A 144,179-nucleotide genomic window follows, 5' to 3' on the forward strand; every position below is an offset into this window, starting at 1 on the left:
GGCAGATCACCTGAGGTTAGAAGTTCGAGACCAGCCTGGCCAACATGGTGAAACCCCATCTCTACTAAAAATACAAAAATTAGCCTGGCGTCATGGTGGGCACCTATAATCCCAGCTACTCGGGAGGCTGAGGCAGGAGAATCGCTTGAACCCGGGAGGCAGAGGTTGCAGTGAGCCAAGATCACGCCACTGTATTCCAGCCTGGGCAACATGTCTACACAGTGAACTCACCAAGATGCCTGTAGGCCCTCTTTAACTCTTGTAACATATGTCATGGGACAGTTTGACCTCAACCCACATGCAGGTGCCATAGCTTGTCTCTGGTGAAACTCTGTCTTAGGGAAAAAAAAAATAAAGGAAAAAAGAAAAGGCAGGACCATGATAGAGAGCAGGAGCTCTCTACCAACTGACATTTTTCTTTAGGCTGTTCCCTGACTCCTTCTCTTGGCCCACAACACCCGTGCTGCTCCCACACATGGAACTGGTCATTGCCACTTCTCCTCCCTACAGGTTACCATCCACAGTACTGCTCCCCCTTCTAGCCCAAGAATGCCACTGGCTAATATAACAAATTTCTGCCAAGCATCCATGATAACTTTGGCCTTCTGAGTCCAATGAGCTTGCCTTTGTTGGGCATCATTTGTTAAGGTGAATTCATCCTTGTTCACTCAATTCTATACCATAATGCTGGAAGATTCTGGATGGTGAAAGATGGTGGTGGGCAGGCAGTATTGTGGGGCATCTTTCTGAGAATATTCAAGGAATTAGGCAATGTAGTCTACAGTGGACAACTGCTCCTTCTGCCTATCCAGTATCAATTGTCTCTTCTATAAAAGCATTCAGACTTCCCTTTGAGAATCAACTCTTCCTTTCCTCTCAGTCCATACAATTTAGGTGAGGCTGACATTATTACCACTCTAGGGACGAGAACAGGACCCACATCTGGTCAATTGGGGTGCTCCGTGTTCAACAGAGGGAGACACAATTCTGATAGCTTTTTTAAAAGGTTTTTTTTTTTGTTTTTTTGTTTTTTTAAAGTATTGAATAGAGAGAATCACTACCCAATAAATCCCAGGGTGGGTAAGATATTTCCCATTTTCAGATGAGGGTACTAAGGGTCAGAAGGATGGAGGCCCAGCCCGATGCTACTGACACAGCTAGGATTCAGTATTGGGTAGAGAATCTCTATCCAGTACTTATGGGTTGCCAAAAAAAAAAAACCAGCATATGAACAATAATGCCTGATGGAGAAGGAAGACAACACAACAGAAAGCAGAGACAGGACAGAGTTGAATTCTCGAACTCCTGGCCTGAAGTGATCCTCCCACCTCAGCCTGAGAGTTGAATTCTGATGACATTGTTTGAACCCCTGGATCCAGCTTTACCTGAAGCTAAATGCGCTACTAAACTTCTTAGTTTAAAAAGCCTATAAATACTGCTGTTTGAGTCAATTTCTTATTTGCAACTATGTTCTATTCAATTCAAAGCCTTAGGACTCACCCAGGTTAAACTGACTTCCACATTCCTGTTGTATCTCTGGACTCAAGAAACCTAATCTTTCGCTCTGCCATCAGTCAAGGAGGCAACTCACAGTTTTTTAATGCCCAGTATTGCCAGGGCCTATACAGTATGCATGCTTAGTCTTCATAGTCTTTTGCAGTATGTTTCGTTCATATCCTAATGAGGAAACTGAGGTTCAAAAAGCTGAAGGATTTGCTCAAAGGTGTGCCTTAGGCAGAAGACCCAAGGCCAGAGCCTTAGGCTTGCTTGACTTTTTCTATTACATGATGTCTCATGCAGCCCCAGGCTAGCTACAGGAAACGTAGGCTGACACATAAAATTCCAGAATTGGCAACTAGAGATTACGATTCTTTTCCTTTCTTGGTGCGAGAGGAAAGGATGGACTTCCTTACGACTCAGTTTGGTTTGGTGTACACAGTGGCTTCAGGACCTGCCAGGTCAGCCAGGCTTTCTCCTCTGTGCCGACTAGATGGATCCTGGCACTCCGCGATGGGACACGGTGAACTCACTGAGATGCCTGTACGCCCTCTCTTTAACTCTTGTAACACATGCCATGGGGCAGTTTGACCTCAACCCACATGTAGGTGCCATAGCTTGTCTCTGGTCTTCTAGCTGAGTACACCCAAGTACTAGATGTTAAAAGATAAACGCTGTGACTCATTCTGACATTAACCTGTTATGCAGAAATCTGCTTTGAATCTTTACCAAGGATCAAACAACTAAAAAGAATCCTAATCACAAACACATGTTGAATAAATCTTCTCAATCCCAGGGTGGGCACAAGGTAATTCCCATTTTCAGATGACCAAACTAAGGGTCAGAAGGACAGAGGGCCAGCACAATGCTACTAACACAGCTGGGATGCAAACATAGGTCTAATTCCTAAGCCTGTGTTATTTCCACAATGCACTACTGAAATTCAAGAAGCCAGCCAGCTTTCTTTTACGTATTTAAAAAAGGAACCAAAAACTTCTCTCACAAATAATATAACTGATTTTTAATAGAAACTTAAAAAAACCTTTAAGATCATGGACACACCAAATCTTAAAAGATGGCCCCTACCACCATAGGTGAAGGGAGAGGAAAATTAAGCAACGACAGGGTGCAGTGAGTACTAAGATAAGGACGGGGAGAGGCATCTATGAGAACATGTAGCAGCGGGTGTATTGTGGGGATAGAGAGTTTCCTCACGAACCGCTGAGGCTTTAAGACTGAGGAGGTGGCTCCATAAGAAGAGGGGCAGGCTTAGATGGTTTTACTTTCTAGGTGTCTTATGAGAACGTTATCAAATCACGCATATTAAAATGTAGCTCAGCCAGGTGTGGCAGCTCATGCCGGTAATCCTAACACTTTGGGCAGCTGAGGTGGGCAGATTATTTGAGCCCAGGAATTTGAGAACACAGCAAAACCCTGTCTCTATTTTTTAAAAACTTAAGAAAGGAAAGAAAGAAAAAAAATGTAGCCCCATCCCAAATCTCTGAAAAGCTATTTATAATTTTGCCTTTTACATAGCTTGGTGATCAGCAACTCAATGTGCTTAGCTATGATTCCCTGGCAATCACTGCATGCACTTAGAAATTCTTGTGACGTGCTCACTTTGGCAGAACAGATACTAAAACTATAAATTCTTGTGAAAAAAGAAATTCTCACCCATATTATTCTCAACATTTTAACAATTAAGCTGAAAAAAATTAAGCTGTACAGTGTTTTATTTTGTAGATATTTTTTCTTGCTCTTTTCTTTGCATGATTTGCAGCCAGGATTATTTTTCCTGGTTTCTTGCAAGCATTTCACAGTCCTTCAAAGCTTATAGATCTTAGGCACGATGACTTTCATTGTCCAATGAATGGGTAAAATAGCAGGGTGGTCAAAACAGAGCTTAGGACCAAGAGGGGAGCATGTGGGAGGGTCCAGGAAACAAGTGCTTGCACACAGCACCTAAAACAGCCTGAGGTTGGGTTGCCACAACTGAAGCCAGGTACCATTTCAAACACTAACAGACTTCCTTGAAGATTACAAAGAACTTCAGGATGGTTCACCACCCCCAGATGTAGCAGGAAGCAGCAGCTGGCCTTACCTTTTGGGCATCATTTTCTCCCAAGATGGAGACCAGTAGCCCAGACGGCCCCCAGGGGGTCCGGCAGCAGCCCAGGCACTCTATCACAGCCGTGGTGACAGGGTATTCACACACACGGAGGCACACATCTTTTAGCCAGGCTCGTTCATTATCTTTTGTCTTTAAGTTGGCCTCTGATTTCTATATCAGTTGAAATATGTAATGTCCCAAATTGTGGCAGAAATAAATTAACAAATTAAGCAATCTGAGGATTTTTGGACACAAGCCTCTTCAGAGGGCTAGGAATGAGGAGGAAACAGGAATAAAGACTGTCCCGAGCCCTCAGAGACACTTGAATACCTGAAATATCCAGGATGTTTTAAAACAGGTACTGACCCCAGGCCTGTGCTCAGGGCTGGGGGTCGGACTACCTGACAGGTACAGGCCAAATGCGACCAGGAAGGAGGGCAGCCCCACACCTGGGCAACCCCTGACAACCGGACAGCTTTCATTAGCTGGAGTAAAGGAGTGACGTGGCTCAGCCTTCATTAGATGCCAAACACTGATAACGTGTTCCACTCAAATGGCCTCTTAGATGTGGCAAAGAAAGTACAAAAAGGCCCAGCTTGCCTGCTGACAATCCCATTAACTTTCAGTCACTTCTAAAGAACAGGCCAGCACCATATGAACATGGAAACCCAAGTGTGAGCTACTTCTCGTCCACTCTCGAGTAGAGACAATGGAGGTCCTGGGTGGGCACAGGCCCTGCAGTGCTGCATTCCCACTCATCACAGACTAAAACCGCCACCTGCACACCCCAGGTCTACGACACTACCAACTGAGAAGGTCAACAGAACCCCACATTCTACTCCTCAGACCCTGGAACGAAGGCCCAATCAATCCCCTTATTTAGCTCACTCTGATTCCGCCTCCCCCAGCTGAACTCCACCCTCACCTCAGGCACTGCCGAAACTTTGGAAATTCTGTTTCACTGATGCTCCAGTGTCTCCATCTACCTTTGATTTCATCAACTGCTTCCAGCCTCCTGTACACCATCCTGCCTACTTCCTTTGCCTCCCTCTAGCACCTTCAACTCTTCTACTCAGTGGCCATAAAACTAAGTGCCAGCATTGGTCTCACCTAGCAGCCTCCCAACACAAAGACCTAACAGGAAATGGCCAGCTCATGGTCTTCTGCTGTTTGGTGTGAGGACAGGCACCATGGTACAACTTGAATTTTTGCTTTTATAATTTGGGTCTGTGATTAGCTGTCCTTTACCACTTTTTTGGAAATGATTTTTTAAAATAAAGAAAACCCAGAAGGGAGAGCATCAGGATAAACAGCTAATGCACCCTGGGCTTAATACCTAGGTGACGGGTTGACAGATGCAGCAAGCCACCATGGCACGTGTTTATCTATGTAACAAACCTGCATGTCCTGCACAGGTATCCCAGAACTTAAAATTACAACATCTCTAAAAAAAGTTTTTTTTTAATTAGCTGGGTACAGTGGCTCATGCCTACAGTCCCAGCTACTTGGGAGGCTGAGGCAGGAGGATCACTTGAGCACAGGAGTTTGAGGTTATAGTGAGCTAGGATTGCACCACTGCACTCTAGCCTGGGTGAGACCCGGACTCAAAAAAGAATTTAATTTTTTTTTTAAAGAGCAAAACTCCTAAGGCTTAGCTGCCCAGTGAGGGCAATGTGGAATTCAGCAGGTCCTCCTGTTGCTCTTTCCCAATCAACACGTCATGTTGTAATACACTGGCTTCCTCCCACCCCTTAGCAACTGTTTTGACCACTATGGTAAAATCATCATGATGGAGGCTGGCTGGAGTCTGCATGGAATGTAGTTAAAGGATGCTGAAAGACAGAAGCAGGGCCTTGTAGATGACAAGAAGGCACAGAATGATTCTGCCTCGACCCCCAACAAGTTCACAGGTTTATCTGCCTAAAAAACTCACAGTCCCATTGAACAACTGCTGCCGTTAACTTAGAATAGTCTATCTCTATCAGCAGAAAGGAACAGACAGACCAAGATAGAAAACCAAGCCCCAAAACGCTGAAATCTCTCGCTTCAAGCTACCCCAGCAAGTAAGTGGACCGATCAGGAGCTAAGCTAGAAAAAAGGAAGAGAATGCAAGATTTGAATAGTCTCTAAGATGTCCCAGCAAACAGCAAAGGATGACTTCTGCCCGAAGGAATGGTACATTGCTTCTCTTGGGAATTTGAGAAGGGGCTGGGAGTGAGCTGTTAAAATAAATATTAAATTTGTCCTCTTTTTGGCAATACCATCCCCACTCCTGCCAGATGTTCCAACTCCAGAAGTAGCTTTGCCAGAGGCAGGGCTGGAACCACACCAGACACTTCCAGGTTTGCAGCAGACAGTAGCACATATCCCCTCTACTGCTTATAGTAATCTGCCTGCCTCTATGTGCCACCCTACATTGACCAACAGCACCATTTCCAGAGCTTGTACAAGGAACAGCAGGTATGTGGTATTCCAAAAGCAACGTGCCCTTTAGTTCTGGATTTGAGCTCTATATGGGCAGATCTGAGTTCGAACGTCAGTGGCACTAGGTAAGACTGCAGTATGTGTGGCAGGCAAAATTCTTAGATGGTAATCCACGATTCCCAGCTCCTGGTTATTTAAACACAAATCTAGTATTGCTGTTGTCAGCTGACCTTAAGATAGGGAGATAATCCAGGTAGGACTATTGTGCTATGAGTCATTTTTAAGCAATGTTTTCCGCAGCTGGTATCAAAAGGAAGGTGAATCCAAAGTACCAGGATTCCATGCGCCATTGCCAGCTTGAAGGTAGGGGAGACAAAGTGAACGGAAATACGGGCAGTGCCTATCTATATGCTAGGAGTTGTCCACAGCTCACAGCCAGCAAGAAAAATGGGAAGAAAACAGGTGACTTCAGTCCTACAACCCTGAATTCTGCCAACAACCTGAATGACCTGGAAGCACATTCTTTCCCAGAGGCTTCAGTTGAGAGCTGAGCCCAGCCCAGGTGACAGACACCCTGTTATCAGCCTTATGAGACTTTAAGCAGAGAATCCAACCAAGCCCTGCCTGGATATCTGACCTTCAGAACTGTGAAATGATAAAGAGGTATTGTTTTAAGCTACTAAGTTTGTGAGCATTTGTTATATACCAAGAGCACATTACCAATACAGTATGTAAAGCTCTCAGTAGAATGTCATAGTCCAGAATGTCCTGGCCTTCTTCAAGGTTAACTGTCTACCTCCACATCCTCCCACACCCCTAGACATCAAAGCACAGCCTTTCTCTAGCCCCTTTTCACTTAAAAAGAAAAAGGTACCGAGAGGGAGTAATGAGGCAAAGTTCACCCCCAGGGGAGGACACCATTTGGAATTCTAGTAGAAAGAAGTACATCTTTCCCCTTCCACAAACTTCAAGCCTATGCACATAACAAATGCAGACTCTATTAGTTGGCAGGTGAAATCTGCCATGGATCCTGGTATTCCTGCATATTCTTGCTGGGCAGGCTCTTACCTGGGTTCTTTCTCAAAACTGTGTTTGCAGGAGGTAGTCTTAAGGGATGAAGTAATGTCTGCACGTGAAACAACAGGCTTGCCATGAAAGAGGTGGAGTCCCCAAACATACAAGTTCTTTGGCTATGATGCAAACTTGTAACATGCATAGCATCTACCTGGGTCCCTCCATGTCCACTGTGAGACCTGGGGAACAGGGGAAACCAATATAAACATGAAGTTCATGCTGCTTGCTATGCTGAGTAAAGTTCTTTATCTCTGACCCAGGATCCTCATGTCTTCTGGTAGCATCAACAAAAAAGTAATAATCTAACTTATTAGCATGCAAGGGTAAAATCCCAGATCCTGACTCTATTACACTTAGATCCTTAAATGAGGAGATTTAATCTCTTTACATTATACATTTCAAAGGAACAAAACACCCTTTGTGAACTGTCTCATGGAGATAGCATTTACATCACAGAGCTATTGTGAAAATAAAGTAAGAATGTATAGCACACCTGGAATATAAAAAAACATCCCAATAACTTACTTGGACCCCTGCAGCCACCCATCCCTCACATATAAATACAATGAACCAGATGAAGATCAGTGTCTGTGTCCACGACAGCAATCCATTCAGAAGACAAAAGATAAATAGTCTAATATACCAATTTCTGACATTTGCATAGCACTGCAGGACTCATGAAGAGTTGCCACTCATAATATCTCATTTAATCCCTACAACAAAAACCGAGGCTCAAGGAGGTGAGTCCTTGCAGAAAAAACAGTAACAGACTCCACAGGTTTGGAAAACAGCCATATGACAGAGGGCCAAGGAAGCCTATGATAGTAGGCTGAGGAAGCACAGCTGAACTGCAGCTATGAGACTGTTCTAGCAGCACGACTGTGGCCTGAAGGCACATTCTTCCTCCAGGTAAGGCAAGGGAGATCTCATGGTGACTGGGCCCCTCCTGGGCAATGGCAATGCCACTGGAGAAACAGCTGGAAACCACATGCTACAGATATGTCTTTTATTTGTATTTGATATTTCTTCACAGAAAATTAAGCAAGTGGCTATCCTGTCCTGGATTAGTCCATTTGGACTTGGTCCCATTGGTGTCCGTGGCAGCTTCTGCTTTGTCTGTAGGCACTGGGGCCTTATCTTGTGATGGTTATCACTTGAGGGTCTTGCTAAGGTTGCAGAAACCAATGCCAACACAGGTCATCAGCACTTTATCCCCGCCCTTGAGTTCTTCACCACACGGCCTGGTTTCAATTTTAAACATAATCTGGAAAAAGCTCTTCAAATGCCGCAAAAATTCTATCCTAAAAAGGAAAAAAATAAATAAATAAATAAAAAGAAATTCATTTAAAAAAAATTATCCTCTACCACCTAGAATCCAAGGTTTTAATTTCCCAGACCTAGAGGGCTGAAGTGAAGACCTTCGCATCAAATCTGATTAAATAGTACTTCCTTTCAGTCAGCCAGTTTCCAAAGAAGATTTAGATAGTTTGCAGAGACACACACAATACAGCAAGATAAATTAAACTGGGGGGAAAAAAGATTAGAAGTTAGTAAATGACACATAAGTCATTTAGTTGAGACCTAGCAGAAAATGGACATAAATACGGTGATGACTTTTTTTTTTTTTTTTTTAAGAGACGGGGTCTCACTATGTTGCCCAAGCTGGCCTCAAGCTCCTGGGCTCAAGCAATCCTCCACCTCAGCCTCCTGAGTACCTGGGACTACAGGTGTCCCAAAGTACCTGGCTTAGGCAATGATTTTTGAGTGGCCTATACAAAGACAGAAACACCTATTTCCCTGATTCACAGCACCATGACATTCAAAACAAGCACAATGACTACTGATGCTGAAATAGACAAGTCTCTCCCTTCATTCTCCAATAATACCCTTGCATTTGCTTAATATTTATCAAGTGCCTACTGCATGCTAGGCACTGTTCTTGGTGCTGGGAATATTGCACTCAAATGAAAAATAAAAATAAATAAAAATCCTTCCCTCATGAGGATTTCAATCTAGTGATATAGACAGAGACAAGATAAATTAATTAATCATACCTGAAAAATGCTATGTAATGTAAACAAAGCAAACAATGCAGATGGGGAAGAGCTGTGGGTACCACAGTATTTGTCCATATTTGGCAGAAGGCAATATTAAATAAGGTGGCCGGGGAAGTGTGCACAGTAAACACGACAAGGACAATGGCATCACAGGGCGATGGCATCACTCCAAGAGTACCTTGGGAAGAGCAATTCTGTGGAGGAACCGCAGTGCATGTACACAGGCTTCTAATGGTCTCGCCTGGCAAACCTAGCAATACCCCAGCTAGCCTGACCATAAGACTCACCTGAGCAGTTCATTAAATACACAGGTTCCTGAAGGTTGTGGTGAACTTGCAACTGGTAGGAAGTGTCCGTATGGAAGAGCCCAGAATCATAGGCCACACACAAAGCTGATCCCTCCCTACCCACCACCAGGCCCTGTGCTCCCCAGTTCGTAGAGGCCAGAAATCTGTGTTGTTAACAAGAATCCCTGGCAAGTCTCACTGAGCAAGGTTAGGGAACACTGGCTTAGTGAAGAATGATGGTTTGCACACCTACAGTGAAGTATTACAAAAACCTCACACTGTACTGTCTCCCAGTCAAACCAGCCAAACTCCCCACTCTGGCCAGATGGTTCTCAATCTCTACCGCACATGGAATAATCTAAGGAGCTTTAAAAACACTGACGCTAAACACACAGATCAATGGAAGAGAATTCAGAGTCAAGAACTAAACCACACAGTTATGGTTAATTTCCTCAATGAGGAAAGCATAATCAGTTCAACAAATGATGATGGGACACTGGATATCCACAGGTGAAAGAATGAAATTGGGCCCCTTCCTCACATCACACACAAAACTTAACCCAAAAGAGATCAAAGTCATAGCTGTAAGAGCTAAAACTATAAAGTTCACTAAATAAAATACAGGAGTAAATATTCATTATCTTGGGCTAGGCAACAGTTTCTTAACCATTTCTTAAATACAACACCAAAAGGATGGCAATAAGAGACAAAATAAATAAATTCGACTTCATCAAAATTAAAATACTTTGTGCATCAAAGCGTACCATCAAGAAAGTAAAAAGAGAACCTACAGGATTGGAGAAAAGATCTGCAAGTCATATATCTGATAAAGGTCAGGCATCTCGACTATATAAACAACTCAAGAATAAAAACACAACCTAATTAAACGATGGGAGAGTACAGGCATGGTACCTCATACCTCTAATCCCAATACTTTGGGAGGCCAAGGTAGGCAAATCACTTGGGGCCTGGAATTCCAGACCAGTCTATTACGACCCCCATCTCTACAAAAAATTGTTTTAAAATCAGCCAGGCATGATGGCAGGAGCCTGTAGTCCTAGCTACTCGAGCTATGATTGCACCACTGCACTCCCACCTGGGCAACAGAGTGAGACTCACTAAAAAAAGAAAAAAAAAAAAAAAAAAAAAAGATGGGAGAGCTAAATGGACATTTCCTCACAAATATCCAATAAACACATGAAAAGATGCTCAACATCATTGGTTATTAGAGAAGTGAAAATCAAAACCACTATGAAATACCACTTCATATCCAATAGGATGGCTATAATAAAAAGACATACAATAACTAAAGTGTGGGTGAGGAGGCAGAACCACTAGAACCCTCATACACTGCTGGTAGGAATGTAAAACGGTACAGCCACTGTGGAAAGCAATCTGGCAGTTCCTCAAAATGTTAACCAGGGAGTTACCACAGGATACGGTAATTCTACTCTTAAGAATATATACAAGAGAAATAAAAACATACACCCACACAAAAACTCGCATGCAAATGTTCATAATGGCATTATTCATAAGAGTCAAAACGTAGAAGTAACCCAAATGTCTACCAACTGATGAATGCATAAAACGTGGTATATCCATTCAATGGAAGATTTTTTTTTTCTGCCATAAAAAAGAAATGAAGTACTGATACATGCTACATCGATGAACCCTGAAAACATTATGCTAAGTGAAAGAATCCAGTCACAAAGGACCACATAGCATATGATTCTATCTACAGAATATGAAAAAGCCACAACAGGCAAATCTATCACAGAGGCAGAAAGGAGACGTGTGGTTGCCTGGGGCTGGGGAGAGTGGGAAGAATGGGAGGGACTGTGAGCTGGCACAGGGTTTCTTTCTGGGCGTAGTAAAAATGTTCTAAAATTAGATTGTAGCTATGGTTACACAAGTCTGTGAATACACTAAAAAACATTTAAACTGTGTACTTAAAATGGGTAAATTGTGTCGTATGTGAATTGGTTCTCAATAAAGTTTTTTAAAATAAAGAAATCAATACATATTTGTCATGTGATGAAACAACTGATCCTGGTTCTCACCCCTACTCAGTGTATACCAAACTACATATAAAGCCTGCCTTGATGAACGTCCCTCCCATCCGCATCCCTCTGTGCTAAGAGAACAGGTCTAGTCAGAGCAAGGAAACAGCTGGATGGAGAAAAGGGGGCCTGAACAATTCCTGACCCTGTGGCTGAAGTGACCAGTGCATCAGGGGCTAAGAGATGAAACATGAACAACCCCAGAGAGCAGGAGTTCTCGTCAGTGCTGGATGCTCACAGAAAAATCTCCCAATTCCTTTCTTTCCTTCCACCTAGGAATGTGCAACTTCATCTCAACCTTTAAAATAACATCCCATATGTCGACTTTTCTATGAAGCCTTTTGTAGCCCATAAACCCTATCCCAAACGATCTTTCCCACCCCTCCAGGTTTCCATAGCATTCTCTGTTCATGGTGTCTAATTAAATGCTTATGTATAACTGTCCCCTTCCCCCTCATTAAATTATTTAAGTACCCCAAGGGCAACGCTCTTCTCCAACACTGAACCCGTTATTCGAACAAGGTACTGTATAAGGTTCTCAGTAAAGAGGCACTGAATAGAATTTCGCCTCAGTAAAGAGGTTCTTCTCCATCACTGAACCCGTTATTCAAACAAGGCACTGTAAAGGTTCTCAGTAAAGAGGGACTGGATAGAATTTAGGAGTTGGGGTAATTTTGAGAAAAAAATTTCAACATTCTTGGCAATTAAGGGAAGTCAGCTTTTCCTGCTGGCTTTCCTGTCTTACCAATTAAATTTCTGTTGTTGTTGTTGCTTTCTATCCATCCCACCATCTCCCCCATCCTGTCCTAGGGAAAAAAGAAACACATCAAACCACAGATAAACAGTCCACATCTGTGGGCAAAGCTTCCAGCTGGCGGCAACCCGGAAAAAGCCAGCCATCTCACCCACTCATCCGCATCTGAAGGAGAAAACAGATTGGTCCCTCCTTTGCTGCTGCCTCAAACTAACACAGGCCTGGGGCATGCTCTGCTCCCAGGATCTCACCCAGCCTACTTCACTCTGAATCGCTCAACTGTGCTTGAAAAACCAGACACCCTCCCCAGCTGGCAGAATTTCTACGGGGCCTCAGCTTGCTTCTGTTCTCTTGGAGAAGGATGGGAGGAACACAGGCTCGAGTGTGCAGGCCTGTGTATTTGCAAGTTTGGGGTATTTGTAGCCTTTGGAACAGTTAGAAAAAGCAAAGTTAGTTCCACTTTTTACATAATGTTCTGCCAACCCCTCAGCCTATCCAAGGAAGACTGTGTAAGAGACTGGATTAAGGTACATTTCAGAATCTTTTCCCCACCTCTAGCCCCATTCTCCCTATGTCTCTGGTAGCTGGGATATTGAAGAGCAAAAATGCTCAGAACCTGAAAAATAACCACAGACAATATTAAATCCCAGCAAACAGCCTCCTTAAGCAAATGAAAAGCAAATGAAGAGTAAGCTCGTCCTGTATCTACATGCATTTGAACAAAGTCTCGTCCAGTGCTGATCCACATCCTTCTCCACAGCCCAACAGCTCTCCACAGCTGCAGCTGCACTGAGGCACTGCCTCTTGAATTCACATTTCCCTGCCCCTCTCTTCCACAGCACTACACTGGAGATTCACACTTCCTAGACACAACCACACAGCCACACAGCCAGGGCAAAGAGAGACCCACCGCTCACTGAGAGCAGCTCTGCCCCTCAATGAGTAACCACCCACACAGCGCAAATAGCAGCTTTTCAGAAGAACCACTCTAGGCAGTAGGAGCTCTATGCAACTCCTGTGTAAAGGATTTTAACACCTGACATAGAGAATGATGATCTGCAGTGAGGCTTTTTTTTTCCCCAGGACAAAATGATTTTCAGAAAAAAAAAAAGCAACTGACTTTTCTAGGAAAGCCTCTAGTCCATCTGACAAGCAGGTTTCAGAGAATTCTGGAGCACAGAGATAACTTTTCCTGTGTATTTTGTTTTTGTTTTTTTTTGAGATGGAGTCTTGCTCTGTCACCCAGGCTGGGGTGCAATGGAGCGATCTCAGCTAAATGCAACCTCCGCCTCCCGGGTTCAAGTGATTCTCCTGCCTCAGCCTCCCGAGTAGCTGGGATTAGAGGCATGTGCCACCACGCCCGGCTAATTTTGTATTTTTAGTAGAGACGGGGTTTCACCATGTTGGCCAGGCTGGTCTTGAACTCCTGACCTCGTGATCTACCCGCCTCGGCCTCCCAAAGTGCTGGGATTACAGGTGTGAGCCACCACACTCGGCCTTCCTATGTATTTTCAAAAGGTGAGTTGTTCCCACTGCCACTGCTGGTCAACAGGAAAGGCCATGAGGCTTGTGGTCATGGGTCCGTTGAATCCCAACTGACCAGGATTTGACAGGCTGCCAGATCCCACCCTTAAACACAGCCCTTCCCACCAGACCCCTCTTTTGAAGCATGTGAGAGAATGGGGTGAGGGTAATCATGGGGTGAGCCCTCTCTGGCAGCTCCCACAGGCACAAACCACAACAGAGGGTCCTGCGTCCTGCTCCACTAAGCCACCTGGTTTCTATGCCACTGGATATGAGACAAAGCTGGGGGTACCTACATCTCAGGTGTAAGGAGATGCTCTGGAAGTTAAGGGGAAAGATCTGGAGATAAGAAAAGGATCTGCTCAATGGAGTCCCTATAGTCATTACATGGCAGCTTTTAAATATACTGCTGATGCTTTTTCTGCTAATAGAGGCTTTTCCAAAGACCAGCTGACCTCTGCTCCAAATGAAATTACTACATTCAGTTACTGAGGCAGCAGGAAACAGAGAACTAGGCTAGCTGCACTGTCAGGAGATGGGGTCCCAGGCCCAGTTCAGACAGGATCTCACCATAAGCAGGTCAGTGACCTCTTTTTTATCTGAGAAGGAAGGCTATCACTTGCTTTTACCATACACCAAATATGTTCTGGAGCTCAAACATCAGGTGACAGTATTTAAACGCTTCACAAACCTAAGACACAGTGGTACTGTGCAAGCTTATGGAATGCAGTGAGGCCACTGACCCCAAGGAGAGGCAGGCTCGGCCGGCAGTTCCCAGTTTCCCCACTGGTTTCCTCATTGGTTCTTCAGAGGGCTCAGCTTTAGGCTGATTGGGCCAGGAAGCCCCCGTCAGTTGGTGTTTAAGAAGGACAGTGTCTTCTAGCTCCTCAGCACTTCCACAGTCATGGAAAAAGGTAATTAATTAAAGTAAAAAAAAAAAAAAAAAAGTCACGGTTTATTTTAGATTTCCAACTAAAGATAGAAAGAGATCGTTTTACAGTAGAATTTGAAACGAGGACTTTGCTGAAAAGATGTAGCATGGCATCCTGCCTAAGGCAAGGTGCTTGGAGTCCAGTGACATGGATGGAATCCCAGCTCTTACATAAGAGCACAGTGGGTTGGCCGGGCGCGGTGGCTCACGCCTGTAATCCCAGCACTTTGGGAGGCCGAGGTGGGTGGATCACGAGGTCAGGAGATCGAGACCATCCTGGCTAACACAGTGAAACCCCGTCTCTATTAAAAATACAAAAAATGAGCCGAGCGTTGTGGCGGGTGCCTGTAGTCCCAGCTACTTGGGAGGCTGAGGCAGGAGAATGGCATGAATCTGGGAGGCAGAGCTAGCAGTGAGCCGAGATCGCGCCACTGCACTCCAGCCTGGGCGACAGAGCAAGACTCCGTCTCAAAAAAAAAAAAAAAAAAAAGAGCACAGTGGGTAAGGGAAGCAGTGACTGGAGGAGAATGCCCAGGTCTGAACCTCACTTACTGTCTGTGTGACCCTGGGCACGTAACTTGACCTCTCTGTGCCTCAATCGCACCACCTGTAAGATGGCGCACATGATAGTACTTGCCTTTTTTGCCCTTATAAAGTTACGATGAAAACCAAATAAGTTAATATCTGTGAGCGCTTAAAACAACATCTTGCACACAGTGAACATGGTGTTTTTTTAAATAAACATCTACCTTACAGAATTCTTAGGATCAATAAGATGTGTGTAGTTTGCTCAGTAATGTGCCTAGGAGAAGTCAGTCATAAAAATAATAACTAGAAATTAAAATTTTTTAATCCATAATTTAAAATTAATGGCTATAGATTTATAGGTAGCTGGGCAGACCACTTATAGATGACTTAAACCCTAAAATCACCCAAAGCAAGTTTACTAGGCCTCCTGGGGTTCAAAGTGACCTGACCGGGCTACTCTGGCCACACTGCCTATGGGGTAGTCCTATTCCTCAAGGAGCAGTTAAAAAAAAAAAAAAAAAGTGACCTGACCAAGGGACTGGACTGCAGCAGGGTGAAGGGGTGTCCAGGTAGGAACCACAGCACCCAGCACTGACAGCTCCTCAGGCACGTTGCCAGCAGCACTAAGCATCTGACTTAATCTAAGCTTCGTTCCATCTCCACAAGTCCAGGACTTCAGGACCATGCACCTTATCTACAAATGACACCAAGGCTCCAAGATGCTAAATACCATTTCCACAGTCTCCTGGTGGCGCGTGGTAGAGCCTTAAGTCCAGATAGGCTGGACTCCAAGGCTTGTGCACTGGCAGAATGCAGAGAGCTCTGGTAACTGCAGTCTCATTCCACAAACAATTTCTGAAAGTGCTCATTAAGATGCATCTTAATTTTTGCTAATTTTCTTGCTGTTAATCCAAAAGTATAAATCCTCCCTCCCTAAACTGTAAAATTAAGCTTGTTGAATGGAGAGTGCAACTACTGTCACTAACTGTAAGCCACCTAAAACTCAACAAATTTAACAGAAATAGAAGCTTCATATACCAGTGATTATCCAATAATATTTTATTCTACTGAAAAAAAATCTCTTGGGCCTTTCTAAAAGAGTTTCACATTGGCCAGACTCGGTGGCTCACGCCTGTAATCCCAGCACTTTGGGAGGCTGAGCCGGGTGGATCACGAGGTCAGGAGATCGAGACTATCTTGGCTAACACGGTGAAACCCCGTCTCCACTAAAAATACAAAAAATTGGCCAGGCGCTGTGGCGGGCGCCTGTAGTCCCAGCTACTCGGGAGGCTGAGGTAGGAGAATGGCGTGAACCCAGGAGGCAGAGCTTGCAGTGAGTGGAGATCGTGCCACTGCACTCTAGCCTAGGCAACAGAGCGAACGAAACCCTGTCTCAAAAAAAAAAAAAAAAAAAAGAGTTTCACACATACAGACTTTCTCAAGTAGCACAGAAAACCACTAACAGCAATCCCAATGCTCTTTACATAGACATTTAAAAAGCTATTTTATACAAATGAAAACAGGTCCAAACTGCTGGAAGAAATGTTTTTTTTTAAACCAAGGAAGGTCTTTTTTCTGGTTTTCTTTAGAAATCTGAGGTTTCACAAAATAGGTTTCTATGACTTTAACTGCACATAAAAATAAATGTGTTAGTTTGGTCTCCAAAGCTCTTGAATCCATCTAGAATAAACTATTCCCTCACCATGATGGTCCTCACCGTGGATTTCATCCCTTTTTTATCCTCAACTGTACTCACAAATACAATGTTAACTTTGCCTGCGGCATCCTGCCTTTGCCCTTCATCTCTTTGTGCTACTGGAGCTGTCCACAGTGACTGGGGCAGAAAGAGTACTAAACAGATCCAGCTTTCTTGAAAATAGCCTCCCTTACCCGTCCTTATGCTAGCTTACCAAAAAGAAAGGAGGCTTCCCTTTCCCACCCTGGCAGACCCCTCTGCACAAAGCTCTGGGAGGCAGCAGAATATCTCCAAGCCCCAGCCTCAAGATACATCATCTTACAATTTGTGCTACTCCTTTAAAGCTCCATTCAGAGCAGGACACTGTTTTCACAGGAGAGGAAGTCATTTTATGCAAGTTTTCTGGAAGAAAAGACACTACAATTAATGTCTGGTGAGAAGATGTGTTGAAGAGGACACAGGAACTTTCAAAAATGTCCAATCACATCTTGAGCATCTCTGCAAAGCTTGAAAACATACAGGTCCTGGAGCCAAACTGAAAAATCTCCAAAAGCAAAAGAAAAAAAGTGTCAAGAAAAAAACATACATGTATTCCATTTTCACAGAATGTTCTGCCAAACCCCATGCCCCAGGACCACACACATTCAAGACAACACCCCATACCTCATACCGTGTGTGCAAGCAGGACTTCCCCAGGCCTGAAGCAAGGGCTAGGAAATGGCAGCTACGAGCCCAGCCATAAACTGGCAGGGCCACAGTGGTCACACAGCTGGCAGCCGCCTCCGGTGAGCTCTCTACAGGAAGCGAGTCTCTGTACCTAGGGTGCCATTCTCCCAGCCCTCATCTCCTCTCCAAGTACCTAACTACCAAGTCTATTTTAGCACTGTTTACTACTGATGTTACCATGCCATTTAGGATTGCTCAATTTTAGGTATCCTGTCCTACGAAATACTTTTACACAAGCTATCAGGAGATAATGTGGTCCTCACCAGTTTCCTACTTATCAGTCTTCCCTCTCTGCTAACAGAATGTATTCTCTTCCATTTTCCTGTTCTAAAAAAACCTCCCACCACCAATTTCAAAAAAAAAAAAAAAAAAAAGCCTCCAAAAGAATTTATTTCAAGCTCCTGGTTTTCATGCCCCCAAAGCCATGGCCCAAGGCTGCATGGCCCCACCGCAGTCCTCACTCCTTTCTCAATGTGATGGCACCACCATTCTTCAGTTATCACAGTACTGTACCTTTCAGATATACAGCATCGGTACCATGATAACCGAAAAAGGACAGTTCAGTCTCATATCTACCTGAATATTCCCTGCTACCCAGCTCACCACCCTCAGATGGCCCATATGATGATCTCTAAGTATGCAAGCACGTGAAAACACACACACACAATGTCGGTACTCAAATAGGCTATTTTCCGCAACCTCATTTACTATCAATAGGAAATGCCTCTTTCACGGTGTCATTTATAATTCAAGTCTTCTGACATCCTGTTCTTTTTGAAGAGTGCTTGCTTTTACACCACAGCAGTCAACTGATGCTAACATTCAATGGTCCAAACTCACTTCTACAATTCCCTACTAGTCCAGTAGCATTAACACAAACTCTGTCTTTTGTCATCTTTTCCAGTGAGCTCATACCCTATCATCTTAGACAAAAAGCCTGTTTTCCCACAGCAAGTTAGACAGCTAAGGAAAAGAATGATTAAAAAAAACTAGTAACAAAATCCAAGCTACACCAAACCAGGAGTTTACTGCTAACCTGGAAACAAAATCTAAAGCACGAACAAAATAACTGCCCGATAGAGATCATGCAACTTCAGTTACGTGGGATTGAGGAAGGAAAGAAACACAAAAATCCTTGTATGTAAAAATGCACACCAGGTTAAGAGTGACAACTGCTGGCTGATTTGAGGATAAATACAAGCAGGTGTTCATAGTGCAGGCTCTGTGCAGCACAACACCCTTTGTCATTTTGGGCAATAGGAAAATTAAACTGGACAGAATAACAAGGCTGAAAAAGAATAACTTACGTGTAGGGAGAGAGAGGGCCTAGCAGGACTTTGGAAACATCCTGCTGTCCAAGGGTCATGAGTAGTAGCGCCAGGCTTTGGTTGGTCGAGTCTACGCATCCACCCTGTAAACACAAATTAATAATTGTACAAACCAGAAAATGGAAAGCCAACAAAAGAGAGGAGGAAAAAAAAAAAACAGGAACATACACTCATAGTATCAAAATCCAAAGTTCAAGCAACAATAAAACAGAATACAGGTCTTGTAAGAGTAATCATTATATCAACTAACTGCAGAGGGTTAAACTAACAGTTAATTAGAGCAACTGTAATAGTTGAGACTATCAGAATGAGACTATCAGATTCAAATGTTAAGTGAATCTAGTAAAAGAAATGAAACTTTCCCTTTGTAATTAAAGCAGCAGCAGGAGGACATCATCTTTATTGAGTATATGCAAAAAAAAAAAAAATCTTAATCCGTTTTAGAAGATGCAGAGTTAATTCCAAGGGTCAAGTGGACGATGCTCATGTTTATTTAATCTGTCAGAGAACAACACAGTCCATCTGACATGAAATGGCCTTTTCATGGCCTTACTTTTATACTTATTCAAATATATTCAGGAAACTACTCACCATACTCTATTAACTTCTCTCCTTTATCTCTTCCTGAGGTCCTTAACACTGAAGGATTGTTAAGGTTAGATCCCTTCATTCTTATTACTTATGTATAAAATTATGCCTTCCACCCCCTTTTCTTTCCCTTTCTTCCAAATTAACAAGCAGAACAGACTTCTCTTCAAACACTTTCTCCCGAGGTACAACTGCTTAGGTTGCCTTTCTTCTTTTGTTTTTCATTTTCTCAGCCATTTTAGCTGTTTTGCTTCCACTAGACGCATACGTAAGTAAACAAACACGTGTTCTGATCATTCTTTCTGGAATAACTTTAAAACATATGGTACATAGTCAAAGAAGGATGACCTTGAATTTCTACATATTTTGCACAGGTCACAATTAGAAATCCAGTCTCTGACCAAGCCACGTTACTATACAAGGCTAGACTGAACAGGGTAGGTGGCCAGCAGTGCTGCTGTTTATGTGGCTACAACTGCCCCTGCCTCCTTTTTAAGGCATGTAGGGTAGGAAATAAAGCCATTTTCAGATGCAGACACTCTGAAATTCTCTGGCTGTCAGAAATCATTTAGTAGCCCTAATAATGGTGAAGGAAATAAGGATTGATCTTACTGCTAGCCTTTATGAAAATCTATTGCACGTCCCTAAACTATCTAAGTTAATAAAGGACAGGGAACAACATGTATATCACACAGCAAATTCTAGGACAAGGAGAGTTCCTTTTCCTTTTCTACCCAAAAAGAAAAACCTGACCCATGGAAAATATGATGACCAACAAAACTGTTTTACAGATCTTGCTCCTCCTTTCATAAGACAGCCTAAAATTAAAGTGTTTTCTTCAGTGCCTGCTTCCTGTCACTGTTGTTATTTCACCATTCACTGGACCAATATTTTAATGCAATAGATATGCTAAGGTCCCTGTACAGGACATCACGGAGGAAGTGGTAGGGGCTATCACCCTACCTATGCCAGGGTGGGTGGGGAGGTGTCACCTGCCAGATACCAGAGGCGGGCTTTAGGAGTCAGGACTACTTGAGCCAGCCCTTGAAGGATAGCAGGGTTTGGGGAGGAAGGAAGAACAGAATGATGAGGAAAAATAAAATGCCAGGGCCAGCAAGGAACAGCCAGGCGACCAGCCTGGAAGGCACCACTGCTGCCTGTGGAGAAGCACGTACAGCACAGAGAAGGTGGGTAGCCCAATTAAGGCAGGGCTTTCCGAAATGGGTTGAGAATTCTGACTTTGTCCCAGGAAAGTGAGAAGCCAGTGAAGGTCTCTGTGCACATGAGTGAAGAGATCAGATCAGTATTTTAGGGGATGATTTAGACTGAAAAGGATGTTAGGATTTGGAAAGAACTTCTCCGCTGGAAATGCAGAGAGCCAGTAGCCATAATCCAGTTGTGGAGTGGAGCAGGGAGGCAGGCAGTGATTAGAGCAGTGAAAAGGATGGAAAGAAAAGGCAGTTCCAGAAAGCCTGGGACAGAATCAAGAAGGCTTGGTAACCAATGAGGCATAAATGGAACAGGAGGGATTAGATCAGGGGCTTAAAACTTGATGAACAGCACCTTCAAAAGGGATGGATTTTTTACCACTCATTCAATGCATGTCACATCACAACTCTACAGAAAGTTATTCAGAAAAACATGAAGTATTTCCATCCTTTTAATAATTTAAGATCACAGACACACAAAGAAGTTTTCTGAATAACTAAAAGAAAATGAAAAAAACTTGGTCCAGGCACAATGGAAGACTGAAAGTAGATCTCAACTAAAGAAAAAAAATTGCCAGGCACGGTGGCTCACGCCTGTAATCCCAGCACTTTGGGAGGCCGAGGTGGGTGGAACACCTGAGGTCAGGAGTTCGAGACCAGCCTGACCAACATGGAGAAACCCTGTCTCTACTAAAAATACGAAATTAGCTGGGCGTGGTGGTGCATGCCCCTAGCTACGTGGGAGCTAAGGCAGGAGGATCACTTGTACCCAGGAGGTGGAAGTTGCAGTGAGCCAAGATCGCATCACTGCACTCCAGCCTGGGAAACAGAGTGAGACTCTGTCTCAAAAAAAAAAAAAAAAAAGAAACTAAAACTAAAAATAAAAATATTAAAGAACCTAATTTAAACTGCGTGTTTTTCCTCTTGTGGACTGGTAGGTGCTTTCACCCTGAGGCTTATAACCTGCTATTTAGAGGGATATAAACCCCACACTCTAGCTGTGCCCATAGGCTCCTACTGGACTCTGTATAATGTGATGCTTCTAATTCTCCCAAGGTCTATTAGAAAGAGATGGAAGTGTTGCCACAGTTAGAAAGCGGGCCACTAGAGGACCAGCCACTGCCAGACACTACAGGACCAGGAAAAGAAATCCTGCACAACAAGGGACCCAGGGAAACACATCACATGCACTGTTTCCTGCCCCCGTACAAATAAGTAGACCACAAACCTCGTGAATTAAGTAACTGGCAGGGCAACCTCTTGATCATCTATCCCAAACTTTTAGTTACTACCCATTTTTCACAAAATTATTAAATTTAGCATAAAAAATTAAACTGATTTAGCACCAAAAAATCTGAGGCCAGATCGTGACTGCACAAGACTTGTCAAAGAATACCTCCTCCTTCAGGAAGATTTCATCTCCTCCTTCTACTATTTCCCAGGCGAATGCCGAGTAGAAGGGCTGGAGCTACTCTCCTGAAAATAAAACTATAGGTCCACTGTCTTCCATTTTTACTTAACTAGAGCCATTTAGGACCGGGAAATTTTAATTAATTCTGAAACAGCTCATTCTCACGTGTTCCATCTTGGACCAATGAGACATTTTCAAGAACACTGCCTTGGATCAAGGGAGTAGACTATAAATATACACTGTTTTCCACTGTGAGGCCGGTCTGAGGATCAATACCTACGGATATTCAGGCTTTACCCGACCACCCCGATTAATAAACAGAACCAGTGGCAAAAGGAAGAATTAAAAGAAAAACTAAATTGCCACTTTACCTGTTTTACTGATTTTATTTAACTTGGCTCAGACGTGATTTTTGCTACCTTAAACGGGAAAACTTACTTGGAGACGAGAGAGATGCCTGACAACTGAGAAGAAATACACAGAACAATACAAAGACAGAAGTCTCTTCAGCTCCTCAGGGGAAGAAGAGAGACGATTTACAAACATTATACACCATCCAACAGCAAATCACCTAGTGTATAGTTCTTGCTGACGCTCAGTTCAAGAATCTGGGACCTAATACACAGAGCAGAGAAATGACCACCCTTCAGAGCCTTTCCTGGACTGTGCATGTCAGAGAAAACGTTTCACCTTCCTGATGTGGGACCAAGGCAAAAGACAGTGCAGACTAACAGAAATCTTGGACCTAGATTTGTGACCCTCTTCTAACCAAGTATAGGGGATCTCAGGGAATGTATGTTTTAGGCAACTGTATCTTATTCTTTCTGCCATCATCTTTCCTAATTTCTCCCTTACTTTAGGTCACGTCACCTATTTTGAGGAAACAGTAAAAGTGTGTGCATGAATATGTGCCCGTTGCAACGAAAGGATCAACAGAGAAAGACTGTGGCAACTGAGAGGGCAGATTGGTCTGAGCTGTGTCCCACCAGCAGAGCTGCAGAAGCAAAATGACAACCGGTTGAGTCTGTCTTCAACACCAGTTTGCCCCTTCTCTGTTCCATGCTGTTAGGTTTTCCAAAGCTTCTGCTATGCTGCGCCGCAGGCCTGCCTTCCCTAGTTATTTTGTGCGTTTTTTTTTTTTTTTAATTTTTTTCTTCTTTTTTGATACTTATCTGTTAAGTGAGATTCTGTGCTCTAGAATGCATTGCAAAATCCAGCCTGTTGCTATTGTTTTATGTAAGAATCAACTGTCACACACAAATCCATATTTCTAGCTTCTCTTGAAACATCTAAAAAGAGTGAGTCTACCTTCCCACATGGCAGCAATCGGCAGGTGCCAGGATGGTACTTTCTTTGGTTAGGGCAGTGTGTCAGCCACCACCTTACCTTACCTGCTTCCTTTTTTTAACCTTCCCTTTCCTTTATGACTGTTCAGTTCTTTCCTTGGCTCACTGTTAAAACTTACCTGCCCTGTGTCTCAACCCAGTGGGGCTAGATCTCTGCTCACTGACTAGTTCAACTAATCAATTAAACTAGTTAATGCCGAACTGCTTAATGCATAGGAACAGGTTATCTCTTGGCTTGAGCCCTTGGAAGAGGATGAAAGCTGCCAAGACATGAGAATGAGAAAACAAACTGCTTCCTGGCCACTCCTCTATCAGAGGAAGCTGTGCACATACCCTGTAGATTTCCTCCAGCAGCAGCCGGGCACAGTTCCTGCCAAGGTCCTCCGGAAGTACTGCTGCTCCCTGGCCCTGGGGCTTGGAGGCCAGTTCAGCACTGAGGAAGGTGCCACTGGTGGTCTCAGCAACCAGGGACAACCCAAAGCCCGGAGACCTGGAGATACAAAGGCACAAACACTGAGTAGGGTTAACCAAGTGAGGTTTCCACTCACCAGCAAACAGAAAGAGAAGACAAACATTTTTTTTGACGGCACTGTGTTCAAAGGCTTCTTTCTGGCTGCATTAACCTCATAGAGTTGCTACTAGTTTACTAGCTGACCAGAAAAGAAAATCAGTCCAAAAACAAGCATCTCTCCACAAAATTTTAAGATTTGACAGCTCAATTCTACTTTCCCAATGCCTGTTAAGTAGACATATCATCAGGAAAGGTGTGGCAGCCTTCCCAGCTGTACAATCCATATGCAACCACGACACAGATCTGCCCCCTTTAACAAACTCAACACACACTCACACGATACTTTCTATGTGTCTGGCAGGAGACTAGCCAAAATACTTGTTTCACTAAAACGATGTATAAAATTAATGATGTTTCAAATGCACTCTATGAGCTCACTATGTGGAAGAACCATATTAGTCGGTCCTTAGATTCTTAAGGAAAAAAAAAATTTGCTTGTCTATGCAGTCAAAGGTTAACAACACCTGCCAAGGAAAGGGGGTGCAGTGAGTTACCCATTTCATCAAAGGTTCTGGGAGGCACTCTGAGTTATGCTTAACAATCTAACACTATGCTATCCACCTATCATCGTGGGATACCTAGAGAATTTTAGCATAATCCCAAGTTGCCTTTGAGTCACCTGACGAGCAGGAGTGAGAGGGTGTCCAGCAGTGGCTGCAGGCAGTGGCATACAAAAGTGAAGAGTAGAAGATGAAGGGGAGAGAAAGCAAGAAGACAAGGTGCCACTGCTGCTTTACCCCATTTACCTGCATTTCCCAAGAACTTCCATCTGTGTGAGTTTTCTGAGGTGTATTTGTCATTACAATCAACTTTATATTTAATCAGGATTATTCCATTTAACACAATTTAAGTAACTTTAGAAAAGACAAAGAACATAAATTAGGTTCTACGTAAATTACTCTAATTTTTCTTCCCAACTTGTGGGAAATATGTGTTATCAGGCCTATTTCAAGCTAGGCTGACCAAGCTGCTGGTCATCAGGTGACCTCATCAGAGATCTGCACTGGTATAGTTTGCAAAGGCCAGCCTCCACAGCTTTCCTTGGTAAAGGACCCAATTAAGAAAAAAAATAATTACTGTGAGAGTTAAAATGGGACCACACTGGACTGATGTGCATTCTGGCCAAAGCGCTGACACAGGCCACCAAGAATTGCTGTCCCCTAAGGTTCTAGGCCATGGCCACAACATAAACTCTTACATCTGAACAAGCCTGACACACTGGATACTTCACTGCATCAGAAGAGAGAAATACCCATCCATGACTTTGTAATTTTAATAACAGAGAAGGAAGAGCACTTTTAGTCATCTGTAACCAGAGATTTAAAAAAACCAAACACAAATTTAAATCCCACATTGATTTTACATGTCATTTTTAAAATGGAGCTTGGAGTTGATGGCCCACAGTCTACATCATGTCCATGTCTTGATCTACGCGTAAGGCTTCTACTCACCATCAGTAAGTATGGACTTGACCACACTCTAGGGTCAGCTGAGCCGGTGGTATTACAAAAAGCCACACTATAAGCCGGTGGCAGGATGGCTGTCAGGCCTGCTCTGCTTCATTCCAGGACACTTTCTGATAAAGTGAGAGGCAAAGCAGAGAAGGGACTATCGAGATGAAGCCATTTAGACAGCTTCTGCTGCTATCTGTCTTCCCCCATCCCTCAGAAATCCCCTTTCTCCAGAAAACAGCTGACACGTAATTCCAGACCCGTGGCCAACAAGGGAGAGTAACGGAAAGAAGAGCATCAGGAGCTACCGTTACTGTAGGACCTACTATGTGGCAAGCAAGGTGTTAATGGCTTAGACATGTGATCTTTATAGAAACCCCAAAACGTAGGCATCATCACCCTCAATGTATAAATGAGGAAAATACTGTTGTTACTAGAATATAAACCAAAGGTTTAGGAACATCATTGACTTTTCCAAGCCAGAAAGGCCAGCTTTGCCCACACATCCTTTCCCAACCCCAGCGTCTGACGCCACCAGCTTTGTTGCTCTGGACTATGAGCCTCCACTGTATTTCTAAAACCACCTTCATTCTTTCCATTGGGCCTTATAAAGGTCAAAGGTTATATAAAACACTCACCCCCCTCCTTTACTCTCTTGTCCTCTTTTTGCTGAAATTAAAAGAAACCACAGGTGAAACAGCTGTGGAAAAGAATCAGCTGTGGTATCACTTAAGAAGAAGTTGACTTCTTAACCTACAACAGTTAACCCCAGACTCTAATATTCTTATTTTTAGCAGACACAACCTGCAAGCCTCAGATTTGAAGTGAAATGATGCCATCATTCACACTGAAATGATTCAGTAAAAAACAAAAACAAAACCCACAAACAAGCAAAGCAAATTTGGCAAAATATTTATTGTTAACTATAGGCAGCAGGAGTATATCTCCATGTTCACTGTACTATTCTTTGATCTTTTCTGTAGGTTTAACATTTTCCTATTTCAAGAAAGTGGCTTTAATTGCTTCTCTAACTTCCTAGTTGCTAAATACACAAGCAAAGCCTAAAACAGGCATCTTCATTACATAGAGCATTTCTTAAGAACTTATTTGCCTTATTTAGAATTTTTTTCTAATTTGTAAAATTTTTATTTTTTAGCAAAGCAAAAGCTTTCACTAAACCAAATTCACATCTGCAATAACAACTTTCTCTGGAAGTAAATATGTTGTTTCCACTGATGAAGAGAGACGTTGACTTACACTTAGATAACAAAAGATTTTAATCCTATACTGTTATTTAATCAGGGTGGAAGAACCTGTTCACTTTAGTTTTTTTGTTGGAACAGAGTGCAGATGCAATTTAAAGCTTAAAGCACTGTGTATTAAGAGATAAAGGTTTTAATTCCCCAAGGCTAGGAACCAGACCCTTAGCTTCCAGCTCTAGCCACTGGGATGCTTTCCATGTGACAGACACTCAAGAAATGCCTCTTGGTGACAACGGCAAGAAGTCAGAAGGAAATTAATTCTGAAATTGTTCTTCCTCTGGCTGCACAACCTCAGAGCTGGCAGTTTTAACTTCAACTAGAACAGGCATGTGAAAAAGTGGCAGAAACAGACTTCAAAAACACAGATACTTACTTCCCAGAGTTGACTCCTTTCATGTGATCTGTGTAAATATAGATATCAGGTATGAACTTGTTGAGGATGCTCCTTGCAGAATCCACAATCCGGTTTGCCATCTGAGGTGACACACGTACAGAGTACCTGCAGCTTGGAGTTAAGGATGTCATTCTGCTTGAACTTCAGGACAGAGAAAAATCAGTTATAAAGCTGGCAAGTATTTGTGGAACTGTAGTAACAAACTGGGACTTCCAAATCTATTGTTTTCCAACTGAATTTACTGAATTAGTAGCATAATTAATTTTTTTCATTATTACAAAAGGTCATGACGAAAACATCCAAACAATAGAGACAGTGGAAAGTATAAAGCTGGAGGTCCTCAACCCCACCCCCTGACTTCCTACCCACACGCTTCCCCTAGAAATGGTTCGAGTCAATTTTGGAAGGCGTAAAGACACCTGCCTCTCTGCGGGTCATGATCCAGGCTCCCTTTGAAGTACAACACCTAAGAACACTTTCTATTCTCTGTCCATTCCCACTGCTGTAGCCAATGAATCTCTCTCTTAAGAACCTAAACCCAGAATAGACAACACACAGGACCTGGGCGATCCCAATCCGCCTCCTGCTATGCTGATGGGAGAAGCGGAAAAAGTTCAGTGAAAGAACATGGTTGCTGCTATTTATAAATATAGAAAAAGGTTTTTCTAATTTACAGGGCCTATTTTCTACTATTTAAGAATTAATTACTCCACTTGTGAATAACACAGCCTCCTCACACCTACTGCCTTATGGTTAAAATATTGATAATTAGCACTCTTACAACAGGGCACCCCAGAAAAGAAAGGAGGAAGATATTAGTAACTCAAGTGAAAAGATTGGTGCTTGAGGAAATGGAAATTATTGCCTAAAACTAGACTTTATAACAGAAGCTGGCATTCCCCAACCACACATGTCAAAGAAAAAGTATGTATTGAGCACTTCAATGTGCAATGTATGGTCAAGAGATGGCTATATATTTGGAACTAAAAAATTGGAGAAATAACATGTGACCTTCCCACTACCCTGATACAAACCCCACGTGACAAGTCCAACAGGTAAAACAAAGTATGTGATCTGCCCATTCCAGCCCAGTGTTCGAGAACTGCTGTGAATAACATATTTAATTTTCATTTGAACTGCAGAAACAAAGTGCTCAGAGATGATACATGACCTCATCTGGTATCTAGCTCCCTTTTTTGACCCATCTTGAACTTCATACTAAAAGACCAATCTTCCTCATGCTGGTGACAGTCTCTTGGTGGCTCCTGATCCTCCCATATCTTGTTGTTAGAGCCCCCAGCCTGCTCAGTGTGTCCATCTTCAGCTCTGGACCATCAATTCCTTCCACCCATCCAAATTACCCAAATTCCTCAACCTGAGCTGCTTTGCCCCATTCTCCCATCCCTGAGGTCCCAATCTCTCTCCTGAAACCCTCCAGCCGGCACCCAAGTGTGGGCTCCACTTGAACTTACCACACATCTCTCTTCACATACACACATTTTGTTCTTGCTGTTCAGCGAGACCACACACTCTATAAGGGCAAGGGCTTTACCTCCGTAATCCCTCCCAACTCTCCAGTACACTACTTTTGTACTCAGAAATGTTCAATAAATATTTAACTTGACTCAAAGGACAAACCTGACATGAGGAAAGAGCAAAGAGGGATTTTTCAATACACACACAGCCCAGTTACATCACCATCTCTTCAGTCCAGAATGTACTTTTGACCACAGACAGCTTAGACAAACAGTCCTGGGTCTCATACCCTTTGGACCAAGTGGGTGCTATCCTTCTGAGGTCTGAGGCTGCCCACTCTCCCCAGGAAAGAACAAGAGATGTCACCATCCTAACACATAATCCCACAGAGCTCACGGCTCCCAAAGTTCTTTCACATATATTATCACCTTACTTTATGCTCACAGTAACCCTGTGTTGAGAGCCATGGTTCCGAGTTCTAGGACTTACATTAAAGACAACTAAGACAAAAAACTAAGACACTTGCTCAAAATTAAACAGATCTGACTCCCAAAAAGCATCTTCCTCCTCTCACCCATCCCAGTACGGAAACACGAAGGGTAACGAACAGTATGAATTCAGGGTCAACAGAACCCTATATTAGAACTCAGGCAGTGAAATGAAGAAGGCAAAGGAACTTTAAAGCCAGATACATCGAGTTGCTTAGAACCATCTGGCTTGGCATGGATGTCCTACTAAGGAATGGCTAAGTGCCCCCAAGTTCTAGAATCAGATTATCTCTGTTCAAGTCCCAGCTCCAGCAAGCTGCTTCACTCCAGGTTAATTGTGCTAACTTCTCTGTGCTGTCATTTCCTAATCAGTAAAAGAAGGATGATCATAACACTCTCCTCACAGAGTTTGGAGGTGCAAATGAAATAAAATGCATGTAAAGCTCTTAATGCCTAGTGTGTAGCAGGAGCCCAACAAATGTCAGCTATTGCTTTTCTTTCTTACTCATCCAAGATTCAAATCCCAGGCAGAGGTTCTTATTCTTTCAGGAATCAGAGAACTCTCTGAGAATCTGATGAAAAGCTATCGACTCTCTCCTGAGAAACATATATACTCACAATTTTGCAGAAAATTTTTCAGGTTTATGAACCTCCCAAAGCCCATTTATGAAAACCATATTAAGAACCAATACCAATGTACAAGTCCATAGCTACAGTCCATATGGAACTCCCACTCTTCCCCTTCCCCAATGTTCCACGTCAGAGAAAGCTAACAGGGGTGTGTGTGTGTGTGTTACAGTAGGTGGAGATAGAGAGAGATAGCTTGATTCTCAAAGTACCTTTCCTACAGTCAAGGAAAAGAAACTAGATTATCCCACAAATTCCAACTTACCCCCCTTTACTGCCAGCTTTTTCACTTAATTCTCATGTACCAAATCATGAGCTCCTAGGACAGCACTGCAAAACTAAAACAGAATGCTCCTTTCTCTTACACCCCACATAAGGCAGGGGTGAGAAACAGTGGGTGGCATTAAATAAAAGGTAACTACTGTCTAGTCACAGCTGCTGGCAGGAACCAACACTAGCTCCCTCTGGGCCCTGGCTGGTAGGTCATCTTGTAGAATGCAAGAGGGAAAAGATGCACTTTGGAAGTAATTCAGTTAAAACCACAAATGCACACAAGAGAGTGAGCCTCGTTCTCCCAGTCTGAGCCCTCCTACGGGAAATACAACCTCCAAGCTTAGTCCAGTAGTCAATCAGCCTTGCAAGGAAAAAAACCACAAAACCAACTCAAGCTTTTTCCAAAGGCAGCTCTTTTTTCCCAGGCTCCAAAACTGGAGAAGAGGGTGATCTCCATTCAAACCAACATTCCTTTGAGGTGTTTGTGAAATGGGCAGTTCTGCAGAACAGTGGCTGAAATGTTTGGTTTACAGACAGGGATCTGAGAAAGGGCACTGTGTCAACTCTCCCGGGGAGCCGGGAGGAAGCCTCAACCAGTCAGAGATATATTGGGGATGATTTCCATGTCCTATCCCCTGCCTCCAGGGAGGGAGGAACTTGGGACCTCACAAGTCTCCTCCTGGCTCAGGTTCTACACAGGGAAGGTTCCAAGAACATTAGAGGGAGAAGCCAGGGAGAAACATAGTTACACCCAAGGTGCCCGGCACCGCAGCTCTTCTAACTTTTATGTTCTCCCCTGGAAAACCCTTCCCCATTTCCCAGCATCATCATCAAAGGACATGACCATCTGCACACCCAGAGAGAACAAGGGGGACCCCACTGTGATGAAACCCATGTGGTTATGACAAGACTGTGTCAAAACAGAGCACACTGCCAGAAATCACATTTCCACACTATAGAGACTGGATTCCAAACAAAGTTCACTGCCGCCAATGCAGCATTAAGGAAACACATCTCAAATAAGGAGGAAAAAAAACAACCACCCCCCAGACAAACCCAAAATAGTACTGAAAGTGTATTCCTGTAGACTTATTGGAATGTACTGGAAAGTGTATTCCTATACACTTATTACACTTCTTTTCACCATTGCCAAAAATGTTGCGGTTAAAGCCATTAACCGCAGTGTATTTGGCAACGGTGAAATGCAAAAAACAACTCAATGTCCATCAACAGGGTTTGATTTTGGGTTCTATATGTGGTGGAATACAATGCATCTGTTAATAAGAATGAATTCAAGTAGAAAAGGCACATTTGGTTTCAAAAACAGACACCTAGTTACATTGCATTTCCACTTCTTTGTAACCTCATTAACCTTATTCCAGCTCCTCGGATTTGGATATTAGAGTTGAACATAACCTTAGAAAGTCGCCTGGGCAATTTAACTATGCATCAACCTGGGGGCTCCTAGGAAAGGAACCATTTCTCCTTTTGCCCATTCTCTCCTGGTACACACAAGGCTTGGCACTTACACGGGCTGGGGGACAGCCATGCAGAGAACAGCCCATAATCTAGGAAGGCTTTGTTATTATGTATTCCTGTGGTTTTGATGATCCTTAAAAAGAACTTCAGGCAGCAACCTGAGTTTGAGCTTCTATCTTAACCAGCACTCTCTCTACCCATGGCTCTGCAGCCCACCATACTCGCTGCCCTTCACCACTTACTGTTCAAGCTATTCGAGGCCTCTGAAAAGACAGTCCACGCTACACCTCTCTTCCTCCAAGTAATACCATTCCCCAAACCTCCTGAGAAATACAAAACCCGACCTTAAGCATCCACCCCAGGCCTGAGAAGCAGGCTTTCTGGTCTACCCCTCCTTGTCACACTCCCGCCAGGAAAGTCATCCCACAGCCTATCTTGCTCTATGGCCGCCAACACCTGTTCCCACCCAGATCCTGTCAGCACCTAGAATTTTACCACTTTTAATATCTGAAATCCCAAAACAAAACTCCCTAAGCACAATCTCTTGTCCTACACAGTACATGTATCTATTTCCACTAGACCTGATCTTTAAACCTGTTAAAGTTTCTCATCCCTTGACCTGCTTTCTCCAGGCTGGTGAGCCCCTGTGGCAATCCTCAGGGACGAATGTACTTCCCGATGCTCCAGCGCCCACCCTCCAACCGTCCTCCTGTGGGACCCGCCCACCTTGCCAACCTGCATCCATCCTTGGATGAAACTGGTCCTCCCACGTTCTCTACTCCTCCCTCTAGGCTGCCAACTGCCACTGGACATAGCCACATGGCCATGCAGCTGGCACTGTGTTAACATTTCCCCTTCAGCAAGGATCTTACTGCTGTTCCACAGCCTTTTTCTTACCTTCAGTTATGATGCTCCACTGGGAAGGCACATCTTTACCATCTTCGTCACACTCTCTTATCCTACCCTGCCCATCCTCTTACCCTCAATCCCATCCTATCTCGGTAACAACTGAAAACTCATCCCAACCCCCTTCCACTCACCTCCACACAGCTCTACCTGGAGCCACCCTTACTGTATGCCTGTGGCCTTGAATCCATCCCCTCTCAAGTAAGAATAAAAAGAAGAGTAGTAACCATTTACCCAATGCTACTTACACACCAGTGCCTCCTACTGTGCAACAACGATCTCATTTTACCTTCATGACAGTCTCGCACAGCACTTATAACAGGACCAAAGACATACGGGCAACCGAGGCTTAGGGCCAAATGCTTCCATTGGTAAGTGGCACAGCCAGTGTCGGCACCCACGTCTTTCTGACTCCAGCACCTCAGCTTCTAATCAGCTCATTACTTTGCTTCATCTACGTTAACAACCTACAAAAACACTCAAATCCTTACCAATCTTTTTGTAAAAGGGACAGAGTCTCCCCCACTCTCGCTTCATCAAGTTACTGCCTCATCCTTCCTTCTCCTGCTCTTTCCTGTCAAGATTCTGTAAAGAGTGGTCCCCACAAGCTGCTGTTTCCCTCCCCTTCACTCCACAACCCAGAATTAGTCCCTTGGGATCGGGATCCAGCACTCTTCCCCAGGACATGAGTGATAGCCTGCTGCTGAGTCCCTCAGCTTTTCCCCCACCCCAGTGCTAACTCCTCAGGGCCTTTTAAGGTGCTGACCTGAGCTTCCAGGAAGCTATGTTTTGTTTATTCTCTTCCCCACTTTCACTTCCCTCCTTACTTAACTCTTGCTTTCAAGTTTTGGTGGCCTCACAGGATTCCACCCTCCTTTCTTTGCATTCTGCATAGTATCTGATTCCAGCCACCTTCAGCTCTTCACTGGCTCCTGCCTGTCTTCATGCCCCATTCTACCATCAAACGCCATAGACCAACCTGAAATCCGGTCACACTTCTTTACTTGCCACTCCTGCTCAGGCCCACTTTTCTGCCTGAAGCCCTCTCCTTTCTTGCTCTACTTTGCAATCCTCTGTTCTTCAACGCTCCTTTCTACAGGCAAAAGTAAAAATTAAACGCCTGTACTTTAGAGTCACACAGACTAGGTTCAAATCCTAGCTCTGTCATTATTAGCAGTGTGACGTTATTAAGAAATTCCTTACGCTTTTGAAGCCTCAGTTTCTGCAACTGCAAAAAAGGATGTAAGTGAACTCAAGAGTCAATCTGAGGCTTAAAAGCATGTAAAGTGACTACTGAAGTAGGCACAGAGTACTTAATAGTAGATATCGTTCATTATGATTACTCCAGCCTCCCTAGGTCCTCCAGACAAAATTGACCACTGTCTACTCCAGGCCCCCACCCCACTGCATAAAACATTTTGCATGTTATATAAGAACTGTGTGTTTTCATATTTGGTTCCTTCACCGAATGATGACCTCTTCTGAGGGAGGAACTGCAGTATACCCATGGCCCCCAAACTAAACCCCTTGAGAGAGGATCACATACATCAGAGCCATTTGTCTAAATGTTAACTGGAAAATTAAAAAAAAAAAAAAAAAAAAAGAATGACTCAATCAATCTAGTCATGGTGAGGCAGATAACAGAACATCCCAACTCAGCCAGCAATTACGATTTCACTGTTAAGACTTTTCAAAGTTGTAGAGTAAAATGTAAATAACCTCGGGAAGAAGTAAAGCTGTTAGTCACTCTTATCTTAGTGAGGCAAGAAAAAAAATAAGAAATCCAAATACATAGAAAGGATACGCCATTCCTCTAATACGTTTGATTTTTCCTGGATCTGTGAGTTGAATGGGCTTCAAGACCTTCCTCACAGGACATGACAAAACCACTTCACCTCCTCCTCCAGGAGGCATTCCCCGTCGCACAATCTACAGAGAGAGTGAGAAAGATGAGGCGAGGATGCAGCAAAGCAATGGATTACCCTGATACCCCGCCCAGGAAAGTTTACACCAGCAGATGCTTCCTTACAAGGCATAGCTCTTCCATACTCAATCTGTCACTCCCTTCAAGACCAACAGCACCTTATGTTGGCTCCTACAGAGTACATGCTCAGCATGTGTTAAAGTCCAACTCGATTACCCAAGTGGCTCTGCCACTCATCTCTTTAACCCTGAATAGGTCACTTCTTTATCCTTAAAATATGGAGCAGACCTAGTCCATCATCTAAGCCCATTTCTTAATAATCAGAAACCCCTTTTTCTCCTCCCATGCAAATAACTGATCTATCAAAACATTATTAAATAAAAATGAAGTCATTTCCCCTGTTTAAAACATGAATGTAAAAGGCAGAGATGCTAAATGGTTTACCACATTGGATTGATATAATTCAACAAAACACAGATGCTTAAACTACTTCTACTAGATTTGGAAATACCGAAAATTCTCAGGGACATCCAGGTTGGGAGCCCCTGAACATAAATTATATCCAGATCATTTAGATCAGACAGCCAATATGGCCCAAATCTATTCCCCACTGCTTGCTAGCTGACGGACATGGGCAGAGCTGTTGTGAGGAGAAAAGGAGTATTTGTAAACTGCTTAGAACGGCCCCCACCGCAAAATAAGTGCAACATCACTGTCAGCTAGGACTGTTATTACTAGACTTTCAGTTCAAAGTATGTAGTGTTTACTTCATGAGCCCTGTGAGTCTTCTGATAACTGGTGACTTCAAATGTGATACACATACAGTGAGTCACACAGCTCTTCCAATGAGTCAGTGGGAAAATGTTTTCCACAGGAACATATGGTCAACAGTTCAAACATTCTTACCTTCAGTTCAAATGATTCACCATCAATCCCAAATTGTTTCAACAAAGGGAGTGCTGTTGCCTTAAGAACATCAACCTATGAAATTATTTCAGAAAAGTTTAGTTAAACCTTCGGCAGAATACAAGAATCAAAAAAAAAACAAGTAAGCCTTAGCAACCAGGTAGATGATGCAGTGCAGTAAACAGAAAGGATGCTGGCATATAACTGAGCGAGTGGGCTGGCTCTGCCTAAGGAACACTGTGATTTCACAGGCCACTGGGCTTCTCTGAGCCTCATTTTCCTCATTCATGACATGGAGACCTACACCTACCTTACAGTCATCGTGAGCATCAGAGGCATCATGCAAAAAGCATGGAGAGACTGGACTGCTGTAGAAAACAAATGGAGAACCCTACTTTTTTATTTTTTTTTGAGATGGAGTCTCGCTCTGTCACCAGGCGGGAGTGCAGTGGCACGATCTCGGCTCACTGAAACCTCTGCCTCCTGGGTTCAAGCGATTCTCCTGCCTCAGACTCCCGAGTGGCTGGGACTACAGGCGCGTGCCACCACACCCAGCTAATTTTTGTATTTTTAGTAGAGACAGGATTTCACCATGTTGGCCAGGATGGTCTCAATCTCTTGACCTTGTGATCTGCCCACCTCAACCTACCAAAGTGCTGGGATTACAGGTGTGAGCCACCACACCCAGCCTGGAGAACCCTACTCATTCTTATAGGTATAAACGCTATAAAAGAAAATCATCTTTTTCATTAACATTTGTCCAGTAGGGTTATTTAATGTTTAGAGCCGGTAGCATTCCAAGTCAAAGCAAACCAAATGAATTATTCAACAGCTCACCTAAGAATGCCAATGATGAGCACCACACAGGCAGCTAAAGGGAAGGTGATGATTTTACATGGGAGTTGGGGAGTGGGGGTGATGACAGCCTCAAACTACAGGAAGCAGCACAAACTCAAAACTACAATTACAACATCCACAGTTAATGGTAAGACTTTGCCACGTGTTACTGTTATCTCCTCCCGCATCCAGAGCTCCCAGGAAGTCTGGGGTCTTTCTGATTCATTGTGGATTCCTGATAAGAGTATAAAGATGACATTCAAATCACGTACTGTTATCTAACGAGTCGGCAAATGTTGCCTCAACTGCTACATGGGAAAGAAAATTACTCCATTACTTGTTCCCTTCTTGGACCTGTCAGCTGGCAGGGAGGGCAGGCCCCACACAGAAGGCACAGGAAAAGCCCTAGTCCCGGTCCCAGCTCTGCTTCTAATTAGCTATGTTGCCTCAGACAAGAAAATCACAACTATCTGAATTTCCTTATCTCTAAGGCAAGGGGCTCAAACCCAGTTATCTCCAAGTTGCAACCAACTCTAACAGGCTAAGAAGCCCCAACTAAATATTGTGATATCAGAAAATCACCAGACTTAGGAATGACCTGTGAGGCCTAAGAACATGCTTAGAATGGATCAGGTGGGGCAGGGGAAACTAGGAAAACCATTAAAGATTAGCTAATTTTAAATATTAAAGCTACAGCCTGAGCAACATAGTGAGACCTCATCTCTACTAAAAAAAATAGCTGGGCATGGTGCACACCTGTGGTCCCAGCTACTTGAGAGGCTGAGGTGGGAGGATCACTTGAGCCCAGGACTTCAAGGCTTCAGTGAGCCATGATCATGCCACCACACTCCAGCCTGGGAGACAGAGTGAGACCCTGTCTCTAAAAATAAAAAAAATAAAGCACACTCAAAAACTTAATATATGCATTTGGTATTGTCAGATAAAGAAGAATACAGTCGAGGCTTAATGGCAGCTGGGGAGAAGGCCAAGCCAGATTCTGAAAAAGTAGGGGATGCAATGCTGCGGTTACTCTGGGCAGCCACCGGCTCTCCTGAGGAAAAAAAGGTGAAAAAACACAGCATTCCTTCTGGCTCATCCTTCCTATACCTTGAGTCACAAAGGGTGAAGCCAAATTTACTTAGTTCAGCAAGAAGGCCAAGGGTAATTCCAGGTGTAGTCCTGTCCCCTTATCACTCTCCATCTGACATGCAGGACAGGCAACTTGGTGCGGTGGGACAATGGCAGGAAAAGCAGATGAGGGCTTGGGACCTACTCTGCCTCTCACTGGCTGTGAGACCCTAGACACTACCCTGTCTCCTGGGCCTCAGTTTCTTCCTTTGTAAAACGAGAGGCTGGGCTGAACACTCTACAGTCTCCTGCAGCTTTGCACATTCTAGTTTTAGCAGAGTGATGGTGGCCTGTAAGTTCTGCTTAAGGGCAACTGATCGGTCCACTCTGCGGTCAGAGAGAAAAGGCAAAGATCAAACCTAAGTGGCAGCTCAGGGCAAAGGCATTACCGTTACAGTGCAGTCAGTCAATCAAGAGTGAAAAATGTAATCAATCTATGCTAAAAAAAAAAAAAAGAAAGAAAAAAAAAGGAGAGGAAGAAACCTGCTCTCCAGTTACCTTGTCTGAAACACCCACCTCACTGGGTTGGTAGAATAATTAAACAAATATGGATACACACATACATACATATGTACACCTAGAATAATGCCCAGTACATGGGAGACATTATTGTACTTCTTTTCCTTCTCTAAGAGGGAACTGGAAAAGAATGGAATCTTCATCCACCATTGGAGCAGCTTGTTGGCACCAATAAATAATTACCGGGAGCTCTGGTGCCACACCACTAAGAGTCATGAGACCTCCTAAAACTTCTCTTTAAAATTTCTCCCCACTTTCTATTCTCCTGCCTCTAACGGAAAAATGTCTTCTTCCTCTTCATAAGGCTCATTCCATCACCTCTGTTTTCAATCCTTATCCCTTCTGGACTTCGGCAAGGACCCTCAGCATTTTTAATTATTTTCTTTTCCATTACAGCTTCTCCTCAGCCTACAGGCAAGCTCAAATTTCCCCTAGTCTAAAAAAAATTCCCAACCTCAGCTCTTAAAAACTTCTGAAAGAATCTCCTAACTTTCCAATAGCTCTAGTTCCTACTCGTTCCTCAGTCAGTTCCTGTCCTTATACTCCAATGACATTGTTCTCTCAAAGGTCAATAAAAATGTCTCACTGCTCAATCTGACTCAACCCTGGCAGAGAGTAATTCTGTGGATTATCCCTGACTTCTTAGAACTTGATTCCTGCTTGGCTTCTCCAAATACTTCTATCTCCACAGTCACTCTGTCTCTAGCTCCTCTTCTCCCACTCACACCTTAAACACTCATTTCTCCTTCCATTCTCAGTCCCTGGACCATGGGCAGAAACTCTAATGCCCAGAGGGCAGAGAGGAAGCTTAAATGAATGATAAGGTCAGCTGTGACCTGTGTCCAGCTGAAAGCTCACACCTTACCCAAAAAAGGCAGCTGCTACCCACCTCCAACTGATGGCTGTCATGGAGGAAGCAATATTCAGTATTGTCACACTGCCCTATTATAATGTAAAATCTGGAGTTTCAAACATGAACAACCAATTCAGATGCATACACACACCACCACCAACAACCACCACCACCACCACCACTGCCACACTGTACATGTCAAAAGAAACGCATGTGAAAGATGAATTCAGCCAAACCCACCAGTATTCAACCTCAGCCTAATCAATCTCATACTCCTAGAGGCTTAAGTACCAGCAGGTAAGATCCTGATGACCTGTCTCTGAGGCTCCAGACAATAATTTCTAACTGCCAACTGGAAATCCTTATATGGTTAGGCTGCCAACATCCCAGGGAACAGGACCAAAATAAAAAGCATCAGCCATTATCCTACAGCAATTTTCCTCTTCCCTTTGTCAAATGGGAATGATCTTTACGATCATGATCCTTTATGGCAACCAGGGCAGAAATCATGAAGTCATTTATGGCCCCTTCCTCTCACTCTGCCTCCAATTAGTTGTCCTATCCCCTTCCTTTCTCCTTCCATCTCCATAATGCCCAAGCTAGTCTATTACCTCTCCATTCATCTTTCACTCAACCTCCAGAATTATCTTCCTAAAATCCAGACTGACTCTGATTTTCCCTCCTCAAGAAACCCTCTCTAATACTAAGGACTTTGCTTCTACCTCTATCAGAGCCCTAGGGTATGCATCCTTGTAATCTCCCTAAATGAGTTCCCAGCTGTCCACCCCATGAGACTAGGAGTTTGTTAAGGACAGAGTCATTCATTTCATCCTTGTACGCAGAGAGTAGATGCAGACATGAACTAATGAGGAAACCACACAGAAAAGAAGAAGCTAGAAATGAAGGAGCCATGGAATGAGCTGAAGAAGTCACCCTTTATTCAGGATTAAGTATATTTATTTTACCCTGGCCTGAAGCCAGATACCAACCAAGGTCATTTTAGTCATGCAGCTGGCAAAAGCAGATACTCCTACAGCATATGCAAACAGATTTCTGGGTACCATTTCTGAGAAATTCATCAACTGATCTTTCGTCACCGTTAGCATATAAAATTTTTTAAATATTGCCAGTGAGAAAAGCTTTTAAGATAACTAGCAAGTATAGACAAAAAAGCACAAAACTGATACACACACTGCTGTACACTTCAGGGCCTTTTTCCACTATTTGAGGCACCTTCCCCTCTTCTAACCTAAATGTATTTATACCTCTTCTCATTCTTTTATCCAAAGAACTCATTTCCTATAGTCTTCAAGAAAATGCAAAAAAAAAAAAAAAATCACTTAATTAAATATTCTAAACAGTTTATGCAACATTCCTTTACAGCTTAAGAATTTCAGATCTTGTACTATACTCAGTATCCCAGGGAAAAGAGTTCATGCAGCTGAATCTCCTAGAATTGAAGAATAAGTTTTTATTGCCTAAGAACATATTAACAATGTTTATACCCTAGTAGGTATCTTGATGAATACCAGTAGTCTCTACTTTGCGGCTCACAGCATCACCTCATTGGTCCTCCCTGAGTAGAAAAGCTACATAACTCACATTCTGCCTCAGAAGCTACCCATTCATTGGTCTTGGCCTGTAATGGTAAAGACAAGCATACCACCTCAGTCAGGACTTTGCAGCATAGTGCAGTGGCGCGATCTTGGCTCACTGCAAGCTCTGCCTCCCGAGTTCACGCCATTCTCCTGCCTCAGCCTCCCAAGTAGCTGGGACTACAGGCACCCGCCACCATGCCCGGCTAATTTTTTGTATTTTTAGTAGAGATGGGGTTTCACTGTGTTAGCCACGCTGGTCTCAATCTCCTGACCTTGTGATCCGCCCGCCTCGGCCTCCCAAAGTGCTGGGATTACAGGCGTGAGCCACTGCGCCCGGCCGGCCATCAGCTTTAAGATATCTTCTCTGACAGCAGAGCATCCAAAAGCAGGGAATCCACCCCTCCCTACCTTGTAGGGACAGGACTTCTCTAGACTTCTCTAATCTCTCTGTCTCTCTCTGACACTGACACACACACACACACACACACACTTCAACCTAGAATGGCACTAAGACAGTTGTGATCGCAATAAAAAGTTTTGCTTGATATTAAACCATTCTCCCCATATCTGCAGAAAAATTAGCATGTTTAATAAAAAGCTTGCTCTGGCATGACCTTTGGTGAAAAAAAATAAAATAAAAATAAAAAGCTTGCTGACACCCACAAACTACCAAAGCTCACACATTCCTTTCCTGACTTTATGCCCTTTTTCTAAATCTGCAAACTCTTCTCAGAAGATAGAAGCCCTTGAGTGTATGATTGAAGCCTGGGTAAGTCAAGATTATGCTGTAGCAATGCCAAGGAGCTATGATCTCCTGCCCAAAATTTTGGTCAGCTGCCCTCCAGCCTCAGCTACCACAGGACCTTACAAAAACTCCACTCTCACATACTACAGCCAATAGAACTATAGTTCATGTCAACTATGGTGAGACTGTGAGCATCTGTTTTGAAGGTTCTTAGATAACAACAAAAGGCACCTTGGTAACTATTAACAATAGTCCTGAATTTGATGATCCCAAGTTTTGGTTCATCTGCCTCCTGGAGTGATTAACCTCTAAATCTCAAGGTAAATAACAAAAGAAATATACATTTGAAATAAAACTGTGCTTTATAAGGAACTTTTTTCTCACAAGTTGGGTTGTGACAACAGACAAAACAAAAACCACACCACGGTTTGTTCTCAATACTCACTGAAGGGTCAACCTGATCATTGGTCACTCCTCGTAGAACTATTTTTAACGGGTGCTTCATAAATGGAGCCAAGCAAAGAAGACTCTCCAGGTAATACCCAATGCCACGAAAGACGCTACAGTCATGTTCCACAGATCCACCATACAGGAGGCCAGGCTGATAATATAAGGTTGTTCCTTAAACAGGAAGAAAAAAAGCCACATTCAGCAAGAAAAAAACTAAAATGTCACAAAGGTAATGAAGGCAGTGAGTTCCAAGGGGAAAGTCTGACAAGGGCATCCAAGAGTGCTCGAAATGCCATCGCTAAGAGCCCACACTTCACTCCAAAAGCTGACTCACTACTGTCAAGCCCCTGTAACAATAATAAACTGTGAATGTAATTTAATAATCAGTAATAAATTAAACGCCTCCCTAAGCCATCTGAGTTGCCAGAGTCACGGCAGGGCACAGAAGAGAGATCCTAATAAGCACCCTAGTCTCCCAACAGCGCATTCTCAGACTAGGCTGACCACAGAGGGGAATTACAAATGATGTGCTTAAATCATCACACCAGCAACCAGCATTCTCTAGGGCCCCTGAAATGAGATTTCTCATATACCTCATTCACCAAACATGATGCCAACAAAAGGCAAGTACTTTATGGCATTCAATGCCATTAATAGTAGGTCTTTTAATTTAATATTGATACATGGAAATGCCTAATATTATTTTATGGCTTTAGTGGAAACTACTATCTTTATTCACTTCTCACATAATCTTATCATTCAAAAAGCTTTGTTTTGTTTTGAGACAGGGTCTTGCTCTGTCCCCTAAGCTGGAGTACAGTGGCATGATCACAGCTTGCTGCAGCTCGACCTCCAGAGCCCAAGCAATCCTCCCACCTCAGCCTCCAGAGTAGATGGGACCATGCCCAGATAACTTTTTTTTCCTTTTCTTTTTTTTTTTTTTTTTTAGAGAAAGGGTCTCACTATGTTGCCCAGGATAGTCTTGAACTCTCGGGCTCAAGTGATCCTCCCACCTCAACCTCCCAAAGTGCTGAGACCCTAGGCACATGCTACCACACTCAGCTAATCATTTTCTTTTTTTTTTTTTTATGAAAGGGTCTCACTATATTGCCCAGGCTAGTCTGGAACTCCTAGGCTCAGCTTCCCAAACTGCTGGGATTGCAGACATGAACCACCGTGCCTGGCTATTCAAAAAGCTTCTTGCTCCCATCTCAGCTTCCCAAAGTGCTGGGATTACAGGCATGAACCACCATGCCTGGCTATCCAAAAAGCTTCTTACTAGATTTACATATCAAGGTAAAAAACTGTAAATGATATAGGGGGACATAAATGGTTGAACAAGGAATTTCAGCTGCACGAAATCTTTTGCAATGCCCTCTGGCACAATTTACCAAAAATATATTTAACATTAGAGGAAGGAGGCATGTTCAGTCACTCAAATGGGAAAAAGTTCTTGGGACTTTCATAAAATAAATTTAGGTTTTACAATATTAAACACTAGAATCCAAACAATCACAATTGGGACCATATGCTGATCAAAGTAATGAACGCTTCTCAAATGGACTCTGGGTCAGTTATCTGAAATAGTTGTAAGGGCCACAAAACCATCCTTTAGATCAAAAAACCATAAAAAGACTATATATTCACGAAATGCTTCAAATCCATATGTTTATTTATGCAAATTAGCCAAATGAGAAACTGGCCAGATCATCAGAATGAAGGCTTTTACTACACTGATGGGGAAAATTAAAAGGACATGTAGTGGGAGCAGAATCATGTAAATGTCTTACTCCTCAATCTACATTGCAGATATCACTAGAACAGAATAGAATTGGGCCATGCGCTGTGGCTCATGCCTGTAATCCCAACACTTTGGATGGCCAAGGTGGATGGATCACCTGACATCAGGGGTTTGAGACCAGCCTGGCCAAAGTGGTGAAACCCTGTCTCTACTAAAAAAAAAATAAAAAATAAAAATTAGCCAGGCATGGCGGCAGGCACCTGTAATCCCAGCTACTGGAGAGGCTGATGCAGGAGAATCGTTTGAACCTGGGAGGCAGAAGTTGCCATGTGCCAAGATCGCACCACTGCATTCCAGCCTAGATGACAGAACAAGACTCCATCTCACATAGACACAAAAAAGAATAGAATAATCTGTCTTCTGGATCACCAATGAAAGTTACCGAAAAAACCTCCAGCAATTTCAAAGCAAACAAGCTAAAGGAAATTAAGGGACTCATAGCTGGTAAAAGACATATGAGTAACTCATTCCCGAAACCTGTTCTCCATAAGTTATGGCTGAATGCAGCTATAGATCAGAATATCTCATGTGGTACAGGACCACATATGAACCCAAGCTTGCCTTAAGAGAGCCAAGATGGGGAAAAGGTCACAGACGTATTTGTGGAATGTGTGTGGAAAGGTAGAGAGTTAATGGAGTCAGCCAAAGGATGTTTGCCACAGTTTTCTATACAATGTAGACACAAGTTTCTAATAGAAAAAATAAAAGCTAGAAACAACCTAAATGTTTATCAATGGGGAGCAGTTAAATACATTATCATGCATCCACACATTGGAATACTATACTACAACCCACAGAAATATTGAGGAAGACCTGCATGTGCCGGCAGGGAAAGTTCTCTGAGATATTTGTACTAGAAAAAAAAAAAAAAAATGCTGGCTGAAGAACAACACGAAGAACATGATGTTGTTGATGGTCTGAATTATGTAAATGTCCTGTAAGCAAATGCTGTGACAGTGGCCACCCCTGGAGAGGGGAATGGAAGAGGAAAGAGGTGAAGGGATGTTCACATCTTTTGCATATACTTGTGTAAACTTATTTTAACAAACAAAATTTTAAAATAAATAGAATTCAGCCCACAAACTACCTCACAGAGTTGGTTGAAATAACTTAATGTGATAATATAAGTAAATGAACTTTGGAAAGTTTCATGTAAACATTAGGTAGAAAATATTTATTGTTAAAAAAAGAGGAGAGACTTGCTTATGGATCTGAAATTTTCAGTCTTCTAATTTCCTTAAATCAAATGTATGCCCTTCAAATTGGGAGACTTCGTGGATGTCTCTGGAAAATCATATCACAGAGAAGTAACTGGGTCTTTCCATCTGAACACGGTATTTTTTAAAATGATCTAGAATGATATGCTTTTATTATGATCTACACTCACAGCTTCCTCATATAACTCCAAAGTTATATGGTGAGTTCCTGATATAAGTCCCCCCAAAATTCTAATTTAATGGTGATTTATATAATACAAAGTGATCAGTAAAGTTTTAAACATAATATTTATACCATTAAAAAGAGTGATTTGGATAAGCAGAGACTGACTAGAAAAAAAAAAGAAAAGAAAAAAAGAGTGAGAAACAGGAATACTTTAGTGCATGGAGGTGTTTTTAGGAATCTAAAAAGAGCTTACCTGTTTGGTTTATTTCAATTCGAGAACCATTCGTTATTTTGTCCAATAGCCGTACGAAGCTGGCTTCAAAATCTGTGAAGAAAAAAAAAATCTTTGAAGAAAAGAGAAGACAGACTGGCCTCATGTCAGGTCAACATTTCCAGAGCACAAGCCTGATTCAGGTACCGTAGTAGAGGGCAGGTTACTTCCTGCATCACACTTGGGCTTTCCTAAAGGACTGGGTATGTTCAGGGGTTGAGGAACCTGAGGCAGTTGAAAAGCACTGACTGGTACATACAGGTTTAGTAGAACTTAGAAACAATTCAGCTTTCACATTGTACAAAAAAAAAAAACATAGCAGCTCCACCAGCAATCTAATGGGATATTACTTTCGGCAGCATAAAACCCTTAAGACCTAGTCTTCTGAATTCAGGAGGGCATCCCAAATAACGGAGAAACAGTAGAAAGTCGGGAACAATTTTAAAGTCAGATTCTTCCCTGCTCCAGAATGCCTGGAAGCAAATTGAGGACCATCCTTCAGTCTCAGAGACAGTAAGAGATCACTATGTCCACCTTTCAGCAAAGTATCCCTCCCTTTTCCCCTCCTCTACCATCCTACTGATTTAAACTATCTAACCAGTTCAGTTTTTTATTTTATTAAAAGGGTGTTTAAATGTACAGTATTACTGCCATCTTTTTTTAATGCATGAAAATACTGGAAGAAAAAAGGCGAAGTGTTAATAAATGTTTTTATCTTAATGACTGGATTTTATATAAATTTAATTTTATATTAAAAGTTTATTTATTTATTTTTAAGAGACAGTGTTTGTCGCCCAAACTGGAGTATAGTGGCGTGATCACGTCTCACTGTAACCTGGAACTCCTGGCCTCAAAGGATCCTCCTGCCTCAGCCTCCCAAGTAGCTGGGACCACAGACGTGCACCACTACACCCAGCTAATTTCTTACTTTATTTTTGTAGAGATAGGGTCTCGTTATATTTACAGGCTGGTCTTGAACTCCTGGCCTCAAACAATCCTCCCACCTCAGCCTCCCAAAGTGCCGGGATGACCGTCGTGAGCCACCAAGCCTGGGCAAAAGCTGGTCATTCTTTAAAAGAGAAAGAGAAGGGAACAGGAAAAAAGAAAGGGAAAGGAAGAGAATAGATTTTAAATCTAAGATTATGAGAGGAGAAGTGAAGACTCCTCCAGCCTTCCTTCCCCTGAGCTAATCTTACACACAAACACACCCCTTAGTTTTAACTTCCTGCCCATGAACAAGGACAGAAAGACTAACTCTTCTGCCATTGAAGGCACTGTGACTGCCTGACACTTTTAGACAATTCTCACTCCTGTAATAAACCCGCAGAGTTTATGGACACACAGTCCAGTAGTCACCTAAACTGATCCCAAAGGGTGAGTGGATCAACTAAGCAATTCCCATCTACCTAGTCTGTTACTTAACACTGTCCCATAACTCTTATCATAATGGATTCTGCAATTTGTACAAAGGGCATTGGGCTAGAAATCAGAGAAACTCCATTAAATCCCGAAACAAATAACAATGGTTAATAAAGCTGCTGTGTGTTGCATGTTTACTTTACACTAGATATTCTTTCATTTAATACTCATATCCCTGAGGCACAGAGTGTCATTCCCATTTACTATGGTTTGAATGTTCTCTCCAAAATTCATGTTGAAACTGAACTGTCATTGTGACTATGTTAAGAGATGGGACCATTAAAAGATGATTAAGCCACAAGGGCTCTGGCCTCATGAATAGATGAATGCCATTATCACAGGAGTGGATTTATTATTATATCGCAAGAGTGGGCCGTTATAAAAATGAGTCCAGCCAGGGGTGCAGTGGTGTGTATCTACAGTCCCAGCCACTCAGGAGGCTGAGGTGGGAGGATCACTTGTGACCACGAGTTGAAAGCCAGTCTGGACAACATAGCAAGATGCCTATCTCTGGGGAAAAAAAAAAAAAAGAGTCCAGCTCTCTCAGTCACTCTCGCTCTCCCTCTCTTGCTCTTCCACTTTCTGCCATGGGAAGCTGTGGCAAGAAGGCCTTTGCCAGATACTAGCACCTTGATACTGGATTTCCTGGCTTCCAAAACTGTGATAAATTTATTTTCTTTTATAAATTACCCAGTCTGTGCCTGTGACATTGTTATAGCAACATGAAATGGATTAAGATGCCATTTTACACAAGGCTAGGATCCAAGAATGCCAACTAGACTGCCCTAGTCAAATGACACTGAGACCCAAGAATGCCAGACTGCCCTGATCATATGACCAGAAAGTGGCAAAACCAGGATCTGAGCCCAAGTCTGTCCTTCTCCAAAGTCCATGCTCTCTCTCTCTCTTTTAAGAAATAGGATCTCACTATGTTGCCCAGGTTGGTTTCAAGTGATCCTCCTGCTTCAGCCTCACAAACGCTGGGATTACAGGCATAAGCTACTACACACAACCTAAAGGTTCCACACACTTAGCCACACCACAACACTAGTTTGCCTCTGTTCAGTTTAATTCCTTGGAGCTAACGTCTTCCTCTAGAAAATCATGGTAACTTCAACTATAGGTACTGATCTCTTGAAGGATCTTATAGTTAATTTAATGGATCTCTAATCAACATTTAAAAAAATAAAATTAGAACAGAATAAACTACATTGGAATAACTGTATATACTAAGGATGCTGTTCATGAAACTTTAGTCTGTTTTACACATATGTGTATGTGTAATAGGTCGTGATATAAGTAGCATCACAGGAGTTTGAAAGTATCTGAACGATGGAATTGAATTAGAAATTATTTCTACGATCTTTTTAACATTCTTTACAAATCAGGCACAATCTCTACCACAATGCCACTTTCTACTTGGGTTTATAGAAAATTTAACGTGCTCTGCAGAAAAAAGGAAAACCCTTGATTTGTTCAAACTTTCTAAGTTTCTAAATGGGATACAGGAACAAGCATCTACAAATAAAGCCTAAGATTAAACCCCATAGATTTTACAAATTAGAAAAGAAAAAAAGAAGAAATCATGACTTTACTCTCTAGATTTTGTTTTTTGCAATCCGCAGGGACTCTTACACACAAACAAAACCAGAAACGCCCAGCAGAACAAAAGTAGAAAGAGAATGGGCATAAAGAGAACTCCAGGCAGGACCATCCCTGATCACAGCAAACAGGTGCTTCAGAAGTAGCACTTCAAAGAAGCAGACTCAAAGCTAGTTCCAGAGCCCTGGCAACAGCGAAGATATGACTCCATCACCTGGTACAAGAAAAGATCTCAAGTCTACCTAATAATGGTAAGATCAAAGTCCCCAAACTTTACTAGGCCAACCTGTGTAGAATTCCTTGCCCATTCACCTCCCACACACGCTGCTGACTCTTCTTCAAGACTGCTCCTGGGGCTACAAGATTTCAGGTATCTAAAAACGTTCAGGGAAAAGCTCCAAAAACAAGCACAATTTTACTACACTGTTTATGAATACAAAATTAGGTTATAAAACTATAAAGGGAATTAAAGTCACTGCTATAATGGTGAGGATAGTGGCTACCAGTAAAGGCATGGCAAGGAGCTGTAAATAGCTAAAAGATGTACAGATGCTAGCAAAGTTATATTTCTTTTTGTGGATGGGGGTCACACAGATGTTCATTTTACGATCTCTTATGCACTACTTTTATATCATGCATTTTTTTATTTGTACAAATTTAGTGGGCACAAGTGCAGTTGTATTACATGGATATATTGAGTAGTGGTAAAGTTGATAAAGTCTGTTTTGTTTTGTTTTTTGAGACGGAGTCTTGCTCTGTTGCCCAGGCTGGAGTGCAGTGGCACGATCTTGGCTCACTGCAACCTCCGCCTACCGGGTTCAAGCGATTCTCCTGCCTCAGCCTCCCCAGTAGCTGGGACTACAGGCGCGTACCACCACGCCCAGCTAATTTTTGTATTTTCAGTAGAGACGGGGTTTCACCATGTTGGCCAGGATGGTCTCGATCTCCTGACCTCATGATCACCCCGCCTCGACCTCCCAAAGTGCTGGGATTATAGGCGTGAGCAAATTCTGTTTCTAATGTACCATCACCAGATAGTGTACATTGATAGTGACCATTTCTGTGGATAAAGAACAAGTGTACATATATGTACATATATTTGCTTATTTATGAAAAAGAAAAAGCCTGGGGAAAAAAACAACAAACTAGTAACACTGTTTGCTTCAAAGATTCTCTAAACCAGCTGTCTCCAACCTTTTGGCACCAGGGACCAGTTTCGTAGATCAGGTCATTGATGGCACTGGATTCTCACAGGACCATGAACCCTATTGTGAACTGCACATGCGAGGGATCGAGGCTGCTGGCTCCTTGTGAGACTCTATGCCTGATGATCTGAGGTGGAACAGTTTCATCCTTCAACCATTCTGCCAACCCTGCCCTGTCTGGGGTTGAGGACCCCTGCTCTATAAACCCTTTTATTCCCTTTGAATTTTGTGCCATGTGCATACTTCTTAAAATACACAAAATTTAAATTATAAAAAAACAAAGGTACTGCAGCATGATTTAAATAGCCAACAAAACTGTTTTCATTAAATGGCCAACAAAACTGTTTTCATTAAATGGCCTATGACAGATCTTTATAATACTATGTACCCCTAAGAAATGCTTTTAAAAGAATTATTTATGTGAGGAAAAGTTTCAAAGTTATATATATAATGTGATTTCAATTTGTTTTTCTTTTGTTTTTTTTGTTTTTTTTTTTTGAGACAGTCTTGCTGCATTGTCCAGGCTAGAATGCACTGGCAAGACCTCAGCTCACTGCAACCTCCGCCCCCAGGGTTCAAGCAATTTTCCTGCCTCACCCTCCCAAGTAGCTAGGACTACAGGCACATGTCACTACGCCCAGCTAATTTCTGTATTTTTAGTTGGCTAATTCTGTATTTTAGTTTCACCATGTTGGACAGGACGGTCTTGATCTCCTGACCTCGTGATCCGCCCGCCTCGGCCTCCCAAAGTGCTGGGATTACAGGCATGAGCCACCACGCCCGGCCCGATTTCAATTTCTTTAGCGAATAACTAGAAGACAAGACAGTGAGCTGTTAACATGCAAAATCAGGAGTCATTCCTTTCCTCATTAAATCCAAAGAGGTAGACATTACAAACACATACTCAATTCTCGGAATAAATTAAGATATCCACTCACTTGGAAATATGTACGTTATTTCTATATGTGCGTCATTATATACAATGTGATAAATAAAAAATATTTTAATGTAAAGAACCAAATATCTTTCCTAAATTATACTGAGGTCAAGAAAAAAAAATGCACAACATAATAAAATGTCTTGTATAGAAATAAAAATTTCATCAAAATATATGAGACTCTACCAAAGAAAAATTTATCACTTTAAAAATCTTAGAAACTGGGCCAGACGAGGTGGCTCATGCCTGTAATCCCAGCACTATGGGAGGCCGAGGCAGGTGGATCACCTGAGGTCAGGAGTTCAAGACCAGCCTGGCCAACATGGTGACACTCTGTCTCTACTAAAAACACAAAAATTAGCTGGGCATGGTGGTAGGGGACTGTAATCTCAGCTACTTGGGAGGCTGAGTCAGGAGAACAGCTTGAACCTAGGAGGCCGAGGTTGCAGTGAGACGAGATTGCGCCACTACACTCCAGCCCGGGCAACAAAAGCCAAATTCTGCCTCAAAAAAAAAAAAAAAAAAAAAAATCTTAAAAAGCAAGAGAAAAAGGAACTGACAGTTTAGAAATGAAACAAAATTACAAGCCAAACAGTAAGGAAAAATGATAATCTCAAAAGAAGAGAAAAACAAAATAAAAAATAAAGCTGGGTGTGGTGGCTCACACCTATAATCCCAGCACTTTGGAAGGCTGAGGCGGGCAAATCACTTGAGCCCAGGTGTTCGAGACCAGCATGGGCAACATGACAAAACCCTGTCCCTACAAAAAATACAAAAATTAGCCAGGCATGGTGGCGCACACCTGTAGCCCCAGTCCCAGTCACTCACGGGGCAGGGCTGGGGGAGAGCTGAGGCAGGAGGATCCCTTGATCCCAAGAGGTTGAGGCTGAAGTGAGCCATGATGGAGCCACTACACTGCAGCCTGGATGACAGAGCAAGACCCTGTCTCAAAAAAAAAAGGTTAAAAAAAAATCAAGCCAATTAACTGAGAACATACAACACAAATCAACCACTTTATTTATTTGTAAAAGGAAATAAGATGGGACTCAATAAAATCAAAAATAAAAAAATATATAATTAATTACAAAGATTAAGAGCTTTATGGTAAACGATTCTCCATTAGTTACCAATATATTTGGAATTAAGATAGGAAGCTATGTAAAAAATGACAAGCCAAAACAAATAAAAGGACACAAAAGGACCTAAACAGAAGACAACGAGAATTTTTTTCAAATAATAAACAGAAAAGGGCGCTGATGAAGTCACTGGAAGTTTTTTTCCTTAACATTTAAAGAAAAAGAATAATTATTGGCCAGGAACAGTGGCTCACACCTCTAATCCCAGCACTTTGAGAGGCCGAAGCAGGTGGATTACGAGGTTAGGAGATCAAGACCATCCTGGCTAACACGGTGAAACCCCGTCTCTACCAAAAATACAAAAAAATTGGCCGGGCATGGTGGCAAGCGCCTGTAGTCCCAGCTACTCGGGAGGCTGAGGCAGAAGAATGGTGTGAACCTGGGAGGCAGAGCTTGCAGTGAGCTGAGATCACGCCACTGCACTCCAGCCTGGGCGACAGAGCGAGACTCCGTCTCAAAAAAAAAATAATAATTATTATTATTATGTTACCCAAAGTACAAAAAAGAATGGGTAAAGATGGCTACTGTAGTATAGTTAAAAACATCATTAAAAAACATCTGAATTACAAGCTAATCTCATTTAATGAGAACAGATGAAAAATCTTAAATAACATCTCAGAAAGTATGTTATTCTTAAATTACACATTTTTAAAATTACTACTGTGATTAAGAAAGGTGCATCCCAAAAAGGGCTGCAGATAAAGCACAAGGAAAACTACAAAATTAATAAAATATAATATTACATAAACAGGGGTAAAAATTCAACTGGCTGAAGTATTCCAGAAAAAGCACCTGATAAAATTTGGTATCTATTTCTCAGTCAAATTCTATTTTAAAAAGAATGGCAAATCAGTTTGCTAAATGTAACACAGAGTTTATATTTTAAAACAGAAGACTTTAAAGTTCACAGAGAACGTCTTCATGGTAAAAGGATAGGCAAGATTTATAAATTGGATATTAAAACCATGAACTACTGTTTATCAAAAGACTACACTGAAAGTGTCAAACGACAAGTCACAGAGTGGAATAAGATATGTGCAATCCTTTAACACATCCAGAATATACCAATGAATCAACAAATAAGAAAAAGACAGAAAAATGAGCAAAATATCTGAATGGAGACTTCATAAAGGAGGATATCCAACTGACCAATACATCAAAGAAAAGGTGCTCAGATTAAGATGGCCAGCTAGAAATCCTTCACAAAGACAGCCAAAACAACAATTAAACAACTAGACTTTAACACAAATAACTGAGGAAGGGTGCCAGAGTGCATCAGAAGAGTTTATAAAAGAAACTCGAGATAACCACAGAAAGAGCAGAAGGAAATGCCAAGCTTCTAACACCCCAATCCCCAATCAGGATCAGCTGGGAACCAAAAGAACTTCTCCCTGCTGCAAGGAAGTAAAGAAGAGGATCCTAGCGATCCCTATCAATACCTTGGACTCTTACAGACCTCACCACTGAGGAACCCTGCAGTCCTCATGGGCCTAAGCTGCCTGGAGTATACATACATAGCTGTGCTCCCCACAGAGAAGGAGTCAACACCGTGCCCAGCTCCCTGTGGCCTGCGCTACACCATCTTGGAATTAGAACTATGGCTGGAGTGTGTCTTGCTCCAGGAACAAGCAGCAAAAACTCCCCTTTTCCCCTGAGGATACACCCTAGACCAGTGGCCCAACATCCTCAAGTGGAGCTTTAAGCAGCTACTGTACCTTTCAGCATGGTGCCAAATGAAGATGGAGCCACTCCACCTACCCCTACCCCACCCCACTGGGCCAGATCTGATGCTTCCTGGGTAAATTTTAAAATTTGCAATATGTTAAAAAAAATCAACAAAGGGATACAAATCATTTTTTAAAAATACACAGAAATACTGCAGCTTAAGACTTCAATGAATGAAATAAATATAACTAAAATAGCAGACATGATCAAGCATAAGACACAAATCTCTGAACTTGAAGATAAGTCATTTGAAATTACCTACTCAAAGAAATAAGAAATGAGAATGAAAATGAAATGAGAATACCTACAAGACTCACAGGAAATCATTAAGCAAACAAATGTTCGTGTTATGAAAGTTCCAGGAGAAAAAACAAAGCACAGAAAGCCTGCCAAATGAAATAGCTGAAAAGGTCCCAAGTCTAATAAGAGGTATGAACATACAGATCCAGGAAGCTCAAAGGTTCCGAAATAGATTCAACCCAAAAGGGTCTTCCCAAGGCATATTATAGCTAAACTGTCAAAAGTGAAAGATAAAAAGAGAATTCTAAAAAGAGCAAGAGAAAAAGGTGTCAAGTTAATATAAGGAAATCCTCATTACACTAAAAACAGATTTCTCCAGAGAAATCTTATAGACCATGAGAGAGTAAGACGATATATTCAAAATGCTGAAGGAAAAATAAAATGTCAACCAAGAACACTATACCCCAAAAAGCTATCCTTCAGAAATGAAGTCTTTCCCAGACAAGCAAAAACTGAGGAAATTCATTACTATTAGCCAGGCCTTAAAAGAAATGCTCAAGAATGTCCTACATCTAGAAATGAAAAAATGATAATCACTATCATGAAAACACACGGAAGTATAAAACTCACCGGTAGAACAAATACACAAAGGACAAAGAGAAAACAATCAAACCTTATCACTATAGAAAACCATCAAACTGCAATGATAAACAATAAGACAGGAAGAAAAAAAGGATACACAAATCAACCAGAAAACAATTTTCAAAAGGATAGGAGGCTAAGCACTGTGGCTCATGCCTAGAATCCCAACACTTTGGGAAGCCAACGCAGGAGGATGATCATGCCCAGGAGTTGGAGACCAGCCTGAGCAACAAAGTGAGACTCCCGTCTCTACAAAAAATACAAAAGCCGGGCATGGTGGCACACACCTGTAGGGAGACCAGGCCGGAAAGATTGCTTGAGCCCAGGAGTTCAAGGTTGCAGTAAACTATGATTGTATCACTGCACTTCAGCGTGGGCAACAAAGTCAGACCCTATCTCTAAAAAAATTTTTTTTTAATTTCAAAACCCCCTCATGATAAAAACTCTTACGTTAGGTATAGAAAGAACACACCTCAACACAATAAAGGCCATATATGACAAGCTCACAGCTAACATACTGAATGGGGGAAATTTTATTTTATTCTTTTTTTTTATTATTATACTTTAAGTTCTAGGGTACATGTGTACAACGTGCTGGTTATATATGTATACGTGTGCCATGTTGGTGTGCTGCACCCATTAACTCGTCATTCCCCCCGCCCCATGACAGGCCCCGGTGTGTGATGTTCCCCACCCTGTGTCCAAGTGTTCTCATTGTTCAATTCCCACCTATGAGTGAGAACATGCGGTGTTTGGTTTTCTGTTCTTGCGATAGTTGGCTGAGAATGATGGTTTCCAGCTTCATCCATGGCCCTACAAAGGACATGAACTCATCGTTTTTTATGGCTGCATAGTATTCCATGGTGTATATGTGTCACATTTTCTTAATCCAGTCTATCATTGATGGGCATTTGGGTTGATTCCAAGTCTTTGCTATTGTGAATAGTGCCACAATAAACATACGTGTGCATGTGTCTTTATAGTAGCATGATTTATAATCCTTTGGGTATATACCCAGTAATGGGATGGCTGGGTCAAATGGTATTTCTAGTTCTAGATCCTTGAGGAATCGCCACACTGACTTCCACAATGGTTGAACTAGTTTACAGTCCTACCAACAGTGTAAAAGTGTTTCTATTTCTCCACATCCTTTCCAGCACCTGTTGTTTCCTGACTTTTTAATGATCACCATTCTAACTGGTGTGAGATGGTATCTCATTGTGGTTTTGATTTGCATTTCTCTGATGGCCAGTGATGATGAGCATTTTTTCATGTGTCTGTTGGCTGCATAAATGTCTTCTTTTCAGAAGTGTCTGTTCATATCCTTTGCCCACTTTTTGATGGGGTTGTTTGATTTTTTCTTGTAAATTTGTTTAAGTTCTTTGTAGATTCTGGATATTTGCCCTTTGTCAGATGGGTAGATTGCAAAAATTTTCTCCCATTCTGTAGGTTGCCTGTTCACTCTGATGGTAGTTTCTTTTGCTGTGCAGAAGCTCTTTAGTTTAATTAGATCAAATGGGGGAAATTTTAAAGCTTTTCCTCTAAGATCTGGAACAACTCAAGGATGCCTACTATCACCACTCCCACTGAACACAGTACTGGAAGTCCTATCCTAGCCAAAGCAATTAGGCAAGACAAAGAAATAAAGGGCATCCAAATCAGGAAGGAGGAAGTTAAACTGTTCCCGTTTGCAGACAACATGATCTTATATATAGAAAACTGTTAAAGTATTGCCATAAACTCCTAGAACTGATAAACAAATTCAGTAGTTCTAAGACATAAAATCAATACACAAAAATCAGTAACATTCTTATATACTAACAATGAATTAGCAGAAAAAGAAATCAATAAGCAATCGCATTTACAAGAACTAAAAAAAAACATAAAATACCTAGAAATAAATTTAACCAAGGAGGTTAAAGTTCTCTAAAAGGAAAACCATAAAACCCTGGTCAAAAAAATTGAGGACACAAAAAAAAAATGGAAACACATTCCATCTTTATCTACAGATTCAATGCAATCCCTATCAAAATACCAATGACACTATTTACGGAAACAGAAAAAAAAATCCTAATATTCGTATGGACCCGCAAAAGACCTTTAACAGCCAAAGCAATTCTGAGAAAAAAGAACAAAGCAAGAGGCATTACACTACGTGACTTTGAAATATACTACAAACTTTGTAATCCCGGGCTTTTAGAAGGCCAAGGCAGGAGGATCGTTTGAGCCCAGGAGATTGAGACCAGCCTGCATAATATAGTGAAACCTCGTCTCTATTTCTAAAATTTAAAAATATACATAATGGTGCTGGTAAAACTATAGCCATATGCAGAAGAAAGGAACTAGATGCCTACTCTCATCATATTAAAAAAAATGAACTTAAAGACTTAAATGTAAGATCCAATACTATGAAACTACTAGAAGAAAACATTAGGGAAACATTACAGGACGTTTATTCTGGACAAATATTTTCTGGAGAAGACCTCAAAAGCATAGGCAACAAAAGAAAAACTAGGCAAAAGCAAAAGGGATTACAACAAACTAAAAAGCTTCTGCACAGCAAAGGAAACCCTTGGAGTGAAGCTATGAAAGAAAAATACAAACTATCCATCCAACAAGGGATTAATAACCAGAATATACAAGGAACTCAACAGCACACACACAAAAATACAAATAATCCAATTTTAAAAGTCAGCAAAAAAGCTGAATAGACATCCCTCAAAAGACATACAAACGGCCAACAGGTATATGAAAAAGTGCTCAGCATCACTAATTATCAGAGAAATGCAAATCAAAACCACAATGAGATATCATCTCACCCCAGTTAGAATGGCAATTATTAAAAAGACAAAAAATAACAAATGATGGCAAGGATACAAAAAGAAGGAACTTAAATACACTGTTGGTGGAAATGTACATTAGTATACCCATTATGGGAAACAGTATGGATATTCCTCAAAAACTAAAATTGAACTACCATAACATCCAGCAATCCCATTACTAGGTATATACCAAAAGGAAAGAAATCAATGTCAATGAGATATCTGCACTCTCAGGTTTATTAAACCACTATTCACAAACACATACATAACAGAATACTATTTAGCCATTAAAAAAGAACGAAATTCTGTCACTGGCAGCAACATGAAGAGGCTTTTGGAGGACATTATGTTAAGTAAGATAAGCCAGACACAGAAAGATAAATACCACATATCTTGTGGAAGCTAAAAAAGTTGATCCCATAGCAAGTAGAGGATAGAATAGTGGTTACTAGAGACGGGGAAAGGGAGGGGAGAAGGAAGGATAGCCAAAGGCTGGTTAACAAATATTAAAGTACAGGTAGATAAGAGAAATAAGTTCTCATGTTCTATAGCACTATAGAGTGACTATAATTAACAATAATTTATTGTATATTTTCTTTTTTCCTTTTTTTTTTTTTTTCAAAGATACAGGGTTTTGCTCTATCGCCCAGTGCAGTGGTGTGATCATGACTCACTGCAACCTCCAACTCCTGGGCTCAAGTGATCCTCCCACTTCAGCCTCCTGAGTAGCTGGGACTATAGGTGTGCACCACCACACCTGGCTAATTTTTTATTTTTATTTTTGTGGAGATAGGGTCTGCTATGTTGCCCAGGCTGGTGTATATTTTCAAATAGTTAGAACAGATTTTGAATGTTTTCAGCACAAAGAAATGTTTGAGGTGATGGATATGCTAACTACCCTGATTTTATCATTATACATGTATCAAAATATCACACTGTGCCCAATAAACACTAAATACCTACAATTATTTGTGATCATTAAAAACAATGAAAGCAAAAGAAAGGGTGCTCAATCTCATTAGTCACAGGGTAATATAAATTAAAACCACAATGAATGACTACAATACACCTACAAAATTGGTTAAAATTAAACAGACTGGCAATACCAAGCGCTTAATAAGACGTAGAGTAACTAGACCTCAGATATATTTACAGTCACTTTGTACAACCACTTGGGAAAACTAAACATAGGCACACCCTATGATCCAGCATTCAGGCAAGAGAAATATATATATATGTGCACCAAAAGACTCTACAAGAATATTCTTGGTATCACTGTTTTTAATAGTTAAAAATGGAAACAAGCCAAATTTTCATCAAAACTAAATTGTGGCACATTAAAAAAACAGAATAACATGACGTAGTAAAGAAAGTCAACAAACTACTGCTGCTACAACATGGAGATCTGTCACAAACACAACAGAGCTAAATAGGCCAGGCACACAAACAATTACATACTATATGATTCCATTTACAAAAATTATAGTTAATATTTTAGAAACCTAATCAATGGCGTTAAAAGTTTAATGCTTACCTTGGCAGTGGGAGGGAATGGTGTGGCTGGGCACAAGCATGGGAGGATGCTGGTACACTCTGTTTCTTTTCATGGGTAATAGCTACATGGGTATGTCCACAGTAATAATTCATCAAACTGTACATTTATTGGTTATACACTTTTCTTAATATATGGTATGCTTTAGTAAAAATTTACTTAAAAAAATGAAAAACAAAGTGAAAGAAAAAATACCTTTAAAAATACGAAAAGCGGCAGGATGCGGTGGCTCAGGCCTGTAATCCTAGCACTTTGGAAGGCCAAGGCAGGCAGATCACTTGAGGATCACTTGAGGCCAGGAGTTCGAGACCAGCCTGGCCAACATGGTGAAACCCCATCTCTACCAAAAACACAAAAATTAGCTGGGCATACTGGTGGTGCATATCTGTAATCCCAGCTACTTGGGAGGCTGAGGCACAAGAATCGCTTGAACCCAGGAGGTGGAAGTTGCAGTGAGCCAAGATCACGCCACTACATTCCAACCTGGGCGACAGAGTGAGACTCCGTCTTGAAAACAAACAAAAAAACGAAAAGCAAAGAAAAAACCCAATCACGTCTCTAATTTCATGACACAGAAATGCCAAAAAAAAAAAAAAGTGTCTCAAGAGAAAAAGTAAAAGAAGATATCAATACAGGGAAGAAATAACAATTAGGGGAAAGGCTATCTTGCCAGTTAATTTCATATATTTTGATTCGATCTCGCATTCCATTTTTTGTTTTTCTTTTTTAAAAAGCATAGTCTCGGCCGGGCACAGTGGCTCACGCCTGTAATCCCAGCACTCTGGGAGGCCGAGGCGGGCGGATTACAAGGTCAGGAGATCGAGACCAGCGTGGCCAACTTGGTGAAACCCTGTCTCTACTAAAACACAAAAAATTAGCCGGACATGGTGGCACATGCCTGTAGTCCCAGCTACTCGGGAGGCTGAGGCAGGGGAATTGCTTGAATCCAGGAGGCGGAAGTTGCAGTGAGCCAAGATCTTGCCACTACACTCCAGCCTGGTGACAAAGCAAGACTCCATTTAAAAACAAAAAGAAAAAAAAAAAAATGCATAGTCTCTAGCCAAGCAATTTCACATCTATGACTGTATCCTATGGAAATAGAAGAATGCTAGGATATACATAAGAAAACTTTACTGCTGCTTTATTTAACGACAAACACTGAAGATTACTGAGTATCTATAGCTAAGGGAATGGCTAAATAAATTGGTATGTCTGTATTATGGAACAGTCTATAGCCATTAAAAAAAAACACCTTAGGAAGCTCATATACTGCAATGGAATAATGACAATATCCTTGTGCTTCAAAAAAAAAAAAAAGTACACATACAGAAAAAGGTCTGGAAGACTGCTTCTTGGGAGTATGATTGGTGAGCGACACAGGAAGAGTTAAGTAGCCAGAGGCAATAAAGGATGTAACCTGCACAGATTACTTTCAGTTTTAAATCATTAAGAGTTGTCCCCCCAAACAAACATGTATTACTTTTATAATATAAAAATGAAACCAAAAACTTCTTTGCCCTGTATCTTCAAATTTTTCTAGATATCATGCTTTGCTTATATGAAAATCTACATTGCCCTTGATTGTGATAATTTTCAGTCAAGGGCAACCTAATTCTCTGATTTATGCTGTTTTTACTGTGTTTCAAGTTTCTTATTTATATCTGAATTCTTCAATACTAGTCCTCATGAACACAGTGGAAGAAAGTAATCCCTCTCTATCCCTATTTTACTAGAGCATTTCTTTCACCCTAAAAAACTACTCGACAGTGGCTCATGCCTATAATCCCAGCACACTGGGAGGCCGAGGCAGGTGGATCACTTGAGCTCAGGAGTTCCAAGACCAGCCTGGGCAACACGGTGAAACCCTGTCTCTATAAAAAATACAAAAATTAGCCAGGCATAGTGGCACACACCTGTAGCCCCAGCTATTTGGGAGGCTGAAATAGGAAGATCACTTGAGCCCAGGAGGTGGAGGTGGCAATGAGGAGAGATCACACCATTGCACCCCAGCCTGGATGAAAGAAGGAGACCCTGTCTTAAAAAAAAAAAAAAAATTTAAAAATACTGGCCAGGCGCGGTGGCTCACACTTGTAATCCCAGCACTTTGGGAGGCCGAGGCGGGCGGATCACGAGGTCAGGAGATCAAGACCACGGTGAAACCCCATCTCTACTAAAAATACAAAAAATTAGCCGGGCGTGGTGGCGGGCGCCTGTAGTCCCAGCTACTCGGGAGGCTGAGGCAGGAGAATGGCATGAGCCCGGGAGGCGGAGCTTGCAGTGAGCCGAGATCATGCCACTGCAGTGCAGTCCAGCCTGGGCGACAGAGCGAGACTCCATCTCAAAAAAAAAAAAAAATACTAGAGACAGAGTGATACATTATATAATAAAAGAGTCCATGTAGCACTAAAAGGATGGAGCAATCCTAAGTGTATCAAACAAAGCTGTAAAATATGCAAAGAAAAATTGATAGAAATGAACAAGAGACAAATCCACAATTATTCTCAGAGACCCCTCTCTCAATAATCAATAGAACTAGACAGAAAAATCAGCAAGGACAAAGAAGAACTCAGCACCACCATGAACCAATAGGATCTAATCAACATTTACAGAGCACTCCACCCAACAAGAGAAGAATATGTATTTGTTCAAAGTGTCCATAGAATACACACCGAGATAGACTATATCTTGGGCCATTAAAAAAAACTCAATAAATTTAAAAGAACTGAAATCATACACAGAATGTTTTCTGACCATAATGGAATGAAATTAAAATCAATAGCAGAAAATATCCAAACACATGGAAACTAAACAACAGACTTTTAAATGACCAATAGCTGCCAGGTGCGGTGGCTCACGCCTGTAATCCCAGCACTTTGGGAGGCTGAGGCAGGCAGATCACATGAGGTCAGGAGTTTGAGGCCAACCTGACCAACATGGAGAAACCCTGTCTCTACGAAAAATACAAAATTAGCCAGGTGTGGTGGTGCATGCCTGTAATCCCAGCTACTCGGGAGGCTGAGGCAGGAGAATCACTTGAACCCAGGAGGCGGAGGTTGCGGTGAGCTGAGATCACGCCATTGCACTCCAGCCTGGACAACAAGAGTGAAACTCTGTCTCAAAAAACAAAACAAAACAAAACAAAAAAACCCATAGGTCAAAGGGTAGGAGTTTCAAAGAAAATAAAAATTACATTGACCTAAATGAAAATTAAAATGAAATATACCAAAATTTATGGGATACAACTAAGGCAATGTTGAGACAAAAATGTAATTGCTTTAAATGCATACACTAGGAAACAGAAAAAGTTCCCAATAATCTAAGCTCCACCTCAAACACTTAGAAAAAGAGCAAAACAAACTGAAAGCAAGTGAAGGAAGGAAATAATAAAGAACAGACAAATAAAATTGAAAACAGAAAAGCAAGATAGAAAAATCAGAGAAACAAAGAACCAGGTCTTTAAAGAGATCAATAAAATTGACAATGTCCAGCAAGACTGAACAAAAAGGTGAGGACACAGACAAGACACCCCCACGCCCCCATAGACACACACAATTAGCAATATCGGGAATAAAACAGGAGATATCACTACAGATCCTGCAGACATCAAAAGGATGATAAGAAAACAGGGTAAACTCTACACATATTAATTCAACAAGTTAGATGAAATGGACCACTTCTTCAAAAAACACAAACTACCACAACTTACACATACAAAATACATCACTTGAATAGCCCTATAAACATTCAGGAAATGAAATGTATAATCTAAAAACTCCCAAAAAGGAAATCTCTTGGCCCATGTGAAATTCTACCAAACATTTAAAGAATTAAAAACAATTCTACACAATCTCTTTCAGAAAACAGGAAACTTTCCAATTGATCTAATTTAAACTAGCGCTACCCTGATACCAAAACCAGACCAAAGCAGCACACAAAAAAAAACTAAAGACCAATATTGCTCATGAACATACAAACAAAAATCCTTAACAAAATATTAGCAAATAAAATTCAGCAATATATAGATACATGTATATGCATGTGTGTGTGTGTGTGTGTGTGTGTGTGTGTGTGTGTGTGCAGATCAAGTAGAAACTATTCCAGGAATGCAAGGCTGGTTCAATATTTAAATATCAAGGCAATACACCATATTTATAGGCTGAAGAAGAAAAATCACATGGTCACATCAACTGGTGCAAAAAAAGCATTGGACAAAATACAACACTCATTCATTGTTTAAAAAAACACTTAGAAAAATTGTAATAAAAGATTACTTTCTTAACTTGACTTTTTAAAATCTACATAAAACATATAGCTAACATACTTAGGGGGATGCTTTCCCCCTAAGATAGGGAACAAGGCAAGGATGTTCCCTCCCACTCATTTTACTTAACATGGTGCTAGAAATTCTAGCCAGTGCAATAAGGCAGAAGGAAATAAAAGGCGTACATACCAAAAATGAAGAAATCAAACTGTTACTATTTGTAGACAACATGACCAGCTACACAGAAAATAAATTCCAAGGAAATGACAAGGGAAAAAAAAAACCTCCTAAATAAATTCAGCAATGCCGGAAGATACCAGATAAACATACACACACACACACACACACACACACACACACACACACACACACACAGAGACGCAAACCCCAATGGCATTTCTATATACTAATAATGAACACAGAAACTAAAATTTAAAATATGATACACCATTTACAATTGCTCCAAAAAAAAAAAAAAAAACATATTTACAAACAATTCTAACAAAACACGTACTGTACTTGTATGCTGAAAACTATATAATAGCAACAAAAGAAATAAAGACTCTGAGTTCCCCAAACTGAGAAGGCAAGCACAGCTGCTGGCCTCTGGGGAACAAAGGCAGTGGTACATAGTGGCAGGCAGTCGCAGCACCAAGAATGGCCAAATGCCCTTCTCACCCCTCCTCCATCCACCAGCATGCGCTGCACCACCCGTAAGCCCTCAGCTACACCCACCACTACCAGTCACCTGATCAGCTACCTGCCCACTGTCCCTGTGTCCATAGCATGGTGGAACTGATGAGTCAAAGAGAGTACAGCCTGGCCACTTGACCTACTTAAACTGCTGATTGTCTATTTCTGTAAGAGTTTACTTTTATAAAAACTTTTGTATATAAAACTTTTATTTAAAGCTGTCTCCAGTTAATATTTGATCCAAAGAAGGATCTCTGGAAATTTGGGGTTTTTTGGTTTTGGCTTTTTTTTTTTTTTTTTCTTCTTCTTTTTAGAGACAGGCTGGAAGACCCAGGCTAGAATGCAGAAACATGATCACGGCTCACTATAACCTGGAACTCCTAGGCTCAAGAGATCCTCCTGCCTCAGCCTCCTCAAGTAGCTGGGACTATAGGTGCAGGCCACCTCACCAGGCAAGGTTTTTGGTTTTGTTTGTTTGCTTATTTGTTTTATTGTTTTCTTTTTTGTAGAGACGGGGTCTCGCCACGTTGCCCAGGCTGGAGGCTTCATTTCTAATCTTTCTATTCCCTCTTCATTGGCTTTGAGATACCCCTGCTGCTTCGGGCTCCCGAGGGCCTTCAGGGCCCCACATTAATGAGGCAGCCACCTAGCAAGTCTGACATGGATGTCAGTGACCCACTGTTCCAGTCCCTCTCCATGTTGCATTCCACCCAACGGGAAGGAGAAGACACCGTCCAGCAGTGGGAGGTGCTCTCCACATAAAGTGACTTCCCCTGGTGCTTCCCAGCCACCCCATGACCTGGTGACTGACTTGGGAGAGCGGCTGAGTTGGCGTAGCTTTCAGTGGTAGCAATCCCACATTCCATGGGAGGAGTTCCATGACCTCATGGACCAGGACTTCATCCCTTCCAATTCGCTGTCCCGGCAGGAATCAGTGGCCACCACTGCGTCCTCGCTGGCATCAGCCGATTGTCCTCCCACCGAGCAGCGCCCCACCAGCGCACCGGCCACCGGCCGCTTTGGCTAGCCACGCAGGCCAGTGGCATCCGGGCGTGGGACCAGGCAACACCAGCCGAGGCCTCCTCTACAGCCGGGAGTTTGGGCCCCTCCCACAGCTCCCTTCAACCTGGAGGACTTCAACAGCGTGACACCCCTGGGCGACTTCACGGTGGGGATCCCGCGCCCAGAATTTAACCCGTGTAAGCTCCACCAAGGCTGGCAGGCTGACGGGCAAGTTCCACGTGGACAGCGTCAAGGAGCGCCCCTGGGAGCGAGTTCGGCAGCTCTTTGGTCTTCAGTGTTAGCAAAGGTAGCCGTGCCGGCACCCACCCAGCAGTGGGGGCACCCTACAGCCGCAGGCCCCCAACGTCTGGCCCATAGAGGCCCACCTGGGCACAGGCCCCACTTTCAGCAACGCCCAAAGGCGACTTCCCCCTAGATAGCAGCTCCTTTACTAAGACTATTCAGACCCTGGGTCCCAAGGAACTGCTGAGCAGCAGGGACTGTCACCCTGTGCTGCTGCTCCCCTGGGCTTCTGTGCCACCCACCCCAACTTCCCACTCTTCCTGCCCGACCAGATGTAGCTGCAGGTCTCACTGCTCCATTACCAAGAGCTCATGGCACCCTGTTCCTGCATCCTGGAGGAGCACAAGCCAAAAAAGATCACTACCCACACTTGTGATTACATCGGCAGCAGCAAAACCTACACAGAGAGCTCTCACCTCAAGAAACACCTGCAAACCTACACAGATGAGAAACCTTACCACTGGGCCTGAGATGGCCATGAATGGAAATCTGTCCTCTCAGATGAAGTGACCACGCACTATCGTCAACACACAGGGAACAGCCCATTCCAGTGCCAGAAGTGCAACCCTGCATTTTCCAGGTCAGACTGCCTTGCCTTCCACATGAAGAACTTTTAAATCACAAACAGTGGATATGACCCATGCCGCCAGAAAAGAATTCAGTAGCTTTTTTTTTTTTTTACCTTTCACACTGTCTCCCCAGTGAGAACAGGAGTCCACCTGGGAAGCACTACAATCATGGTCAAGTGCTGAAGTGAGTCAACCTGTGAGTGAATAATCAAGAAAAATTAGGAATCCAAAAGATAAAAATCAAAGAACAGGTGGGATCTGTGATTGGCTCTACTATCGCTCCAATTCTAAATCCACCTTGAATATTCCTGGACTTAGAAAAGCACCAAGCACGTGACTGGAAGTTGTGGATATAAGGATATAAATGAAATCCCTAAGTTGTGGGGAGGGAAAACTAGAATTCCCTTGAATTTTCTTTGCTTTCTAAAAATCATTATTATGATGTTGGAAGAAGAAATTCAGATACAGAAAATGTGTGTTAATATCCTAAGTAATGGTGCTTGGTGAGTCTTGGTTCTAAAAGCACTAAACAAGGAAGCCAACGTTCTGAAACTGCTGCATACTTTGACAAGGAAAATCTACTTTTGTCTTCTGATCTACATTTATGACCTAAGTAAGATACATAAGCCTTGTTTATGTCTTTAACATTTTGGTCAGATGCAGTGGCTCAACACCTGTAAATCTGACACTTTGGGAGGCCAAGACAGGAGGACTGCTTGAGCCCAGGAGTTCCTAGACCAGCCTGGACAAAACAGTGAACACTGCCTCTAAAAAAAAAAAAAAAAAAAAAAGGAAAACGGGAAAAGAAAAAGAAAAAAATTACCCAAGGGTGATGGTACACACCTGTAGTCCTAACTACTCAGGAGGCTGAGGCAAGAGGATTGCTTGAGCCCAGGAATTCAAGGTTGCAGTGGGCTAAGGTCGCACCTCCGCACCCCAGCCTGTGCGACAGAGCAAGACCCTGTCTTAAAAAAACAAAACAAAACTTACCATTTTTTGTAGTTTGTTATGCACTGTGGTTTCAGATGTGCAATAATTTGTCAAATGGTTTATTCCCAAGTATGCTTAAGACAGAACAAAATTTTTTTCTATGTAGTTACCTGCCTTAACAAATATGTAATAAAAATTTAAGTAAACTACTTCTGTATATCTGTAAATCACAAAGTAAAAAAAATGAACATTTTGTAAACACTGAAAAATGAACATTTTGTGAACAAATGAACATTTCTCATCTCAAGATGAGAATTATGTTTGAAATAAACCTATAATATTTCATCTGGGGAAAAGAAATAGATTTAAGTAAGTAGAGAGACAGATCATGTTCATGGATTAAAACCTCAACATAATAAAGACAACAATTATCCCCAAATGGACAGATAGGTGTAATATAATTCTTGTCAAAATATTGGAAAGCTTTTTTGTATATCAGACAAGATTATTCTAAAATTTATGTTGAAAGGCAAAGGAACTAGACTAAAATGATTCTGAAAAATAAACTGGTAGGAATCAGTCTAACCAACTTCAAGATTCATTATATGGCTACAGTAAGTAATCAAGACTGTGTGATATACTGGCCAGGAGCTGTGGCTCACACCTGTAATCCCAGCACTTTGAGAGCCCAAGGCAGGTGGATTACTTGAGCTCAGAAGTTCGAGACCAGCCTGGCCAACATGGTGAAACCCTGCCTCTACAAAAGTACAAAAAAAAAAAACAAAAACAGCCAGGCGTGGTGGCGTATGCCTATAATCCCAGATGCTCAGGAGACTGAGACAGGAGAATCGCTTGAACCTGGGAGGCGGAGGTTGCAGTGAGCCAAGATTGCACCACTGCACTCCAGCGGCAACAGAGCGAGACTCCGTCTCAAAAAAAAAAAAAAAAAAAAAGACTGTGTGGTATTGGCAAGAGACAGACATATAAATCAGTGGAACAGAATGGAGAACCCAGAAACAGATCCACACAAAAATGCCAAGCTGATTTCGTACAAAGGCACAAAAGCAATTAAATGGAAAAAAGATGCCATTTCAACAAAGGATGCTTGGGCAAGTGCTTTTCCACGGGCAAAAAAAAAAAAAAAAGAATAGCAACCTAAGTCTCGCACCTAACGCTAGGCAAAGAGTTCTTAGACTTAACACCAAAAGCACTGCCACAAAAGAAAAAATCATAAATTCCACATCATTAAAATTAAAATATTTTCCTCTGCAAACCATATTAAGATAATAAAAAGACAAGCTACACAGTGGGAGAAAGTATTAACAAACTACAAATCTGCCAAAAGACTAGCAGATATAAAGTACTCTCAAAAGCAAGAGGAAAGGCCAGGCAGAGTGGTTCACACGTGTAATACCTTAGGAATTACACGTTGGAAAGGCGAGGCAGAAAGATGGTTTGAGGCCACAAATTCAAGACCAGCCTGGACAACACAGCGAGACTCCATCTCTACAAAAAATTAAAAAATTAGCCAGGCATGATGGCATGTGCCTGTCGTCCCAGCTACTTGGGGGACTGAGATGAAAGAATTGCTTATGCTCAGGAAGCTGAGGCAGTAGTGAGCCATGATCGTGTCACTGTACTCAAGCCCGGATGAAAAAGCAAGACCCTGTCTCAAAAAAACAAAACAAAACAAACAGTTAATACAAACAATCCTATTAGAAATGGACAAAGGACTTGGAAAGATGTTTCACTGAAGACATCATTAGTCATTTGTAATACACAAATTAAGACCACCCTGGGGCATCACTACATACCTATCAGAATAAAAGTAGTGACAACACCAAATGCTAGTAAGGATGCAGAGAAACTGAATCCCTCATGCACTACAGATAGGAAGATAAAATGGTACATCCAGGCCAGTGTGGTGGTTCATGCCTGTAATCCTAGCACTCTGGGAGGCCAAGCCAGGAGGATCACTTGAGGTCAGGAGTTTGAGACCAGCCTGGCCAACAAAGTGAAACCCCGTCTCTACCAAAAATTTAAAAAATTAGCCAGGTGTGGTGGTGCACACCTGTAATCCCAGCTGCTCAGGAGGCTGAGGCAGGAGAATCGCTTGAACCCAGAGGCAGAGGTTGCAGTGAGCCAAGATGGCGCCACTGCATTCTAGCCTGGAAGTCAGAGCGAGATTCCATCGCAAAAAAACAAACAAACAAACAAACAAACAAAGTACATCCACACTGGAAAACAGGGCAGCAATATCTTAAAAAGCTAAACATGCAACTACCATACAACCCTGCAAGAACACTCCCGGGCATTTATTCCAGAGAAAGGAAGACTATGTTCACATAAAAAAAATTTAAAAACCTGGCTGGGCATAGTGGTGCACACCTGTAATCCCAGCACTTTGGGAGGCTCAGGTGGATCACCTGAGGTCAGCAGTTCCAGACCAGCCTGGCCAACATGCTGAAACCCCATCTCTACTAAAAATACAAAAATTAGCCAGGCATGGTGGTGGGTGCCTGTAATCCCAGCTACTCGGGAGGCTGAGGTGGGAGAATCGCCTGAACCCGGGAGTGGGAGGGTGCAGTGAGCCAAATCGTGCCACTGCACTACAGCCTGGGCAACAAAGCTAGACACCATAAAAAATAAATTAAAAAAAAAAAAACAAAGAAAAACCTGTCCACAAATTTTTATAGCAGCCTTATGTGAGATAGCCAAAAATTGGAAACAACCCAGATGTTTTTCAACAGGTAAATAAAAGGACTTATGATCTTTTCATACCATGAAATACTACTCAGCAACAAAAGGGAACAAACTTGATAAAAACATCTTAGATAAATCTACAGAGAATCATGCTGACTGAAAAAAAGTCAATCCTTACAGTGACTCTAGATAACCTCAGGCTAATCACACACCCCCACGTGGCAGCAACAACCCATTTGAACATCTGCCATATCAACTTTTGATGAGAGTCACCATGCCTACCACAGTGACCATGGGTGACAGGGAATCAGGGTTTGATTCCAGAGTGAGAGTCTGAGAAACGGCTACCACATCCAAAGAAGGCAGCAAGCATGCAAATTACCCACTCCCAACCCAGGGAGGTAGTGACAAAAAATAAAAATACAGGACTCATTCAAGGCCCTTCAAGTTTTTTCTTCTTAAAAAAATTTTTAAATTTATAATATAAAATTTAAGAAAAAAGAAAAAAGCCAATCCAAAGGTTATATACTATATAATTCCATTTATAGAGCAGTCTTCAAATGACAAAATTACAGAAATTAAAGAACAGATGAGAGACTGAGAAGGGTTAAGGAAGAAGTAGGGGAAGGAGGAAACTGAGTGTGGCTACAAAAGAGCAACAAACATGAAGAATCCTTGGAGTGATAGAAATGTTCTGTATCTTACTGTATCAATGTCAATATCCTAGTTCTAATATTGTGCTATCGTTTTCCCATATATCACCATTGGGGGAAACTGGATAAAGTACAGACAGGATCTTTCTGCATTAGTTATTACAACTGCATGTGAATCTACAATTATCTCAAAATAAAAAGTTTGGTTTTTAAAAAAAGATGGTAGATAGTTCCATCTGAAGTAGCACTTATGGCCAGGCACTGTGGCTCTTGCCTGTAATCTCAGCACTTTGGGACAGGGAGGCAGAAGGCTCACTGGATGCCAGTAGTTTGAGATCAGTCTGATCAACATAGTGAGACCCCATCTCTAAGAAAAAGAAAAAAAGCGAAAGAGAAAGAGAGGAAGGAAGGGAGGAAGGGAGAAAAAGAGGAAGGAGAGGAAGGGGAGGTAGGGAGGGAGAGAAGGAGGGGGAGAGGGATGGGGAGAGGGAGAGGGGGGGAAGGGGGGAAGGGGAGGAAGAGAGGGAGGGAGGGAAGGGGAGAGAGAGAGGAAAAGAAAAGAAAAGAAGGCCGGGCGCAGTGGCTCACACCTGTAATCCCAGCACTTTGGGAGGCCGAGGCGGGCGGATCACGAGGTCAGGAGATCGAGACCATCCTGGCTAACACGGTGAAACCCCATCTCTGCTAAAAATACAAAAAATTAGCCAGGCGTGGTGGTGGGCACCTGTAGTCCCAGCTACTCAGGAGGCTGAGGCAGGAGAATGGTGTGAACCTGGGAGGCAGAGCTTGCAGTGAGCCGAGACTGTGCCACTGCACTCCAGCCTGGCGACAGAGCAAGACTCCGTCTCAAAAACAAAAAACAAAACAAAGAAAAGAAAAGAAAAGGCAAGGCAAGGCATTTATACAACAGCTTCCAAACAACACTGTATCTGAAAACTGGTCATTAGGATTCTTGGCATTTGTCTTTAAAAAAAAAAAAAGAAGTCTTATTTTGGGCAGCCAAAAATCATCAACTGGAAGCATACTTTGTCATCAGAGGCACAAAAGGGTACGTTCCTTATTAACAGGGCATATTCAATCTACAGTTAGTAGTACAGTTATCTGTCACGCCCCAAAACCAGTTGTCCATCAAGAATTCTGGGTCCCAAACCAGGCTGAAATAAAATATAGGCACATCCTCCTTTTAAAAGATCCAAGTTAGGAACAGCCAGATTTATTTCCAAAACAATGCACTGGTTTACTAAAACATGTTTTACCTTTCAAAGGACCTCTTTGTGGCATACTTCCTCAGCACATTTTAAAGGACCCTTTTGATTAAAACTCCACTTAGCTCTTCTTTTTCAGAATCTTATCTGCTTAAGCCATATGGAGCACTCCCCCATCGACCAAGTAACTCCTCTCGATTTCACAGGGGAAGACACTAAGGCTTAGTTACGTGACCTGCTCAGGATCCTGGGTAGTAGCAGCCCTATCTTCTAACTCCTCCATCACTGCTCTTGTTTAAGTCCATTATTTCTGCTATTCCAACTTTAAACAATTATTCTGGTGGGATTCTCTTCCATTTAGACCTCACATTATACAGAGACTGTTAAACTGAACTCTGCAGGACACAGTCCTCACGAAATCCAGAGATAGAGGTACTTTGGACAGCTGCTTTATAATACTGATGAGGAACACCCAGGTCCATCACACTGTGAAATGAGATAGAAAAGGTCCTTCAGGCAGGAGCTGACCACGTTCTCTTTCCAGCTCTGTCCCTCAGTACACGTTCGTCTTCACCAACTATCTTACCTAACTACGGGTTGGCTTTTTTACCTTGAGTAAAACAGCAGCAACAAGAAAAAATATTTACTTCCTCTTCAATGAAAGGAAGAGTACAATGAGATAAACTTAATTGTTCATGTTCCTCAAAAGTGAAGCATAAATTATACATGTGGCTGGACAATTATAACCACCAGCCCGGGACCATCCTTCTTTGGGGTTCAGATTCTTTTCAGTATTTAAAACCCCTTTGCAAAGGAAGGGGACAGTTTTAAGAGATTCACTGATTTGCCTGAAGTCACAGAGTTTGACCTGTGTGTCATTTGTTTCTAAATCCTTGTGCAGTCTTCTTGGTGTCACATGCTGCTATTCCTAATCATTAGGGATACAGGGAAAAGAAAAGGCTTAATTACTACTGTCAAGTAGGCCAGGGTTTTTCTACATCAGCACTACTGACATTTTGAATGGAATAATTCTTTGTTGTAGGAGGCTGTCCTGTAGGATATTTAGCAGCATCCTTGGATTCTAACCACTGGAGGCCAGTAGCATTCCCCTCTGCCAAGCTGTGACATCCAAAAAAGTCTCCAAATGCTCCCAGATGTCCCCCACTGAACAAAAGTGCTCCTGGTTGAAAACTACTGTGCTTTACATATAACACACAAATACTGAAACAACCACCTAAGAGAAGAACTTTACAGAAGGCATAATTCTCTTCAAGTATCTGAAAAATTTCCATATAGACGCAGGAATGGATTTGGCATGCCAGGGAGCAGACGTATACCCAGTGGGTTCAAGCTACACAATAATAAAATCAGCTAACATTTACTCTTCCTATGTGCCAGGCACTGTTCAGTACACTTTGAAGTATTATTTCATTTAGTCCTCACAATAACCCTGTGAGGTCAGTAGTACTGGCCCCACTTTACAGGTGAGAAAGTTGAGGCTCAGAAGAGAATAGTTAAAAGAATTTGCCCAAGGACCAAGAGCTAATAGCAGAAGGCAGAACTCGTACTCAAACCAAGATCCAACACTGACCCCAAGCTCTTAATTGCCAAGTATTATGACCATGACAAATTAAGGATTTTACCTCAGTAAAATAAAGGAAATAAAGATCTTTTTGACTTAAAAACTGTTTCTTTCATATGGAGATTTCTCAAAGAACTAAAAATAGAACTACCATATGACCCAGAAATTCCACTACTGGGTATCTACCCAGAGGAAAAGACATCATTATGAAGACATAAAAAAAGACACCTGTACTTGTATGTTTATTGCAGCACTATTCACAATACCAAAGTGATGGAACTAACCTAAGTGTCCACCAATGGTTGACAGGATAAAGAAAATGTGGTATATATACACTATGGAATACTACACAGCCATAAAAAAGAATGAAATCAGGCTGGGCACGGTGATTCATGCCTGTAATCCCAGCACTCTGGGAGGCTGAGGCAGGTGGACTGCTTGAGTCCAGGAGTTCAAGACCAGCCTCGGCAACATAGACAAGACCCCAATCTCTACGAAAAAAAATTTTTTAAACCAACTAGATGCTGTGGTACACATCTGTAGTCCCAGCTACTCAGGAAGCTAACGTGAGAGGATCACCTGAGCCCAAGAGGTTGAGGCTACAGTGAGCCATGATCACACCACTGCACTCATGACAGAGTGAGACTTTGTCTCCAAAAAAAAAAAAAAAGAAATAATGTCCTTTGCAGCAACATGGAGCTAGAGGCCATTATCCTAAGACAACTAATTCAGAAACAGAAAATCAAATACTGCATGTTCTTACTTATAAGTGGGAGCTGAACAATGGATACACATGGACGCAAACATGGAAATAACAAACACTGGGGACTCGAAAAGGAGGAAGATTGAGGGAGGTTGAAAAATTACCTGTTGGGCACAATGTTCACTATTTGGATAATGGGTACACTAGAAGCCCAATCCCCACAAGCAGGCAATGTATCCATGTAACAAACATGCACATGTAACCCCAATTCTAAAATAAACTTTCTTTAAAAAAAAACTGTTTATTTTGCAAACAATGATTTCCGCAGCCACCATCTCAATCCCATCTGTCCAGATCAGATCCAGAAAACCTGCCTTCCTTCGTAACTTTCAGGGAAGTGTCTGCTCTGAACTCCACTGAGCCCCTTGTACAATACTCAATCCTTCCTATTTCAAGTTACTTAAACTTAGTAACATCCTACTTAGATGACAAGCTCCATGAGAGCAGGGGCAACCAGCTTATCACATATATTACACCCACCCCCATACAAAGCCTTGCACATACTGGGGCTCAATAAACACTTTCTAAATAAATGTTCCTGAGGCCGAAAGCCTCCCATACTACCCCTACCCTCCAAAGCCCACACCATGAGGGATATTTAAGCAAGCACCTTTAAGAGATGTGATTCTTGCATTAGAGCTGAAGATTTTATTGGATATGCTCTGAGTTTTTCCCAACTCTGAGAATCTGAGTCAGGAAAAGGCAGAAAGGGACAGATGACAGGCAACATAGCCTTCCGGCTACATCTTCAGTCAAGCTACCAAGGACTCCCTTATGGCCAGAAATCATGTGTCAGGGACTACATCTATTTATGTGTGTACGTATATGTATATACACTTACATGTACATGTATACATATACACATATACATGTATATCTGCAAATGCATATCTATCTCTCCGTTCCCTCTGTAAGAAATGAAGCAGACAGGGTGGGAGCGGTGGCTCACACCTGTAATCCCAGCACTTTGGGAGGCCAAGGCAGGCGGATCACCTGAGGTCAGCAGTTTGATACCAGCCAGGCCAACATGGTGAAACCCCATCTCTACTAAAAATACTCTACTAAAAATTAGCTGGGCGTGGTGGCAGGCACCTGTAATCCCAGCTACATGGGAGGATGAGGCAGGAGAATCGCATGAACCCAGGAGGCAGAGGTTGCAGTGAGCTGACATCGCACCACGGCACTCCAGCCTGGGAGACAGAGTAAGACTCTGTCTTAAAAAAAAAAAAAAAGAAAGAAATTAAGCAGACAAACATCTACAAGGTTTCTGAGGCCCTGAAGCCAGCACAAGGATGTACAAATAATTAGGAGTCTCTTTCCTCCCCTGGTATATGAACGGGGTAAGGCAAATAATGCTCTACAGTAATGCTCTCCATAAAATACCAGCACACCTGCCAACCAGTTCTACCTCCCTCAGGTATCAGCGTTTGACACCCTTTCAAGAAAGTGCCAAGTGGACAAGCCCTGTTCTTGGAAGAAATGGGAGCTCATATGTGTGAGATGCTTTGAAGAGATGCTCACATACAGTGGAGGGGGAGGAGAAGCATACTTTGGAACATTAAATATTAAATTGGAGGCCACCTGTGAAGAGAAAAAACTCTAAATAGAACTAGATTCATTTTAGAGAACCCAGGTTTCCAGGCTGTACTTCCATTTCTCTAAAAAAAAAAAAAAAAAATTATGCCTACTTTTATACAAAGTAGAAGCCCATCTTTTTACCATATCCAGCTAGTGGCAAGTTCTCTGAGCTAACCTCAGGGTAAAGTGGATGGAGAGCTGGCTGAGAATGCCACACAGCATCAAGCAAATACTCTGCCCAAGGGTCAAACTAAGTGGAACAGTTGTTGACGGAAAAGTCGTGGCATAAACAATTTGTGGTCTCTCCTTAACTTTCTCAGTGTTTTTGAGCAGTAGAGAGAGGACGGGAACCACCAACACAAGTTTTTCCTACCATCACTAGGTTTCTCACCACTGTACCTGGGATATTCTGCTTCTTTCCTTCCTATCTCCGTCAATAGCATGGCATCTTCTGCCCTTTATGTGCAACCAATCACCATCCAAGAGAGGCAGAGATCTAACTATCCAAAAAATGCATTCAGACAGATAAAACAAGAGCCAGTGCAAAATGAAACACATCAGCACCGCCCAGGAAGCTTCCAGGACCAACCTCAAACACTCCTTTTCAATTTACAGACAGGTTTTTTCCATTTTCACCTGACTACTGACTCGCCCAACTTGGGATAACCACCAGTCAGAAGCTTTTAAATGCATGTATCTCATTCCAGGGGCCCAGGTGTAAACCAAGGCCAGTTGAAAACCGGCGCCATTTAATGAGACGTGGGTTTAAATGGGCCTATTTCTTTTTAACCTACCATTGTAGATTAAGAAGTGAGCTTCGAAGCCTGCAGTTTAGCGTTTGTCACCAACCCTTTTTCTAAAGTCAAGGCAATTAGGCCCATGACTGTCAAAAACCTATCTCACACCTCTTGTCTTGCGCACATCAATCACAGTCACGGCTGAAAACAAACACAGAATTTTAAAAATTTCTTTATCCACACCCAAGGACAAGTGTGAGGGCAGCCGAGAAATCATGGCGACAGAAACAGCCGGGTCCAAGGGGGCAGCTGCTTCTGAGACCTGCTTTGAGACAGGGCAGAGAACCAACTCGAGGTACTTTTCTCTCCCAATGTCTCTCCCCCGGCTCATTCAGCATATTTCGGTCCAACAAACTGTTTTTCTCCTTTGAGAGGTTTATGGCGAGGGCAAGAGGGACTTAAGGGAAGCGAAGGGGCGACGCCAGGGATTTGTTGCTACACCTAAAGCTGGAAAACGTGCAGCTGTTTACTACCAGCGCCCCGGAGACGCCGAGCGCAGCTTGCAGCTGAGCGCTCCCCTCGAGCCCCGACCCCGCCTCCCCCACCGTGCGTGCGCCTTCGGCTTTGGAGGCGACGCGCCACCTGCCCTCCCCGAAGCGCTCACCGGACGCCGAGCCCCCCAACCAACACCGCGCGGGCCCCCAGGGCATCAGCTCGGTTTCCCCTCAACCCCCGCGCCCACGCCGCGCGCCGCCCACACCAAGTTACCTCGGAGGCCCGGGTTGTCGTCTCTGGCCCGAATTTTTCGGATTTTGACGGGGCGCCCGCTCAGGGTAGACAGGACCAGACGTTGGCGCAAGAAGTTGCACCCTGCGTAGCTGAGGGAGTGCGCCTGAGTCGCCATGTGCGCGCTCTCCGAAGAGACGTGAGCAACCCGAGAGCGGCGACTTCGGACAGACGCGGGACTCGTGACTCTGGCGGTGGTGGTGGCTGCGACACCGACGGCGGCGGCTCGGGCTGCCTCCCGCAGCCCAGACGCGTCCACGTGGTTTGGAACAGGAAGACGGAGAGACTAGACACCGGGTCAGAGGGGAGCGGGGCGGAGCCAGTGGCCACCTCCCCGCCTCCCCGCCCGACCAGGGCGGCCCCCGCGGCGCGCCACGCCGCTATTGGCCCGCGCCGGATCAGGGCGGAGCCCGCGCCGCGCCTCCATTGGCTCGCGCTGAAGCTGGGCGGTGCCCAAGCCGCACTGCCATTGGTCCGTAGTGGAGCTGGGCGGTGCCCGGGCCCTGGCAACAGCGCGCGGCTGGAGGGAACGCGTGAGGATGGCCAGGGAACCCTGGCGCGGGAGTTGCCAGTCGGGGCAGTCTCCTCTGGGTACCTCCTGGCGTGGTAGCAAGGGGAGATGGCGGACTGAGATTGATGCCTACGACGTGCCGGATTCTTAGCATTACTACTTACGGCAACTACTGGGGTGAAGATGCTATTATCTACCCCTCCTCTTTCTTACTAAGAGAGAAAACAAGGGTTGGCGCAGTCACCCTATCGCAGGGATGCTGCTCAGCGCACTGCCGGCGCAGTCCCCCAGCTCCATGCTGTAACCCTGCAAGGTAGAGCCATCCTGTCTTATTCATGGAGAAAGGCTCGAGGAATATTGCAAAGCTGACAGTGGCAGCCTATACTGAGACCCGAATCCTCCCACAGCAGGCCGTTGCTTATTTTGTTGAGACACTTCTTTGCCCCTTTCTCACGGGTCCCTTCTTTTATCGTCACTGCGTTTCATGGCAATTCAGGCCCCCCTACCTCGCATGCTTCAAGATACATAGTTGTAATAACTTCACACACACACACACACACACACACACACGCAATGCTTTTTCCCTCTTTCCCGTCCTCCTCCAATCCTGCACAAGGAAATCTTCCCAAACTTTGGATTATTTCACTTCTCTACTCAAAAACCTTCCAAAATTTACAGTTAACTAACAAATGACTACACAAGTAGAAGTCCAATATCACTGTAATGCGGGTTTGTAGCCATTCCTGGACAACGCTCACCAAACCATGAGTTCCAGAATGCACAGGGGTCCGCGGGGGGAAGGGGGGCGGGGTATGATAGTGTCCGAAAGCGGTGGGAGTTTAAATAAGATTAAGGGATGTAGCTAGCCTTATGTAGACAACAGTGTGTTATAAAGTGGAGTGGAGTGGCGTGCTCATGACTCACTGCAGCCTCAACTTCCTGAGTGCTAGCAATCCTCCAACCTCAGCCTCCCCATTAGCTGGAACTACAGGTGTGCACCACCATGCTCAGCTAATTTTTGTATTTTTTGCAGAGATGGGTTTTTGCCATGTTACCCAGGCTGGTCTCAAACTCCTAAGCTCAAGCGATTGGCCCACCTTGGCCTCACAAGTGTGAGCCACCACCCCCAGCCTTTAATCTATTTTTCTTTGATTGTTGTAAATGGCAAGAGATAGAGATCTAGTTTCATTCTTTTGCATATGGATATCCAATTTTCTCAGCATCATTTGTTGAAGAGACTGTCCTTTCCCCAGTGTATGTTCTTGGCAACTTTGTCGAAAATGAGTTTACCGTAGATGTGTGGATTTATCTCTGGGTTCTCTGCTCTGTTCTACTGATGTATTTGTCTGTTTTTATGCCAGTACCATGCCACTTTGTTTACTCTAGCTCTGTAGTATAATTTGAAGTCAGGTAATGTGATTCCTCCAGTTTCGTTCTTTTTGCTTAGGACAGGTTTGGCTATTCTCGGTCTTTTGTGGTTCCATATAATTTTTTTAATTTTTAATTTTTGTAGGTAGATAGTACATGTATATATGAGGTACCGGAGAAGTTTTGATACAGGCATGCAATGTGTAATAATCACATCCTGAAGGATAAGGTACTCATCCCCTCATGCATTTTATTCTTTGTGTTATTATACAAACAAACCAACTATACTGTTTTAGTTATTATAAAATGTAAAATTAAATTACTGTTGACTACAGTCCCCTTGTTGTACTATCAAATAGCAGATCTTATTCTTTCTAATTTTTGTACATATTTATTATCCCCACCTGCTCCCCATCATCCCCACCCCCTCTATGTTTTCCAGTCTCTAGTAACCATCCTTCTACTCTCTATTTCCATGAGTTAAATTGTTTTGATTATTAGATCCCACAAATAGGTGAGAACATGTGATGTTTGTCTTTCTGTGCCTGGCTTATTTCACTTAACATAATGACCTCCAGTTTCATCCATGTTGTTGCAAATGACAGGATTTCATTCTTTTTTATGGCTGAATAATACTGTATTGTGTATATGTACCATATTTTCTTTATCCATTCATCTGTTGATGGACACTTTGAATGTTTTCAAATTTTAGCTATTGTGAAGAGTGCTGCAACAAACATGGGAGTGCAGATATTTCTTTGATATGCTGATTTCCTTTCTTTTGGGTATACTTGCAGCAGTGGGATTGCTGGATCATATGGTAGCTCTATTTTTAGTTTTTTGAGGCACCTCCAAACTGTTCTCCATAGTGGTTGCACGAATTTACATTCCCACCAACAGTGTACAAGGGTTCCGTTTTCTCCACATTCTCACCAGCATTTGTTATTGCCTGTCTTTTGAATATAAGCCGTTTTAACTGGGTGAGATGATATCTCAGAATGAGTAGTTTGCAAGTATTTTTTCTCACTCTTTGGGTTGTCTCTTCAGTTTGTTGATTGTTTCCTTTGCTGTGCAGAAGCTTTTTAACTTGATATGATCCCATATTTGCTTTGGTTGCCTGTGCTTATGGGTTATTAATCAAGAAATTTTTGCCCAACCAACGTCCTAGAGATTTTCCCCAATATTTTCTGTAGCCATTTCATAGTTTGAGGTCTTAGATTGAAGTCTTTAATCCATTTTGATTTGGTTTTTGTACATGGTGAGAGAAAGTGGTCTAGTTTTACTCTTCGGCATATGGATATCCAGGTTTCCCAGCACCATTTATTGAAGAGATTGTTTTTTCCCCAGTGTATGTTACTGGCACCTTTACTGAAAATGAGGTCACTGTAGGGTTATAGATTTGTTTTGGGGTTCTCTATTCTGTTGCACTGGTCCATTTGTCTGTTTTTATGCGAGTACCATGCCGTTTTGGTTACTATAGTATTTTTTTTTTATTTTTCTTTCTTTCTTTCTTTCTTTTTTTTTTTTTTGAGACAAGAGTCTCACTCTGTCACCCAGGCTGGAGTGGTGCAGTGGCATGATCTCAGCTCACTGCAACCTCCACCTCCTACATTCAACCGATTCTCATGTTTCAGCCTTCTGAGTAGCTGAGATTACAGGCATGCACCAGCACATCCAGCTAATTGTAGCATAATTTGAAATCAAGTAATGTGATTTCTCCAGTTTTGTTCTTTTTGCTTAGGATAGCTTTGGCTATTCTGGGTCTTTTGTGGTTTTATATAAATTTTAGGATTTTTTTTCTATATCTGTGAAGAATATTATTGGTATTTTAATAGAGATTGCTTTGGGTAGTATGGATATTTTACCAATATTGATTCTTCCAACCTGTGAACATAAAATATCTTACTATTTTTTGTGGCCTCTTCAAAATCTTACATCAATATTTTATAGTTATCATTGTAGAGATCTTTCACTTCTTAAGTTCATTTCTAGGTATTTTATTTTCTTTTTAGCTATTGTAAATGGGATCGCTTTCTTGATTTCTTTTTCGGATTGTTCATTGTTGGCATAGAGAAATGCTACTGATTTTTGTATGTTTATTTTGTATCCTGCAAATTTATTGAATTTGTTTATTAGTTCTAAGATTTCTTTGGTGAACTTTGGGTTTTTCTAAATATAAAATTATATCATCTAAAAACAAAGACAATTTTTTCTACTTTCTTTCCCCTCCCCTCCCTTCCTTCTTCCTTCCTTCCTTCCTTCCTTTTCTTTCTTTCTTTTTTCTTTCCCTTCGCCTTTTTTTTTTTTTTTTTTTTTTTTTTGAGACGGGATCTCACTCTGTCACCCAGGCTGGAGTTCAGTGGCATGATCATGGCTCACTGAAGCCTCAACGTCCCAGGCTCAAGTGATCCTCCTACTTCAGCCTCCATGGTAGGTGGGACTACAGGCACGTACAGGCATGCTCCATCACACTCAGCTAATTTTTTAATTTTTTATAGAGATGATATTTCACTATATTGCTCATGCTTGTCTCAAAGCAATCTGCCTGCCTCGGCCTCCCAATGTTCCAAGATTACAGGCATGAGCCACCCACACCCAAGGGTAATTAAATTTATTCATTTCCTATTTGAATCCCCTTTATTTCTTTCGCTTGTCCAATTGCTCTAGCTGCAAACTTACAGTACTATGTTGAATAAGAGTGGTGAAAGTGGGAATCCTTGTCATGTTCTGATCTAAGAGGAAAGGTAGCCAGTATGGTGGTTCACACTTGTAATCCTAGCAATTTGGGAGGCCAAGGTGGGCAGATCACCTAAGGCTAGGAGTTTGAGACCAGCCTGGCCAACGCGGTGAAACTCCATTTGGGTGTGGTAGCATGCACCTGTAATCCCAGCTACTGGTGAGGCTGACACATGAGAATTGTTTGCATCTGGGAGGCAGAAGTTGCAGCAAGCTGAGATCGTGCCACTGTACTCCAGCCTAGGTGACAGAGCAAGACTGTGTCTCAAAAAAAAAAAAAGATGAAAGGCTTTCAGATTTTCCCCATTCAGTATGATACTAGCTGTGGGTGTATCATATGTGGCTTTTATTATATTGAGGGATGTCTTTCTATACTCGGTTTTGTTAGGGCTCTCATGAGGAAGCGATACTGGATTTTATCAAATGCTTTTTCAGCATCAATTGAAATGATCATTTGATCATTTTTGTCCTTCGTTCTCTTGCTATGATGTCTTACATTAATTAATTTGCATTTGTTGAACTACCCTTGCATCCCTGGGATGAATCACACTTGGTCATGATGAATGATCTTTTTAATGTGTTGTTGAATTCAGTTTCATTGAGAATTTTTGCATCGGTATTCATCAAAAACATTGGCCTGAAGTTTGCTTTATTTGGTGTGTCTTTGTCTGGTTTTGGTATCAGGGTAATACTGATCTTGTAGAATGAGTTTGGAAGTATTCCCTTCTTCTCTATTTTTTGGAATAGTGTGACTAGAATTGGTCTTAGTTCTTCTTTAAGTGTTTGGTAGAATTCAGCAGTGAAGCCATCAGGTCCTGGGCTTTACTTTGCTGGGAGACTTTTTATTACTTCTCTATCACTACTTCTTATTGATTTGTTCAGGTTTTGCATTTCTTCATAGTTCAATTTTGGTAGGGTGTATGTGTCCAGGAATTTATCCCTTTCTTTTAGATTTTTCAATTTGTTGGTATCTAGTCACTCATCATAGCCACTAATGATGCTTTGAATTTCTGCAGTGTCAGTGGTAATGTCTCTTTTTTCATCTCTAATTTTATTCATTTGTGTCTTCTCTCTCTTTTTTAGTTAGTCTAGATGAAGGTTTGTCAATTTTGTTTATGTTTTCAAAACAACAACTTTTTGTTTTCTTGATCTTTTGTTTGTTTTCTTCATTTCAAATTCATTTATTTCTGCTCTGATCTTTATTATGTCTTTTTTTCTACTAATTTTGGGTTTGTTTTGCTCTTTCTTTTCTAGTTCTTTAATATGCATCATTAGGTTGTTTCTTTGAAATATTTTTTTCTTTTTTGATGTAGGCACTTATAGCTATAAATTTCCCTCTTAGTACTGGGTTTGCTGTATCGCATAGGTTTTGGTATGTTGCATGTCTATTATCATTTGTTTCAAGAAAATTTTCTATTTCTTAACTTCCTCACTGACCCACTGGTCATTCAGGAGCATACTGTTTTATTTCCATGTGTTTCCAAAATTCCTCATTATTGATGTGTAGTTCTATGGCATTGTGGTCAGAGAAAATACTTGATGTTATTTCATTTTTTTTTGGAATGTTTTAAGACTTGTTTGGTAAACTAACAAATGGTCTTTCTTTGAGAATGGTCCATTGGCTGAGGAAAAGAATGTATATTCTGTAGATACTGTATGAAATACTGTGTAAATACCTATCACGTCCATTGGGTCTATAGCGCAGTTTGATGTTTTTTTGTTGATTCTATGTCTGGAAGAGCTGTCCAATGCTGAAAGTAGGGTAAGGCTCCAGCTATTATTGTATTGGACTTCTTACTGTATTAGTCTGTTCTCATGCTGCTAATAAAGACATACCTGAGACTGGATAATTTTAAAGAAAAAGAGGCTAGCCAGGCACGGTGGCTCACGCCTGTAATCCTAGCACTTTGGGAGTCCGAGGCAGGTGGATCACGAGGTCAGGAGTTTGAGACCAGCCTGGCCAACACAGAGAAACCCCGTCTCTACTAAAACTACAAAAATTGGCCAGGCATGGTGGTGTGCACCTATAATCCCAGCTACTCAGGAGGCTGCGGCATGAGAATCACTTGAACCCAGGATGTGCAGGTTGCAGTGAGCCAAGACTGCACCACTGCACTCCAGCCTGGGCGACAGAGCAAGACTCCATCTCAAAAAAATAAAAATAAAGAAAAAGAGCTTTAATGGACTAACAGTTCCACGTGGCTGAGGAGGCCTCACACAATCATGGAGGAAGGTGAAGGAGGAGCAAAGGCACGTCTTACATGGTAGCAGGCAAGAGATCATGTGCATGGGAACTGCCCTTTATAAAACCATCAGATCTCGTGAGACTTATTCACTATCACAAGAACAGCACAGGAAACCCCTGCCCCCACCATGATTCAATTACCTCTCACTGGGTCCCTCCCATGACACATGGGGATTATGGGAACTACAATTCAAAATGAGATTTGGCTGGGGAAAATAGCCAAACCATATCAGGGTCTATCTCTCTAGCTCTAATAATATTTTATATTATTAGACATATATATGTCTAATTATAAAGATATATATAATTATATATTATAATGATATATATTATTAGCTATACATGTTATTTTATATATATATATATATATATATATATATATATATATATATATGAGTGTTCCAGTGTTGGGTGCATATATATTTACAATTGTTATACCCTTTTACTGAATTCACTCCTTTGTCATTATACAGTGACCTTCTGTGTCTCTTTTTATGGTTTTTGTTTAGAAATCTATTTTGTCTGATATAAGTATAGCTATTCCTGCTCTTTTTTTGGTTTCCATTGGCATGGAATATCTTTTTTCCATCTCTTTATTTTCAGTCCATTTATGTCTTTATAGGTGATGTGTATTTCTTTTTTTTTTTAAATTAAACTTTAAGTTCTGGGATACATGTGCAGAACATGCGGGTTTGTTACATAGGTATACATGTGCCATGGTGGTTCACTGCATCCATCAACCCATCATTTGGGTTTTAAGCCCCACATGCTTTAGATATTTGTCCTAATGCTCTCCCTCCCCTTGCCCCCCACCCCATGACAGGCCCCGATGTGTTATGTTCCCCTCCCTGTGTCCATGTGTTCTCATTGTTTAACTCCCCCTTATGAGTGAGAACATGCAGTATTTAGTTTTCTGTTCCTGTGTTAGTTCGCTGAGAATGATGGTTTCCAGCTTCATCCATGTCCCTGCAAAGGATGTGAATGCATTCTTTTTTATGACTGGAACTGTGTTTCTTATAGGCAATACATCCTTGGGTCTTTTTTAAAAAATACATTCAGCCAATCTATGTCTTTTGATTGGAGAGTTTAGTCCATTTACATTCAATGTTATGATTGATAAGTAGACTTACTCCTGTCATTTTGTTATTTGTTTTCTGGTTGTTTTGCGGTCTTCTCCTCCTTCTTTCCTTCTTTCCTGTCTTCATTTTAGTGAAGGTGATTTTCTGTGGTGGTATTATTTAATTTCTTGCTTTTTATTTTTTGCTTTGTATGTTTTTTGATTTGAGGTTACTATGAGGCTTTCAAATACTATAATATAACCCATTCAAATAATATAACCCATTATTTTTCAAATAATATATTTGAAATTATTGTTCAAATAATATAACCCATTATTTTAAACTGATTACCACTTAACACTTTGCATAAACCAGCAAAAAAACCTAATAAGAATTCTATACTTTAACTTCATCTCTGCATTTTTCACTGTTTTGTTTTTTCTATTTATGTTTTATTGTGCTGTCTACGTCTTGAAAAGTTGCTATAGTTATAATTTTTGATTCATTCATCATTCGTTCTTTCTACTTAAAAGTAGTTTACACACCAGAGTTACAGCATTATAATCTGTGGTTTTCTGTGTGCTTACTATTAGTAGTGAGTTTTGCACCTTCAGATAATTTCTTCTTGGTCATTAACATTCTTTCTTTCAGATTGAAGAACTCCCTTTAGCATTTCTATAGGACAGGTCTGGTGTTGATGTAACCTTCAGCTTTTGTTTTCCCTGGAAAGTCTTTATTGCCTTTTCATGTTTGAAGGATATTTTCACTGGATATATACTCTTCCAGGGTGAAAGTTTTTTTCCTTCAGCACTTTAAATATGTCATACCATTCTCTCCTGGCCTGTAAAGTTTCCATTGAAAAGTCTGTTGGCCGGGCGCGGTGGCTCACGCCTGTAATCCCAGCACTTTGGGAGGCCGAGGCGGGCGGATCATGAGGTCAGGAGATCGAGCTATAAAATACAAAAAATTAGCCGGGGTGGTGGGGGGCCCGCAGTCCAGTATCGAGGTGAGGCAGGGAAGGGGTAACCGGGGGGAAAAAAAAAGTCTGTTGCCAGATGTATTGGAGCTCCATTCTTTGTTATTTGTTTATTTTCTCTTGCTGCTTTTAGGATACTTTCTTTGTCTTCGACCTTTGGGAATGTGATAAAATGCCTTGAGGTAGTCTTCTTTGGGTTAAATCTGCTGGATGTTCTATAACCTTCTTGTACTGCGATACTGATATCTTTCTGTAGGTTTGGGAAGTTCTCTGTTATTATCCCTTTGAATAATCTTTCTACCCCTATCTCTTTCTCTGTCTCCTCTTTAAGGCCAATAACTCTTAGATTTGCCCTGTTGACGCTATTTGCTAGATCCTGTAGACATGCCTCATTGTTTTTTATTCTTTTTTCTTTTGTCTCCTCTATCTATTTTCAAATAGCCTGTCTTCAGGCTCACTGATTCTTTTTTCTGCTTGATCTATTCTGCTATTAAAAGACTCTGATGTGGCCGGGCACAGTGGCTCACACCTGTAGTTCCAGGACTTTGGGAGGCCGAGGCGGGTGGATCACCTGAGGTCAGGAATTCGAGACCACCCTGGCCAACATAGTGAAACCCCATCTCCACCAAAAATACAAAAATTAGCCAGGTGTAGTGGCGCGTGCCTGTAATCCCAGCTACTCAGGAGGCTGAACCCAGGAGGTGGAGGTTGCAGTGAGCTGAGATCACAGCCACTACACTCCAGCCTGGGTGACAGAGTAAGGCTCTGTCTCCAAAAAAAAAAAAAAAAAAAAAAAAGTGTCTGATGCATTCTACAGTGTGTCAACTCCAGAATTTCTGCTTGATACTTTTTAATTATTTTGATCTCTTTTTAAAATTCATCTGACAGAATTCTGAATTCCTTCTCTGTGCTATTTTGAATTTCTTTGTGTTTCCTCAAAACAGCTATTTTGAAGTCTCTGTCTGAAAAGGAATCCTGTTTCTCCAGGATTGGCCCCTGGTGACTTATTTAGCTCACTTAGTGAGGTCGTGTTTTCTTGGATGGTCTCGTTGCTAGTGGATGTTTGTCTGTGTCTGGACATTGAGGAGTTAAGTATTTATTGTAGTCTTCACAGTCTGGGCTTGTTTGTACTTGTCTTTCTTTGGAAGGTTTTCCAGGTATTCAAGAGGACTTGGGGCTGGGCACAGTGGCCCATGCCTGTAATCCCAGCACTTTGGGAGATCAAGGCGGGTGGATCACCTGAGGTCAGCAGTTTGAGACCAGCCTGGCCAACATGGCGAAACTTTGTCTCTACTAAAAATACAAAAATTAGCTGGGTGTGGTGGCACATGCTTGTAATCCCAGCTACTCCGGAGGCTGAGTTCAATCACTTGAACCCAGGAAGCAGAGGTTGCAGTGAGCTGAGATCATACCATTGCACTCCAGCCTGGGTGACAGAGCGAGACTCTGTCTCAAAAAAAAAAATCAAAAGGACTTGGGGGTTGTGATCTAAGCCATATCTGAATTAGAAGGCATCTCAAACTCAGTAATGCTGTGGTTCTTGCAGACTTGTAGCGGTACCGCTTTGATGATTTGGATAAGATCTGGAAGAATTCTTTGGATTACCAGGCTGAGAATCTTGTTCTCTTCCCTTACTTTCTCCCAAACTAATGGAGTCTCTGTACTGAGCCACCTGGAGTTGAGGATGTAGTGATGCAAGCATCCCTGTGGCCACCACCATGGGTACTATGCTGGTTCAGACCTGAAGACTGGTCTTACCCAAGACATGGTGTAACCACTACCTGTCTACTACCTCTGTTCATTCAAGGGCTTGCGCCTCTATAGTCAGCAGGTGGTGAAGCCAACCAGGCTATGTCCTTCACTTCAAGGTGGTAAGTTCCCCCAGGCCCCAGGTGGGTCCATTGTTGTCATCCCAGGACCAGGGACTAGAATTAAATACCTTAGCAGTCTACCTGGTTGTTCTATTGTACTGTGGTTGAGCTGCCACTCAAACCTCAAGATGCACTGCTTCCCACTCTTCCCTCTACTTTCCACAGGCAGACCAGCCTCACCCTGTGGCTACCACAAGCCCATGGGAGTACTGCCAGGCTACCACCCATGTTCCCTTAGGGCCCAGGGGCTCTTCAGTCGGCTTGTGGTGAATCCTGCCTGGCCTGGGACTCACCCTTCAGGGCAGTGGGCTCCCCTATGGCCCAGGACAGACCCAGAAATGCCCTCTAAGAGACCAGTCATGGAATCAGGGAACTCAAAAGCCAGTTTGGTGCTGTAACCCCCCTGTGACTGAGCTGGTACCTAAGGTGTAAGAAAAAGTCCCCTTTTGTGCTTGGTGAGTTAGAAGTATATTAAAAAGCTCTTCCTGTATGTGCCAGGGTGGCATGTGGTCCATGCCATGCAACAGAGATACTCAGGCTGTGCCCTTGGGATGACCAAGTGGGAGACAGCAGCACCAGAGATGGCAGAAACCCCCAACATCCAGCTCTTTGGGAGGTGGAGCACCGATGATGTGCAGGTCAATGACATTTCCCTGAAGGATTACATTGCAGTGAAGGGGAAGTATGCCAAGTACCTGCTTCACAGTGCAGGGTGGTACGCCGCCAAGCATTTCCACAAAACACAGTGCCCCATGCTGGAGCCCCTCACTAACTCCATGATGATGCCTGGCCACAATAATGGCAAGAAACCCATGACCGTGCACATTGTCAAGCCTGCCTTTGAGATCATCCACCTGCTCACAAATGAGAATACTCTTCGAGTCCTGATGAATGCCATCATCAAAAGTGATCCCTGGGAGGACTCCACATGCATTGGGTGAGCCAAGACCATGAGATGAAAGGCTGTGGATGTGTACCCACTGCATGGCATGAATCAGGCCATCTGGCTGCTGTGCAGAGGCACTTGTGAGGCTTCGTTCAAGAACATCAAGACCATTGCTGAGTGCCTAGAAGATGAGCTCATCAATGCCACCAGGGGCTCCTCCAACTCCTATGTCATCAAGAAGGATGAGCTAGAGCATGTGGCCAAGTCCAACCACTGATTTCCAGCTGCTGCCCAATAAACCTGTCTGCCCTTTGGGGTGGCCCCACAAAAAAAAAAAAAAAAAAAAAAAAAAAGAGGAAGATGAAGAAGGAAAAGAAGAAGAAGAATATGTACATAAAAAAATCCCCTTTACTTTTTTCAAGCAGAAGAAGTTTCTTCCCATAGCCACTACAGCTGGGAATGTGCTGAGTCTCACCTGAAACCAACAAGTCTCAAAGTTTCACCCAAGACCCATGGTGTACTACCTAAGTATTGCCGCTGGTTATCAGGGCCCAAGGGCTCTTTAGTTAGCATACGATGAGTCCTGCCAAAACTGGCTCCTACCCTTCAAGGCAGTAGGTTCTCTGCTGACCCAGGATATGTCTAGAAATATCAAATTCCAAGGGGATTCAAAACTCTGACTGTTGCCCTACTCTCCTGTAGCTGGGCTGGTATCCACAGTGCAAGACGAAGTCTTCTTTACTCTTCTGTCTCCTCTCCTTAAGTAGAAGGAAGAGGTGTCTTGGAGCTGTGAGCTGTGCACCCTGGGGTTGGGGGGAGGGGTGGCACAAGCAGTCCGTTAGCCATCCTGGCTGGTGTCTCAGTAGGTCGCAAGCACTCCTGTCCACTGGCTCTGAGCCCAGTTCAGCCCTAGGCATTGCCTAGGAGTTGCAGTCCTTGTGGTCTAGACTGCCTATCAGGTTTCCATAGAACCCCAGAGCACTTTAGCCCATGGTGAGAGGCTTGCTGGAACTTGCATTCCAACCACTCAGAAGGACAGTTCCCCTCTTGCTCCCACCATGAGTAGACGTCAGCTGAGTTCAGCCTAGTTTGGCTTTCTGCGATGACGGGACACCACTGAATTCAATTTAATGTCTCACAGTGCTGTGCTGTCCCTCTCCCAAATGCAGAGATTCTCTGCACCAGGCAGCTGCTGCCAGGGGATGGGGGAGAGGTGACATCAAGCAATTCAAGACTGTCTGTCTTACCCTCCTGAGTGCCTCTTTCAGCAATATAAAGTTAAAATCAAATCCAGGGAGTGCTCACCTGAGTTTCGGTTCTTACTAGGGTGCTTCTTTTTTGTAGATAGTTGTTAAATTGGTGTCCTTGTCAGGGAGGGAGATTGGTAGAGCCTTCTATTCAGCCATCTTGGTCCACCTCCTCCTACCCACCTTAAGAAACAACAAGGCCAGGCACGGTGGCTCATGCTGTAAACCCAGCACTTTAGGAGGCTGGATCACCTGAGGTCAGGAGTTTGAGATCATCCTGGAACGGATCACCTGAGGTCAGGAGTTCGAGACAAGCCTGTTCAACATGGTGAAACCCTGTCTCCACTAAAAATACAAAACTTAGCCAGGTGTAATAGTGCATGCCTATAGACCCAGCTACTTGGGGGGCTGAGACAGGAGAATTGCTTGAACCTGGGAGGCGGAGATTTTGGTGAGCTGAGATTGTGCCACTGCATTCTAGCCTGGATGACAGAGAGATACTCCATCTCAAAAAAAGAAAGAAGAAACAACAACAAAAAGCACTGGTGAAGCTACAGAGAAATTGGAACCTTTATACACTGTTGGAGGAAATGTACAATGGTGTAGCCCCTCTGGAAACAATATGGCAGTTCTCAAAAGGTAAAAAATAGAATTTTTAGGCCGGGCGCGGTGGCTCACGCTTGTAATCCCAGCACTTTGGGAGGCCGAGGCGGGCGGATCACGAGGTCAGGAGATCGAGACCACGGTGAAACCCCGTCTCTACTAAAAATACAAAAAATTAGCCGGGCGTGGTGGCGGGCGCCTGTAGTCCCAGCTACTCGGAGAGGCTGAGGCAGGAGAATGGCGTGAACCCGGGAGGCGGAGCTTGCAGTGAGCTGAGATCACGCCACTGCACTCCAGCCTGGGTGACAGCGAGACTCCATCACAAAAAAAAAAAAAAATAGAATTTTTAAATGACCCAGGAATTCTGCTCCTAAGGTATATACCAAGAAGCTTGAAAAAACATACATTCCCAAAAAATCTTGCACAATAATGTTCATAGCAGCCTTATTCATAACACTCAAAAAGCAGAAACAACCCAAATACCCATAAACTAAGGAATGGATAAATAAAATGTAATATATACATATAATGAAATCAGTCATAAAAAACAATGAAGTATTAATATACCTACAATACAGATGGACCTTGAAAACATTATACTAATTGAAAGAAGCCAGACACAAAAGGCCACATATTGAATGATTGCATTTATATGAACTATACAGAATAGGCAAATCTATAAAGATTCTAGGGGATGGGTGTAGAGGAAATTGGGAGCAGTTTCATTTTGGAGGAACAAAAATGTTCTGGAATTAAGAAAGTAATCCTTGTTGCATAATATTGTAACTATACAAAAACAAAAACAAACAAAAAAAATCCCAGCATCTGAGGATTAGGAAAAAAAACAAAACAAACTCCACTCCATTGTATACTTTGAAATGTTTAAAATTGTGAATTGTATGTTGTGTGAATTTTTTTTTTTTTTTGAGACATAGTCTCACTTTTGTCACCCAAACTGGAGCACAGCAGGGGTATCTTGACTCACTGCAACCTCCACCTCCCGGGTCCAAGTGATTCTCCTGTCTCACTCTGCTGAGTAGCTGGGATCGTAGGCACACACCACCACGCCTGGCTAATTTTTATGGTTTTTTTTAGCAGAGATGGGTTTTTGCCATGTTGGCTAGGCTGGTCTCAAACTCCTGACCACAAGTGATCTGCCCATCTCAGCCTCCCAAAGTGCTGGAATTACAGGCATGAGCCACCACATTTAGCCCGTTGTGTGAATTTTATCTCAATTAAAAAAATGTGGTATGAAGGTTAAAAAATAAAATAAAAGCAATACCTAGTCTAATACTGGAATATAAGAAATGCTACATAAATATTTATTGAATAAGTAAACGAAACTTAAATGATGTAAATCATTACCATGGGGTTGCTTTCCGTATTTAAAAGTTGCTGCATTTGATATTGCCACAGAAATCCTGGATTTGGCTTACACATATGTGGCATTAAGTTACATATTTTATCATGACAATAATGGAAAAAAGAACAAATGCTAGTTACACTTTACATCAAGAAGTTCCTATTTTCAAGAAAGGAGAAAGGATTACCTTTTCAAGAAAGGATCAAGTAATTCTCCCACCTCAGCCTCCCCAGTACCTGGGACTTCAGGCGTGTGTCGCTATGCTCAGCTATTAATAATTTTTTTTTGTATTTTTTGTAGAGACAAGGTTTCTCCATGTTGTCCAGGCTGGTCTCAAACTCCTGAGCTCAAGCAATCTGCCTGCCTCAGCATCCCAAAGTGCTGGGACTACAGACATGAGGCACCATACCTGGCCAATAATGTTATCTGGGCATCCATTAAGCCAGTCAAGCTGACACATAAAATAAACCATCACAATACAAGTCAAATCATTTTGCATTCTCACCTGCAACATAGGAAATTACCTCTTTTTCCACAATCTCACTAAAAAAGTATATTGTTTAACATTCATATGTTTGAAATTGTTTTAGTTCCTCCACACAGGGCAACCTTAGAAATAAAAGTCCTACCATCATCGTCACATATGTTCATGGTGATTTGCAAGGTGTGTCTTTTTCTTTCCTTTTTTAATTTTTATTCTTTCTTTCTTTCTTTCTTTCTTTCTTTTTTTTTTTGAGGCAGAGTCTCACTCCATCACCCAGGCTGGAGTGTAGCAGTGCAATCTCAGCTCACTGCAACCTCCGCCTTCGCAGGTTCAAGCAATTCTTCTGCCTCAGCTTCCAGAGTAGTTGGGATTATAGCGACGTGCCACCATGCCTGGCTAATTTTTATTTTTGTTTTTGTTTTTGTTTTTGTAGAGATGGGGTTTCTCCATGTTGGCAAGGCTGGTCTCGAACTCCTGACCTCAAGTAATCCGCCTGCCTTGGCCTCCCCAAGTGCTGGGATTACAGGAGTGAGCCACCATGCCTGGCCAAAAGTTATGTGTTTTTCTTTCCTTATTTCGGATTTGAACACTCTTCTGAGTACCCTCTGGGCTTAAGGTATATTTCTCTATTTAAAGAAAGCCCGGCCAGGTGTGGTGGCTCACACCTGTATTCCCAACTCTTTGGAAGGCCGAGGTGGACAGATCACCTGAGTTCAGGAGTTCGAGACCCGCCTGGCCAACATAGCGAAACCCCATCTCTACAAAAAATACAAAAATTATCCGGGCATGTTGGGAGGTGCCTGTAATCCACCTGGGAGTCTGAGGCAAATAAAAAAAGAAGGAAAGAAAGTTCAAAATAAAGAAAGAAAAAATGTTCAAAGAAAGAAAGATCCAAAAAGTTCAAAAAAAAAGAAAGTTCAAAAGAAAGTTCAAAATAAAGACAAAGAATGTTCAAAAGAAAGTTCAAAATAATGTTCAAAAGAAAGAAAGTTATGTTCAAAATAAGAGTATCATATTGATAGTTATACTGATAATAAAAGTTATTATCTGTAATCTTATATACAGTATATAAGATTAAATTTCGTCCTGAGCATATTTTATTAGTGCCTTTCTGTTCTCTGCTGCCTAGGGAGACTAGATATAGCAAGACCACTGCTTTATTTATTTATTTAGAGCTGGGGTCTTGCTCTGTCACCCAGGCTGGAGTGCAGTGGCATAATGATAGTTCACTGCAGCCTCAAACTCCTGGGCTCAAAGTGATCCCAAGTAGCTTGTACTACAGGCACATGCCATCATGCATAGCTAATTCTTGTTATATTTTTTGAAGATGGATCTTGTTATATTGCCCAGGCTGGTCTCAAACTCCTGGCCTCAAGCAGTCCTCCTGCCTCAGCCTCCCGAGTAGCTGAGATGACAGGCATAAGCCACTGTACCCCACCTCATGGTAAATTAAATGTGTGTTCAGAGGACTGAACAACTGCACTGCTGGTGAGAGACAAGAAGGATGTCTTCTTAGATTTTTTTAAACTTTAAACATGTGCTTGGCATGGCGTGCCTGGGAGCTTTGAATTCAGGTAGGTCATTCCTTTCCTTGTTAGATGCCTTCCTCCACCATAAGCTATCTGCAAGCTAGATTCCCAGAAAAGCCAATGGTGTAATTTAGTCCAAGTCTGAAGGTTTGACAGCCGGAGGCTCCAAGGTCCAAGGGCAGGAGAAGATGGTTATCCTAGCTCAAGGAGTGAAGGATCAAATTTGTCTTTCCTGTGACTTTTTGTTCTATTTGGGTCCTCATCACATTGGATGAGGCCCACCCACATTGGTGAGGGAGATGTTCTTTCGTTAGTCTACTAATTCCAATAGTAGTCTCTTCTGGAAACATTCTCACAGACACACTCATAAATAATGCTGCTGTTGTTGAGACAGGGTCTTGCTGTGTTGCCCATGCTGGAGTACAGTGGCACAATCTTGGCTCACTGCTGCCTCGACCTCCTGGGATCAAGCAATTCTCTCACCTCAGCCTCCCAAGTACCTGGGACTACAGGCATGTGTCACTATGCCCAGCTATTAATAATTTTTTTTTGTATTTTTTGTAGAGACGAGGTTTCACCATGTTGTCCAGGCTGGTCTCAAACCCCTGAGCTCAAGCAATCTGCCTGCCTCAGCATCCCAAAGTGCTGGGATTACAGACGTGAGGCACCATGCCTGGCCAATAATGTTATCTGGGCATCCATTAAGCCTGTCAAGCTGACACATAAAATAAACCATCACAATACAAGTGAAATCATTTTGCATTCTCACCTGCAACATAGGAAATTACCTCTTTTTCCACAATCTCACTAAAAAAGTATATTGTTTAATGTTCATATGTTTGCCAGTCTGACAGGTGATAAACGAGATTTCTGTGTATTTTTCATTGACCGAAAACTTTTTCTCTCAAAAAAAGGACATAATTTCAAAACACAATATAGCCCTTTGAATTGAATACATTTAGATTTATGCAAACCTCACTACATGTTCACATTTTTATCATTTTTCTCTAGGCTGGTGAAGACTTGTTCACAGATCAGCATCCGTCTGAAGACTGTAGAAACCATTGCTCTGGCCAATGCTTCTCAACCACACAGATAACGTAATAATATTTGTAAGCACTCTCGAGTAGAAGGGTGAGGATGCTCATCACCAAAGACAACAGGCTTAAGAGTCTGGCCACCCCAAGACTCTGCCTCGCCACCCCAAAGAGAAGACCTTTAATATTTCCACACATCTGGAATCCATACCTGTTGCAAATCTCTGCATTAGAAACCCAACCCAGTCCATGATACATGGATTCTTGTTAGTGTCCATCTCAGAATTATGCCTTTTCCTTACGCTGAGTTAGGACTACATCTTCCTCTGGGGACTTTTGTCCTCTAACTGCAGTAATACTGAAACAAAAGGACAAAGACCAAATCATTTTCAAGCCCCATGAAGCATTTCAAAAGTTCTACTCACAACAGTCCCCAGTGGGTGATGTTCCCCTTCCTGTGTCCATGTGTTCTCATTGTTCAATTCCCACCTATGAGTGAGAACATGGGGTGTTTGGTTTTTTGTCCTTGCGATAGTTTGCTGAGAATGATAGTTTCCAGCTTCATCCGTGTCCCTACAAAGGACATGAACTCATCGTTTTTTATGGCTGCATAGTATTCCATGGTGTGTATGTGCCACAGAGGGGGGAGGGATAGCATTAGGAGGTATACCTAATGCTAAATGACGAGTTAATGGGTGCAGAACACCAACATGGCACATGTATACATACGTAACAAACCTGCACGTTGTGCACATGGACCCTAAAACTTAAAGTATAATAATAATAAGAAAGAAAGAAGAAAGAAAGAAAAAAAAGTTCTACTCATATCTTAAGTTTGTCTCTCTTTTTTTTTTTTTTTTTTTATTTGAGACGGAGTGTCGCTCTGTTGCCCAGGCTAGACGGTAGTGGCACGATCTTGGCACACTGCAACCTCCACCTCCTGGGTTTAAGTAATTCTCCTGCCTCAGCCTGCCAAGTAGCTGGGATTACAGGCGCCTGCCACCACGCCTGGCTAATTTTTTTGTATTTTTAGCAGAGATGGGGAGTCACCATTTTGGCCAGCCTGGTTTCAAACTCCTGACCTCAAGTGATCTGCCCACCTCGGCCCCCCAAAGTGCTGGGATTACAGATGTGAGCCACCGCACCCGGCTCACATCTAAATTTTTAAAAATTATAAATTATATGCTATTTATAATATAAATATTTTCATTTGCCCATTAAAATAAGGCCTATGCACTATGTTGCCTATCCGATTTTAGGTGTGACTATGTGTTTTGCTTTGGCCAATGAAATGTGAGCAGTAGTTACTTGTCGCTTTCATGCTGAAGCTCCTCTTTTCCTTTGTCATGGCAACCAGTATTTTTCCAGTAGCTGCTCCATCAGCCTGGGTCTTGGAGTAGGAACCACTGTGTTGCAACAACCAACTCCCCAAGGACAAGCAGCCAGAGTAAGAAATGAATCGAGGTGGTTTCAAGCTACTGAAATTTGGTGGTTGCTTGTTGGTGTAACATAACCTAGCCTATCTTGACTAATAAAGCAAAGAGTTTTTAATTTGGCTGTATATTATGGAGACCCCAGGTTTTGATGCAACTGAAGACATTGGAAGAGTATTATCTTTGAAATAGCACAGAGGTACTAAACGATTACTCTGTGACTGAGAGAAAAACACGTATGATCTATGGAATTAATATCAGCTTACAGGTCAATTAAGTTGTTAATTATTCATGGAATCATAGGTTTTCAGGGCTTGAGGGGTCTTGGAGATGACCAAGCCCAATACTCTATCCAACACACGGCTCCCCTATACACCATACCCAGAGCATGGTCTTCTAGGGTCTTATTGTAAACCCCCATGGATTGACAGCTTATGCCACATGAGGCAGTGTGCTCCATTTCCTGATAACTCTGTTTAAACATGATATTTTGCATGGTAAGTTGACTTCTTTCTCCCTCATATTGCAATGCATTGGTTATGGGGGCAAACTTAACCCCTCATGCTATAAAGCCCTAATATGCCACCTTCTCATCCTAGTGAAATATACCGGGTTTTGTACACTATTCCTCAATGTCATTCCAGACCATTGTCTTTCCCAGTCATTGACCTGTAATGGTCCGCCTGTAAGTCTGGTAGACCGTTCTTCAGTACAATAAAAAAAGACTCTGTGAGGCTGAGCGCAGTGGCTCATGCCTGTAATCTCAGCACTTTGGGAGGCCGAGGCAGGCGGATCATGAAGTCAGGAGATCGAGACCATCCTGGCTAACACGGTGAAACCCCATCTGTACTAAAAATACAAAAAAATTAGCCGGGCGTGGTGGCGGGTGCCTGTAACCCCAGCTACTTGGGAAGCTGAGGCAGGAGAATCGCTTGGACCCGGGAGGTGGAGGTTGAAGTGAGCCCGAGATTGTGCCACTGCACTCCAGCCTGGATGACAGAGTGAGACTGTCTCAAAACAAAACAAAAAACAAACAAAAAAAAAGTCTCTGCATTTGGCACGCGCTGTTCTCTACTCCCCCTCCTTCTCCTGCCCCCAACTCCACCACATCCCAAACTGGTTTCTGGTAAAATAGAAGCCCTAGCACAGTAAAGCAAACCCATAAAAAACACCTTTCATGTGACAGTTGTCTAAGAAATCAAAGCCACATCAAGAAGAATGGCTAATATTTAGGACTGCAACTGTAATAATTAAAAACAGGACAATTCCCTGAATTTTCCCTTCAGGGAGAAGTATTGGAACGACGGGCTTATTGTATAATTCCAGCTGAATTAGTTTTGGGACCAAAGCAGTCTGAAATCAGAAAAGGGAAACCAGCTGCAATGAATTCCAGGAAATATCAACATGTGTGTACTTCTTAGAGGGAAATTTCCAGGGATTTCTGGGAACATTTTGTAGCTTCAGTGCTTACATATGTTTAGTGTATGTAAGGCAAAATCTTAACCCAAAGATACTCAGAAATTGACACAGTGAGTCTTTTCTTTTTCTTAAAAAAAGTGTCCTATTTTTTCCTGATTTATAAAAATACTACATTATCATAGAAAGTTTAGAAAACACAGAAAAATATACAAAAGTGAAATTAAATCAGGGCAAATACTCTTACAATAAATTCTTTGTATTATCCAATAGATAATGGCATACTTATTAATGGTCACGTTTGATGTAAAAATAATAATAATGGAGCCAGGTGCAGTGGCACAAACCTATAGTACCAGCTACTCAGGAGGCAGAGGCAGTAGGGTTGCTTGAGCCCAGGAATTCACTGCTGTAATGCACTATGGTCATACCTGTGAGTAGCCACTACACTCCAGCCTGGGCAACACTGTGGGGCCCCATTTCTAAAAATAAAAATTTTTAAAACTAGGTTGAAAATTACTTTGGTTGTGTTCTTAAAATCTGTTGAACAGAATTTAGAATTCTTAGAAATTTAACTCTCTTCTTCCTGCTAGAATTATAGAATCTATGTTAATTTCTTGACCTTACAAACAAGGAAATCAAGAATAATAAACCCCATGATTGTTTCATCACTGACCAAAATGTCAAAAAAGGTTTCCAGCTAGGCTTTTTTCAGCAGCCCATAGAAAATATTTATGGTCATTTCAAACTCAACATGTTTAAAAACTGAGTTCATCTTCCACTCAAATTTGAGGTTCTTCCCAGTCATGCCATTTTTTGGAAGAGACGGGTAATGCAATTTTTCTGGCCCACCAGACTCACAACATCAATGCATCTCTCTCTTCTTATCAACTTATTCAAGGGCCTGGTGTGGTGGCTTATACCTGTAATCCCAGCACTTTGGGAGGCCAAGGCAGGAGGATCACTTGAAGCCAGGAGTGGAGACCAGCCTGGGCAACATAGCAAGACACCATCTCCACAAAAAAAATTACAAATTAGCAGGAAATGGCAGTGTGCACCTGTAGGCCAGTAACTTGAGAGACTGAGACAGGAGGATAACTTGAGCCCAGGAGTTGGAGGTAGTAGTAAGTTATGATCGTGCCATTGCACTCCAGCCTGGGTGGCAGAGTAAGACCTTGTCTCTAAATAAATAAATAAACAAATAAGTCATATTAAAGAAGATAGCAATTCTTTTTTTGGGAGGGGGACAGAGTCTCGTTCTGTCACCCAGGCTGGAGTGCAATGGTGCAATCTCGGCTCACTGCAACTTCTGTCTCCCGGGTTTAAGGGATTCTCTTGCCTCAGGCTCCTGAGTAGCTAGGGCTACAGGTATGCAACACCATGCCTGACTAATTTTTCTTTTTTTTTTGGAAACGGAGTCTCGCTCTGTCACCCAGGCTGGAGTGCAGTGGTGTGATCTCGGCTCACTGCAAGCTCCGTCTCCTGGATTCACGCCATTCTCTTGCCTCAGCCTCCGGAGTAGCTGGGACTACAGGCACCCGCCACCGCACCCAGCTAATTTTTTGTATTTTTAGTAGGGATGGGGTTTCACCGTGGTCTCGATCTCCTGACCTCGTGATCCACCCGCCTCGGCCTCCCAAAGCGTTTTTTTTTTTGAGACGGACTCCTGCTGTGTCACCCAGGCTGGAGTGCAATGGCATGATCTCTACTCACCACAACTTCCACCTCCTGGGATCAAGTTATTCTCCTGCTTCAGCCTCCCGAGTAGCTGGGATTACAGGTGCGCGCCAGCACTCCCAGCTAATTTTTTGTATTTTTAGTAGAGACGGGGTTTCACCATGTTGGCCAGACTGGTCTCAAACTCCTGACCTTGTGATCTGCCCACCTTGGCCTCTCAAAGTGCTGGGATTACAGGCATGAGCCACCATGCCCAGCCTGACTCCATCTCTATTTTTAAAAAATAAAATAAATAAAAACCAGTATTGCGCATCATTCATCTCAGGCCCTCTCAGGGCACAGAAGTAGGGAATATAAGGATCTGTGTACACACATAGACAAAATCATACATGCATTTACCCTTATATTTCTCTACATACGTAATAAAATATGGATCTTATTAGTTTCTTTATTGAAAACCATGACTTCATACCAATACTTCTCATTCCAGCCCAACACAGATTTCATTCTAGTTTTCTGTCCATAATTTATTTTTTTTTAGATGGGGTCTTGCTCAGTTGCCCAGGCTGTAGTACAGCCTCAATCTCCTGGGCTCAAGTGATCCTCACACCTCAGCCTCTTTCCTTGAGATGGCATACAGGTGCATGCCACCACACCTGGCTAATGTTTTCTTAGTTCTGTAGAGACGGGATCTCACTATGTTGACGAGGCTGGCCTCAAACTCGTGGCCTCAAACTATCCTTCTGCCTCAGCCTCTTAATGTGGTGGGATTACAGGAATGATTTGTTAACTGTCTTCTCCAACAGTGAGAAACTTTGCTCCCATTATCCTTAATATTATACATTTACATACACGTCCTTGGAGATAGCTTTCTCTCCCCACTGGGACTCCAACACCCTGTGGCAGACTGCCTCTCTGCCGGGACACCTCTCACCACACTTGGGCTCTGACACTGTAGCCTGGACTTGCTCCTGAATGTATGCATTCTGATCCTGATCAGGTTCTGGCCACCACAGCTCACCTCCACCCCACTCATAGCTGCCTATCTTGCTTGACCCTGCACCTGATGACTTTTGCACCTGATTTTTCAAGAAAGGAAAAGAGGAACTGTAGCTTCTGTCTTATTACTTTTAAGCACTTCCATTTCATTTATACTTGGTCATTCAGAAATTAAGAGTTATTTCTACCATGCACTGTTCTTAAATTGTGTGATGCCTTTTATAAAGACACATGCACACGTATGTTTATTGCGGCACTATTCACAATAGCAAAGAGTTGGAACCAACCCAAATGTCCAACAACGATAGACTGGATTAAGAAAATGTGGCACATATACACCATGGAATACTATGCAGCCAGAAAAAACGATGAGTTCATGTCCTTTGTAGGGACATGGATGAAACTGGAAAACATCATTCTCAGTAAACTATCGCAAGGACAAAAAACCAAACACCGCATGTTCTCACTCATAGGTGGGAATTGAACAATGAGAACTCATGGACACAGGAAGGGGAACATCACACTCCGGGGACAGTTGTGGGTGGGGGGGGGGAGGGACAGCATTAGGAGATATACCTAATGCTAAATGACGAGTTAATGGGTGCAGGAAATCAACATGGCACAGGTATACATATATAACAAACCTGCACGTTGTGCACATGTACCCTAAAACTTAAAGTATAATAAAAAAAAAGAAAATAAATAACTAGATGGAGATAAACATTTGAAATAAGGAATCAAAAATTGTGTGATGCCTTTAAAGAGCGCCTCTTCAGTGAGACTGGGTCTGTGCTGAGAGTAGAGGTCCTGCCTCCTCCTCCTTTTTCCTGTCCACCACATTCCTCTGTTTGCCCAGAGTAGGGAAGGCTGCAAACCCTCCCCCTGCCTTCCTCCTAGGAGGTCTCTGGCTGAAAGCTCCATCCTGCCCTGAGGAAACCAGCTCAGCCTCCAGCGCTGGCCTGGCCTGATAGTCTGCCCAGTAGCCAGGCCAGCTCTATCAGTTCTGTGCACGGGGATGCCCTGTGCAGAGGGGGAGGGAGGAGGGGGAGAAAGAGTTGTCTGTGGGGCCCCAGGCCTTTGCTGTGCCTCAATTCCCACACCTCAGAAGAGTAAAGTACTCAGCTCAGAAGAAAGACTTGGGCTTTCAGACTTTGGCTTGTGAGAGAAACGACATTCAAAGGTTACTCACGTAGGCATTTAACAACCTGGAAAGGAAACTGGATGACTAACAGAAATTACAGGACGGCTCCACCCGTGCTGAAATGACATATTCATTTGAATGCTCGGGTAATTTCACAACAGGCAGTGCTGGTGGGGAGCAGCTTTTCCTCACTGAAGATGGAAATAAGGGTAATTGCTAATTTCCTTCCCCTGTCCTTCATTACCTGCCCAGCTCTCTGCTGCCACCAGCCTCCTTCCACAGCTTTTCTTGTCTAAGGCTTCATGCCTTAAGAAATCAGTTTACTCAGCTTTGCTCTGGGCCAGGTGAGAAAAAAAAAATCAGTGTATTCATACAAGTGGGACAATTGCAGACAAACTAAGAAAAAATAAATTCAATTATGCAGTATTTGAGGCTTTAATTCCAGTAAATCAACCAAACGTCTTCCTCCTCTCTTCAGGTAAAAGCATTTGTTGTTGATACAGCGCCGCCTGATGGCAACTGGAATCTTAGCAGGAAATATTCACCAGTCATTCCAACGTTATGCTGCTCATTTCACGCTTTTTTTTTGAGATGGAGTCTCGCTCTGTCGCCTAGGCTGGAGTGCAGTGGTACGGTCTCGGCTCACTGCAACCACTGCCTCCCGGGTTCAAGCTATTCTGCCTCAGCCTCCTGAGTATCTGGGACTACAGGTGCTTGCCACCACGCCCAGCTAATTTTTTGTATTTATAGTAGAGACAGGGTTTCACCGTGTTAGCCAAGGTGGTCTCGATCTCCTGACCTCGTGATCCGCCCGCCTCAGCCTTCCAAAGTGCTGAGATTACAAGCGTGATCCACCGCGCCCGGCCATCATTTCACACTTTTTAAATTTCAGTTCCCTTTCAAGCTCTAGACTCTTTCATTCAGAGTCCATTCTCTGTGTGCTTATGGTAGATGCTAAAGGTCTAAGAAAATATGACCACTTCATGTATAGTGTGGCGGCTCTTAAACTTGACCTTGCTCAGTCGCTCAGGCTGCAGTGCAGTGGTGCAATCTCGGTTCACTGCAGCCTTGACCTCGTGGGCTCAGGTAATCCTCCTGCCTTAGCCTCCTAGGTAGCTATGACCACAGGCGGGAGCCACTATGCCTGGCTAATTTTTGTTTTGTTTTTGTTTTGTAAAGACAGGGTTTCATCATGTTACACATACTGGTGTCGAGCCACTGGGCTCAAGCAGTCTGCCCTTATCGGCGTCCCAAAGTGCTGGGATTGCAGGCATGAGCCATCACCCCTGGCTGAGAAAGTTTTAAAATGCAGACTCCTAGGCTCTGCTCTGAATCTGCAAAGATTCGGAGTTGGTGGGTCTGGGGTATGTCCCAGGAGCTTGTGTTTAAACTCCTCAGGTGATTCTGAAACAAGGAGCTCACAAATCACATGTTGAGAGGAACTAAAGTTGGAGAAGCAGACTGGAATTTGCAGACTGGAATTGTTATTGCAATGTAATCTGGCAAACGCCACAAAGTATGAACAGGGTCTGCTAGGGACACAGAGAAGGGATGCCTAATCAGACTAAGGAAAAGAATAGAGAAGGCTTCCCAGAAGGTAAGACTTTAGATGAATAAAAGTTGGTGAGACGACGAAGGGGAGCAGGGGAATCAGACATAGGGCATAAAATATGGAAGTTAAGAGGGCATGAAACTCCATGGGCCCTGAGAGCAGTGTGGGAGGCTGAAAGGAAGGAGAATGTGGCAGTGTCAGAAAATGAAGGGCCTGGGGCCAGGGACAGTGGCTCACATCTGTAATCCCAGCACTTTGGGAGGCCAAGGCAGGAGGATTACCTTGAGGTCAGGAGTTTCAAGACCAGCCTGGCCAACATGGCGAAACCCTGTCTCTACTAAAAATACAAAAACTAGCCAGGTGTGGTGGCCGGCGCCTGTAATCCCAGCTACTCGGGAGGCTGAGGCAGGAGAGTCACTTCAATCCAGGAGGCAGAGGTTGCAGTGAGCCAAGATAGCGCCACTGCACTCCAGCCTGGGAGACAAAGCAAGACTCTGTCTCAAAAAAAAAAAAAAAAAAAGGAAAACGAAGGGCCTGGAATACCAAGCTATCCTTCTCCCCAAAGATCCAGGGAATGCAGAAAGTTTTAAGCAGGAGAATGACTTGAGAAGATCTGCATTTTTGGAAGATCTCTCTTGGCAGCAATGCTGAGGGTGCAGGACATCCAGCTTGGGTAATCAGATGTCATTTTCTAAGAGCACACTCGGGGGGACAGGACTGGGGGCAGTGGATCAAGGAAGAGTAAAAGAGACACAAAAGGGAGGCTGGGCATGGTGGCTCACCCGTAATCCCAGCTACTTGGGAGGCTGAGGCAGGAGAATCGCTTGAACCTGGGAAGTGGAGGTTGCAGTGAGCTGAGATCACACCACTGCACTCCAGCCTGGGCAACAGGGTGAGACTGTGTCTCAAAAAAAGAAAAAACAAGAGACACAAAGGGAAAGAGGAGGCCAGGTGTGGTGGCTTGTGTCACAGGAGGAAGAAGTTCAAGAGATCCATGGAGACTGTAGTTAGTAACAATGTATTGTATACTAGAAAATTGCTAAGAGAGTGGATTTTAAGTGTTCTCACCACACAAAAAATGTGAGGTAATGTATATGTCAGTTAGATTGATTTTGCCATTCCACAATGTGGGCGTATATGAAATACCATGTGGGACACCATAAATATATACAATTTTTATTTGTCAATTAAAAAATTTTGAAAGAGCAATCATTTTAGAGTTTTCCCAGCTTGTAACCACGAGGGGTTACGTGGGTGTCTTTATGTCCACAAGAAGAGAGGCACTGAGCATGCAAAAGGACAGGTGCCCAACCCACAGCTTCTGCTTATTCCCTTCCTTCCCCTTGACCAAGCTGAACTTACAGCCTGACCGCAGAATGACCCAACAAAGCTAAATTTAATTGTGTTTGGAACCTAGGAGCAGACTCAATTTGATTTTCAAACCTCCCAAGAGCAGCAGCATAGCCAAGGCCATCTATCGTGTGGTGTGGATGAGGGAGTGTGTCTTCTCTCCGTTTGTGAGGGAGTTCTGGGATCTGTGTTCATTTCCCAGTTGTCCTTGACAACCCTGTTTTATGCTGGACAGCAGAGTGGGAAAAGCACTGGTCAGGAACCAAACGAATTACCAAATTGTCTGACACTGTCGCTTAAGCTGGCTGTCTCTCAGTTTTCTGTCTGTAGAACAGGGATTCTCAATGATTAAGGCCTGCCCTTAATCATTGCTAGGTTGGTGTAAAGGATGAAATGAGACAGTGCTCTCAAAACTGTAAAATGTGCCAGGCACGGTGGCTCACGCCTGTAATCCCAGCCCTTTGGGAGGCGGTGGCGAGTGGATCACTTGAGGTCAGGAGTTCGAGACCAGCCTGGCCAACATGTTGAAACCCCGTCCCTACTAAAAACACAAAAATTAGCCAGGTGTGGTGGCACGCACCTGTAATCCCAGCTACTTGGGAGGCTAAGGCAGTGAGCTGACATCGCGCCACTGCACTCCAGCCTGGGTGACAGAGACTTCGTCTCAAAAAAAAAAGAAAAGAAAAAAAGAAAAAAATAAACACTGTAAAACGAATATAAGATAGGCCCTACAAGTAGGAGCTGCATTACCGGAGTTAGGTCGGGAGAAATAATGCAGGAATGGCGCCCCCTTCTGTGCGGCGCAGGAACTGCAACACACGCTGGCAGCAGCGTTCATCCCGGGAGGGGTCTGAGCCTCAGGCATCTCAGGGAGGGGACGTTAAGGGGAGGGTGGCATAGAACCAGGAGGGAAGTCATAAATAACACTGGGCCTGGCATCTTCACAGCAGCTTAGAATTCTCAACCATGGCCTTCTATCCCCACTTCGGGACTCCATTAGTCACAGTGGGTCTTTCCCGCAGGAGACTCCAGCCGAGATATTTAGGCCAGATGATTTTTTTTTTTTTTTAGTTTCGCTCTTGTCGCCCAGGCTGGAGTGCAATGGCACGATCTCGGCTCACTACAACCTCCGCCTCCTGGGTTCAAGTGATTCTACTTCCTCAGCGTCCCAAGTAGGTGGGATTACAGCTGTCCACCACCACGCCCAGCTATTGTTTGTATTTTTTAGTAGAGATGGGGTTTTACCATGTTGGCCAGGCTGGTCTCGAACTCCGACCTCAGGTGATCCACCTGTCTCGGCCTCCCAAAGCGCTGGGATTACAGGCGTGAGCCACCGCGCCCAGCCTAGCTTCTAAGAGTTAATTACTTTTCTTTTTCTTTTCTTTTCTTTCTTTCTTTTTTTTTTTTTTTGCTTGCCAATTAACACTTGTGTGCACCTAAAAGGAAGAAGCTGAGGCGAAATTAATATAAAGAGTTTATTGGGGTCAAGGTGAGAACTGCAGCCTGGGACACACTTTCAAGTTGCCTTGGAGAGTGCTCCCAAGAGCAAAAAGAGAGCCTCAAATTTTTAAACAATATAAGACGAATCAGGAGAGGGGGCAATTACAAAGTTGATCATTAGGATTTCTCATTGGTTTACTGAAATAACACTGATTAGTCATTGGCTAGACTTTGTTGAACTATAGGGTGTACAGCATTTTATGGCTAATTGGCATCAGTTAGTCTAGAGTCTGCATAGCAACAGACTTCAAGAGATCATTATTCAGCTCGAGAAGGAATGAGATGTGACTGCAGTTACATCCCAATGCCTCTCTGCGCCTGATAATGTAAAGGGGTTCATATTTCTCAGATAAATTTATCTTTTATCAGTGGCTTGCGTCTGTAATCCCAACACTTTGGGAGGCCGAGGCAGGCAGATTGTTTGAGCTCAGGAGTTTGAGACCAGCCTGGGCAACATGTTAAGACCCCACCGGTACAAAATCAGAAATTAGCTGGGTGTGGTATCATGCACCTGTGGTCCCAGGCACGGGAGAGACTGAGGTGAGAGGATCACTTGAGCCCAGGAGGTTGAGGCTGCAGTGAGCCAGCCATGTTTGCACTGACCGGGGTGACAGAGCAAGAGTGTCTTAAAACAAACAAACAAAACCTTTTCTTCTCCCTCTACACTTGATAAGAATGATTTTTCACCTGCTTATCGACAAATTCCATGCCATTCTCAGGAAAAGTGAATTACAAGCCTGAAGCAAAACTGCAAAGAGGGCAGGGTTTGTCTGGAGGCTATTTCCCCCACTTTCTGTACAGAAGTTTTCTTTGAGAGCATCATGAGCCAAGAGCCAGATTATTCTGGATTCCTTTCCCATCCCCATCCAAATCCCAACCTCCCTGTGCCCAAAGCATACTGGCTCTGCTGTCTGCTGTGACTAATTTGATTAATTAACTTTTAAAAAGTTATTGCTAGGTGACAATATCTTAATGTGCTAACGTATTTGTCTTTTAATAGCAGTCTTTAAAACCTGGAGCCAAAGATGGGGGAGAGAGGTAAAGAGAAGGATAATTTCAATATCAAATTACGCAGTTTGCCTGAAGAGATTATTTGTAGGCAAGGCCCTCCGTTTACATAAAGATAGGGCATGCCAACAACAGGAGCTCACTGTCCCTCTGAGACAGGCATGATCTTCATTGTGCTGTTGAGACAAGAGTGGATCAGAAAGGTCAAGGGCTTGCCGGGGTCTGTAGAGCTAAGTAGTGATGATACCAGGATGAGGACTCAGCTACCTCAGGCTAATTTGCACTTCATTTCTTTGCCACCTTATTCTGCTGTGAGAGAATATTTAATGAGGTGGAAGTTGCAAATATTGACTGAAAAGAGACACTGATTTTTTTTGTCTACAGATTTACATTATCCTTTGCTTTTTTTTTAAAATAACACTTGTTACTACATTGAAAAGAAGGTGGGAAGAAAGGAGAGAAGAAAAGATAAGCAGAGCAAAAAAGAGGGAGCAACCAGTATATACCTAGCATTTTACATATGCCAAATAAAAATTATAAGAGGTCATTGTTTTAGACTAAGTTTCTGCACTAGGCCCCAGCAGACCAGACTAAAAAGAAGTTCCACATCCATGTCACCAAACCCAATCTAAATTGTTATCTGACCTTCCTAGAAATCCGAAGAGATAATAGCCAATTTTCCAAATAGGCCAATCTTCAATTGGCAGGATAATGAAGTGCCTTCTGCTTTAATTCCTACCTAAAAGAAGTAGCCTGCAGTAACCTCACGTTAGCTACTCAGTTATTTTTCTATTGTTCTGTCTCCACCTCACAGGAAAGCAGCTTCGCAATGCCTGATACACACTGTTCTTTGCCTCTGCTTTCTTCACCTTTTCCCGTCTGTAATTCAGCCCCTTCTCACCCCCTAGGAACACTTATTCTGTTTTACAGACTGAAGTGTTGTCCGACTCTAGAATCACAAATAAAACCAGCTGAGATCTTTAAATTTGCTGTAATTTTGTCCTTTGACACATATATAATCTTATTTAAATCTTGCAACAACCCCATAGGGTAGGTATTATCCTTCTCCTGTTTCATAAAGGCAAGCTGGTGAAGCTAAAAGAGGTAAATGATTTTGCTCAACGTCACTCAGCCTGTGAAAGTCAAACTCAGCTGTGTGTAACTGCAGCTCCTGTGATCCCGGAAACTCTTGAATTTCAAGGAGGATGATTACCCTCATGGGAGTAAATGATTACCTTTGTAAACTAGAAATAAAATCCTAAGCTCCCCAACTGACGGATTGGACCCTTTCAAGAGAAATCTGAAAGACTGAGTCCCTGGCCATGAGAGGATGGGAGGTCAGGCGCGCCTCATTACACTTCCTTGCTTTTGCAGTTTAGATACAACAAATGCGCAGCATTCATGTTAAAATGGAGATCGTGAGACTTAACAAGAGGGACTCTTTGTGAAAATAAGATACCAAATTATAAACAGGACCTGAGGCTGCGCCCGACAAGGATTAAGTCACAAACCCCTGCAGGTCACTCTGACCCAGACTTTCTTATCTTGACTTAAATGTTCCTTTCTGTGGACTTCAAATTTTTAGACAAACCTTTACTCCTTTAACTAATTCCAATTTTTCTTTTTCTTTGTTTTTTTTTTTTTTGTTTTTTTTTTTTGAGACAGGGGTCACTTCATTACTTAGGCTAGAGTGCAGTGGTGTGATCACTGCAGACTTGACCTCCTAGGCTCAAGTGTTCCTCCCATTTCAGCCTCCTGAGTAGCTGGGACTACAGGCACATGTCACCACACTAATCTAATTTTTTAATTTTTTGTAGAGATGCAGTCTCACTAGATTACCTAGGCTGGTCTTGAACTCCTGGGCTCAAGCCATCCTCCTGCTTTGGCCTCCCAAAGTACTGGGATTATAGGCATGAGCCACTATACCCAGCCCAATTGCAAATTAGAGAATATCTGAGTCCGCCTATGACCTGTAAGCTCCTGCTTCAAGATATCTCACCAGTTCGGGCCAAACCAATATATATCTTCCATGTATTGGTTTGTCTTTGCCTGTAATCCCTGTCTTCTTGAAATGTCTAAAACCAAACTGTCACCGACTACCTTGGGCTCACTTCCTCAGGACTGCTTTGAGACTGTGTTTCCAGGGGCCATGGTCACACATATTGGCTCAGATTAAGCCTCTTTAAAACATTTTACAGCTTGTTTTTTTTTCTGTTAACACATTATATGTGGGATCTGGGATAGAAATGCCCTGTATGGGCCACAGCCTGTGAATTAAGGGGGCATCACTAGGATAACATTATGTCTCATTTCTGGAGGGAGGTCAGTGCTATGGTGGGGGATGTTTTGTATCAGAGGACAAGCAATGCCTCAGGCTAAGAGAAACTAACCAAGGAGGTATGCTCTACGGCCAAGGTTACGGTATCTGACATCTGTCAGGAATGCCAAAGATAGATATGTGAGATTTGTAGAAAATTCCAAGAGAAAAAACTTCAGAACATGGGTTACCTCCATTCCAAAGGAAGCCACTACCTGTACTTAGATTTCTATGAGCTAATCAGAGAGCAGTCACAATTTATAAAAATAGAACTGGTCATTACACAACCAGCTTCATTTGTTTTATTTTGCCTTTGACTTTCAGGAGTTGCTTTTTTAAATGTTTTAGAAAATGGGCCGGACGAGCTGGCTCATACCTGAAATTGCAGCACTTTGGGGGGCCAAGGCGGGTGGATTGCTTGAGCTCAGGAGTTTGGGACCAGCCTAGGCAACACAGCGAGACTCCTTCTCTACAAAATATACAAAAATTAGCCGGGCATGGTGGTGCGTACCTGTAGTCCCAGTTACTTGGGAAGCTGAGGTGGGGGGATCACTTGAGCCCAGGAAGTGGAGGTTGCAGTGAGCCAAGATTGCACTACTGTACTCCAGCCTGGGTGACAGAGCCAGACCCTGTCTCAGAAAAAAAAAAAAAGAAAAGAAAAAGAATGGAAGGGAGGGAGGAAGGGAAAGAAAAAGAGAAAAAGAGAGAAAGAGAGAGAGAAAGAAAGAAAGAAAGAAACAGAGAAAGAAAGAAAAAGAGAGAGATGAAGGAAGGAAGGAAGGAAGGAAGGAAGGAAGGAAGGAAGGAAGGAAGGAAACCTTGCTGCACAATTAACAAAGTGAAATCTTCAGAGACACATGGCCTCCATCTCTGTGCCTCAGCTCTCTTATTCCCTTCTCCTCCTAGAGGTAATCAGGGTTTTTTGCTTTGTTTTGTGTTTTTGAGATGGAGTTTTGCTCTTGCTGCCCAGGCTGGAGAGCAATGGTGCGATCTCTGCTCACTGCAACCCCCACCTCCTGGGTTCAAGCTATTCTCCTGCCTCAGCCTCCTGAGTAGCTGGGATTACAGGCATGTGCCACCACGCCCAGCTACTTTTTGTGTTTTCAGTAGAGACGGGGTTTCTCAATGTTGGTCAAGCTGGTCTCAAACTCTCAACCTCAGGTGATCTGCCTGCCTTGGCCTCCCAAAGTGCTGGGATTACAGGCGTGAGCCACCACGCCTGGCCTGGTAATCAGGGTTTTTTGTTATTCATTTTCATTTTATTTTTCTATTTCTCTGCCTCCCGGGCTCAAACCATCCTCCCACTTCACCCTCTTGAGTAGCTGGGACTACAGATGCACACCACCACACCTGGCTAATTTTTGTATTTTTGGTAGGGACGGGGTTTCACCATGCCGCCCAGGCTGGTCTCCAACTCGTGAGCTCAGGTGATCCACCTACCTCAGCCTCCCAAAATGCTGGAATTATAGGCATAAGCCACCTTGCCTGGCTTGTTCTTCTGTTTTAAAAAATGTAAGTATAAGGATATATTCATATCCTCTTCTCCCTTTAGTTAAATAGTAGGATATTACCTTTATTTTTTGCCACCCTACTTTTTTCAATGGCAATCATGCCACAGAGATACTTCTTAGGGGTTCTACAAGTGGATAGTATTTTATATGTTAATGAATCTCAGTTTATTCAATCATTCTGTGCTGAATGAACTTTGGGGATGTTTCTAGCCTCTTACTATTAAAAGTAGTGCTCACTGAATAATCTTATGTATATGCCTTTTTGTATTTTTGAGATAGATGGATCAATTGATAAATTTTGATATAAAATTTTGCTAGATATTGCCAAATTTCCCTTGAGAAAGAAAAGTAGCAGGCCGGGCGCGGTGGCTCACGCTTGTAATCCCAGCACTTTGGGAGGCCGAGGCGGGTGGATCACGAGGTCAGGAGATCGAGACCACGGTGAAACCCCGTCTCTACTAAAAATACAAAAAATTAGCCGGGTGTGGTGGCGGGCGCCTGTAGTCCCAGCTACTCGGAGAGGCTGAGGCTGGAGAATGGCGTGAACCCGGGAGGCGGAGCTTGCAGTGAGCCGAGATCGCGCCACTGCACTCCAGCCTGGGCGACAGAGTGAGACTCCGTCTCAAAAAAAAAAAAAAAAGAGAAAGAAAAGTAGCTCAGAGCAGCCTGAAGAATGTGAGGTATGTAAAATTTATTAGGACCAGAGAGACATGACAATGAGTTTTCAGGCCAGGCATGGTGGCTCATGCCTGTAATCCCAGCACTTTAGAAGGCCAAGGCAGGTGGATCACCTGAGGTCAGGAGTTCAGTACTAGCCTGGCCAACATGGTGAAACCCCGTCTTCACTAAAAATACAAAAATTAGCCGGGCGTGGTGGCAGGTACCTGTAATCCCAGCTGCTCTGAAGGCTGAGGTAGGAGAATCGCTTGAACCTGGGCGGCGGAGGTTACACTGAGCCAAGATCGCACCTGTGCACTCCAGCCTGGGTGACACAGTGAGACTCTAAGGAAAAAAACAAAGAAGGAGTCTTCAATCACAGGCCTGCCCCCCTTCCCAGGTGTCATCCTCTCCCTCACCAGGGCAGCTGCTTAAAGGCAATTTCTTTTCCTTTTTTCTTTCTTTCTTTCTTTTTCTTTCTTTCTTTTCTTCCTTTCTCTTTCTTTCCCTTTCTCTTTTCTTTCTTTCTTTCTCTCTCTTTCTCTTTCCATCCTTCCTTCCTTTCATTCTTTCTTTCTTTCTCTCTCTCTTTTTTTTTTTTTTTTGATACAGAGTCTTGCTCTGTCACCCAGATTGGAGTGCAGTGACGACATCTCAGCTCACTGTAATCTCTGCCTTCTGGGTTTAAGCAATTCTTGTGCCTCAGATTCCCGAGTAGCTGTAATTACAGGTGAATACCACAACACCTGGCTGATTTTTGTATTTTTTAGTAGAGATGGGGTTTCACCTTGTTGGCCAGGCTGGTCTCAAAGTCCTGGCTTCAAGTGATCCACCTGCCTCAGACCCCCAAAGTACTGGGATTACAGGCATGAGCCACTGTGCCCAGCCTGCTTAAAGGCATTTAGTTTTTTCTTTCCTTCCTTGTAGTTTCCAGACTAGCTGATAAATTACCTAAAATGCTATCATAAATTGCACTATGTGGCCCTCACCCATTATATTCATGTTCTTGGGATTAGTGATATAAAGAACAATGTATAGCCAACCAATAGCTCATGTTCAATTTAGGAACCACCCCGTTTTTTCCTTTGGAAACCCACTTGTAACTGCTGCTAATTGGAGCATATATTTCAGGGCAACTTGAACACGTATTTCCCAAATTAAAATACATGAATTTGGCCCAAATAAACTTTTGATTTATACTAATTTACTTCAGTTTCATTCTTAAGGCTGACACCCTCCTCATGGATGGTACCATTTTTTGCATTCCCACCAGCAAAATATGAGTGCCAGTTTCCTCACCGCCTTGTAAACACATAATATTGTCGAACTTTGAGATTTTTTCCCAATCTGATAGTTGAAAAATGGTATCTCATTTTAGTTTAAATTTGCATTTATTTGCAATTCAACATTTTCATATATTTAAAGGTCCTTTATTTTCATTTTGTGTGTGTGTGTGAACTGCAAAGTGTTTGTATCTCTTGCCTACCTTCCATAGGATAGGCTTCCTTCCCTTCTCCATCTTTAGAAGCCCATCATATATTAGGAATATTTGCAGCAGTGTGCTAAAGCTGGCTAGTGCCAGCTTGCGAGTGCTGACTGTTAAATTTTTAGGAATTTTGCAGTCCCGCTGATGTAGCATTAGTGCAGCTGACATTACATTGGCAAGTTAACACTAGCTATGGTGGCTGTATTTACTCTACGGAAATTGGCAAATGCGATAACATCCTCCTGACCCCCACTCCCGGGAAGAACACATTACTGGACATTAACCCATTGTCTATGACATAAATTGGAAATCATATTCCCGGTTTGTCATTTATCTTTTAATTTTGCTTATGATGTCTTTTGCTATGCAAAAATGTTGTTGTTTTGTATAGTTCAAATTTTGGTCTTTTCCTTTATTGCATCTGCATTTTGAGTTAGAGTTAGAAAAGTTTTTCCAATTTCTTGATTATAGAAAAATTTCATCATAGTTTCTTCTGGTGTTTATATAGCTTTACTTCTTTCAAAAAATTAGATATTTGATCCATTGGAATTCATCTTAAGTGGAAAAACAGATATGATGGTGCTCTTGTTTGAACATGTCCTCCTAATTTCGTGTGTGGGAAATGTAACTCCCAAATTTATAGATTGGTGGCATTTGCATGTGGGGCCTTTGGGAGATAATTAGGATTAGATAAAGTCATCAGGGTAGGGCCTCCATAATGTGACTGGTGGCTTTATAAGAAGAGAGACCTGAGAGGTTGACATGCTCTTGCTCTCTTTCCATGTGACGCACTCTGTCCTATTATGATATAGTAGGAAGGCCCTTACCAGATGCTGGCACCCTGCTCTTGGACTTCCCAGTCCCCAGAATCACGAACTAAAGAAACTTATTTTCTTTATAAATTACTCAGTCTGAGGTATTCTGTTATAGCAATGGAAAACAGACTAAGACAGATTTATCTTCTTCCACTGGCTACCCATTTATCATAGGACTATTTACTAAGAAGGTCTTTTTCTCTGTTGATTTGAGATGGCATCTTTGCCACTTATTAGACTTCCAGATGCCATTAAGTTTATTTTGGGGTTTTCTTATTTTTTTAAATTTTTGGCTTTTATATTCTGTTTTATTCACGTGCTGCCATGGGTTTGAACATTTGTCCCCATCAAAACTTACGTTGAAATTTATGCCATTGAGACAGTGTTGGGAGGTGGGATCTTTGGGAAGTATTGGGGCCATGGGGCTCCACCCTCCTGAGTGGGTTTAGTGCCTTAATAAAGAGGCTTTCGGACATGGTCTCCTTCTCTCTCTCTCTCTCTCTCTCCCCCACCAGATGCTAGGAACTGATCTTGGACTTCTCAGCCTCCAGAACTGTGAGCCAATATGTTTCTTTTTCATTATAAATTATCCAGTCTTAATATTTAGTGACAGCAACACAGAATCCACCAAGGACTCATGTTGGGTCTACATTTAAAATATATGCAAGAAGAGGGCATCTGCAGAGGAGAGCTGCCCAGCACAAGTGCCAGAGTCTGAGTGGGGTGAGGAAGATGTCTCCATGTAGAGGGCCGTACAGTGTGGCTCAGGGTTTTGGAGTCTGCACAGAGTGAGTAGAATGCTCACAGCGATAAGCAGCCTGGCCTGTGATATCAGAGCCCAGAAGTGGTGAGAAGGGTGTCTGTGGAGGAGGTGGTCTGGTCCAGCATAGAGTGTCAGAGCCCCAGCCAGATAAGAGTGTCCATATATCAGGCTGATGAGTGGTCGGCATGGAATTCTGTAACCCAAGTGGGGTGAGGAGGACATCTGCATGGAGAAAGGGTAGGCAGTGGTGATGGAAGGTTGGCTATACACAGGGTGACTGATCATAAATGTGGATACATGAAGGACATGAGAGTCTGTTAGAGACACTAACTCAAAATCCAGAAGCAATGTGTTACTGTGTGTTAGGTAGATAAGAATAAAAGAAGACTGAATGTAGTGGTTCACACCTGTAATCCCAATATTTTAGAGGCTGAGGTGGGAGGATCCCTTGAGCCCAGGTATTTGAGACCAACCTGGCCAATACAGAAAGACCTTGTTTCTACTAAAAAAAATTAAAAATAAATAAATAAATAAAAATTAGTTGGGAGTGATGGCATTTGCCTGTAGTTCCAGCTACTTGGGAGGCTGAAGCAGTAGGATCAATTGAGCCCAGGAGGTTGAGGCTGCAGTGAGGTATGATCATGCCACTGCTCTCCAGCCTGGGTGACAGAGTAAGACTCTGTCTCTAAAAAAATAAAATAAAAGAAAATAAAATATAAATTGGTGGCTTCAATGTATGAGGAGAAGACAAGACTAGGATTGTAGTGAAGGATGGAAGGGAAGAAATGAAAATAAATCCCAGAATATTAGATCAGAACTGAAGGTATCAGTGTAAACTCATGGCTTCAATAATACATAGATAAACATAGAAATAAATGTAGATGTAAACATGTGTGTAAATGAATACAAACATAGTTACATATTCCTTAGCTCTGTTCTCTGAGAGGGCCTTAAAGCAGCAACACATTAATAGTAATCAGCACACTGAATGCACGGGCCTGAGTTTCTAAATTCCGTATTCCACTAAAGGAAACCAGGGATTCTTGGAGAAATGGTTGATCTCAGCCATTTCAATGTGTTGCTGGGTCTAGGAAGTACAAGATGAACCTGGACATTCTTATGCCAGAAAGTAAAGAAGTGCACAAAGAGTAATGGGCACATGCCAAAAGGACACAGATGCTAGCTAACACGAAGGAGATTCCATTAGCCAAATCTTAAATGATTTGAACATCAAAATAAATAATAATGACAATGGCTTACAACTCATTTAATAAAATAAGAAACCATATAAATAAATGTAAGATAGTGAGTAAATTAAAAATTTGATGAAAGATAAGGTATTTACAAAGTCTGAACTTCAACTACCCTCTCACAGAATCCTTTTTTTTTTTTTTAAGACAGGGTCTCACTCTGTTGCCCAGGCTCTAGTGCAGTGGTACGATCATAGCTCCCTGCAGCCTCCACGTCCTGGGCTCAAGTGATCTTCCCACCTCAGCACCCCAGTCAACCCACTCCCTGAGAGGCTAAGAATATAGGCTGGGCCACCATGCCCAGCTAATTTTTTTTGTATTGTTGCCCAGCTGGTCTTAAACTCCTGAGCTCAAGCAATCCTCCCTCCTCAGCCTCCCAAAGTGCTGGGATTACAGGCCTGAGCCACCGTGCCAGGCCTAGAATACTTGTTAATTACAAATGGAAAAAGAGTAATATCATAGTGGAGAGATCCTGCAGACACCACCTTAACTAGGTGATCAAAGTTAGCATCATCAATAATGCAACACATTAAAATCACATGCCATCTGATAGAACATAACAAAATCACAGCACTACTTCTGTAATATTCTCTACCAAACATGAATAAGCTGAATAGAATCATGAGAAAACATCAGATAAACTCAAAGAGAGGGTGTTCTACAACATAACCTTCCCATAATCTTCAAGAGTGTCAAGGTCATTACACTGGCATAGTACGGGAAGTTAAAAAAAAAAAAACAATGAACAAAGAATGTCAAGGTCATAAAAGTCAAGGAAAGACTAAGGAATTACTCCAGATTGAAAGAGAAGTGAAAGAGAATAAAGACATGGAAACTGAATGCATTGCGTGATTTTGAAAATCACACAACTAAAATTTACTGTATGATTTCATAACTTCTGTTGTAAAGGACATTAGTGGAACATTTGGGGAAAACTGAATAAGGTCTGATTAAATGTTAGTCATGTGATTTTTTTCTTATTTTAAAAGTTATATTGTGGTTATGCAAAAATGTCATTGTAGGAAACATACATGAAAGTATTCAAGAATGATGGGGCATCTCAAATGGCTCAGAAAAAAAGAAACTTTATACTGTATTTGCAACTTTTCTATAAGTTTGAGATTATTTCTAGGAAATGAATATTTGTATTCAGAATCCAACTAGCTCTCATCACCTATACCATGCAAGCCCAAGTCATCATCCTCTCTCACTTGCATTATAACTTAAAACCACCATGATCACTTTATTTTCTCCCATGGCTTCTGTGGTTCAGGAACTTAGGAAGGGCTCAGCTGGATAGTTTTGGCTTGAGGTGTCTCATGCAATTGCAGTTAGACGGCTAGAGTTGGGACACCCAGGGAATAATGCACTACTCTCTCCAAGTCATCTCACGACTTCCCTAAGTGGTTTCTCCAAGTGGGCTAATCTGGACTTCCTTACAGCCTGTTGGCCTCGGGGCAGTCAGATGCCCCATGTGGCAGCCATAGGCTTCCAAAATGAATGTCCTGGTGAACAAATCAGAAGCTGCTTTGTCTTTTATGACTTAGCCTTGGAAGTCACATAATATCACTTCCACCACGCTCAATTGGACAAAACAGTCACAGAAGCCTATTCAGTTAAAGGTGGAGGGGACAGGGACCTCACCTCTTGATGGGAGAAGTGTCGAAGATAAGCTCATGAACTGGGAGTGGGCGTTGTGGCCGTCTTCGGACAATACCATTTGCCACAGTGGTTTGTTAGGCCCTGTAAGGTCTGGACCCTCATTACCTCCCTGAGCTTTCTTGTTGAATAACTTTCATTTCTTGCTATGTTCCAGGCAGAATGGCTTCTTTGGAAACTCAAGCACACTCCTCCCTCAGGACCTTTGCCTTTGTTCTTTTTCTCTCTAGAACATTCTTCCCCCAGATATTTATTTTATTTATTTGTTTATTTATTTATTTATTTACATATTTATTTATTTTTAGACAGAGTCTTACTCTGTTGCCCAGGCTGGAGTGCAATGGTGCGATCTCAGCTCACTGCAACCTCCATTTCCTGGGTTCAAGTGATTTTCCTGCCACAGCCTCTTGAGCAGATGGGATTACAGGTGTGCACCACCACGCCTAGCTAATTTTCGTTTATTTATTTATTTATTTATTGAGACAGAGTCTCACTCTGTCACCCAGGCTGCAGTGCAATGGCATGATCTTGGCTCACTGCAACCTCTGCCTCCTGGGTTCAAGTGTTCAAGTGATTCTTGTGCCTCAGCTTCCCGAGTAGCTGGGACTACAGGCACATACCATCCCGCCCAGCTAATTTTTGTATTTTCAGTAGAGACAGGGGTTTCACCACGTTGGCCAGGCTGGTCTCGAATTCCTGACCTTAAGTGATCCGCTCATCTTGGCTTCCCAAAGTGCTGGGATTACAGGTGTGAGCCAACACATCCGACCAGGATATTTATTTATTTATTGAGACAGGGTCTTGCTCTGTTGCCCAGGCTGGAGTACAATGGTGTGATCACAGCTCACTACAGCCTCAACCTTCCAGGCTCAAGCAATCCTCCCACCTCAGCTTCCCAAATAGTTGGGACCACAGGTGCACACCACCACACTGGCTAATGTTCTTCTTTTTTTGTTTTTTTTTGTTTGTTTTTTTTTTTTTTTTGTAGAGAAGAGGTGTCATTATGTTGCCTAGGCTGGTCTCAAACTCCTGGACTCTAGTGATCCTCCTGTCTTGGCCTCCCAAAGTGCTGGGATTACAGGTGTGAGCCACCACACCTGGCCTGGAGTGGATTTTTATAGTAGTGGATAACTGATGCACCTTCCTTCTCTTTGTCTCACTACAATCACTACAATCCTAGTAATTATTTCTCAAACATGAACCCTCCTATTCTTTTGTTCTCACCTAAGTAACACATAGTGTGAAGCAATATACAAACACATATACATGTCTCTTGGAAACAAGCTATATTAGTTTCCTAGAGCTACAGTAACAAATTACCACAAACTAAGGGGCTTGAAACAATAGAAAGTTATTGTCTCACAGTTCTAGTGACTACAATTCATAGCCAAGGTAAGGGCAGGTTATTCTCTCCCAAGGATCCTAGGGGAGAATCAGCTTCGTGTCTTTCTCTTGGCTTCTAGTGTCCCCAGCAATCTTTGGTATTCCTTGGCTTGTAGCTGTATAAGCCCAATATCTGCTTCCAACGTCACATGGCATTCTCCCGCTATGTTTTCAGGTCATATTGGATTAAGAGCTGACCATCTTCCCCTAGGACCTCATCTTAACTAATTATGTCTGCAAAGACCCTGTGTGCAAGTAAGGTCATGTTCTGAGGTACTGGGGATTAGGACTTCAATATATCTCCTGGGGGAATACAATTCAACCCATGACACATGCCTACCATTTCCCCCTCAGTTGTACATTGTAGAGCCCTTAAACATTTCAGTCTTCAATGTGACAAAGGCCGGGCATGATGGCTCACGCCTGTAATCCCAGCACTTTGGGAGGCCAAAGCAGGAGGATCATTTGAGGTCAGGAGTTCGAGACCAGCCTGGCCAAAATGGCAAAACTGCTACTAAAAATACAAAAATTAGCTAGGCATGGTGGTGCAGGCCTGTAGTCCCAGTTACTTGGGAGGCTGAAGCAGGAGAATCTCTTGAATCCAGGAGGCGGAGGTTGCAGTGAGCCAAGATCGAGCCACTGCACCAGCCTGGGTGACAGAGAGAGACTCCGTCTCAAAAACAAACAAAAATGACAAAACAGTTAATTCTTAGTATTTAATCAGCAAAAACCTATTGAGTGCCTAGTACGTGCAAAGCACTCATCTGGACTTTATTTGCTTCAAACTAATCTGTATAAACACTTGGTCATTAAATTAGAATTTGAATGAATTTGACCTCAGTGTTTTTCAGTTGGAACAAGGTAGGCAGTGAGGAACAGATCCATACAAAGGCCTGTGAATGGCGAAAAGACTATGCCAGGCACAGTTGCCAGGAGATTTCACAGACTGCCAGTTACTCATTTGTAATTAACAGCCTTTTGCAAAGCCAAAGTTGATTGGTGTTTTGTGGGCCTGTTAATATGACCACCACACTCAGCTTTTCGCCCCTGCAATGACAGGATGATTCCTCAGCTATTTTTGTTTGTTTGAACATTTTTTTTCCTAAACCAAATTTCCCCAGGATTTTCTTTCCGGTTTATTTTGGAGCTGGAACCTCCTATGTTCCCAGCTTTGGAGATCAGAAGTACTTTCTCCACACCTTCAGATTTTCTAGTATTGCATAAGTTGTACTTCTCCAGACTTGCTCATTCTTTAGTTAGTTCTGTTTAAGTTTTCTCATCGTTTCATTTATGTTGTTTACTTCATCCCTTCCTCTGCTTTCCATGGGTTATTTTGATGTCCTTTTCCCAATTACCTGAATTCAATGTTTAATTCATTTATTTTCATTCTTTTCATTCTTTCTTGCTTAGTAATGAGCATGTATGAGCTCTGCTGGGCACGATGGGGTGGCTCAAGCCTGTAATCCCAGCATTTGGAGAGGTCAAGGAGGGCAGATCATTTGAGGTCAAGAGTTTGAGATCAGCCTGGCCAACATGGTGAAACCCCATCTCTACTAAAAAAACAAAAATAGCAGGGTGTGGTGGCCGGTGCCTGTAATTCCAGCTACTCGGGAAGCTGAGGTATGAGAATCACTTGAACCTGGGAAGCAGAGGTTGCAGTGAGTTGAGATCGCATCACAGCACGCCAGCCTGGGCGACCAAACAAGACCCCGTCTCAGAACAAACAAACAAAACGAGGCCGGGCGCGGTGGCTCACACCTGTAATCCCAGCACTTTGGAAGGCCAAGGCAGGTGGATCACCTGAGGTCGGGAGTTTCAGACCAGCCTAACCAACATGAAGAAACCCTGTCTCTAGTAAAAATATAAACTTAGCCGGGTGCAGTAGCGCGTGCCTGTAATCCCAGCTACTCGGGAGGCTGAGGCAGGAGAATCACTTGAACCTGGAAGGCGGAGGTTGCGGTGAGCCGATTGCACTCCAGCCTGGGCAACAACAGCAAAACCCTGTCTCAAAGAAAAAAAAAATGTACAAGGTATGTATTTTCTTTCTTTCTTTTCCACATCAGAAAGTAAAGGCTAATGTTTTTTCTAAGTACCAGGCTGTCTATCTATTGAAATCCCCCATCAATTCACTCAGCTAAGATTCACTCACTGTCTCGCCCTGAAGTCATTTCTATCTTCTTTGAAATCAGTTCTGGACCTCTGAGGAGAATGGTAACTGTGTTTATTTTCAGAGAGCCTTCTTTCTGCCTTAGCATAGTGTCCCAGCACAAAGCAATGATAATAAATGGACAACCATTATTGAACATTGACCCTGTAGCTGGCATTGCACTAAGTACTACATTATTTTAACTCTTCCATTCTAATCCTCTATGCCCATTTTACAGACAAAATGATACTCACTCGAATGTTTGTCCTCTGTTTCCATTCTTGAAACATGCCAAACCTCCAGTTTTAGGGCCTTTCCCTAAAACTGGACATAGGAAGCGTCTATGTCTCTCTCTTCCATATTCTAATTAAGTACTCAGCACACATGCCATCTCTTCAAAGGCTTTCCGACCGCCTATCTACAACAGCCTGCCTCCACAGTTTCACACACTCTTTTATGTTGTTTATAAAAGAATCTCACTCAATGAAAGCTGGATTTCCTCTCCTGTAAAATGAGGTAGGCCCTCTCGGCTCAAGGTCACTCCCTGTGATTCTATACAGAGAGGGATTGGGAAGAGAGGGCGCCAGGCAGCAGAGGAGGAGGAGGAAGGAGGGAAGGGCGAAGGCGGGAGTAGGTGCAGAAGCGGGGGATCTGGCGGTCCAGGGGAGTAGAGGGGAGGGGGGATTCGAGTGGGCGCCAGGTGGAGCGGAGACAAGGGTTGTCACTGGAGCACGAAAGGGAGCGCGGTGTGTCCCGCAGGGACTGGGTAGGGCAGCGCCTGCTATGGACGAGGGGCGAGGGCTACGAAAGGGTTGTTGGAGGGGTGGATGCGGGTGGATTCCGAAACCAAGCGGCTCCAAGGGGCGACTAGAGGTGGCGAGGGGGCGCGCAGGAGTTGCCAAGGTCGGACAGAGGGGAGCGCGGTCTACCGGGCTGGGAATGGGCCGGACAGGGCGCGGGGTTCCGGGGTCGCGGAGAGGCGCCGAGGTAGATCTGAGCTGAGTGGAGGGCGCGTAGGCGTGGGTGCAGACGGGCGCTGGGGGGGATCCGGGCCCAGCGGCCGGTGGAAATGGGCCGCGCAAGAGGCTCAGGTGGGAGCTGGGCGGCCGAGCGAGCGCAGAGAGGGCGCGGCTTGCGCGGCTGGGCGGGGCCAGGCGCCGGGTGGGGGCGGGGGGTGCGCCGGGGTCGCCCAGAGGCGGGTGCGGCAGCGGGGTCCGGCGCTGTCTGGGCGGCCCCAGTGGCTGTCGGCTCACTTCCGGGAACGCCTGGGAACCGCAGTAGCCGCCTGCTAGCGGCGCTCCCAGCCGGCCGGCGCGCAGGCCAGGCCAAAGCCCTGGTGCCCGCGCGGTGCGGGCCTCAGTCTGCGGCCATGGGGGCGTCCGCGCGGCTGCTGCGAGCGGTGATCATGGGGGCCCCGGGCTCGGGCAAGGGCACCGTGTCGTCGCGCATCACTACGCACTTCGAGCTGAAGCACCTCTCCAGCGGAGACCTGCTCCGGGACAACATGCTGCGGGGCACAGGTGGGAGCTCTGGGCCCAGGGCCGGCCGTGCGCTGTCACTCGGGTCGGACTTTGCGGGCGAGGGGCCGAAGCTGGGCACGCGGGTCCCTGGCTGCGGGCGCGGCGTTTCCCTCCCGCCGCCCGGGACAGAGACCTCGGGCTGCTGAGCGACTGCGCCCCGAAACCTCCGGCCTCCGTGGGCCGCTTCGGGCGGGTTATGGGGTGGCAGTGGGGGAAGGGACTGGAAAGTTAGGTCAAGCTCGGAGTTCAGAGATGAAAGGAAACTACCGGGCTTTGTGTCAGAGGCCCAAGTCTTCCTGGCAGCCACTCTTGGGGGTCCCGCGAGCGAGCTGCTGCTTATTCAACGTGCTGGTGCATTTAGAAGACTGGCATTAGCCCTGCTAGAGTTTGTTCGTTCTGTTGTTTTGTTTTGTTTTCTTTCTTTCATGGTTTTTTTTTTTTTTGGTGTGGTTAAGCTCTATGAGATCTTGTAGTTCTGACCTTTCCCCCATATTCCGAAGGCCAAGTATTATTTACCCTTGTTGCAGTCATAAAATTACCTCATTTTGATATCCCTAGATTTCGTAGACACGAAGGCTATTCTTGTGCATGGTTATATAAAATATTTTGTTTCTTATGCCAAATAAATTCTTACAGCTCAGCACGAAAGCCAGTTAACAATCTACACTGTACAATGGGTGAATTTGTGGTATGTAAATTCTCTCTTAAGAAGGTTGTTTTTGAAAAGCCAATAGCAGGAGTTTTTTTCTCAAAAAATGTTGACCTTACTTTTCAAAATAAAACCCGTTTTGAAACTCATTTTGAAACCCATTTACATAGAAATAATGCCTACACAAGGCCTTTTTCTTTCTTTTTTTTTTTTTTACTTTTTTTTTTTTTTGTAAGGCTAGGACACAGGATAGACGTGCATGGCATAAAAAACAACGCCCTCTTTCGTTCCCTACCTCAGTCCCATTCTTCGGAGGGGAACAGAGTTTCCTTCTAGAAAGGTTTCCTTTTTAAGCGCAGATACATGTATCTTTTCTCTTTTTCTCTTTTTTTCTTTTTGGTTTGTTTGTTTTTTGAGACGGAGTCTTGCTCTGTCTGCCTCCTGGGTTCAAGCAATTCTCCTGTCTCAGCCTCCCTAGTAGCTGGGACTACAGGCGCATGCCACCACGCCGGGCTAATTTTTTGTATTTTTAGTAGAGATGGGGCTTCACTGTGTTAGCCAGGCTGGTCTCCATCTCCTGACCTCATGATCCACCCGGCTTGGCCTTCCAAAGTGCTGGGATTACAGGCGTGAGCCACCGCGCCTGGCCAACGTGTATCTTTTCTTGTATGTAATATGTGATCATACTATGTGTATATACTCTGCACCAGTGTGGTTTCACTTTGTGTCTGGGATATATTTCACATGAAAATGGACAAATCCATTTCATTCTGTTTTTGTAGGTATGTATTTTCTGAATCTAGTATGATTTATTTAACCAGTTCACACCTGTAATCCCAGCACTTTGGGAGGTCGAGGCGGGCGGATCACTTGAGCTCAGCAGTTCTAGACCAGCCTGGGCTGCATGGTAAAACTCCGTCTCTATAAAAAATTCAAAAACAATTAGCAGGGCGCAGTGGCAGGCACCTGTGGTCCTAGCTACTCGGGAGGCTGAGGAGAGAGAATCGCTTGAACCTGGGAGGCGGAGGTGGCTGTGAGCCGAGATTGCAACGCTGCACTCCAGCCTGAGCAAGACCCCATCCCAAAAAAAGAAAGAAAGAAAGAAAAAAGGTTGTTTGACTTGCTTGCTAAATGTTGTTAATGCAACATATTGAAGTAGTTAGGTAACATTAAACAGTCCCAGATACTGCTACTGGGTGGGGTCAGGTTAACCAAAGTCTAAGAGAGTAGGCCTGGCGCGATGGCTCATGCCTGTAATCCCAGCACTTTGGGGGCTGAGGCGGGCAGGTCACTTGAGGTCAGGAATTCAAGACCAGCCTAGGCAACATGGCAAAACCCCCGTCTCTCTCAAAAATACAAGAAATTAGCTGGGCATGGTGGCTCGCGCCTGTGGTCCCAGCTTCTCAGGAGGCTGAGGTGGGAGTATCACTTGAGCCCGGGATGCAGAGGTTGTCGCGAGCCGAGATTGTGCCACTGCACTCCAAGCTGGGTGACAGAGTGATACCCTGTCTCAAAAAAAGAAAGTAAAGCATATTTATTATAAAAGAAGGAAACTATATCTATTTCATGCAGATATAAAAAAGGTAAATTAAGATCCTTCATAATTCTGCCTTGCCACACAGAGATGATTATAACTAACCCTTGGGTGCATTTTCTTTTATTCTTTTTTTTCTTTTTCTTTTTTATTTCTGTTGCATTTGTATTTGCAAAATGGTTATATTCTAAAAACAAATTGTCATATTCTAAGTGATAGGTTACTTTTTTATTCTCATTTATAGTGAGCGTGTTCACACATCATTAAGCAGTCTTAAAAATGATGTTAAAGTTGGGCAGGGTGGCTCACGCCTGTAATCCCAGCACTTTGGGAGGCTGAGGTGGGTGAATCACCAGAGGTCAGGAGTTCGAGACCAGCCTGGCCAACATGGCAAAACCCTGTCTCTACTAAAAATACAAAAATTAGCCAGGCATGGTGGCGAGCGCTTGTAATCCCAGCTACTTGGGAGGCTGAGGCAGGAGAATCACTTGAACCTGGGAGGCACAGGTTGCAGTGAGCCAAGATGGCGCCATTGCACTCCAGCCTAGGTGAAAAGAGCAGAACTCCGTCTCAAAAAGAAAGATGTTTAATTTTATCAAAGTTGTATAGTTATTAAACATTTTTATTGGACATGTATATTGTTAACCATTGTTTGTTGTAATAAATACTGTTATGACTATCCCTGCACATAAACATTTGGCAACTCTTTGCTTATTTCCTTCAAATAAATTCCTAGTATGGAATTTCTACAAATATGGTACTATCAAATAATACAACAGAAGGATTGTGCCAAGTTACTTTCCAGTCATTGTTTCATGAGGGTGCTATATTTTATAACCCATGGCTGTATTTTATAGCTAAGGTTTAAAATCATCCCAGGAGATGTGATAAGGACAATGGAAACATTAGGCAACTCATTGACAGTAGTAAACCTGGAATAACTGTAGGTCGTCGCTGAAACTTGGAGTCAGGGAACTTGAATCTGACCTTAAGACATTTAATCCAGTCCTCTCTTTTATTGTATTTTATTTTTTTGAGACAGAGTCCCACTCTGTCACCCAGGCTGGAGTGCAGCGGCACGATCTCAGCTTACTGCAACCTCCGACTCCTGGGTTCAAGCGATTCTCCTGCTTCAGCCTCCCAACTCAGGTAGCTGGGACTACAGGCTTGCACCACTGTGGCTGGCTAATTTATTTTCAGTAGAGATGGTTTTGCCGTATTTGCAGGCTGGTCTCCAACTCCTGACCTCAGGTGATCCACCTGCCTCGGCCTCCCAAAGTCAGGCCTCTTTTTTAAAGATGAGGAGACTGAGTTCAGGAGAACTTGCTTGATAGTAAACAGTATTTATTGGGGGATTACGGTGAAAACGTAGATTTGTCTACGTTAAATACTCTTTTCTCTATGCAGTATTTCCCACGTTGAGATTCATGAGATAGACATGAATTAGACAATGAGATTCATGAGACAGACATTTTAGATTGACAAAAACTTATTTATTTCAAAGCAGAATTGAAACAGACAGACACAAATCTAGCACATCAAAGCTGTATTTCATGAAAATTATAGCTATTAGTTTTTAAAGCTAAGTCACTTTAAAGAAAACTATATAGTAAAGAACTATATAGTAAAGAAAAACTATACAGTGAATAATAGTTCAACTATGGTAGAAATCGTGAGGTTGACGTGTGATTGCTTAGTCTGAGAAACTGCACTGTAGCATAGTGCTTCTCAGAGACGTAACCCTGGCTAGGTGTGGTGGCTTATGCCTGTAATCTCAACACTTTGGAAGGCCAAGGCGGGAGGGTCATTTGAACCCAGGAGATTGAGACTAGCCTGGGTAACATGGTGAGAACCCATCTCTGTAAAAAATAAAAACATTAGCTGGATGTGGTGGCACGTGCCTGAAGTCTCAGTTCTCTGAGAGGCTGAGGCGAGAGGATTGCTTGAACCCAGGAGTTCGAGGCTGCAGTGGGCTGTAATAGCACCACAGTACTCACAGTGACAGAGTGAGACCCTGTCTCACAAAAAAAAAAAAGGAGACATAACCCTAGACTAGACGGCCAACCCTTATGAATCTCATTTATTCTCACCTATATGATGGGAGAGATGAATGTAGTAGATAATCTTCAAGACTTCTGTCAGTCCCTGGATTCTATATTTCTAACAAAACATTATTATGTACACCTGTGGCACATAGGCTTGCATAATTAGGATGATACTGATGGCAGAGCGGAGTTTTTTTTTTTTTTTTTGGAATGGTAAAACATTTAATTTGTAATAGGCAATTCCAAAAATGTAAAAGGATATTTCATGAAAAGATTCTTCCAAGATATTTTATGCTTATACAATCAAATGTTTACCTATGCTTCTCTTTGTGTGTTTTTTAAAACACAGATTATAGCATGCTGTATATACTGTTTTATACCTTTAACAATACTGCTTTACATATGGAGTGCCCCATTTCATTTTTTCTAATAGCTTTATTGAGATACAATTAACGTACCATATAATGTATCCATTTAAAGTATAAAACTCAGTGGATTTTAATATATTCACAGAGTTGTATAGACATCACCAAAATCAACTTTTTTTTTTTTGAAATGGAGTCTCGCTCTGTTGCCCAGGCTGGAGTGCAGTGGCACGATCTCGGCTCACTGCAACTTCCGCCTCCCACGTTCAAGTGGTTCTCCTGCCTCAGCCTCCTGAGTAGCTAGGATTACAGCCGTGAGCCACCATGCCCAGCTAATTTTTGTATTTTTAGTAGAGATGGGGTTTTACTGTGTTAGCCGGGCTGGTCTCGAACTCCCTACCTCAAGCGATCCACCCACCTCGGCTTTTCAAAGTTCTGGGATTACAGGCGTGAGCTACTGCACCTGGTCTTCATCAATTTTAAATTAATATATTTTTTCTTTAAAAAATTTTTTTCTTTTTTCTTTTTAAAATATTTTTTTGGCCAGGCATGGTGGCTCACACCTGTAATCTCAGCACTTTGGGAGGCCGAGGAAGGTGGATCATTTGAGGTCAGGGGTTTGAGATCAGCCTGGTCAACATGGTGAGACCCCGTCTCTACTAACAATACAAAATAAAATTAGTTGGGTATGGTTGTAGGCGCCTGTTGGGAAGCTGAGGCAAGAGAATGGCTTAAGCCCAGGGGGGCGGAGGTTGCACTGAGCCAAGATCGTGCCACTGCACTCCAGCCTGGGCAACACAGCGAGAATCTGTTCCCCAAAATATATATATATACATATATATGTATATATATATGTATATATATATATTCATTTATTTATATATTTATTTAGTTTACTATATATATATATATAGTCTCACCATGTTGGTCCAGGCTTGTCATGAACTCCTAGCCTCAAGTAATCCTCCCCTCCTTAGCCTCTCAAGGTGTTGGGATTACAGGCACGAGCCACAGTGCCCAACCTTTTAAAAAATTAATATTTTTTCTTTAATAATTTTAGAACATACCCATCACCCCATAAAAGAAACTTCATACCTATTAGCAGTCACTTCTGTTCCTACCCCACACCCCTCCACCTGAGCCCCTGGCAACACCAACTCACCTCCTGTCTGTTTTGAGTTTTCTATACTGGACATTTCATACAAATGCAGTCGTACAATATGTGGTCTTTTCTGACTGGCTTCTTTCATTTAGCTTAGTGTTTTCAAGGCTCATCCACACTATAGCATGTTTAGTACTTCATTCTTTTTTATCACTGAATACAATTCCATTTTATGGATGGGGCGTGTTTTATTTATCAATTCGTAAGTTGGTGAACGTTTGGGTTGTTTTCTCTTTTTCTGTTATCTTATGGGTGTACCATAGTTTGTTTAAATAACTTAAAGAACAATTTTTAAAAGGTAAGCCTGGTTATAATACTGTCTCAAAGAAAGTAGGCTTTTGCTAGATGGGTATTTTTTAACAAAATAAGTTAGGCCTTTTAAAATTCCATGGCTAGAATCTAGTAGAATCCGGGGAGCTTGTCTCTCCATCTATCCATCTCTTCATCCATCTGTCCATCTAACCATTTATTCAGGCAACTATCCATGGATCCTTTAAGCATCAGATATGTGCTAGGTAGTGGAGACACAGGAGCAACTGATTTCACTAGGTGCTCACAGAGTGTGGGCATGAGGGCAGGTGGGCAGATGGACATGTGTATTAGTCAGCTCAGGCTGCCGTAACACAATACCACACACCAGGGGGGCTTAAACCGCATAATTTATTTTCTTATGGTTCTGGAGGCTAGAAGTACAAGAACAAGGCACTGGCAGAGTTGGTTTCTGGTGAGGCCCTTCTTCCTGGCCTGTCTAGTTGCCTTCTCACTGTTCTCACGTGGCCTTTCCTCTGTAAGCAGGCATCTCTGATATCTCCTCCTCCTCTTATAAAGACACCAGGCTTATTGGATTAGTGCCCTCCGCTTATGATCTCATTTAATCTTAATTACCTCCTTTAAATCCCTATTTCCAAATATAGTCACCCTGGGGGTTAGGTTCCAACATACAGATTTAGGGGAGACATAATTCCATCTATAACAACATGTAAACACGTAGTCACTGGAGTGATATGTGTCGCAATAGAGACAAGTCTGTGACATTTGGAAATCCAGAGGGGGAGCTTCCCATTCCCTAGGAGGTTGAGGGACACTTGACCATGAAGGGCCTTTTAGGATGTGTGTTGAAAAATCAGTAAGAGCTTACCATGCAGCTTGGGTAAAGGCTACGAGGATCCATGTATGTAGAGCTCCTTGCTGGGGGTGTGGTTGCAGGGTAAAGTGCCAATGGGGAGGATGAGGGAGGAGGAGAAATAAGATGAGGCTGGACCCAGGTGGGCATTTATGTAGTTGTCAAAATCAGAATTTATCCGAAGCAGAGTGAATGGGAAGGGGAGTGTAGACCTGGAACAGGAACTCTTTCTGGATGCTTCACTGAAGAGGAGAGAGATGGAGTGATGGTTAGCGGGAGGAACAATGGTCAAGGGAGGTTTTCATTTTTAATATAATTCTTGTGCAATATTCCATGCATCAGAGTATTATAAGGTCTGGGTATGGTTAGAAGAAGACTAAAATGAACATCATTTACCCATCACCAGAGAGAAACAAGGACTTTGGGGGCTCTCCAGTTCCCCTTCCATGCACATCTCCTTCCTGCTTCCCAGAGGTAACCACTTTGTTGACTCAAGTGTTTATTATTTGAGAAAGTTTTTTTTTTTAAGCCCTTGATTGGGTGTAAAGCTATCATTTAACTAATTTCCTGACATTCTCCTAGTTTTATTTTGTTTTGACACATTTTTAAAGTTAAGTTTTATGTCATTTATATAATGCTAAAAGCATTTTGGCAGGAACTAGATTAATTCTCTGTAGCCGTTTCTCTTGGCACCTGTGAAAGAGAACTGCTGGTTGGCGGGTGGCTCACCCCTGTAACCCCAGCACTTTGGGAGGCTAAGGCAGTAGGATCACTAGAGTCCAGGAGTTTGAGACAAGCCTGGGCAACATAGTGAGACCCCTATCTCTACAAAAAATAAAAAAAAATTAGCCAGTCATGATGGTGCTTGCCTATAGCCCTAACTACTTGGGAAGCTAAGCTGGGAGGATCGCTTGAGCCCAGGGGTTTGAGACTGCAGTGAGTTATAATCATGCCACAGCACTGGCTCTTTGAAAAAAAAAAAAAAAGAGAGAGAGAGAACCGTTATTTACAGTTTGGTCAGGTCCCTCTTCTGTGCTTCATAACTGCTCAAACTAAGTTTGAATAAGCTCATTCAGATATGAGGTGTGGTTGATTTGGGTAACATGAAACTTTAAAGGGAGATACAGAATTTAAAATGGCTTTTTATGTAATATAAACATTTATTTCTCATACTAATGTCTCCATGTTTTAGGATTTCTAGTTATTATCCTTAAAAGTTGATTCTGAGTTTCCCTATTTTTCTCTAACCTTCTTTTCCTACTTTTGTGTATAACTTTGTAGAAAATTAGCTTATTATAAATAATTTACTTCTAAACTGCCTTTTGTGTTTTGTGGAAGTGCCCAGATTTGTTACTTTTTGAATCAAAAAAGGAAATACAGTTGGCCTTGAACAACTTTGGGGTTAGGGTTGCTGATTCCTAGTGTAGTCGAAAATCCACATGTAACTTTTGACATCCCCAAAACTTAAATAGCCTACTGTTGACCAGAAGCCTTACCGATAACATACACAATTGATTCACATATATTTTATATGATATATGTATTGTATACTGTATTCTTATAATAAACCAAGTGAGAGAAAAAAATGTTATTAAGAAATTATCAGCCATGTGCAGTGGCTCATGCCTGTAATCCCAGCACTTTGGGAAGCCAAGATGGGAGGATCACTTAAGCCCAGGAGTTCAAGACCAGCTTGGGCAAAGCAAGACTCCCTCTCTACAAAAAAAAAAAAAAAAAATTAGCCGGGCGTTGTGGTGTGTGCCTGTTTTCCCAGCTACTTGAGAGGTTGAGGTGGGAGGATCACTTGGACCTAGCACGTCGAGGCTGCAGTGAGCTATGATCACACCACTGCCGTCCAGCATGGATGTCAGAGCGAGACCCTGTCTCTAAAAAAAGAAAATCATAAGAAAAGAAAATATATTTACTGTTTGTTAAATGGAAGCGGATCATCATAAAGGTCTTCATCCCCACTGTCTTCGCGTCAAGTAGACTGAGGAGGAGGAGGAGTCAGTTTTGTTGCCTAAGAGTGGCAGAGGAAGAGGTGGCCCTATGCAGTTCAAACCCATGTTGTTCAAGGGTCCACTCTAGAATTTTTCTGAGGAGTCTGTTAAGATGTAATATTAAATGTAGGTAATCAAATGGATAAAAGTTTACCATATCTCCAGAGAACATGCTGGTTAAGAGTCTTTGCATATAATTTTGGGAGGGGTAAATATATTTGAAATGTAATATGTAAACTGCTTAGACTCAGGATTAAGGAGTTAAGTCTTTTTTTTAAATAAGCTTCAATTGAAGCATTATAGGCTCCAGATTTTAATAAATATTGTGGATAAATGCTTACTGATATAGAAAGTTCATGATATAGACACCATGAAATACTGTGCAGCCATAAAAATGAACAAGATTATGTCCTTTGCAGGGACATGGATGGAGCTGGAGGCCATTATCCTTAGCAAACTAATGCAGGAAAAGAAAACCAAATACCTCATGTTCTCACTTATAAGTGGGAGCTAAATGATGAGAACACATGGACCCATAGAGGGAACAATTCACACTAGGGGCTTTCAGAGGATGGAAGTGGGGAGGAGGGAGAGGATCAGGAAAAATAACTAATGGATACTAGGCTTAATACCTGGGTGATGAAATAATCTGTACAACAAACCCCTATGACACAAGTTCACCTATGTAACAAACCTGCACATATATCCCTGAAATTATAATAAAAATTATGAAACAACAACAAGAACAATAACATAAAAACACTTGACATTTGAGAAAGAATGGCAATATCAGTAGGTAAAACCAACATCAACAGTTACAAGATCATCCTTCCAGCCAAGTAAGGCAATCAAAAGATGTGCAGATCAGGTAGCAGAAACTCGGTCCATAATTATCAAAGTGGAAGTTCACAGAGCAATTATAATTGAGAAGATAAAAACTCATGTAACTTCCATTCAGTACTGCAATTTAAAATTAGATTTTTTTCACAATAACCATATACAAGATAATATATTTAACACATAAAACAAAAGAGAAAAATAACAATTCTTTCTTATCACACAAAAATCTATTTAGAATGTTTAAGATATCAATCTATTCTCAATGTCTTTCTTGTTCTAATTAAATCATACAAACATAAAAAAGTTCGTGATAAATGAAAAACAGATTATTAGACTACACATAGGATTATCTATCTATATATAAACAAAACAAAAATACCTGGTTTTTGTTTTGTTTTTGTTTTTCCTGAGACAAGGTCTTGCTCTGTCACCAAGGCTGGAGTGCAGTAGTGCGGTCATGGCTCACTGCAGCCTTGACCTCCTGGGCTCAAGCAATCCTCCCACCTCAGTTTCCTGAATAGCTGGGACCACAGGCAATGAAAGTTTTTGTATTATCATTAACAATAGGGAGGAGGGAGGGATAGCATTAGGAGATATACCTAATGCTAAATGACGAGTTAATGGGTGCAGCACACCAACATGGCACATGTATACATATGTAACAAACCTGCACATTGTGCACATGTACCCTAAAACTTAAAGTGTAATAATAATAAAATTAAAAAAACAAAAACAATAATTATCTCTGAGTAGTGATGAGACTATGAGTGGTTTTTTATTTTTTTTCTTACTGGGAATTTTTCATCTGTTCTATTTTTTAACAAACAAAATCTGTGTTGAGATTTAATTCACATACCATACAATTACCCCTTGTCAAGTGTATGATTCAGTGGTTTTTAGCATATCCAAAGTTGTCCAACCATCACCTCAATCAATTTTAGAACATTTTTATCACTCCAAAAAGAAACGCTGTTCTCATTAGCAGTCATTACCCATTTCTCCCCAACCCTCCCAGCCTTTGGCAACTACTAATCTTCTTCCCATCTCTTTAGATTTGCCTATTCTAAACATTTTATGCAAATGGAATCCTACGATATATAGTCTTTTGTGTCTGGCTTCTTTCACTGAGCATGTTTGAAGGTTCATCTATGCTGTAACATGTATCAGTACTTCATTTCTTTTTTTGCTGAATAATATCCCATTGTCTTGATATACCACATTTTATTTATCTGTTCATCAGTTGATGGACATTTGACTTGTTTCTACTTTGTTATTTTAAATAATGCCACTATGAACATTCGTTTACAAGTTTTTGTGTAGACATATTTCTTTTTCTTTTTTTTTTTTTAAGAGACACAGTCTCTTCTCTGTCACCCAGGCTGGAGTGCAGTGGTGCAATCATAACTCAACAGCAGCAGCGCTGAACTCCTGCGCCCAAGCGATCCTCCCACCTGCGCCTCCCAAGTAGCTGAGGCTACAGGCGTGCACCACAATGCCCGTATTTGTTTTATTTAGACGTAGGGTCTTGCTGTGTTGCCCAGGCTGGTCAGGAACTCTTAGGCTTGAGCAGTCTTCCTGTGTTGGCTCCCAAAACATTGGGATTACAGGCATGAGCCACCACAGCTGGCCATTTGTTTTTATTTCTCATGGGCATATAGCGAGGGGAGGAATTGCTATCTCTTATGGTAACTGTCTTCCTCCCCGCCCCCCTCCCCGAAAGACAGGGTCTTGCTCTGTCACCCAGGCTGGAGTACAGTGGCGCGATTATGGCTGACTGCAGCATTGAGCTCCTGGGCCTCAGCCTCCTGAATAGCTGGAACTAGAAACACATACCAATCACCCAGCTAATTTAAAAAATTTTATTTAAGCTGGGTGCGGTGGCTCATGCCTGTAATCACAGCACTTTGGGAGGCAAAGGTGGGTAGATCACCCAAAGTCAGGAGTTCAACACCAGCCTGACCAACATGGTGAAACCCTGTCCCTACTAAAAATACAAAATTAGCTGTGTGTGGTGGCACATGCCTGTAATCCCAGCTACTCAGGAGGTGGAGGCAGGAGACTCGCTTGAACCCGGGAGGCAGAGGTTGCAGTGAGCCAAGATTGCCCCATTGCACTCCAGCCTGGGCAAAAAGAGCAAAACTCCATCTCAAAATATATATATATATTTGTAGAGACATGGTCTTGCTGTGTTGCCCAGGCTGGTCTTGAACTCCTGGCCTCAAGTGAAACTCCTTCCTTGGCCTCCCAAAGTGCTGGGATTGCAGGTGTGAGTCACCACACAGGGCTTGGTAACCGTGTTCAACCTTTAAAAAAACTACCACACTGTTTTACAAATTGGCTACACCATTTTATAATGCTACCCAGCAATATATGAGGGTTACAGTTTCTCCACATTCTTACCAACACTTGTTTTTATTTATTTTTTTGTTTGAGACACAGTTGCACTCTGTCGCCCAGACTGGAGTGCAGTGGCAGCTAGTCAGCTCACTGCAACCTCTGCCTCCCAGGTTCAAGCAATTCTCCTGCCTTAGCCTCCCAGTTAGCTGGGACTACAGGGGTGCACCACCACACCCAGCTAATTTTTGTATTGCTAGTAGAGACAGGGTTTCACCATTTTGGTCAGGCTGGTCTCGAACTCCTGACCTCAGGTGATGTGCCTGCCTCGACCTCCCGAAGTGCTGGGATTACAGGCATGAGCCACCGCGCCTGGCCTAACACTTGTTTTTAAAGGCATATGTTGTTTTATTGTGCTTCTCAGGTACTGTATTTTTTTTTTTACAAATCTAAGTTTTGTGGCAACTCTGTGTCAAGCAAGGCTGTTGGTCCCATTTTTCCAACACGTGCGCACTTCCCATTTCTGTTTTACATTTTTAGTAACTTTTGCAATATTTAAAATATTTTCATTGTTATATCTGTTAAAGTGATCTGTGATCAGTGATCTTTGATGTTACTATTATAATTGTTTTGGGGTGCCATGAACTACACCCATATAAGATGGCAAACTTAATTGATAAATGTTATGTGTGTTCTGACTGCTCCACTAACTAGCCATTCCCTTGTCTCTCTCTCCTCGAGCTTCCCTATTCCCTGAGACACAACAATATTGAAATTAGGCCAGTTAATAACCCTACAGTGGCCTCTAAGTGTTCAAGTTGAAGGAAGAGAGTGGCACATCTCTCACTTTAAATCAAAAGCTAGAAATGATTAAGCTTAGTGAGGAAGGCATGCTGAAAACCAAGACAGGCTGAAACTAGGCTTCTTGCACCAGTTAGCCAAGTTGTAAGTGCAAAGGAAGACCTTGAAGGAAATTAAAAGTGCTGCTCCTACTGGAGCACAAGAAAGTGAAACAGCCTTGTTGCTGATATGGAGAAAGCTTGCGTGGTCTGGAAAGAAGATCCAACCAGCCACATCATCCATTCAGCCAAAGCCCAATCCAGAGCAAGGCCCTAATTCTCTTCAATTCATTGAAGGCTGAGAGATGTGTTGAAGCTGCAGAATAAAAATTTGAAGCTAGCAGAGGTTGGTTCATGGGGTTTAAGGAAAGAAGCCGTCTCTATAACATGAAAGTGCGAGTGCCGATGTAGAAGCTGCAGCAAGTTATCCAGAAAATCTAGCTAAGATCATTGATGAAGGTGTCTACACTAACAGATTTTCAATGTAAACAAAACAGCCTTCTGTTGGAAAAAGATGCCATCTAGGACTTCCATTGCTGGAGAAGAGAAGTCAATGCTTGACTTCAAAGCTTCAAAGGACAGGCTGACTCTCTTGCTAGGGACTAATGCAGCTGGTGACTTTAAGTTGAAGCCGGTGCTCATTTACCATTCCAAAAATCCTAGGGCCTTGAGAATTATCTAAATCTACCCTGCCTGTGCTCTGTAAATGGAATGACAAAGCCTGGATGACAGCACATCTGTTTATAGCACGGTTTACTGACTATTTGAAGCCCACTGTTGAGAACTATTGTTGAGAGAAAAAGATTCGTTTGAAAGTATTACTGCTCATTGACAATGCACCTGGTCACCCAAAAGCTCTGCTGGAGATGTACAAGGAAATTCTTGTTGTTTTCATGCCTGCTGACACAACATCCATTCTGTAGCCCATGGATCAAGGAGTAATTTCAACTCTCAAGTTTTATTATTTAAAAAATACATTTCATAAGGTTCAGCTGCTATATAGGTAGTGATTTCTCTGATGGATTTGGGCAAAGTAAATAGAAAAACTTAGGGAAAGGATGCGCCATTCTAGATGCCGGGAAGAACACTCATGATTCAGGAAGAAGGTCAAAGTGTCAACATTAACAGGAGTTTGGAAGAAGTTGATTCCAACCCTCATGGATGACTTTAAGGGGTTCAAGCCTTCAATGTAGGAAGTAATTACACATATGGTGGAAATAGCAAGAGAACTAGGATCAGAAGTGGAGCCTGAAGATGTGACTGGATTGCTGCAAGCTCATAAAACTTGAATGGATGAGGAGTTGCTTTTAATGAATGAGCAAAGAACATGGTTTCTTGAGGTAGAATCTAGTCCTGGTGAAGATGCTGTGAGCATTATTCAAATGGCAACAAAGGATTTAGAATATGACTTAAACTTAGTTGAAAAAGGAGCAGAGGGTCTGAGAGGATAGCCTACAGTTTTGAAAGAAGTTCTACTGTGGATAAAATACTATCACACAACACTGCATGCTACAGAGTAGTTTTTGGTGAAAAGAAGAGTCAGTTGATGAGGCAGACTTTATTGTTGTCTTATTTTACGCAATTGCACAGCCACCTCATCGATTAGCAACCTCCATCCTGATCAGTCAGCAGCCATCAGCCGTGGAGGCAAGACCCTCCATCAGCAAAAAGATTAAGACTCTCCGAAGGCTCAGATGATCATTAACATTTTTTAGCAATAAAACTATTTTAAATTAAGGTAGGTACATTGTTATTTTAGACATAATGCTATTGCACTTAATAGACTACAATGTAATGTAAATCTATAACTTTTATATGCACTGAGGAACCAAAAAATTTGTGTGACTCACATATTCACTTTATTGTAGTGGTCTGGAACCAAATCCACAATATCTCCAGGGTAGGCCTGTATGTGCCTTTTGACTATAACCATGTTCGTGAATGTGAAGTAGTATCTCCTTGTGGTTTTCATTTGACTTCCCTAATGATTAAGGATGTTGATCTGTGTTCATGGGCTTATTGGCCATTTGTATATCTTTGAAGAAATGTGTATTCAGATCCTATACCCATTTAACATTTTTTTAAATTGTTGAGTTGTAAGAGTTCTTTAGATATTCTAGATACAAATTCCTTACCAGATACATGATTTGCAAAATTTTTCTTCCATCCCATGCTATGCATTGTTTTTTCACTTCTTTTCTTTTTTCTTTTGTTTTGTTTTGTTTTGGTTTTCTTTTCTTTTCTTTTCTTTTCTTTTTTCTTTTTCGTTTCGTTTCGTTTCGTTTCGTTTCGTTTCGTCTCGTTTCTTTTTTACCAGATGGGGTTTTGGCCAGGCGCAGTGGCTCACGCTTGTAATCCCAGCACTTTGGGAGGCCGAGGCGGGCGGATCACGAGGTCAGGAGATCGAGGCCATCCTGGCTAACATGGTGAAACCCTGCCTCTACTAAAAAATACCAAAAAATTAGCCGGGCGTGGTAGCGGACGCCTGTAGTCCCAGCTACTCGAGCGGCTGAGGCAGGAGAATGGCGTGAACCCCAGAGGCGGAGCTTGCAGTGAGCCGAGATTGCGCCACTGCACTCCAGCCTGGGTGACAGAGCGAGACTCCGTGTCAAAAAAAAAAAAAAAAGATGGGATTTCACCATGTTGGCCAGGCTGGTCTCGAACTCCTGACCTCAGGTGATCTGCCCAACTCAGCCTGCCAAAGTGCTGGGATTACAGGCAGGAGCCACTGCACCCGGCCTCACTTTCTTAATGGTGTTCTTTGAAGCACAAAGTTTTTAATTTTAATGAAGTCCAATGTATCTATTTGTTTCCTTTGTTAGTTGTGCTCCCGGTTTGATATCTAGAAACCATTGCCTAATGCATAGTGATGAAGATTTATACCTGTGTTTTCTATTAAGAGTTTTTAGGCTGGACGCAGTGGCTCACACCTGTAATCCCAGCACTTTGGGAGGCCGAGGCGGGCAGATCACGAGGTCAGGAGTTCGAGCCTGGCCAACATGGTGAAACCCTGTCTCTACTAAAAATACAAAAATTAGCTGGGCATGGTGGTGGGCACCTGTAATCCCAGCTACTTGGGAGGCTGAGGCAGGAGAATCACTTGAACCTGGGAGGGGGAGGTTGCAGTGAGCCAAGATTACATCATTGCACTTTAGCCTGGGTGACAAGAGCGAGACTCTGTCTCAAAAAAAAAAAAAAAAAAAAAAAAAGTTTAGTAGCTTAAGCACTTACATTTAGGTTTATGACCTATATTGAGTTAATTTTTATACATGGTAGAGGTCTAACTTCATTCCTTTTCATCTGGATGTTTATTTGTCCCAGGAGCATTTGTGAAAAAGACTACTTTTTCTTCATTCATTTATTTTCGCATCCTATTAAAAATCAGTTTACTATAAATTTGAAAGGTTATTTCTGGACTTTCAATTCTATGATTTTTTTTTTTTTTTTGAGACAGGGTCTCACTCTGTTGCCCAGGCTGGAGTGCAGTAGCATGATCATGGCTTATTGTAGCCTTGACCTCCTGGGCTCAAGCAATCCTCCCACCTCAGTCTCCTGAGTAGCTGAGACTACAGCCGTGTGCCACCACACCCAGCTAATTTTTTAATCTTTTGTAGAGATGGGGTCTCACCATGTTGCCTAAGCTGATCTCAAACCGTTGGCTTTAGACATAGTTTTACTTCTTTTTATCTGGATGCTTTGTATTTCTTTTTCTGGACTAATTACCTTGGCTAGAATCTCTAATATTGTATAGAAGTGGCAAGGGCAGAGAATCTTTTCTTACAGCTATTCATATACTGATAAAATTAAGTACTTTATTAATTAACCACATCTTCTAACCCATCTGTTGCAGCTGGTTGGGGATTTAGAAGAGGGCTTGGCCTGAAGAGTGAGAGGTGAGGGGAGAGGCCAATAACAGGTTTTTTTGGGACTTGGCCCTAGAGAATTGCATGTTTTTACATTTTTTTTCCAAATGCTGTTGATGAGGTTGAAGCTGTCCCTCCCCAGAGCAGTGGTCAAAAGCCTGGAGACAGAGAGGTTCACATATTAAGTATAAGGCTGTTTTAGTGAGTCCTGAGCTCTCCATCTGCCAAGCCCTCTTCTAAGTGCAGTCTGCAAATCTAGCTGCACACCTGCCACATGACAGCCTGTGTCCATGCAGTTACTGTTCTTGGTTAAAAATCTGAAGTTTCATGAATCTGACAATTTAGAATATGTTCTTGGTTAAAAGTCTAAAGTTTCATGAATCTGACAATTTAGAACCTGTTTTGGGGTCCGTATGGCAATTCATACCAAGAGTTAGGAAAATGTTCATATATACCTTGACCCTTTAATCTGACATCTGGGAATTTATTTATTGGAAATAATCCCAAAGAGGAATAAAATAAAAGAAAAGCAAAAAAACAAGAGTCTTTGGTGATGAGGAAAAATCAAGACTAATTTACACAATTTAAATGTCCAGCAGTACTGCTGTCATAAAGTGTAGTTTTATATATTTATTTCTAAATATCTTATATTTGGAGTGTAATATGGTTACCTAAAATGACTATATAAAACCATGGAAAAGTATTTATTAAATAATGCTAAGTGACAAAAAGAACATAAAATTGTAGATACACAGATTATGATGGTATTACGGTTCTGAAGGTATAGAAATAGTTTGGTAAGGGCACGTGAAGAAATTAAAATACTATTGCATAAGAGTGACATATAGTTGTAGGTAATATTATTAAATTGTTCGTAAATCATTTTCCAGAGTGTTTTGTTAGTAAAAATATAACATAATCACAATACTAATCTGGTTAAAAACTGAATTGTGTCACGATAGCAGCACCTGTTTTACAGGATTGGAAAAGTCTCTCTAATAACATGATAGCAGGCATTTAAACGGAATCATTTCAAAATAATCATGATTTCAAATTCTTATTTTTAAAGAAAATAATTTCAGCTATTTCATAATTTTTTCTGGTAGGAAATACAGAACAGTACATATATATTTTTAAAAACACTCAATTCTATCACACGGAGATAACTACTATTAACATATTGGTCTATACCTTTGCATATTTTTTCTGTCTATATATTTACATTTATATATTTTTCCATAATGAAGAATCTGAAGTTTAGATTATTTTGTAACCTTTGTTTTTGTTTTTGTTTTTGAGACAGAGTCTCACTCTGTTGCCCAGGCTGAAGTGCAATGGCACGATCTCGGCTCGCTGCAACCTCTGCCTCCTGGGTTCAAGCGATTCTCCTGCCTCCCACCTGGGTTCAAGCTACTCCCAAGTAGCTGGGATTACAGGCACCCGCCATCGTGTCCGGCTAATTTTTTTATTTCTGTAGAGACTGGGTTTCACCATGTTGGCCAGGCTAGTCTTGAACTCCTTTCCTCAGGTGATCCACCCACCTCGGCCTCCCAAAGTGCTAGGATTACAGGTATGAGCCACTGCTCCCGGCCGTAACCTTTCTTTTTATCAGAAAAGTTGATGATGCACATTTTCAGATGAGTATGCCATTCAGACTTCCCCTTTAGGCAACTCGTTCCGAGGTGCCTGGAATGGGATAAAACAAATGCACTTACTGATTTTTTCCCCCTTTTGCTGTAGAAATTGGCGTGTTAGCCAAGGCTTTCATTGACCAAGGGAAACTCATCCCAGATGATGTCATGACTCGGCTGGCCCTTCATGAGCTGAAAAATCTCACCCAGTATAGCTGGCTGTTGGATGGTAAGTGGAGTCTCCTGAACATTTCACCTGCCCAAAATAATGAGTGCTGGCAGGAGAATGAGCATTTCATGGGCTTCAGACAGACGTCAAGGATGGTGGTTTGGGGAGAGGGGTGCTTGGGACTATCCTGAAACCAGTCATCTTCTCTGGGACCAGTTCTGTATCCAAATGGAAAGAGGGAAGTGAATTGCATGATTTCTAAGCTCCCTTCAGATGTAACTTTAGTTCCTTTCCCTTTTCTTTGAGAATGTTTTGTGATATGGGAGGGTCACCACAGAAGAAGCAAGACCCAAGAGTAATTTACAATAAGCTGCAAACTTTCCCTAGCCAGAGGTGTGGCAGAATCCTTGAGGGTAGGTTGATTTTTAGTTTTGTTAATACAGAGAGGACACAAAAGAGATTTGTTTCAGTTGAGTCCTGAGCTCTCACTAAAACTGGGATAAACTTGGGATAAGCCTTTTCTTCAAGAAGATCTGAGTGATAATATCCTTTTTTGGAAGAGGATAGCTAATCTAGTCTTCCCTCCTGCTCAGCCCCATTCACCCACCTTCGCACACAGGCATGCGTGCACTCAGTGCTGCCCTTGCCAAGCCCTGCAGCCCTGACTTGCTTGCTTTATCTAAGAAGTTTCTGAAGTCCTTGTCCTTGTGGAAAGTACATTCTAGTAGAAGGCAAGTAGTAAACAAGTCAGCAAAAACTTGGATAAGCCCAGATACAAGTGCTAAGAGGTAAATTAGAAGTTGATGTGGGCCGGAGGCAGTGGCGCACACCTTTAATCCCAGCACTTTGGGAGGCCAAGGTGGGCGGATCACCTAAGTCAGGAGTTCAAGACCAGCCTGGCCAACATGGTGAAACCCCATCTCTACTAAAAATACAAAAATTAGCCGGGCGTGATGGCGCACACCTGTAACCCCAGCTACTCGGGAGGCTGAGACAGGGGAATTGCTTGAACCGGGAGGCAGAGGCTACAGTGAACCGAGATCACGCCACTGCACTCCAGCCTGGGTGACAGAGTGAGATTCTGTCTCAGAAAAAGAAAAAGAAGTTGACGTGAACAGAGAGTAATGTAGTGGAGAAGCAGGCACTTTTTTTTTTTTTTAATTGAGATAGCGTCTGGCTCTGTTGCCCAGGCTGGAGTGCGACGGTGCAATCTCCTCTCACTGCAACCTCCTCCTCCTCGGTTCAAGTGATTCTCCTGCCTCAGCCTCCTGAGTAGCTGGGATTACAGGTGCCCACCACCACACGTGGCTAATTTTTGTATTTTTAGTAGAGATAGGGTTTCACTATGTTGGCCAGACTGGTCTCAAACTCCTGGCCTCAAGTGATCTGCCCACCTCAGCCTCCAAAAGTGCTGGGATTACAAGTATGAGCCATCGCACCTGGCGTCTTCTCCTTTTTAAAACAAAATATGTTGCATGGTTCAGAATTCAAAATTTTGTTTTAAAAAGTTTAATGAAAAGTCTTGCTTCTTTATGAGGTGGAAGGGGCTGGAAAACATTCCGGTTTGTGGGAGGTCTCGAGGAATGAGTGGGATTACATGGGTGCAGAGACAGGTTATCTCTGGCAGCAGGAACAAGGTAAACTAAGGTAGGCTGCTGCTGCTGCCCAGGGAAGGGCCATTATTTCTCCCAAATCCAGCTTTCCTGGGTATAGTTTTAGTCATTGTCATTGTCACTTTAGCACATTGTAAGGTCTAGGTCACTGGCAAATTTTTCCACATTTCATTGTTAACAAGAAAATGTAATTTTTCAGACAATATCTTTGCTCTAACAAATTATGCATGTGCAGTTTTAACCTTTGTCACTTTTTTTTTTTGGAGACAGTGTCTTGCTGTGTCACCAGGCTGCAGTGCAGTGGGGTCATCATGGCTTATTGCAGCCTTGACCTCCTGAACTCAGGTGATCCTCCTGCCTCAGCCTCCTGAGTAGCTGGGACCATAGGCATGCACCACCACGCCCTGCTAATTTTGTTGTCGTTGTTATTTATAGAGAAGGGGTCTTGCTATATTGCCCAGGCTGCTCTCAAACTCCTGGGCTCAAGCAGTCCTCCTCCTGCCTTAGCCTCTCAAAGTGCCGAGATTACAAGTGTGAGCAACTATGCCTGGCCTAACTTTTGTCATTTTTGAAAATATATAATTTCTACTAATTTTAATTTTTTTCTGGTATTCCGGACAAAATGTCCTTAGTAACAACATCGCAAAGTCAAAAGTTTGTGATCAAAGTATTATTTTAAATTCCCTAATATGCTTGGGTGTATTTCTGAATTTACTCCTCAGGTACATTAGCCTGTCTGGTTTTGAACCACATTGTTTAGCTGTATAACACATCTGTTTATCTGTTAGGGTTTTGTCCTTTTGCATTAATAGTTTTCCTTTAGCTGGACTTCAGTTTCATTTTGTCATATTTCAGAAATAGCCTCTGGAGTGTTTGTTTGTTTTTGAGAAAGAGTCTTGCTCTGTCACCCAGGCTGGAGTGCAATGGTGTAGGATCTTGGTTCACTGCAACCTCCCCTCCCGGGTTCAAGCGATTCTCCCCCCTCAGCCTCCCAACTAGCTGGGATTACAGGCACCTGCCATCATGCCCGAATAATTTTTGTATTTTTGTAGAGATGGGATTTCACTATGTTGGCTAGGCTGGTCTTGAACTCCTGACCTCAGGTGATCCGCCCTCCTCGGCCTCCCAAAATGCTGGGATTACAGGCGTAAGCCACTGGGCCCGGCCAGCCCCTGGAATTTGAGTGAAGATCATGAGTTCAGTTTGAGTTTAAAGGCAGGAAAAGTCCTGTGTCCCCGTTAGAGGTAGCAGGCAGGAGGAATTCTTTGTTATTTGGGTGAGGGTCTGCCTTTTGTTCTATTCAGACCTTAAAATTGATTAGATAAGGCCCACCCATATTAAGAAGGGCAATGTACTTTATCAGTCTGCCTATTTACATGATAATTGAATAAGAAAAGCAGCCTGACAGTTATACCCAGCATAATATTTGCCAAATATCTGGGCACTCATGCCCTAGTCAAGTTGACAGGTAACCATTACAGTTGCACTGCAGCTGTGATCAGCCTGCCTGGTGAGCCTCATTCCTTTTGTTCAGATTGTCCAACATTAATTCTTTCTTTTTCTTCTCTCGCCACCTGCCCCCCACCCCCCACCCCGTACTTCCTTTCTTTTTTCTTTTTCTTTTTTACTTTATAAAGGTTTTCCAAGGACACTTCCACAGGCAGAAGCCCTAGATAGAGCTTATCAGATCGACACAGTGATCAACCTGAATGTGCCCTTTGAGGTCATTAAACAACGCCTTACTGCTCGCTGGATTCATCCCGCCAGTGGCCGAGTCTACAACATTGAATTCAACCCTCCCAAAACTGTGGTGAGTAGTTGTTGTGGAACTGTCACATAGCAGACTGTCCCTGAGTCCTCTTGCCCTAACAGACATAAGTTTAGTGAACTTGGAAATCCTCTGACTGACCAAAACTCCTGAGGGTATATTCTCAGGTTACTTGGTATAGTTGACTGATCTAGTCCACTGAGCTTGGTGCTAAAGGTGCCCCAGGAGCAGCAGGGGTTTGTTACTCATTCAAAAACATTTGTTGATTTCCTACTCTGCCAAGGAGTATGTTAGGAGTTGGGCTGACAGAGGTTCATGACACCTTGGTTTATTTAGGACTTGCAGTTGAAATTCCCAGTTTATAGCTGAATCTTTTTGAATATATATGAACTTACTTAGAGGCTGCTTAGAAAACCTTTTACAGCCAACTGAGTCCTGCTAAATTAAAAAGAAAGAGGCCGGGCGCGGTGGCTCACGCCTGTAATCCCAGCACTTTGGGAGGCTGAGGCGGGCGGATCACAAGATCAAGAGATCGAGACCATCCTGGCTAACACGGTGAAACCCCGTCTCTACTAAAAATACAAAAAAAATTAGCCAGGCGTAGCAGCGGGCGCCTGTAGTCCCAGCTACTCAGGAGGCTGAGGCAGGAGAATGGCATGAACCCAGGAGGCGGAGCTTGCAGTGAGCCGAGATCGCGCCACTGTACTCCAGCCTGGGCGACTGAGCGACACTCTGTGTCAAAAGAAAAAAAAAAAAAAAAGAAAACGTTTTACTCTAAGGCTAAAGTGACTGATAACTGTGGAAATGAAAC

At 42.6% G+C, this 144,179-nt stretch overlaps 3 protein-coding genes across 6 annotated transcripts in view; 2 read left to right on the forward strand and 1 right to left on the reverse strand.

Annotated features, from left to right (window-relative positions):
• Nucleotides 1–7,466: 7,466 nt before the first annotated feature.
• Nucleotides 7,467–76,202, reverse strand: RCL1 (RNA terminal phosphate cyclase like 1). 2 transcript variants are annotated; one of them, XM_032138304.2, is made up of 9 exons: nucleotides 75,919–76,202; nucleotides 44,874–44,945; nucleotides 41,432–41,607; nucleotides 35,307–35,381; nucleotides 34,281–34,405; nucleotides 27,207–27,332; nucleotides 23,883–24,039; nucleotides 18,976–19,079; nucleotides 7,467–8,406 (listed from the first exon to the last, which is right to left on the reverse strand). In XM_032138304.2, exons 1-9 carry the CDS (start codon nucleotides 76,052–76,054, stop codon nucleotides 8,256–8,258), a joined length of 1,122 nt encoding a protein of 373 aa, XP_031994195.1. In that variant the 5' UTR covers nucleotides 76,055–76,202; the 3' UTR covers nucleotides 7,467–8,255. The 2 variants fall into 2 exon arrangements, with proteins under 2 accessions (XP_031994195.1, XP_058287812.1); XM_058431829.1 differs by lacking the exon at nucleotides 41,432–41,607 and having other exon boundaries at nucleotides 75,919–75,937.
• An 11,050-nt stretch (nucleotides 76,203–87,252) lies between these two features.
• On the forward strand, nucleotides 87,253–87,864 carry LOC116458412 (small ribosomal subunit protein uS7-like). Its single transcript, XM_032753873.1, is given in 1 exon segment — nucleotides 87,253–87,864. A coding segment is annotated over 1 exon segment (612 nt).
• A 33,242-nt stretch (nucleotides 87,865–121,106) lies between these two features.
• AK3 (adenylate kinase 3) overlaps nucleotides 121,107–144,179 on the forward strand; it is a 64,676-nt gene continuing 41,603 nt past the window's right edge. The window contains exons 1-4 of one of the 3 annotated variants that reach the window (XM_032137784.3): nucleotides 135,812–136,062; nucleotides 138,175–138,217; nucleotides 139,928–140,047; nucleotides 143,238–143,410. In XM_032137784.3, the coding sequence (XP_031993675.1) occupies nucleotides 139,987–140,047; nucleotides 143,238–143,410 (234 nt within the window). In that variant the 5' untranslated portion in view covers nucleotides 135,812–136,062; nucleotides 138,175–138,217; nucleotides 139,928–139,986. Of the gene's footprint in view, nucleotides 121,434–135,811; nucleotides 136,063–138,174; nucleotides 138,218–139,927; nucleotides 140,048–143,237; nucleotides 143,411–144,179 lie in introns of those variants that run through there. The other 2 variants (XM_058431217.1, XM_032137782.2) reach the window with 2 other exon arrangements.

This window comes from Hylobates moloch, unplaced genomic scaffold (genome assembly GCF_009828535.3).
Source record: "Hylobates moloch isolate HMO894 unplaced genomic scaffold, HMol_V3 SCAFFOLD_19, whole genome shotgun sequence".
Lineage (NCBI taxonomy): Eukaryota > Metazoa > Chordata > Mammalia > Primates > Hylobatidae > Hylobates > Hylobates moloch.

Excerpts from the sequence above, each read along its gene's own strand:
- RCL1 (XM_032138304.2), bottom strand. The coding sequence starts at position 76,054 with ATGGCGACTCAGGCGCACTCCCTCAGCTACGCAGGGTGCAACTTCTTG. Across the intron at positions 24,040-27,206 it reads AAAGGAGTCAACTCTGGGAA|GTCTCCGGGCTTTGGGTTGT; the intron begins GTAAGTATCTGT and ends TTGTATCTCCAG. Across the intron at positions 8,407-18,975 it reads GGCCCTCTCTCTCCCTACAC|GATAGAATTTTTGCGGCATT; the intron begins GTAAGTTATTCT and ends TTTCCTTTTTAG.